The sequence below is a fragment of the Astatotilapia calliptera genome, chromosome 1 (assembly GCF_964374335.1).
Source record: "Astatotilapia calliptera chromosome 1, fAstCal68.1, whole genome shotgun sequence".
In the NCBI taxonomy this organism is placed as follows: Eukaryota; Metazoa; Chordata; class Actinopteri; order Cichliformes; family Cichlidae; genus Astatotilapia; species Astatotilapia calliptera.
In genome coordinates this window covers 15314484-15458662 of record NC_137422.1, presented here as the reverse complement: position 1 = coordinate 15458662, position 144179 = coordinate 15314484, and the positions used below count along the sequence as shown (strand labels likewise).

The following is a 144179-nucleotide window of genomic DNA, read 5'->3' as shown; positions in this document are numbered from 1 at the left end:
AACATCATGAAACTTAAACTGGAACTGAAGAAAAAGTATAATAGATATTGAAAAGATAAATACAAGTTGAATAGTTGAATGTCTTGTCTTCGTTTTAAAGTTTGAATGGTGGCTCTATGTCAATGTATGTGGAAGTAGATACAGTTTAAAAATGAGTAAGTTGAATGAGGATTTGAAGGGTCTCCCCATTGAAATACATGGGAAATTTTGGGAAATTTTTGTTGAATAAAGTTGAATAAAATTAAAAATATAAATGTTAAAAATGAGAAAAATAGAAGCAGTCATGTCCAAAAGAAGAGGAATCTAATGGTGTTTGAATGGTTTTTCTAAGTTGAACGGTTTTGAAGGAGTAGGAGTACAAAAAACGTACGGAATACAGAATAAAATAGAATAAAGATTAGAAGAACAATACTGTGAATGCTTTTCAAGCATTCACACTAACTAGAAAGTGCATTTTCTGAAGAAACTGCAGTGTGAATGCTTGAATCTGAATGTATGCACTGAAATGAATTAATTGCTGAATTTTGAGTTAAAAATATTAAATGAAATTTTAAAAAAACAAACAAAAAACCCCCGAATTTAACCTGAAAACAAAGGTGCTGAACTGCTAAAAGCTGAAGGTTACACAGAAGAAGAAGTTGGAAAAAAGCTGAAAATGTTTTAATTGTAAATTAGAAAACCCTAAGAAATGAGAAAAGAACCTTTAGAGTCAGAAAACATCTGAATGAATATTAAAAGGTCATATTCTTTGAATCACTGAATGACTAAAATGTGATCCCTCCACTTGGATCCACACAGTTTAAAAAGTTTACATCTCTGAGCTTTGAAAGACAAGATGTTGGAAAGAGAACAACGATGGCGACGTTTTGAGGGTAAAATGATGGCTGTAACACTGTGGAGACAGCAGCAGTTGAAAGAGAAGTGTTTAAGTTGAATCTTGGCAGAGTGGCAGAGAGAGCTCGTTAAGCAGGCAGGTGTGAGCCTGGTTGCTATAGTGACTGCACCCAAGGGCTCCATACACACGTACACAGACATGCGCCTCACTTTTGCTGCTTAAAATGAACAGAAAAGTCAGGCCCAAACAAATCGCTCCCAAATGAAAAGTAAAAGTCGTATTAACAAAATTCTTTCACCGTGAGCGACAGCAATGTCTAGTCTACCTAATTCTCAGTTTTCATGCCTGTGGAGCTTATTATATGGACGTGGTGACAGTGGAAAGACACCATGCTCTTCTGATTTTCAAACGAACCTTCTGAGCCATTTTAACATTAGAGTCTATGGAAGAGTTGGAGGGAGGAGGCTGTGCATTGGTGACATTTATGAAAGAACCATAACACCTAGGACAATAGTAAACACATTGGATGAAAGAGGACAGCGATGGCTACGTTTTGAGGGTAAAATGGCGGCTGTAGAGCAAACGCTGTGGACACAGCAGCAGTTTTAAAAAAGATTTTAAGATTAATTTTTTTGCTCCTCTCACTCTAGCAGTTGAGCTGTCTCACTCTAGCCCCAACATTCCGTCCCATACACACCCATTATAAACTCTGAAACGGGTGAAAAAACATCATGAAACTTAAACTGGAACTGAAGAAAAAGTATAATAGATATTGAAAAGATAAATACAAGTTGAATAGTTGAATGTCTTGTTTTCGTTTTAAAGTTTGAATGGTGGCTCTATGTCAATGTATGTGGAAGTAGTAAGAGTTTAAAAATGAGTAAGTTGAATGAGGATTTGAAGGGTCTCCCCATTGAAATACATTATAAATTTTTGTTGAATAAAGTTGAATAAAATTAAAAATATAAATGTTAAAAATATGAAAAATAGAAGCAGTGTTGTCCAAAAGAATAAGAATCTAACGGTGTTTGAATGGTTTTTCTAAGTTGAACGGTTTTGAAGGAGTGAGATGCCAAAAAACGTACGGAATATATAATAATAACTAGAAAGTGCATTTTCTGAAGAAACTGCAGTGTGAATGCTTGAATCTGAATGTATGCATTGAAATGAAATAATTACTGAATTTAAGTTAAAAATTTTGAATGAGATTAAAAAAAAACAAACCCGAATTTAACCTGAAAACAAAAGTGCTGAACTGCTAAAAGCTGAAGGTTACACAGAAGAAGAAGTTGGAAAAAAGCTGAAAATGTTTTAATTGTAAATTAGAAAAACCTAAGAAATGAGAAAAGAACATTTAGAGTCAGAAAACATCTGAAAGAATATTAAAAGGTCATATTCTTTGAATCACTGAATGACTAAAATGTGATCCCTCCACTTGGATCCACACAGTTTAAAAAGTTTAAATGTCTGAGCTTTGAAAGACAAGATGTTGGAAAGAGAACAACGATGGCGACGTTTTGAGGGTAAAATGATGGCTTTAACACTGTGGACACAGCAGCAGTTGAAAGAGAAGTGTTTAAGATGAATCTTGGCAGAGTGGCAGGCAGAGCTCGTTAAGCAGGCAGGTGTGAGCCTGGTTGCTATAGTGACCGCACCCAATGGCTCCATACACACGTACACAGACATGCGCCTCACTTTTGCTGCTTAAAATGAACAGAAAAGTCAGGCCGAAACAAATCGTTCCCAAATGAAAAGTAAAAGTCGTATTGACGAAATTCTTTCACCGTGAGCGACAGCAATGTCTAGTCTACCTAATTCTCAGTTTTCATGCCTGTGGAGCTTATTATATGGACGTGGTGACAGTGGAAAGACACCATGCTCTTCTGATTTTCAAACGAACCTTCTGAGCCATTTTAACATTAGAGTCTATGGAAGAGTTGGAGGGAGGAGGCTGTGCATTGGTGACATTTATGAAAGAACCATAACACCTAGGACAATAGTAAACACATTGGATGAAAGAGGACAGCGATGGCTACGTTTTGAGGGTAAAATCATACCTGTAGAGCAAACGCTGCAGACACAGCAGCAGTTTTAAAAAAGATTTTAAGATTAATTTTTTTGCTCCTCTCACTCTAGCAGTTGAGCTGTCTCACTCTAGCCCCAACATTCCGTCCCATACACACCCATTATAAACTCTGAAACGGGTGAAAAAACATCATGAAACTTAAACTGGAACTGAAGAAAAAGTATAATAGATATTGAAAAGATAAATACAAGTTGAATAGTTGAATGTCTTGTCTTCGTTTTAAAGTTTGAATGGTGGCTCTATGTCAATGTATGTGGAAGTAGATACAGTTTAAAGAGGAGGAAGTTGAATGAGAATTTGAAGGGTCTCTCCATTGAAATACATTATAAATTTTTGTTAAATAAAGTTGAATAAAATTAAAAATATAAATGTTAAAAATGAGAAAAGTAGAAGCATTCATGTCCAAAAGAATAGGAATCTAACGGTGTTTGAATGGTTTTTCTAAGTTGAGCGGTTTTGAAGGAGTGAGATGCCAAAAAACGTACGGAATATATAATAATAATAATAATAATAATAAAGATTCGAATAACAATACTGTGAATGCTTTTCAAGCATTCACACTAATAATAATAAAGATTCGAATAACAATACTGTGAATGCTTTTCAAGCATTCACACTAATAATAAAGATTCGAATAACAATACTGTGAATGCTTTTCAAGCATTCACACTAATAAAGATTAGAAGAACAATACTGTGAATGCTTTTCAAGCATTCACACTAATAAAGATTCGAATAACAATACTGTGAATGCTTTTCAAGCATTCACACTAATAAAGATTAGAAGAACAATACTGTGAATGCTTTTCAAGCATTCACACTAATAATAAAGATTAGAAGAACAATACTGTGAATGCTTTTCAAGCATTCACACTAATTAATGACTATCCCACTAAGCACTAGCATTGAAACAGCATTCACCAAACCTTGGATGGTAGCTGTCATAAATGTACGTGTCCACCAATACCACAGTTGGGATTAAAGAAAAATTAAGGAATACAGATACTCACAAAAGTAAAATGAAATGACTTACACCTTGGGAATAACTGCCCAAGTTTATCCTCCTCACTACTAAAACTTCCAATGTGAATAACAATGACTGTGATTATATGAATGTTAATTGTTAGAATTATTCAGGTGAGGTATAATCACCTTGAATGCTCCTGGGTTACTACACCGCTGTCTTCTTTCCAGCCCAGTTGCCAAAGAAGATAAGAAAGCAAGCATTGAAGCACCTGCTCTTATCATCGAGATAATTTGACCAGCTCTTATCATTTCTGTCACTTAGAGAGTTCCAGGCAATTTCACTCAGGAATCTTTCTAAGCAAAAAGAGAGACAACCAGACTGTCTCAGTGGATAGGCAGGTGAAGTTTCAGTCGCTCTATTTCTAACCTAAAGCCAAGTTGAGTCATAGCAAAAAGTGCTTCCACTGGTTTAGTCTAATATACATTCAACAGACATTTCAGTAGTCACAACTTGCTGGTACTTTGCTAGACCCATTTCTGCTTTCAGTCTCAGTTCTTTGTAGCGTAGATTCAACATGGTGCTGGATACATTCCTCAGCTATTTTATGATAGAATGAGATTTGGTGACTGTGGATGGAATTCAGAGTACAGTGAACTTATTATACTAGTCAGGAAACCAGTTTGAGATGATTTGAGCTTTATAACATGATGTGTTATCCTGCTGGAAACAACTAACAAATAGGTACACTGTGGAAATATATATAAGTTTCATTACTGTATTGCAACTCTGGAGTATAGAGTCTCTGCAAAGAGTAGCCTTTTCTTTTGCTTATTGGAACAAATTTGCTACACCTTAAATATGTTACATTAAGACAAAAACTGGACTTCATTGCTAAACCCTGGTTACACACCTGCTTGAGAACATATATTCATGGGTTTTATAGGCAAATATATTCCTATGGTAAACTCTACTTGCTTCTTTTATGAATGCAAGTAGTATGAAAGTAATTTTCAGCTGGCTTACATCCCTGTTTCAACATTACATCACACAATAAATTGCCACGATTTCTAAAACAATATAGTGATAATGCGATCTGCTGCAATTTAAGCAAACAGAGCATTTGTCTGGGTCCACCAAGCTCAGTCTTAGATCCAGCTATCTAATAATTCCTCGAATCCTGGAACAACTTCCAGACTCTGCCAGAGCCCTGTTTGTACTGGCTGGCATTTTGCGTAGTAAAAGGGGCTCCATTATGATTGATCAGCATATAGAGAGAGCAGCTGTCCTTTTGTGTTTCTGCAGCTACCTTGGGGGCTGTAGGCATGTGTAAGAAATAAAAGACATTTATTGCATCATCTTAAAGCATCATTTCACAGGGGCATACCTAGTGAAACTGCAAAACCATTTAATTACTGTGGGTCTGTGGAGCTTTTGTGCAGATGTGCACTTCATTCTTTTAGGGAACGGATCTTGAGGACACAGTTTTATTACTGCTGGTAAGCAATTTAATGTGCTTATGGATTTCTTTTATTTTTAGACATTTGATATGCTAGGTCCTTTCAAGAGCATCAATCAATCAGTCAATCTTTCCATCTATTTAACTTGATCTGTCTGTTGGTGTACATGCATGTCTAATGTTTGTATCTCTTGATGAAAAACAACTACTTGATAAGACAGCCATTCCTCGCTTCTGGCATGGCACGGAGAGTGGCACTGACAAATTTTAATACCACCTAGAGTATGTAAAATGAAAAGTGAAATGCAATATTCATGTATCATGATTTCATAGTAAATGGAAGAATAGAGTGGCATGCTGTTCCATAGCACTGGATTTTTAAGGATGAAATTAGCCCAGTAGCAGTCCATTATCTTACACAGCATGGTGTACATATATTTTTACTTATTTATTTATTTATTTTGTTCAGACATCAGTCAAGGTGACCTTCCTATTTCACTGGTGTGGCCTCCAGCCTACATAATATCAGTGCAGTAATCTAATGGAGGTGGAGTGTCAGGGCCAAAAATAAGCACTGGGGATAGTAATCGTGCATTTTATCCCACATGGGGTGACATGATGAAATACAGTTGACGGGGAGTCTGAGAGGCCTTGCTGCCAATGTGACAACATTGGACACAGACTTTACTGCACCCACACAAATTTTGGTCTGACCAGCTAAAGAAAAATGGACTTTAAAAAGTCTTATTCATGTTTATTTTATTTTGTTTGGAGGCAGGGGTGATTTTTCCTGTTACGTGTGGCTGAATTAGGAAGTCGTTACATGTAGATTTAAAAATAAAAGCGTCTCTAAAATATAAAGATGCACTGATAACAACTGCACTTTTGAGGCAAATCAGCAAGTCCAAAGTCTTCTTACTGCTAATTAAAATAGGGTAATTGCTTGCTGTAAGCTTAGGTGTAGATTACCTGTTTCTTCATCAGTTAACATTATACAGGGAGTGCAGAATTATTAGGCAAGTTGTATTTTTGAGGAATAATTTTATTATTGAACAACAACCATGTTCTCAATCTACCCAAAAAACTCATTAATATCAAAGCTGAATGTTTTTGGAAGTAGTTTTTGGTTTGTTTTTAGTTTTAGCTATTTTAAGGGGATATCTGTGTGTGCAGGTGACTATTACTATGCATAATTATTAGGCAACTTAACAAAAAACAAGTATATACCCATTTCAATTATTTATTTTTCCCAGTGAAACCAATATAACATCTCCACATTCACAAATATACATCTCTGACATTCAAAAACAAAACAAAAACAAATCAGCGACCAATATAGCCACCTTTCTTTGCAAGGACACTCAAAAGCCTGCCATCCATGGATTCTGTCAGTGTTTTGATCTGTTCACCATCAACATTGCGTGCAGCAGCAACCACAGCCTCCCAGACACTGTTCAGAGAGGTGTACTGTTTTCCCTCCTTGTAAATCTCACATTTGATGATGGACCACAGGTTCTCAATGGGGTTCAGATCAGGTGAACAAGGTGGCCATGTCATTAGTTTTTCTTCTTTTATACCCTTTCTTGCCAGCCACGCTGTGGAGTACTTGGACGCGTGTGATGGAGCATTGTCCTGCATGAAAATCATGTTTTTCTTGAAGGATGCAGACTACTTCCTGTACCACTGCTTGAAGAAGGTGTCTTCCAGAAACTGGCAGTAGGACTGGGAGTTGAGCTTGACTCCATCCTCAACCCGAAAAGGCCCCACAAGCTCATCTTTGATGATACCAGCCCAAACCAGTACTCCACCTCCACCTTGCTGGCGTCTGAGTCGGACTGGAGCTCTCTGCCCTTTACCAATCCAGCCACGGGCCCATCCATCTGGCCCATCAAGACTCACTCTCATTTCATCAGTCCATAAAACCTTAGAAAAACCAGTCTTGAGATATTTCTTGGCCCAGTCTTGACGTTTCAGCTTGTGTGTCTTGTTCAGTGGTGGTCGTCTTTCAGCCTTTCTTACCTTGGCCATGTCTCTGAGTATTGCACACCTTGTGCTTTTGGGCACTCCAGTGATGTTGCAGCTCTGAAATATGGCCAAACTGGTGGCAAGTGGCATCTTGGCAGCTGCACGCTTGACTTTTCTCAGTTCATGGGCAGTTATTTTGCGCCTTGGTTTGTCCACACGCTTCTTGCGACCCTGTTGACTATTTTGAATGAAACGCTTGATTGTTCGATGATCACGCTTCAGAAGCTTTGCAATTTTGAGACTGCTGCATCCCTCTGCAAGATATCTCACTATTTTTGACTTTTCTGAGCCTGTCAAGTCCTTCTTTTGACCCATTTTGCCAAAAGAAAGGACGTTGCCTAATAATTATGCACACCTGATATAGGGTGTTGATGTCATTAGACCACATCCCTTCTCATTACAGGGATGCACATCACCTAATATGCTTAATTGGTAGTAGGCTTTCGAGCCTATACAGCTTAGAGTAAGACAACATGCATGAAGAGGATGATGTGGACAAAATACTCATTTGCCTAATAATTCTGCACTCCCTGTAGTTGTTGGATAGTGATAATCAAGTCCAGCACTTAGTAGACAGTAAAGTCATTTCATTTGTATTTATATAGCACCAAGTCAGAACAACAGTCACATTAAGGTCCTTTATGTTGTAAATTAATTCCAGGACAATACTTAGATTTACATCTGATTTGTTAGTCATTTGTAGCTGTATCTACACCAACAGTGCCATCTTCATCTAGCTGAACACACATTTTCACATTACACCTCTGCAGACAGGCATGCAAACAACCACTTCCTTCAAGCTGAACATTTATTGATGTTCACACCACTGAAGAATACTTTTTGACAAACCTTGACAGGTCAGCAAAGCTCTTGTTTCAATGAAACTGAAGTATTAAATGTTATTTTAAATATCAATGTGGTGTCTACGTACACAAATGTTAGCCAGTAGGCTGTTACTCAGTGGATACATTAGCTGTAAGCTATGATTAAGGCATTTCCATATACAGTATATCCACAGTGTAGTGGTTAACACATTTGCCTAACAAGTTGAAACCCTGGAGAAGACCCAAATCCCAGGGAGGGTTGCATCCGGTGAAAAGTCTGTGCCAAGTCAAATATGCAGATTCATCTGCTGTGGTGACCCCTTGCGAATAAATGAGCAGTGGAAGTACGCACATTGTCATATTGAACTTAGGTTACTTCACAAAGTGCAAATATATTTTACATATGAAAGAAAAAAAAAGAGTATGCTGTCTTTGCTATATTATTTCTTCTAATACATTTTTATCTATAAAAAAGTAACCAGTGGGTGTCATGAGCTATTTTCATAGGAGGTATATCTCTGTAGAGAGAAAGTGAGAGAGCAAGAAAGACAAGCAGAGCAAAAACTATGTCTGCTAAAGAAACTGCTTCTGTTTAAAAAGAACCTAAAGTGGATTATTTAACTACTGTGGAGTTTGGATATTATTGCAGAATAGTTGCAGCAAATTTTAAGCAGTAGGGTGACCTTTGGAGTCCTTTTACATTTTGACATATATTTTAATAACAGTCATAAAAGTGCTCTTACTAATGCTCTGTTGTTATCTGTTTATCCTTTCATTTATAGATTTTGTTACCTACCCCAAAGATTTCTTAGAATAAAGCCTGGAGCACAAGTCTTTTTCTTTGTTGCTGTTTTAATTATTTTTATAAAGCAGACAGCACACCAATTAATTTTTCTTCCTTTAGCAGGACTCACAGTTAGCATATGACTACATGTTCCATATTCTGACAGCATGCTTTTAATCCTGCTTACTCAAAGGTGGAAAAATTCACTATAAAAAAGCTTCAGAAATATCTCAGTAAAATAAATAATATATTTTTTTATTATTGTCGAACTGCCATTGGTGAATGACTATTCTGTAAATGGAGAAAGAAAAAAAAAGTTTAGTCCTGGCCAAAGGGTGCACTTTACTCTGAAGGGTGCACTTCACTCTGAGTGCATCTCCTACTGTGTGCACAATATATTTCATTAAGAGATAGAAATCCATGCAGGTCAGGGGTTCTATTAATGCCTCCACTTCCCTGAAGACTAACAACCACGTACAGCTTACTTGGAAAATGCTGTTTAGTGCCCACCTACGCTGAAAGAAAGAGGAATTAGGGACCTATTAATGCAATGCACAATAGCACGGCATGGTACAACTTTGATTCCCCTGACTCATTACTCTTTCCTCTCTTTCTGTCTTCATCTTTAGCCATCACTCAGGAGAACATGAAATTATGGACATCACGTGTACATGTACAAGTTGTATTTATTATTAGCATATGGGTATATGGGCAACATAGATCCCTATGTTAAAATGCTGCAGAGGAAATGCTGTGATCACAGTATTACTCCATGGCAACTTTTTTTTCAATCTGAATGATCTGTTTGATTTAGCGTGAAGAGCCGGCAAAAGAGGCAAGCAATCAAAAGCCACAACTCACGGCCTATATATATATATATATATATATATATATATATATATATATATATATATATATATATATATTTATATATTCTTATTGTAATTGTAAGTGTCATGAACAGCACCAGGCTTTAACGACTTCCTCCATGGAGACTGTAAAAATTAACAGTTGCTAACAGGCCAAAATAAAACCCGGCTATTGTTGGTTTTGTGTGCCAGCTGCAGTTTGCATTCTAGCTAGAACTGTTATTGTGTTGAAGAAGAAGAAGAAGAATTTAGTAGAAGACTGTACACCACCGTACACTTGCAAGGCCAAAAAAGAGTGTTTCTCAGGTAAGTTAAACAACTCAAACAGCGTGAGGCTCCTGCTCTGCATTTGAATATCACAGTTTCAGGAGCAACGTTCCTTCCAATTGAACTTTCATTAATGTAATATCAATCATTTAAGATTGTAAACACTTTAAACCACGGACTTTGATAATCTAAACAAGCAGCTCATAAAAATTTGGTGTGTCAAATTTAGAAGGCTACAGCTGTCGTGTTGGCTCAGCAGTAATCTGTATAAACAGATAACTGGGACCGGATTTTTGGTACTGGAAGCTTTGTGGTTTCTATTTGTCTGCTTGTAGTCTTTCCATGTTCAGTGGAAAAAAAAAAGGAAATTGCATTTGCCAGAAACAATCTTGAAAGTAGTTTAAAGTTGGTTTAGCTTTTTATCCTCTCTTTTAATAATTTGTCTCCATTTGTAAAGATATGCCTCACTTACTCCTGGTGCAAGTTTCCTAATGGTTACACTACATGGCAATCAGACTGAGAGCGTTGTTAACATTTATTTAGAGTCATGTTATGGTTACCTGCCATCTTCTGCCTACATACCTTAAAATTATTTCAGAGATCCTAGTAAATTGTCCAAAAAAAGTTTTGTTGATATTGTATTGTTATTGTGAATGTATGTGCTTCAGGATCTTCTCAAAAGACATCATTACATGGATCCCAACAGTAGTGCATGATGGCTGCACAGTCAGCCTGCACAGACTGATACATTTAGTTTTTAAAAGGTTTTTAAAGCACCCCCTACCCCTAACAATTTGATGTCACTAAATGTAAATACTAATATTCCCCCGATTACTGAATCTCATTAGAATTTTTATTTTACCAAACATACATTTCCTGTTTGCATGTCAAATGCTGTTGGTTGGTTATTGTCTCGTCATAAAGAAGAGAGCATAAACATAAAACATAATACCCCAGTCCTTACCTCCTGCACTGCCTCTCCTTTAAACACTAAATTGAATTCCAAGTTTTACTACAGATTTTTAAAGCCCTGCATGTTCTTGGACCTGTTTACAATACAGATCCACATACACCCTATAGTACCATTAGCCTCGTATCCTCCAACCTGTTAACTCGTAACAGTCTCATATAAAGGTTCTGATATCAGAGTGAAAATATTAGACTGATTTGTACATTTATTTTTTACTAGTTGTCTCAAGATCTATTTTGTAATCTGCTTTAGTTGGTTATTGATTTTATTGAACTCCTAAAAATTACACTGAACAGCACAGTTGTTTTCTTCTTCTTGTTGGGTTTTTTTAAATATTCTTGTGACTTTTTGTGGTTTGAGTCAACAGTATCACGGAGATCAAATAAGGACATGCAACAAAAGTGGTACAATTCAAACTGCAAGGCTTTTGTTCATGGTCAGGATCTTAAATCTTTAAACTGTTATGTATTAGCACAGGGAAATGCAGGTGATGCTGTCCTCTTTGTTCTCTCTTTTATGAGGTTCACTAAATCCTATTTATGTTTCTTAAAATGTTGAGGGTAAAACTCCGTACTTCCATTTCACTGTCAACAAATCTATGAGCCACAGGTTAAATTTTTAACATGTGATTTCGGTTTACGAGAGTTCAACATAATGCGCAGTCATAATATTAATAATTTCAGTGTGTAACAATAGCTTTCCTGATATTTAATAAAGCAAACTGAGATTGCCAATGCATGCACTGCCCCTAAAACGCTACCTTGTGCATTTATCTAAAAATTACAATATAAAGGACCAGTGAACACAATAAAGCGAGATCCTGAAATATAAATTGAAAACATCTGTGGCATTTGCTGTCCCTGTTCCCTATTGGTGCACAGAAAATTGAATACGAAAATAAGCATTTATACCTTGAACCAAGGGAAACAAGCTGTCAAGCAACACAATATTTATTTCTCTTCAAAGCATTACAGGAGGTTTCATGACATGGAGAGGACTAACTGAATATATTTTTGAAACTCAGAGCAACATTTGTCCCTTATTACCACATATTTTGCTTTTTAAACAAGAACAAATAAACAAGAAATTATAATAATTCTGTCTGATCCAGACAGTTTTGACACATCTTACTCGTGTAAGCATCCAAGATGTTTCTCTTCAAATTTTTAGGTGTCATTACTGAGCCGTGTTATTACTTTTTTTTTTTTTTTTCCTTTGGGATTTGGGTTATTTGAGTGTTAGTGAATGTGTCTTTTTGCTGCACAAAGCAAGCGTCTTTTCATTTCGACTCTAATTTTTGTAACCACAGTGTTTGCGGTTTGTACTGTATTGATAAGGGGCTGATTCACACTTTCCATTATTGCTGTGGACTGCACAGCGAGTTCTTCAAGGAGGTCTATATCAAGGTTCATGGCACTACTTAATAGAGCTTTGCATTTAATAGACTCCCAAGCTGCTTGGCTGAGATGTTGCCAACATTTTATAGATTTTTTTTTTAATTCCACACAAAGAAGGACAGTCACAAATCAGCTTGTTGGAAGTATATCTATAACCACACCATGTTTTAAAATGTGACTATGTGAACTTTAGTAAGGTATGTACAATGCAAAATGACCGGTGGAAATATGGATCACTTCACATAGTATTGGGCTAACTTAAACACTGTCTGACATCATGGAAACAGATGCATTGCTGAAAACAGCCTACTTTAAGAGACACTACTTCAGCCTCTCAGTAATGTCTGCTGCAGCTGCGGACTTCATCACCAGAACCAAGAACGCTGCCCCTAATGTATCTATAACGCAATTACAGTATGCTCCGAGGACTAATGAATACAACTTGCTGTTTTGTTTTGCTCTGGGGTTTTTTTCTTCCTCATTAGATCAACCCAGCTATTAGTCATAATGCTTCAGAATTTGATAAGATTCATCTTGCACCATGGCATGCACCCGAGTATTAAATAGTTTTCAAAGGATGAAAAATAACCCAGGAAGACACACCCGGTCATAGACTTTTGTAAAGCACCATCTTTTGGATGAGAAAATATGTTTTTAGTGGTGACACTGATTACTACATGAGATGCGTTTGTGAAAAAGGCGAGCACTGATAGCTGGCAATCACACATTTACACTAAAATAAACCAAAATAAAAGCTGTTTAAGTACTTTTCATGATTTTTGCAGTGGTACAAATTTGTAAGCTTGATGTCGTTCATTGCCACTATAGACACACAAAGACTGGGTTTTCATGGGCAGAACAATCCAAAATGTACTTACAGAGCGATGCTGTGGATAACTATTATGGGATATGGTTGTCTTCTTGAATGTCTCACTTAACGACTTCTACTGCCGTTTTGACGAGCCATCAGGCAGCCTTCACACCTCCAACGGCCCCAACAATAGAGACACTTTGGACACTCATTCCCCCACCTCTCCCCCCTCCATAGAGCCATCACCACCTTCAAACCGTTCACCTACAACACCCCCCTCCTCACCCCACACAAAAGAGGATTTCACACCACCTCCTCCCACCACAACTCTTCATATTCACGAAGCAGATGTGAGGAAGCAGTTTAAGAACCTGAATGCTCGGAAAGCTCCCGGCCCAGACGGTGTGTCTCCTGCCACCCTCAGACACTGTGCAAACGAGCTGGCCCCAGTGTTTTCTGGCATTTTCAACTCCTCACTGCAGGCATGTCATGTGCCTGCCTGCTTCAAGTCCTCCACCATAATCCCTGTCCCCAAGAAACCTAGGATCACTGGACTAAATGACTACAGACCCGTGGCTCTGACATCTGTGGTCATGAAGTCTTTTGAGCGCCTAGTTCTCTCCCATCTCAGGACCCTCACGGCCCCCCTCCTGGACCCCCTGCAGTTTGCATATAGAGCCAACAGGTCTGTAGACGACGCCATCAACATGGCCCTACACTTCATCCTGCAGCATCTGGACTCCCCAGGAACCTACGCCAGGATCCTGTTTGTGGACTTCAGCTCTGCCTTCAACACCATCCTTCCAGACCATCTCCGAGACAAGCTTTCCCAGATGAATGTGCCTGATCCCATCTGCCGGTGGATCACTGACTTCCTGACGGACAGGAAGCAGCACGTGAGGCTGGGAAAGAATGTCTCGGACTCCCGGACCATCAGCACCGGCTCCCCTCAGGGCTGTGTTCTTTCTCCTCTGCTCTTCTCCCTGTACACCAACTGCTGCACCTCCACCCACCAGTCTGTCAAGCTAATCAAGTTTGCAGATGACACCACCGTTATTGGACTCATCTCGGACGGGGACGAGTCTGCCTACAGGAGGGAGGTTGAACGTCTGGTGTCCTGGTGCAGCCACAACAACCTGGTGCTGAATGCCCAGAAGACAGTGGAGATTATTGTGGACTTCAGGAAGCACACAGCCCCACTCCCCCCCCATCATCCTGACTGACACCCCCATCACCTCTGTGGACTCATTCCGCTTCCTGGGTACCACCATCACCCAGGACCTGAAGTGGGAGCCCACCATCACCTCCGTCATCAAGAAAGCCCAGCAGAGGATGTACTTCCTGAGGCAGCTGAAGAAATTCAACCTGCCAACACGGACGATGATGCAGTTCTACACTGCAATCATTGAGTCCATCCTCACCTCCTCCATCACCGTGTGGTACGCTGGAGCCACTATCAGGGACAAACAGAGACTGCAGCGTGTTGTGCGCTCTGCTGAGAAGGTGATTGGCTGCAGACTCCCATCTCTGCAGGACCTGTACACCTCCAGGACATTGCGGCGTGCAGCTCGGATCTCAGCTGACCCTTCTCACCCTGGACACAGTCTGTTTGACCTGCTCCCCTCAGGCAGGAGGCTCCGGTCCATTCGCACCAGAACCTCTCGCCATAAGAACAGTTTCTTCCCCTCTGCTGTTGGACACATGAACAATAACCATATGACTGTACCCGCCACTAACACATGACCCTACGCTGTGTCACTGCATCATTCCATGTTTGGCACTGATCACCACCTGCACTCATGTATATATCTTTCAACGTAGCACTCTTAATTCTTATTCTCATGTATATATCTCATGTATATCTCATGCACATATCTTTCCACGTAGCACTTTTAATTCTTATCCCTACTTTTATTTTTTTCCATGTCTATTTAAGTGCTATTTATGACACTATGTTTGCACTGAAGCACCGCAGCAATTTCCTAATGTTGTAAACCTGCTCAACATTTGGCAATAAACCCCATTCTGATTCTGATTCTGATTCTGATTAATGCAGGAACTAATTTTATCCCTTTTCACACATAACTTCCGTTGTTGACTGTCATTTGAACATATGCTGCATTTTAAGGACACCACAATGCATGTGCTACGTTTGACTTCTCCCAGTTTTTAGTATCTCTGCATGGAAGGGAGTTAATATATCTCACGCCATGGGAGTTAACAGAGTGACTCCAGTTTTTGAAACTTCACATAAATTGTCCTCACTGTTTAAAGCTGCAGCAGCCTCGGCTGCTGATGTGTGAATAGAGGTCTCACACTCCTCATGAGCTTTGCTTCTGGGATGTCTAGAATCCAAATAATTTCCTTTTTCCTGCATTATGTGCTCCATTGCTTGACACTGAACTGCATTTCAAGCAGTCCGGTAACGAGGAAGCAGGATCTCAGTAGAGAGGCCAGGATTTTTTTGAGTGGACTGATTTTTCAAATTATACACTGACTTGATTGAATAATCACTTGCTGCAATGTGATTTTCAGAATAAACAAATGGATTTATGGTTAAATTTGCACAGTCAAGCTTGGCATGCTTGAGCGCTCTTAGTGCCAGATCATAAGCACGCCCTGAGTCACAAATGATAATTACAAACTTTCCCACAAATACTCAGCTGTAGCAGTAATCTGCTATCTTGTGTGCTTTATTTATGCTCATTTTACGACTGTATTTAGTTTAAACACCACTGTACGTTCACTCAGAGAAATGTGAAAGAGAAATAAAGAGGCATCAGTGATCTGTAATCCCCCAGGTATTTAGATCAAATTCTTTTGACAACACACTGTTGGCTAATGTGTTTTCTACATCAAAAGTAATTGTATAATCTGCACTGCAGTCTGGTAACCCTTGTTAATGGCCAAAACATGTAATTATTCCAAGATATTTTCTTAATGAAGACAGATGTATCATGACTGCAGTTCTCGGGTCTCCTTCTGGTGTGGTTTCAGCAGAGAGTCAAGCTGAGATTAGGGGGGTGGGGGGTGGAGGGGGGGGGGGTGAGTTGTCAGAGAAACTTCAGAGAGAGAGGGAGACGATCTGACAGAGACTGATGGAAGAAATTCGAATTTACGATAAGTGCCTCTCTGAACTTAGGATGTAAATTGTGATCTGTTGTGATATTCCCTCAGTATTCCATTGTTTTAAACCACAGGGTCAAAAAAGTGAAGTCAAATGAATGAATACCACTGAGAGGTGAATGAGGCCCGTTTCAATAAGACATTATTCAAGAGAACAAGGCTTGCAAATTGCTGTCATGTCGTGTCTTATAAATAGGCAGTGGTACCTTTAAAATTCCCTCAGACACAAACAAATACTTCTCTACTTGTGTTCGTCAACCATCATCTGAATAACAGTGGAACAATTTGTTTCTTTAAAGAAAGGAATCCAACCATGAATGCTCTAACACCCGTTTCATGGGAACAATTTGTGATAGTCATTATATTCAGTCCAACACTTTTCTCTTTTTGGGCATATGCACCCTAGTCACTTCCACTTCTCCTTCTGCTCAAATGCTGTACTCATTGTAAAGACATTTCAGCATCCTAACAATTTAAACAGGGCGTTGTGTTGTTTCTTCAGAATTTGTATGCATCCTGCTTAGCAAGGCAGCATAAATCAAAAATAATTAGACTTTATCTCTCCAGACAGGGCTGCTCTCTCAGAGAAATGTTTGACCTTCACATAACGATATATATGATATAGTATACATACAGTATGACTCTCATTAATTTGATAGTTTCCCGCATAAAAACAGGAAGTTCATGTCAAGCTTCTAATACTGAATCACAAGAAATATTTTCCAAGATCTCTTGCTGCATGGTTCTTTATTTTACCTGTTAATAAAAGTACAGCTTTAAAACAGATTATTGGTTGTAACAAAATATAAGTAAAATACATCAAATCTAAAAGTCTGCATTTGCAAATTAATAATTTCCACCTTGCTCCTGTCCTTAAGTTTAACCTTGAATTTGATGAAACTGATCAATCTTCAGCTAAAATAAGCCAGCAACAATACTTGCTGTGTTGTGCACCTCAGCCTGCTGGTGTTGTGCTGTTTCCCCTGGATGCTACAGTGAGTATTTTCTTGCTGAGAGCAGAACTGTGAGAAATGATTTGGTCACAGTGGTGTTTGACTCTGAATTTTCAAAATTTGATAAACCTCACTGGGAAAAAAGAAAAAAAATCCCCATTCTCTGAGTGCACAAAAACATCCAGGAAGCAGCCTCTCATTATAGCTCTTTGCTAATCATTGCTTTCCATGTTGAAAATAACCGTAAGGTGAAAATAACAGTAAGGTGACAGTCACTTGGTATATCGATGATAATATCGCGATAACAGTTCAAAATAAAAGAAATTGCTACTGTTATCTATGTGCGCTATCAGCAATTTGTATTCTACCAAAAATTGTTTATAACTTAAAGAAGCAGCTAAAGTATAATCATAGGAGGAATGAGGTTTTTTTTCAGTTACCTCCAACAAACTTCAGCGCTACTTGCGCACAGCTAAACGTTTGTGAAAGTAATATCAGCAATTTAAACAAGAGCAACTTAACAATTTTGGACTGTGGACTTTTAAAGAAGCAGGTCATAAAAATGTGGCACATCAAATTTAATGGGCTACAGCTGCCATGTTAGCTTAGAAGTAAGTCTATAAAGAAACAAAATTCATGTGTTGAATCTGTAAGCAATGAAGATTTCTGGTACTGGAAACTTTCTACTGAGTTCTACTGACCAATCATGATTGAGCAGGCGCTGGACTGAACATGACACAACTGTATCCTTCCACAAACTGAAAGGCTGTTATCAAAATTTCTATTTCTTAATCATCATCGTAAATCAGATCACAAACTTACAGCATCGGGACAAACCTTTGACCAAGATTAGATGACAGAACAATATCAGTATTATGTGTCAGGTCATAATTTGCATTGTTTAATATTGTATTTGTTCCTCCCTGCCTGTGGGGGGTGCTGTTAATTCTGAAAGTCAGAAAGTCTTATCTGATTGTCTTTCATCAAATGCCAAAAAATAGTAAAACACGTACCCCTTAAACATGGAAATGTTGGAAAGCTAAGCTAGCCTTTTCCCCTGTAAGCATATTTGTTTGTAGTGTTATCACTCATTATTCCAAAGTTAGAGAATAGTAATCTTCTTTTCTTTTCTTTTCATAGAACTGGGGGAGATTAGAAAAGTCCATCCCGCTATATTCAGTAGTTACAAGACTGCTGGATTTAAACTACTGCAGCAACATGAGAATGAAATATTGACTAACCAGCTTTGCTACCACATGGTCTAAAAAAAGACAAAATAAACTAGTTTGAATTAATTTGCCATGGCACCTTGCCATTAGGTTGCAACCTGTGGCAACTAAACTATGTCAGAGTCTGCTATGGATGTGGACACAATGAATTCCTTTAGCTGCTGAAACAGATGTTACATTTTATCTTTCAGCAAAAAGAAAAAAAAAACATTTAGGCCACACCGTTTTGTGTAGATGGATGGTTGGGATATGGTTGTGTTTGTTCAGGCATATGAAACCCAGCTGCAAGCTTAATAGAAAAAAAAACATTTAATGAGAGTGGTGTTTGCTGTGAAATTACTACAAACAAACCATGTAGAGCAAATGCATGCAGGCGCTAAGTTTCTTACAGACCCCCCACCTTATTTTCTGGATTATGTGGTTCTGTAAAAGACTACACCGTATTTAGTAGAGCATTAACTGAGAATTACATTTTGGGGTTTTTGTCTTAAAAAACTTTTTTATTAATTCACAATTAATTAATAAACAGGACAATTGACCTACTGTATGCTAATGTGAGAGATGCATACAGAGCCACCCCCCTCCCCCCACTAGGGAAGTCAGACCACAACCTGGTTTACCTACAGCCACAATACACACCCCTCGTCCAAAGGCAGCCGGTCACAACGCGCTCCATCCGGAGATGGACCCCAGAAAAGGAGGATGCTCTGAGGGACTGTTATGACACCACAGACTGGGATGTGCTCCTGAGCCCACATGGTGAGGACATAGAGGGGGCGACACACTGTCTTACAGACTACCTCAACTTTTGTGTGGACACGGTCGCCCCTGCTAAGACGGTACGGTGTTATCCTAATAACAAACCGTGGGTAACACAGGAAGTCAAAGCTGTCCTCAACATGAAGAAGAAGGCTTTCAGGAGCAAAGTGAAGGAGGAGATGAAAGCAGCACAGCGGGAGGTGAAACGCTGCCTGAGGGAAGCAAAGGACACCTACAGGAGGAAGGTGGAGCAGAAGTTGGAGAGGAACAATATGAGGGAGGTCTGGAATGGTGTGAAAACCATCACAGGCCACAACACCAAGAAAAGCACAGTGGGGGGGACTGTGGAGAAGGCAAACGAACTCAACAACTTCTTCAACAGGTTTGACCAGCCCACACCCTCACCCTCACCTTCACTACAGAGTCCAATCCCCACTCTCCTACCTCCCTCGCTTCCCCCCCTTCCTGACACCATGATACCCCCCTCCTCCAATCCCTCTCTCAGCAGCAAGACATCCCCCCCCCCTCCCCTCCTCCCAAACATCTCCCAGTGTCACAGTGGATCAGGTCAGGAGACAACTGAGGAAGCTTCGCCCCAGAAAGGCAGCAGGCCCAGACAAGGTGTGTCCTAGGATGCTAAAGGCGTGTGCTGCTGAACTTGGGGAGCCGCTACAACGAGTCTTCAACCTCAGTCTGCGACTGGGGAGAGTGCCCGCCCTATGGAAGACATCCTGCATCGTCCCGGTCCCCAAAAAGAACCGGCCCAATGAGCTGAATGACTTCCGACCGGTGACACTGACGTCACATCTTATGAAGACTCTAGAGCGGCTCTTCCTCAACCTCCTCCGACCACAGGTACAACATGCCCAGGACCCACTACAGTTTGCATACAAGGCGGGTGTCGGAGTGGAGGATGCCATCCTGTACCTCCTACACAGAGCCCACTCACACCTGGATGGGGGGAAAGGCACGGTCAGGATCCTGTTTCTTGACTTTTCCAGTGCCTTTAATACCATCCGACCCTGTATGCTTCAGGAAAAACTGAACAGGATGGAGGTGGACCCCTGCCTGGTGGCTTGGATCTCCGACTACCTCACCGACAGACCACAGTACGTCAGGCTGAAGGACATCACGTCTGACACTGTGGTCAGCAGCACAGGAGCACCACAGGGAACTGTGCTGTCCCCTCTTCTCTTCACCCTGTACACCTCTGACTTCTGCTACAACTCTGAATTATGCCACATTCAGAAGTTTGCAGACGACACAGCCATCATGGGGTGTATCTGGGATGATCAGGAAGAGGAGTACAGAAGTCTGGTGAGGAACTCTGTCGCATGGAGTCACACAAACCACCTGCAACTCAACACCTCAAAGACTAAGGAACTGGTTGTGGACTTCGGGAGGTCTAGAGCAGGTCCACTGCCGGTTCAGATAGAGGGGGAGGAGGTGGAGGTGGTCAACAAGTACAAGTACCTCGGGCTGTGGGTGGACAATAAACTGGACTGGTCATGCAACACAGAGCACCTGTACAAAAAAGGCCAAAGCCGACTGTACTTCCTCAGGAGGCTGAGGTCTTTTAACATCTGCAGGAAGCTCCTGAGGATGTTTTACCAGTCAGTGGTTGCTGGAGTCCTTTTCTATGCTGTGGTGTGCTGGGGGAGCAGCACAGCAAAGAAGGACTCATCCAGGCTGGAGAAACTGATCAGGAGGGCTAGCTCTGTGGTCGGCATGAAGCTGGACACTCTGGTGACAGTGGCAGAGAAAAGGACATTAAAGAAACTGATGGACATTATGGACAATGCCAGGCATCCTCTGCACACGGCCATTAACAACCAGAAGAGTCTGATCAGTGACAGGTTGCTTCTCCCCAAGACAAGAACTAACAGACTTAAAAACTCCTTTGTCCCACACGCCATCAGACTGTTTAACTCCTCTCTGGAGGGGAGAGGGAGGGGAAACAGGAGGACAAAGGAGGGGGGAACAACTAAGCTGTAGTGCCTCTTCACCTCACTGTGCAATACCTTTTGTGCAATACTTTTGTAAATAGTCAACAGTGCAATAGACCTCAATACTTGAAATGTGTAATTCACTTGTATTTTTATTTTTTATTCCTATTTATTCTATTTATCCCCTTCGTATATTTTATTTATATTGTCTCTGTATTTATATATATGTGTGTGTGTGTGTGTGTATATATATAATATTCTGTAACTCTGTAACTTCTGTCGGTGCTGTGCTTTTTTGGAAATCGAATTTCCCAGAGGAACCCACCCGAGGGATTAATAAAGTTCTATCTTATCTTATCTTATCTTAATTATTATTTTTTTATGATTGAACGAAAGTCAAAGCCAAAACATAAAATATGCAATTATTTATTGAAATTATAATAAATAATGGAGTACTTGTTTTCAGTTGTTGAAACCTTGATATAAAAAAAAAACTTTATAGGGAGGAATTTAAGTTTTATGTTAAGTGTGTGTTATGCAGTTTGTTGACTAAAATACTGGGTCATCTACAGAAGCTCCTCGGCCATGGAAACCCATGCATTGAAGCTCCCGTAACACAGTTTTTGTTTGATGTTACTGCCAGAGGATGTATGAAACTTTGCAGTTATTGAGTCAGCAGAGTGTTGGCAACTTTAATGTACTGTGTGCCTCATCACGTCCCCGTTTTGTGGCTGAGTTGCTGTGGTTCCTAAAAGCTTCCGCTTTGCAGTAATATTTTATGGAATATCTATAAGGGAAGAAATATCACAAACTTACTTATTGTAACTGTGGCATCCTATTACAGTACCACTCTCAAATTCAGTGCGGTCATTACAATGACTCTGTTTGTACTGTAAAGGCAAACTGCATCCAATTGCCTGACTTTATATATCTGTGGCAGTGAGAGTGGTGTTTGCTGTGAAAAGATCTACATTTGTCCATATAATGTAGCATTACATGAAACTCACCCACCACTGGCTAAATCTGTCAAATCAATCAGAAAGAGCACCATGGAAAAGTGCCACCATACCTCATAGTTTGAAGTGAAATTAAATAAAAGTGTCACATTTCTAGACACTGATCCTGTAAAAAAGAATCTGAAATAAATTACCTGAGAAACTTTAAAAACCATTCCCTTCGGCAGTGTTACCTTGATGCTGTTCAGTAAAGGCAGGGTATGTACTCGAGTCCCTGAACCGTAGCCTTGTTTGACAGAATACATTTAAAACTTAAGCTAGTTATGTTTACTGTGGGACTCATTCAAGTGCTCCTTGAGGTAATATCATGGCTTGATAGCTACTGTAGCTGCATAAGAAGCACTGCTTTAGACAGCTGAGAAAATGTATGTTCATATGTTTATTTCTATGAATGTTGTTATATGTGGACACATCAAACCCCTGGTATGGCTTTACAAATGACAAGAATGTTTCATTTGATATTTCTATTAGAACCATTTGTTGACTCACTGCAACAACTCAAGCAATTGTGAAATACCTTATAATTTTATATGCTAAATTTATGACTGCCTGCAGTGTGAAAAATAATTCATACATATAGTGAGTATACAGTCATCTTGCACTATTCTTCCTTACAGAGTTGTCACTGTGGTTATAAATCTCTCATCCAGCAACTGTTGTGATGTGAGCGTGTGCAGTGGTAAACAGGTATATTAATTGCCAAAATAACTGTTTAACAGCTGTTCATAAATTGTAACAAAAACAAGGGTAATTTCATCTCTTAGCAGAGAGCTATGTCACTGAAATGCCTCACTTTGAGGATTCGTTTTAGTAGCGCTTCCAACAAAGATAAAACTGAGGAAGTATCATTGGTCTATCACTAAGCCCACGGTCGAAAAAGCACAAAAGCTTTTAACCTTACAGAAATGGTAATATAAAAATGTAAGCTGCTGATAGCAAAGCAACCAGACAGGCAGATCCTAAACTTAGAGCCAACATTCTTGTCCCCTGAGTTGAAAGTAGACTGCCTAAAACCCAGTACCCTTCAGTACCCTTCCCATTGATGTGCTGACTTTGAGCATGAAAAAGTGATTTCTAAACAGAAAAACATCTTCGCAGATTCAAAGGTTTGAACTATCTAGGAAGTGTAGGAAGAACATCTGCTTCGACCTTGTGTGGCATCAAAAAGCCCATAAATATTAAAAAAGACTGTGTCAGATCCTTTGCCCTCAGCAGTGCTGGGAAAGGTCACAGCCCAATCGAGTCTAAATCTGTTTTCTAACACCAAGAATGACACCTTGTGTATAGCATGTGAGGTCTCTGCTAGAGCAATGTTATCATTATCATACTGTACAAAATAACTACAACAAGAGCTGAATCTGCACAACTGTGTTATCAAACAAAGTAGTGTCAGTGAAATAATGATAATTAAAAATCTAGTTGCACCTTAAAAACATATTCATGTTTTTTATTGTGCACAGTGTATTATTATGCATCCTCAATGGGTAGCGGGAAAGAGGCTCCTATATAAAACATCAGCTATATGGCTTTGAAAATTGCAAGACTTGGACCATAAATCATGAATGTCTGTCACCACTTGTCATAGCACATGTGCATAAATTCTTTTAAATTTCATTAGTGCAGTTTTCTTTCAAGAATTGATCTTATTCTAATCTAACACTAGCACAAGCCACTTGAGAAATTCCAGGGACATAGAAGAGAGGAAACAAATATTACGAGAAGCAGGAGCATCTAAGTCCATTGTCAAAACCAGTAAGGGCTAATAGTAATTGATCCTCACGTAGCAGCAACACTCAAGAAATCCATCCATTGATAAACACTTTGTTGAGAAAGTCACGCTGTGGCTCCAGCAGTGGGTTTTCGTTTCCATTTGCGAAAATGAGCCAGCAATTTATTTCTAATCCAAAAAATGGTGGCAATGGGCTAAACACAATAGTGTCTGCAGTGCTCTCTCAATATGATTTATGGGACAGAATCTCTGTGTATTTCTTTGGCGATAATAAGAAAATACAGCAATAAATCTGGAAATGTCAGGCAATTTTGTTATCACCTTGTTGGAATATCTGAATACATTATCTGAGGAGAAGAGGAGAGAAGAGAGGGAAGGAAAGACGAGGAAAGGAAAGGAGGAAGCATGTTAGACAGAAATCCAACCATCTATTCAGTGGGATGGATGGATGGATGGATGGATGGATGGATGGATGGATGGATGGATGGATGGATGGATGGATGGATGGCAAAATAAGAGTATTGTTTTTCTTGATCTTGATTACCTTTAGATTATTTTATAGACTAAATGAATAATAATTTAATTGAAGAAATAATCAATCTTTAGATTGATAATGAAAAATAACTGCTAATTGCAGCCCAAGATAAATATCTTCTTGTTACTGACGCAAAAGATTTGGTTCACAATAACAGAATCTGTTCTATTGTGCTGTATACCATCATATAATTATGTATAATTATTGTGCAATTATATAATTAGGGTTCCTGCTGGAGTGACACGGGATAGAGGCAGAGGGATTCTTGAAGAGGTGCGAGTTTTTATGAGCCTGCCTTCCTATACAGCAGCAATCAGTAATCACTTAGAGTAAATAAAACCCACATGCACAGTCTTGTTCCTGGACATGCTTGTCATTACCGCAAAGGTCATTGAAGCCGCCATCTCCCACACCTCCCCTCTGTCACTCGCTCCCTCACACGTACACACACACTCACTTGTACACACAAGGAGGAAAGAGCACACTAGGAAGGAGGTTGGTATGGAGATCACTAGCTCATTTGTCTCTTTATCAGACTGTGTCTCCCTCTCTCCAGAGGAGGTGTCTGTTTGAAGAATGTGCCACGGTTGGGAGGATGAATTTGCATGATGAACTTGGAATTTATTTATTTATTTTCCATCAGGCAGCACCCCACCATTATCCTTGCTCCTAAAACTGATTTCCATTATACTCAGGGCAGCTACAGATTCTTTGTCAGTTAAAGGGAACGTTGCAGATAATGATTGTGCCCCTTAAGCTGTCACACATGGAAAAGCAAAGATTTGTTACACTTCTGCCGACTATTCAAACATAAATTCTCAGTGTAGCTTTGTAAACCATCATAGCTTTAGAGGCAGTACGCATTAGGTTAGCTATCCACTGGCAATATCCATAAAATGTGGAAGAACATCTGAAGAATGTAATATGATGTAGGGGCAGTAAGTGAGTGAGATACAATCTGATTAGATCGCACTTTGTTCCACTTTGTCGTGGGATAAACGCGTCAAATACTGGCGTCTAAGCTTAACATCTCCTACTTGCTTCATTAAAAATTGATACTGTAGATGGAAGAACATTACTCATAGAGAAATTGTTTTCATCTTCCTCTCTGAAGGCCCCTGCAGACCTTGCATGATTGCTATGGAGTTATGAGATCAACAAGGAATTACTTTGTCATAGCAACTGCAACTATAAATTTAGTCTTAAAAAATAATGACAGCAACATTTTGAGGCAATGTCAAAATCAAAGTTGAAACATAAAACACGACATTCGCACACTTAGTTTACAGCAGGGGGAGAATCTGGAATCTTAATCTTAATAATCTACTACTAGGGACATTAAAAGGCCAAAATCGCGGGACCAAAAGAATCCTGTAAAGAACCTCCAAAGATTTTTTCAGTTCTCCTGCAAAAAGGACAAAGTGAAAAATGATGCAGCAGGCTAGTCCATTTCACCAGTAGTTTGTATGGCCATCACATGTTTATATGCATGCTTGACATTGTCGCGATATGTTCCTATTGAGAGGGCAGATGGTGTCCTGGGGATCTCCTCCCAGGTCTGGATCAGGGCATCACTGGACAGCCTGACGTGCAACGTGGCGTCATCAGATGGATCGAAACACAATGTCCCAGAGGTCTTCTGTTGGATTTAGTGCAGGCAAGCATGTGGAACAGTCGATGCTTTCAGTTTCTTCAGACTTCAGGAACTTCCTGCGTACTTTTGCCACATGAGGCATTGTTATGCACCAGGAGGAACCTATAACCCACTACGGGGTCTGCAGAACCCAAGGCAGTCAGGGTGCTGTTGCATAGCCTATAGAGGTCTGTGCGTCCCTCCAGGGATATGCCTTCCCAGACCATCACTGACCCAAACCGGTCATGCTGAATGATGGTACAGGCAACATAATGATCTCTACAGCTTCTCCAGACACGTTCACGTCTGTCACATGTTCAGGGTGAACCTCGTCTCTTTGTAAAAAGCACAGGACACCAGGGGTGAAGAAGCCAATTCTGGTATTCTTTGGCAAATGCCAATCAGGCAAGAAGCAAAAGTCCCATTAGAAGACACCAGGCCCTCAAGCCACCCACATGAAGTGTGTTTCTGATTATTTGGTCAGAGACATTCACAGCAGTGGCCTGCCGGAGGTCATTTTGTATGACTCTGGCAGTGCTCATCCTGTTCCTCCTTGCACAAAAAGTGTAGTTCTTCTGATGGGTTACTGTTACATTTTTTGGTTTATTTTTTATTTAATCCTTACATACTTTTCAGGTCAAATTGTATTATTATTTATTTTAAGTGTAATAACCTTCCAAAAAAAACTAAACTAAACAAAACTTCAAATATTTTAAACTTCTAAAATGAATTAACATACAGTTGTACATGTGCATTTTTAGACCTATTGATGTGCCTTAAACCAAGGCAAATGGTGATTTGGGGGAATTTTGAAACTGTGACACTACCATGCCTGTGTGTATTTTTTAATGAGATAGTAGACAGAGTTCTCACTGCATTTGCCCAGGTTTGTGCAGAGACAGGCACCTGCTGCTCCTTAGGGGACCATGGGGGAACCTCAGAACTGTGAAATAGTAAGGGCCCTTCACATACAGTGTAACAAGGGCATCACTGCACTTTGAAACCCATTATTTCCTGTGGCTTGCGTCAGATATAAAAAGTTTGTCACTGCACAAACACATGCACACCGTGATATACGTTTTTTGCAACCAACAGACATGTACTGGACTGGGACTGGACAGATAAAGTACACATAAAGACCACAAGCGGGTGACATAATACCTGTACATGAGATAGGACCGAGAGAACACTAGCACAATGCAAAATTTGGTCAGTTGCGCAGCCTAGCAGCGTAGAACATACCAAATTCTATGTGAATGGTGCCATCAGACTGATCGTACATGGAGTACAAAAGGAGCAGAGGTCATGCAGAGGTGAGAGGTGATCTTGAAATAGACACAAGTTTTCCACCATATATTATTTAGTCACCTGCAATATGGCAATATAATACAAAATTTAACCACACTTTTCTAAGATAAGCTGGGGGATGGGATTATACTAGTAAACAAAATAAATACTCCCCTTTGTCTCTGTAAAATGAATTAATAGTTAATCATCCATTCATTGATTGCACATAGGCTATTTATACATTTTTAATCTGCATTTCAAAATTTCATATAGACTTTTATTATAAGGGAATTCTTGTCCCAGATCCAAAATTTCCCCAGACTTTGATGTGAAGGCATGAAATATGAGCAGAATGTAAGGTTGAAGATAAATGAAAAACATTTAATGTCTCCTGAAAAGTTTCAGCTTGTATCTGTCTTGTATATTAGTAGCATGATCCTGCAATGTTAGCAGTGTATCCATTACATGAATCAACATGACATTTGTTCAAGTGTTCTGGTGGGGTGAGCCAGAGATGCTGATTGTTTGGGCACTTAGTAACGAGCCAATGAGCCATAAATGAAGCAGTAGTGTTGCAAGTGCATAGTGCAAGGATAAGCTGTGAGGAATAAACGTTATTTAAACCTTATGTTGGTGTAATGAAACGCTGTGCGGCAGGCAGGAGTTGGACCCCAAATGCAGGCACTCAGGCACGAGGTTTAAACACAAAGAACTCAGCTTTATTCACTGGCAGGAGAAAGTCGTAAAAAGCAAACTAAACCCACAGAGAGACACAGGGAGATCCACACAGCATGAGGGGCGACGCAACACTGACTCAGAAAAACACAGGGTTTAAATACACTGGGAAGTAACGAGGGGAATGAGACACAGAAGGAGGGCACAGCTGGGAGAAATCAGGACTGACGAGACAAGCAAAGCAGGCCACATTCACATAAGACACGGACCATCAAAGTAAAACAGGAAGTATCACACAGAGACACAAACTTGACACAGTGGAGACAGCAACTAAGAAACACAGAGACATAAACCATAAGGCAGAGGACTAAGAACCGAGAGACACAGAGGGGAACTCAAACATGCAGACACAGACTACACAGAACAGAGGGGACACAGAGAAACATCGGGATCGAAACTAGAAGCCATAGAATAACTCACACAAGTACAATAATACAAACATCACAAGGAACTAAAAACGCTGGGTCAGGAGACCCAGGACCGTGACAGTACCCCGCCCCCGTAAGGGCTGGCTCCAGACAGCCCAAAACCAGAAAAACAAAACCAAACAGAAAACAACCCAGGGCGGGCGGCGGGGGTCCAGGACGGAGGGCTCGGAACAGAAAACAAAAGCAGAGCACAGCAAACACCGGAGCCCAAGAAAACAGCCCAAACACAGGGCAGTTCAGGGGGCCGACCATGCGGACGGCAACGGCGGCGGGGAAACAGTTCAGGGGGCCGACCGCGCGGAAGGCAGCGGCGGCGGTGAAAGAGACGACGGAGCAGTTCATCTACCTCGTCCCAGCGGACGAGGTAGATGGCGGCGCGGGAGCCGCGGAGTCCTGGATGAGCTCATCCGAGCTTCCAGCAGGAGCTGATGTAGAGCCAGAGAGGATTGGGACCCCTGGCTCAATGGTAAGCTGGCTAGAAAACTGCACTGCTACGGGGAACTGGGCCAATGGTTCAGGTGCGAGCGGAGCTGCTGGACACACGGGGACCTGAGCTGCTAATGGTGGTGAAGTAGATGACTGCACGGGAGACTGAACTGAGAGCGTCTGCACTGGCACAGGGGACTGAACTGATGTCTGTAGTAACGGTGGTGGTGAGAGTAGAGTAGGTGGTGGAGTTGATGACTTCACAGGGGAATGAACTAGAGGTAGTAGTGACGGTTGTGGTGCTGGTGGTTGAGTGGATGACTGTGCTAAGGGAGGCTGCACTGGGGACACTGGAGACTGCACTGGGGACACTGGAGACTGCACTGGGGACACTGGAGACTGCACTGGGGACACTGGAGACTGCACTGGGGAAAGCCGAGCTGCAGGAGACTGCACTAAAGACTGCAGTGATGGTTGTGGTGAGAGTGGAGTTGGTGGTTGAGTAGACGACTGAGCTAAGGTCAACTGAGGAGGTAACTGAGTGGCAGACTGAACTGAGGGAGACTGAAGTGATGGTAGGGGTGAAAACGGAGCTTGTGGTGGAGTTAAAGACTGTGCTAGCGGGGACACAGGAGACGCAGCTAGAGCTTCTGGCTGGGCAGCTAAGTGAGCTTCTGGCTGGGCAGCTGAGTGAAAACAAACGGCTCCGGAATAAACAGTCCCAAATCCAGGAAACTCTTGACTATTGTCTCTTTCTTTTACCACAGCTGGTAACTCAGAGGACTCGGGGTCCGGCTGTGGCGATGGGCGTCGGCGGCGTGATCGCCGCTTCTTTTTTGATGATGGCTCCGATGGGCCGAGCAGCTCCATGTCCGGCCCTTCAGGCAGGTGGGCAGTAGCAGCTGGGGGATGAAGGTGGAGCTCATTTCGGATTAAATCCTGTTCGAGTGGGTGGAGCGCACTGAGTAGCCAAGGAAGACCAGAGATTAAACGCTGTAGTCTGGTTTCCACAGCCCCGTGAAATTCCCTCCCCTCATGTTCGAGCCACAGATGCAGGAGTCTTTCCACGGAGTAAATTATGTCCAGACGCAGTTCTTCTGGTGGGTTGGGTGCTGCTGGGTCCATGTCTGGTCGCGTCGTACTGTCATGAAACGCTGTGCGGCAGGCAGGAGTTGGACCCAAAATGGAGGCACTCAGGCACGAGGTTTAAACGCAAAGAACTCAGCTTTATTCACTGGCAGGAGAAAGTCGTAAAAAGCAAACTAAACCCACAGGGAGCTCCACACAGCATGAGGGGCGACGCGACACTGACTCAGAGAAACACAGGGTTTAAATACACTGGGAAGTAACGAGGGGAATGAGACACAGGAGGGCACAGCTGGGAGAAATCAGGACTGACGAGACAAGCAAAGCAGGACACATTCCCATAAGACATGGACCATCAAAGTAAAACAGGAAGTATCACACAGAGACACAAACTTGACACAGTGGAGACAGCAACTAAGAAACACAGAGACATAAACCATAAGGCAGAGGACTAAGAACCGAGAGACACAGAGGGGAACTCAAACATGCAGACACAGACTACACAGAACAGAGGGGACACAGAGAAACATCGGGATCGAAACTAGAAGCCATAGAATAACTCACACAAGTACAATAATACAAACATCACAAGGAACTAAAAACGCTGGGTCAGGAGACCCAGGACCGTGACAGTACCCCGCCCCCGTAAGGGCTGGCTCCAGACAGCCCAAAACCAGAAAAACAAAACCAAACAGAAAACAACCCAGGGCGGGCGGCGGGGGTCCAGGACGGAGGGCTCGGAACAGAAAACAAAAGCAGAGCACAGCAAACACCGGAGCCCAAGAAAACAGCCCAAACACAGGGCAGTTCAGGGGGCCGACCATGCGGACGGCAACGGCGGCGGGGAAACAGTTCAGGGGGCCGACCGCGCGGAAGGCAGCGGCGGCGGTGAAAGAGACGACGGAGCAGTTCATCTACCTCGTCCCAGCGGACGAGGTAGATGGCGGCGCGGGAGCCGCGGAGTCCTGGATGAGCTCATCCGAGCTTCCAGCAGGAGCTGATGTAGAGCCAGAGAGGATTGGGACCCCTGGCTCAATGGTAAGCTGGCTAGAAAACTGCACTGCTACGGGGAACTGGGCCAATGGTTCAGGTGCGAGCGGAGCTGCTGGACACACGGGGACCTGAGCTGCTAATGGTGGTGAAGTAGATGACTGCACGGGAGACTGAACTGAGAGCGTCTGCACTGGCACAGGGGACTGAACTGATGTCTGTAGTAACGGTGGTGGTGAGAGTAGAGTAGGTGGTGGAGTTGATGACTTCACAGGGGAATGAACTAGAGGTAGTAGTGACGGTTGTGGTGCTGGTGGTTGAGTGGATGACTGTGCTAAGGGAGGCTGCACTGGGGACACTGGAGACTGCACTGGGGACACTGGAGACTGCACTGGGGACACTGGAGACTGCACTGGGGACACTGGAGACTGCACTGGGGAAAGCCGAGCTGCAGGAGACTGCACTAAAGACTGCAGTGATGGTTGTGGTGAGAGTGGAGTTGGTGGTTGAGTAGACGACTGAGCTAAGGTCAACTGAGGAGGTAACTGAGTGGCAGACTGAACTGAGGGAGACTGAAGTGATGGTAGGGGTGAAAACGGAGCTTGTGGTGGAGTTAAAGACTGTGCTAGCGGGGACACAGGAGACGCAGCTAGAGCTTCTGGCTGGGCAGCTAAGTGAGCTTCTGGCTGGGCAGCTTTTTTGATGATGGCTCCGATGGGCCGAGCAGCTCCATGTCCGGCCCTTCAGGCAGGTGGGCAGTAGCAGCTGGGGGATGAAGGTGGAGCTCATTTCGGATTAAATCCTGTTCGAGTGGGTGGAGCGCACTGAGTAGCCAAGGAAGACCAGAGATTAAACGCTGTAGTCTGGTTTCCACAGCCCCGTGAAATTCCCTCCCCTCATGTTCGAGCCACAGATGCAGGAGTCTTTCCACGGAGTAAATTATGTCCAGACGCAGTTCTTCTGGTGGGTTGGGTGCTGCTGGGTCCATGTCTGGTCGCGTCGTACTGTCATGAAACGCTGTGCGGCAGGCAGGAGTTGGACCCAAAATGGAGGCACTCAGGCACGAGGTTTAAACACAAAGAACTCAGCTTTATTCACTGGCAGGAGAAAGTCGTAAAAAGCAAACTAAACCCACAGGGAGCTCCACACAGCATGAGGGGCGACGCGACACTGACTCAGAGAAACACAGGGTTTAAATACACTGGGAAGTAACGAGGGGAATGAGACACAGAAGGAGGGCACAGCTGGGAGAAATCAGGACTGACGAGACAAGCAAAGCAGGACACATTCCCATAAGACATGGACCATCAAAGTAAAACAGGAAGTATCACACAGAGACACAAACTTGACACAGTGGAGACAGCAACTAAGAAACACAGAGACATAAACCATAAGGCAGAGGACTAAGAACCGAGAGACACAGAGGGGAACTCAAACATGCAGACACAGACTACACAGAACAGAGGGGACACAGAGAAACATGAAGGGCAAGGGATCGAAACTAGAAACCATAGAATAACTCACACAAGTACAATAATACAAACATCACAAGGAACTAAAAACGCTGGGTCAGGAGACCCAGGACCGTGACAGTTGGAGCAAATTCACAAAAATGTGCAGTCCAAGTGAGCATTAGATAGGGTCTCAAAACTGTAAGCTTAAAATAATTTTCCAGATTTATTAAGATGTCCCCAAGTGGAAAAAGTTGTATCAAGATGGACTTTGATAGTGCAGACTTGCTCCTTAAAGATAAATGAATGTGATAAATAAACAGTAGTTTGCTCACTCTTACATTTTAAATAGAAACTTTGCTCTATGTGGATGTGAGCTGCTGGAGAGTGACATGATATGACACAATGGGGCACACTAGCTTGAGGATTATGAGCTGAAGTCATTTGGTTTCCTTGACAACAATGTAGAATTTTAGCAAATGTGGTGACAGTGTTGGCACCAGAATTTCCTCAACTGGAGTGAGTCAAACTTTTATTTTTTTTCGCTTTTTCTTTTGTTTTGCTTTCCTTTAAAGTATGACAAATTTGATTTTTGCATTCTAGAACACCAGTTTATTCAGCTCATTGACTTGTTTACTTCTGCAAACTTTTAATCCTCAAACTAAGGGTGAAGTTGCATGTGCCGCATATGAGAAAACGTGACAGACACACCATTACACCCAAGCACAGTGTCAACATCAACTTTCATCTATTCATCTGAGGACTGACTGTGTTGTTCCTGTAAGCAGCAATAAGCAATTATAAAAAGAATTTCTCAAGGTTGTGAGTCTGTCAAAAAGCAGGTATGCACAAATAAAAAGGAAACTACAGCCTGATCGCATCATTAATGATTAATCCTTTCACATGTGCAATCCATCTGCATGTTTACATTTGCATGTGTATGCATGTCTTTCCTCATCCAAGCAATGTTGGCGTCTCATGAGACCTAATTTATAAAGCATTGGTTTGCAAATAAATAAATAAATAAAATTCAAAATCCAGATGGCTATTTCTATGCATAAGTTATGGCTTGTAGAATTTACGGGACTTGACATTGTAATGTGTCTTATTCACAAAGTGGAAGTTGATTTGAGAACATGAAAACATTTGTGTGTGAACCACATTAGGGCAGGAATATGTATGAGATCAATGTTATTTTCGGTTTGTAGTAAAGTAAAAGGCAGCATAATGTAAATGAGAAAGTACAGCGCTTAAAACCAATACATGAAATACAAACATGAAATTGATTTGGTCTTCCATTAATTACACTATTCTAACATGCATTTTATTGCATGCATTGATTGCATATAACATGCACTGATTTACAGTATCTCTGTGTGGAATAACATCAGTGCTCAATGATTGCTTCTTAGAACAACATTTGGAAAAAATACAGTAAAAAACATTTACACATATGTTAACATAATTCTAATAATTATAATTGACATATACAGTATACCTTTACATATAAATATTACTTACATTCACGAGACACTTTATTAGGTACAGTGTATCTTGCTAGTACGTGCAAGCTTCAGAACTTGCCAGGGAACAGATTCAACAAGGTGCTGGAAACATTCCTTTGAGATTTTGGTCCATATTGACATAATATCATACGGTTGCTGCAGTTTTGTTGGCTGCATATCCATGCAAATCTCCCATTCCATCACATCCCAAAGGTGCTCTGCTGGATCTGTTGACTGTGGAGGCTATTTGAGTGCAGTGAGCTCATTGTAATATTCAGGAAACCAGTAACATCAGTAACGTCTTTCATCCTGCTTGAATCATCCATCAGAAGATGTGTACATTGTGGTCATAAAGATATGAAAATGGTCTGCACCAACACTCAGGAAGGCTGTAGAGTTTAAATTAATTGTACCCAAAGTGTGCCAATAAAATATCCCCCAGACTATTACACCAGCAACAGCAGCCTGAGCCCCTGATGTAAAGCAGGATAAATCCATGCTTTCCTGTTGTTTGCACCAAATTCTCACCCTAGTATTTACTCTCAATTTCTCACTTCTGCCTTCAAAAATTAAAAGTCTTCATACCATGCAGTCTTCTGGTGTTGTGTTTTTTAGTGAGCCGTCTGCTAATTGTAGCCTCAGTCTGGTCTTCCGTTGCTGCAGGACACCAGAAACTCTGAAAGACTGACTGACTGAGGTTTGACTGTTCGTGCATTCAGAGACACTATTCTGCATACCTTGGTTGGAATAAGTGGTTATTTAAGTTACTGCTTCTTAGCAGCTCGGAGCAGTCTGGCCAGTCTCCTTTGACCTCTGCCATCAACAAGAGAACTGCTGTTCACTGGATACTTTATCTTTTTCGGGCCATTCTCTGTAAAGCCTAGACATTGCTGTGTGGGAAAATCCCAGTAGATCAGCAGTTTCTGAAATGTCACTTAAATCACCTTTCTTTCCAAATTTTAATGCTCAGTTTGAATTTTAGGATCTCTGAGGTGCTGTCATGTGTTTGGCTAATTAGATATTTGTAGAATTAAGCTATAAGTGTGCTATTCAATAGGTGTACTTACCTAAGTGGCTGCTGAGTGACAGTTAGAGTTCTCACCAAAGTATTAGCGTCATTTCTGCATTGAAGCATCATCACTATAACCAGAGCAGCAAATCTATAATCAACATGTTTTGTTTGTGTGCACAGTATAAGAACTAGAAAGACTCCGTCACTTTACTGAAAATTGGTTGCCTGGCAAGAGGTCTTCTTTACCTCAATCACATATGTGGATTATAATTATTCAAGGCCACGGTCTACTCGAATATGTGGACTTGAATGTAAAAGAATATGCTGGTGAAAAGTTTTTGATTTCTTTTTACTTTACCTACTTTATAGCTAATTCCCATTTTATAAGTAAGGTTTATCTTTGTTATAGCACAACTGCTATGAAAGCCTTATAGTGCCCAATTAGAGTTTGTATAATGGCTCTGGAGTTTTATGTTATGATAGTCTTTCTAATGTCCCTGCAATTTAAAATAAACACAACAACCCAAAGTAAGCAAAAGAAGGTCCTATTTAGATTGCACAAAATGTGACTTCAACTAAAAAGCCAGTACAATAGCTTATGTAAATTATGTACTTTATGCAAATTTGACTTATTGCTGTTCATGTTCATGGCTGTGGTTTACTACATGGGACCAGAGTAGAAGATAATCTGTCTATTTTTGGAGGTGAGACATGTGCAGAATATCAATTACATCTTATTTATTATTTCTTTGATGCTTCTCACAATTTAATTTACTGTAACAAGTGTGATAAATGCTTATTCTCAGAAATCTATCATTTTATTAATTGTTCAGCTCCTTAGCCATATGCAGGGGGGGAAAAAATCCATATATGCTGTAACTAAAGTCTATTGTTGTCTACAGTCTATTGTTACTGCGACTGTTTCCCTTTGTGCGCCATAGCTGTCCCTTTTTTCCCGTTGAACACCTTGTTATCTTGATTGTGTGAACCTGGCCTTAGCTGAAGTCAGCTAAAACAATAATTGGACACAGAGGAAAGTTCCCATTTCTTCCGCCCATGCATTGCACACCTTTCTATTATTTATGTTCCCTTATGTGAGGAATTCCCTTTGATAGAACCAATCAATGAGCACTTTGAACACTTTCTACACTCAGATTGATGGAAAAGACAGTATTGAAAGAGCAAAAGAATAGGCAATCCTAAATTCTGTTTGTGTGAAGGTACCCGCACAAACTAAGGGGATGAAGTCTCCCTGCACTGTGAGACATAGATCTGCTGACTTTGATCCACGCTGACGTTCTTGCAGCCTGCATGTTCTCACTGTGAGGTAATGTTAAAAGATTTCACTTACAGCAGGAGTATCCAGCAGTGTTTCGCTGTAATGCTCAACTATATCTGGATCCACACAAACTATGCATTTTTAAATGGCTTTTTTCCTTTTGTCCCATTTTTACATACGGCAATAACAATCTATAAAAGAAAAAAAAACTACGACAACAAGCCTTGCTTGTTTTGATTAAATCTTGGGTCTGAAAAGCTTTAGTTACTTGAAAGTAATGCTCAGCTCTCAATATTCTGTTATTTGGACTATAGTAACCGAGGATTCAGACTCTCTATAGCCAGTTGTGTGAGTGCAGATATCAAAAATTCTCTTTTAATGTCATTTGCAAATAAAACATTCTGTTCGGTTAGTTTTGATTCCCAAGCCTCTGTGTTTCTTTCTTTAAAATGTGCTTGAACTGATACAGCCTACCCTTATTGATCATCTCACTAAAGCATTCCCTCTTGTAGCACAGCAAGGACTAGATCTCATGATTTAAGAAAAGGAATTTAGTTTTAGGCTTATTTTATGTTCCTGGGGCTGAGAAAAGTACTTTCACTGATTGATTCAAAGAGATTTCAGGGTGAAGGCTGCCCATTAACTAAACAAGTAATGGTTTAATGGTACCTGCATTCATCCCCAACATCCCCAGCCTTTACTTAACAATGGCTTTGATAGGAGCCTGTCTTCTTCATTCCACCTGTAATCCAATTACTCTAAGAGGTTTACCTCTAAATACTGCTGCAATGAAACTGAACGTACTCATGGAAATTTCACCTGGAAATTTTTGTCAGTGCGCAAGTTGTTGTCTGAAAGAATTTCATTGAACATGTATGGTGTGTTGGCCCTCCTTGGCTTTTCTGCACAGCCAGGACCTTTAACTTTTCTGCTCACACTGTACGGGTCAATTACCTGGAAACCATGTGGAGCTCAAACTAAAACACCAAGCCCATGGGCACTTTGACAATTCCAGTAAGGTTATTCAAACAAGACAGCTGTGTCCAATGTTGACAGAAGCAGAGAAAAGCATTACTTTGTGCTGTTCTAAAGCTGAAATTGCACTGCTGGCTTTAATTGTTCATTTGAATAAATTTCAATTATTTGTGCGTTTGTTGCAGCCTTTAACTGATTTACAAAAAAATCATTTAATCAAATATACAGTGCAGAGTCTTTTGTTACTGACAGTGCACTGCCTTTGAGTGACTTTACTCTTAAAATAAAGATTGCAGATAATTAGGCAGTTTTGAATTTTATGAGGTTTTGAAAATCCTGCTGCAATGAGCCAATAACTGCAAAGCTAATGCATATAGATAGTTAAATGCCTATAAAAAAATAAAAATTGCAGAAAAGGCTTTTCTTTATCCCTTTATTTGAATGTGAAACTGAAAGTGTGTTCAAAATGTTCATTATTTCTCACAGCAAAGGAAACTTTTTGCATACACACCATTAAGTATCTTTCCATGAATCACCATGTTACTGTGGCAGTAGGAGCTTGAGTGCCTGACTCATCCTGGTAGCAATGTTTCTGGAAGAACATGCCTCTGTCAAGATCTATCAAGACAAATTTTTCCCGGGCCACGGGCAGACTAAGTGGCCTTCAAAAGACACATTTGAGAAAATGAACAAGGAACCAATTTAGTAAGGAGAAGATAGGAATGCCAGAGCCCAGCCCTGGAGCCAGGTCTGTAGGTGCCACATGTATCTGCCCTTCTGTAGGCCCACCATTGCAGATGAAGTCATAGGGGTCTGGCGCATTGTGTATGATGTGGCAGTGGAAGGCAGAGGCTTTGGCAGGCTGACCCTCAGCAGCTGGCTTGTGAACACATTGGTAACCCTCACAAAAGAGCTGGAGGCAGCAATTGGAGAGAGGGAGGTATGGGCAGCTCTTTTTAGTTTGTTGCCTGCGGCCCAAATAATTGGTAGAAAATGGACGGACTGACGGACAGATGGATGGATGGATGGATGGATGGATGGATGGAAATAATGAAGAAATGTAGAGGATATCAATTCGTATTCATTGCATCCCCAAATTTTAGCATGGACCTCTGTATGTGAATTGCTATATTTAGCAAAAGGAATAATGGCAAAGCTACTCAGAAAGATGCATGTTTTAAAAAACTGGTGCAATTTTTCACAGTAGCACATGTATTTGAACCCTCTGTCCTAGTTTTGCATTGCAGATTTGAACTGTGGACTTTGTGTCTAACACTTTGTATTTCTGAATCACTTAACACCGCCCCCCCCCCCCCCCCCCCCCAAAAAAAAAAAAAAATCTCTGAAAAATACAAGCACTGGACAAAAAGGGAGAAACAGCCTTCTTCAAGTGGCCTCCTACCAGCAAACACTGGTCTTAAGTGATGAAACACTTTTCTCTGAAAAAGTAATAGCTCTACAAACCTAATATTGTGCCTTTGCTTTGCATGCTTGTTACAGAAAGGTTTCAGACTGCTAAGATACGCATCTGGTTTTTGTCAACCTTTACAACAGTGAAACCTGTTTAGTTAGAGGCATTGTATCTTTATATTATACCCTCTGAATTCTCATTATATTACACAACTGTGATCACGTAGGCCTTCCATTTTTTTCCTTCCTGTTATGAGAAGTTCTGATACTAGGTGCAGATACTGTATTACAAGAATATGCAGAAACATAGTCCCAAGTGTTATCTCTCCTACTCAGTGTTGTAAAAGTGTTATAAATGTTGTTTTGCCCACATCTCTTAGCACCACATTCTCTTCCCTATGTTTAGAAGCAGATCCAGGAGGACTTCAGGTGGCTTTGCTGTTGTAATCCTCATATTAGTGACACTTCATTTGAGCCCTTCTGACTAATCTCAGGTAGCGGTTACACTTAATGATTCTCCGGTGCCCTCATTCTGCTTAAGTAAATGGGAAAAGGGGAATGAGACAGACAAAGAGGCAGAGACATAGAGAGAGAAAAAAGAAGAGAGACGGTGGTGAGAGTGCTGAAGTCACTTAGCAGGGAAACAGTGCCATCTGTTGATACTCGTGGAAACAAAAAAAAGATGCAATGCACCAAAGAAACAAATTAAAGGACAACTTTTATGCATGCACCTGAAACACACTTATCAATTTTTACACAATCACAAAAGAAGCTCATTTATTTTCAGGCCTCTTCTCTGAAAACAAACGCAAGAGAAATGCACAGAAATCACATTCATCAGCTATAATGAAGCAAAGGAAAAGAGCTGCATATGGCAGAATGAAAATGAGTCACCAGTGAATTCTTTTTTAATTGATCAGTCTCTTAGCAAAGCAAAGGGAGAGGGGGAAAGAAAACAAACACTCCAGAAATGTTGATTTGGAACAGACACTTCAGAGAACAGATTAGACTATCTAATTATCATCTTTGCCTTCAGATGACGCCTTTGATGTGAATGTGACTGCAGAGTCTTTCCCTTCACTCTGTAAATAATGAGAATTCTAATTAAGGGATGGAATAATCGCAGGGCTCATGGCCTTGGTTTGCTTGTTATTAGGGCCGCTTAAATCCTGGGGGATGGACAGCGGGCATTTAGAAGGGCAATGTGGAGGGATGTTTGTTGTGTTTTTTCAAGGAATTAACAGTGTTGGCCGATTTACTGGCAGGCAGGCTTTTATGTTGTCAGTAGCTATGGAAAGGACTGTCAATCATTTTAGTTATTGAATAAAAAGGATGTTACTGTAGATTTTCAACAAAGAGACGAGGGCAGTGTTTGCACTGTGACTTGGTTTTAAAAAGGGGGTGACTGGGACTTTGTATTCCTTCTAAGCCCTAGTTCACATGATTAGTATATCTCATTAGTATGTACTCAAGGATTAGGGCTGTAGAAAAACACAGAAACACCAAAGTTTGCTTGTGGATAAAATGTATTTGTTGTATGCATTTACTGGGAGTCATTATTTAATCCAAAAAGAGTTACGTGCATCATTAACTTTCCTCCGATAGATTGGAATACAGTGCTCATTCAAATCCCAGGATCTGAATTGCTCCAGGTCATTTACACTATAATGAAACCTGACGATGTGGACGTGCAGTCCTGTGCAGGGAAGCTGCTGCAGGTGAGCAATATAAAACAGGTTTCACCTTCATCAACCGATTGCGTACATCATACCATTATTTCCTGCATTTGTAGGTTTTATGAATTTTATATTTAAGTGTAAAAATGTGTGATTTTCTATCTAGATAAGAATAAATGTGTGTATTTTTAGAGCAGAAATCCAGTTTTTAGTTCAAATTTATTTTTTTTCACTTTGATGACTTATCAGACTTAGAGAGGGGATTAAGGATATCACTTTTTGCATGAAACAACACAGAAAAACCTGATGTGTTCATATTTTGTTACTGAAATGAAGAGAAAAAAAACAGTGTAAAAGATAAGCAGAGTGAAATTCCATACAGGTATTGTAATGCAGTGGCACCCCTTTATTTTTCATCGTACAGGGCAGTCTGATTCAGTAGATTCACTAGCAGACCACAGGTAAAAGTGCTGTGCTGTCATCAGTGTTATGGGATAAGTAACCATGGCAACCGAGAAAATGTCACAGAAGCTTGCTGCAGATGGAAGAAGTTTGCCTTTTAACATGTCTTTTACATTGTGACAGGGTGTATTTTAACCCAAGCCATGATTGTCCTCCTAAATGTAACCGTCCAGTAGTTTTTATGTCCAAACTTAGCCACATTGCTATGAATGCATTTTATTTCATTTCTGCTATAATTTTAAAGTGTTTAATATCACACTTTGAACTGCTTGACTGATACTTTGAATGGAGTAAGGATCTGAATTCTGCTTCTTCCACTACTTGGTGGAATGTCGCATAACCTGCAAGGGAGACGAGTGTGAGTCATATGCATTAAATGAATGAACTAATGACCTGAACTAAATAAATTAACCTTAAATCAATTAACCCTGTGACCTCACTGACCTGTCATGCAATTTAGTATGTACGACATGCAGGAATTTAAATACCTGGAGCTTTTCACCATCTAGTTAATGCTAAAGAATCGTCAGTGCATCAAGAGAAGTCCAACAGGAAAGTGGCTAATTTAGTTTCAGTATGTTGAAATGACACTAATACAAATGGACAGCAAATGTGTAGTATAGTGTTGATGGGGAAAGTTAACTGATCTCAGTAGACTGGCAAACAACAGATTGTTTACTTTCAGAATGAGCCAATAGAGAAATCATTAGTTTCATCCCATGTGTATATCATATTCCAACTAAATCTGATGCTAAAACATTTTTCCCCATCAGTATTTAAGCCTAATAACTTTGCATAGTGAGACCAGAGTGAATTTGCCTACCTTTTAACTAATTGAGGACTGTTTATTATTATACATATTATAGCAAAAACGTGGACTCGTGTTTTGGAATCCCTTATACCATATTCATGATTTACTTAAAGTTTAATTATGTCAATGACATGTCAAAACTCATATAACAGGTTTTGCAACGTTGCAGAGTTCATTATAAGAATCCCTTAAAGCTACTCCCTGCTTTTTGTTATCTTACCATTTCATTCCACCTTGAAATGCATATAACTATGCTTTACTATGCATATGTATAATATAAATCACAGCTCTTGATGAATGAGAATTCATTATGTAAATAACAGTCAGCTATGAAATTTTATTCAAAACAAAGCTATGGTTTTTTGTCTCCTTTTGATTTCTGTATGTTAAATTAAATGAATAAATTATGTTTCCCCTACAGGATTTGTCAGTATGTTAACACGAATAGTTAATTGGCCAACCAGTAAATCCTGTCAGCTGTACAATATGGAAACATTATGTTTGTAGTAACACCTGTTTGAATTCTTTTGATATTGTCTACCATACTGTGCTGTATAATGGTTAATTGTAAGATTTACGCACAAGCACACACACAGACAAACACACCTACACACAGTTCATTTTGAAATGAGTTCTGTAACCAATGAGCAGCTGAATGACAGAATGACATTATTAATAGTGTGTTTTCAAACAATAGTGGTGCTTTGATTTTTTTTATATAAAAATATATATAACTATAAACATTTGTACAAAAAACGTACAAAAAGGTTAATGTCATCTAAAAGAAGAAAGAAAATACACTTTTGGGAATGATGATGCAGACACCTACATTTTCTGCTTTACTGGGTCTTATCTTTTTCTCATCACATGTATATATATCTTTAATCTACATTTGTTGCCTGAAGCACCTCTCCACATGGCTGCTGGAGTGACAAAATCAATTATTGCAGGTTTAAGTAAAGCAAACTGTGGGCTGCTTCACAGTCCTGGAAGGCATTACTGTTAAAACCACAGAATTCAACAAACCACACCAGAATGTGTTTAATTCAATCCAAACAAGAAAGTGTGAACACACCCAGAAGTCTTTGGCAACTTCATTTACCAAACTGTACAACCATCTGACAGCACCCCAGCCCCCTTACAACCACCTACTTAAAGGCAGACAAAGTGTAGAAAGCATTTTACATCTTGATAAAGGTTTAGTTTAGAGTTTTGATTTTAATTTTTTTTTCTTTTTTGCTAATTATTACTAAACCATTTGTTGTTAATGGTTGTTTTATGTATTTTATGAGTTCAAATACAGAAGCTACACTATGTTAACAGTGAAAATAACATCACCACCAAGCTTTTACAAAATTTTGAAAATTTTGCGCACTGTGCAAAAAGACATAACACCAGGTTTTCACAACCTATTATTGTGCTGATGTTTTGTTCTGTGGTGGTGGACAACAATTTAGAAATCCACGGCTAAGTATGTGCTCCATGTGTTCATGTGGGCCGAGATGCCAACTAAAACAGGTACCATATATACGCTATCACTCATGTTCTTCAAACAATCAAGTGACAACTCATTCTCCCAGGCAGCTGTCACCTTTGAAGTGGCTGCTCATCAAGAGTGTATGTGTCTTCATGGAGGGAAGATTGTCATTTGCACTGACTTTCCAGCTTATTACTGAGTGGAAAGTCAGTGACACCTGTCAAAATACAGGGTGAGGAGGTGGACATGGTGCAATTCTACAAGTACCTTGGGAAGCTACAACAACAGGCTGGACAGGACTAATAAAAAATTGTACAAGAGGTGGCAGGATATTGTTCTTCAAAACTATCACTTCTATCAGCGGTGGCCAGAATGCAAGGGTCTGTGAGGCAGACAACAGCATAGTGAAGGAAGGAGGTAAGATTTCTAGAAAAAGAAAGCATGTCTCAATGGAAGCTGTGCTGAAACTGTTATATCTGTAATAGCATTTTTGTATAGATTTAACTGAAATTCCCGTATATGTGTGTGTGTGTGTGTGTGTGTGTGTGTGTGTGTGTGTGTGTGTGTGTGTGTGTGTGTGTGTGTGTGTGTGTGTGTGTGTGTGTGTGTGTGTGTGTGTGTGTGTGTGTGAGAATATGGCATCTACAGTTATCCCTGCGTATATTATTTAGCTGAGATAAAGAGTACTGTACTGTATATCTCATAAATGCTGAAATATTAAGCAATAAAATATTGGAAATCAGAACAATGTAAAACAGAAAAACATCACAGTGTTTACTAAACGTATACCAAATGTATACTATGTAGATAAAACTGTATTACTGTTATAACTCAATACTTCCAGTAAAATAATTCAGTGCAACCAGCCAAAAATAGTGGGCTGAGGTCTGTGAATGGGGTCACAGACTACACAAAGAAGCATGCTGATGCTCTACTTTATGCTGGGTTATAGCTACATGATTTCAGCAGAGAAATATCCCAATATTGATGAAGATGTAGGATGTGTTCACTAAAACTGGGGCACTGGACAACAAAAAATGTAATAGTTAATGACAATCAGTGATGAATCTTGGACTTTGCAACCAAAAGACATGTTGAAAAAAAACATGTTACTCCACAGACAACAAAAATGACGCTAAAGGATATGCAGTTCATATTGCATTCTTTGTGAGGTCCATGGACAAGTCAGCAGTAATTTCCTCTTTCCTCTCTGTCTCTATGTTTCCCTTTTTTCTTCTCTTCCAAATACAAGATTACAGTACGCTTCTCTATAACGTTTCTGGGGGGGTTTTTGGACATGGTCAATCTGAAGACTGCAAGAAGAGACTGGAAAAAGAATAAACTAAATTGCATCCTCAATAACATTTTACACCCCCTCTACAGTGATATTTTGTGTTTGCTTCAGCACCCCAAGGTGCAACATCAAGGTCTCATGGTGATCATTTTCTCCACCCACCAACAGACTACTTCCTTTCTCTTTAATCTCCACAAACTGCAAAGGTGTTGAAACAGGCAATCTGCACTGATCTAAAATTACCAAATATCCTGGATATTCACAGGAATGTGGTTGAAACAATGGCTGTACAGCCATAAACTGCTGCAATTTTCCTTTGGATTTTTTTCCACATATCATCTTCCATATTATGATCATATTTTTACTTTAAACATTTACCAATGCAGATTTTGCATAATTCCATGTTTTTAAATTCTATGATATCATAACTGAGAGCTTTTGTGAAGGTGACAGTTGGCAATCCTCAAATCTAAGCAAAAATCCAAATGCAAACAGGACAGTCTGTGAAGTTTCCGTCGGCATCTTTGGAACTGGATATTGAGTTTAGTTGTGAACTAGTATGCAGGATCTCAGAGTGTCTGTAGCATCTTATTATATTTTCTTCTGAGGAATGAATCAATTTGAATGTGAAGATGAATGTTGCGGAAATCAAGTGTGGGTCCCACTTAATGTCTGTTTTTAACTGTCCTCAGGACTAAACAAAAGTTACGTTTTATGTACTTACCATATAAATATACATACACTAACAGAAGATACATCTCGTTAGTATCAGGATGGATGTCCTGTTGAACTTGATTGAGATTAAGATTTGGATTGAGATCTGGAGTGCAGTGAACTCACTGTAGCATTCAATACACCAGTTCAAGATGATATCAATTTTTTTTATGTTGGTCATTATCCTTCCTCAAGAAGCTAACACAAGATGGGCATCCTTTGGTCATACAGGGATAGTCAGCAACAATACAAAGGCAGGCTATCATATTGAAACAATGCTTAGTTGGTACTGAGGGGCGCAAAGTGTGCAAAGAAAATATCCCTCTAAAATTATGCCACTATCATCAGATACAAGACAAGATTGATCTGCCCTTTCATGTTGTTTACACCAAATTCTGATGTCTTAATGGATTCACCAAATGTGACGAGTTCTTCTGCTGTAGCCCAGAGGATTCAATGTGTTGTCCATTCAGAAATTCTTGTCTGCATAGTGTTGTTGTTTGAGTCACTGTTGATTTCCTATCAGGTTGAAGAAGTCTGGCCATTCTATTGTAACCTCTTTTTGACTAAAGAACTGCTGCTCACTGGATATTTTCTCTATTTCAGACTATTCTCTGTAAAACGGATACGTGGGAAATCCCACAATTCATTAGTTTCTAACCCTGACTGTCCCATCTAGCATCAACAGCCATGATACGTTCAAAGTTACTTAGACCATCTTTCTTTCTCATTCTGATACTCGATTTGAACTCCAGCAGGGTGTTGTGACCATGTCTACATGCCTAAATGACTTGAGTTGCAGCCATGTAATTGGCTGAATAGAGATTTCCATTAAGTTGAATGGGCACTCCTAATAAAGTGGTTAGTGAGTATATGTGGTTATATCATTTTCTCATGTACAAACTTCTGAATTAAGGCCCTTAAAGTAAGGATATTGTCTGTACTCAGTATGTATTTCTATATATCAATAAGGTTTCACTTTAAATAAAAGGCACTTATAAATAAAACCCCCTCCACAGTAACAAGTTTAGCCATTTTCACCACTGTCAAGACAAAAGGCATCATCCAGCAGCTGCCAGCAGTGGCAAACACTAGATTTTACTGTGTTTTCCACAATATCAGATGTTAGGCCTTGGAATGGCAAATTGGGAAATGAACTAAACAGCAGTCGAGAGATTTCTTCAAACAACTGTCATTCAGAAAGATCAAAACTGCAGTGATCCTGTAAGGAGATTGAGTTGTACAACTCCTGTTTGTCAACGCTGTGCAGCTGAAACTGAAAAGCTGTTCAGGGTTTCTGTGAAGTTAGTGTCACTTAATCCAAAGATGTGATCCTGATCTGAGTTAAGAGTTGAGGTTTTTTTCTGCTGGCTCCCAACTTTAGTTTTTGTTTCAAATGAATGACGAGTTAGAGTGAATTAAAATTTACCAGAATTAAACGTAATGTGTCCCCCGCCTGAAGTCCGTATGGACTGCCAGACACACAGCTCTAAATTTGGTTTGAAATGCTTCACAGAAACTCCATTTAGTTACACAGGAGAGTAACTTCAGAATGGACACAATTATTCTTGTGCTTTAATAATAATTTTGAATAATACCTGTGCAAACACTATGGAATATACATTTATACATCTTTAGATCTGAGTGTCATTTTTTTACATGTTTATTGGTTATGTATTTTTGTGGATTTTTCATTGCAGTTTGAGGAGTCTGTGTTTCATAAAGTTGTGACAGATAAGTTAACAGTGGCACTATAAAATACAGAGCCTGTAATGAAAGAAACTGTCCTTTCAACAAAATAACTTCCAAAGCCGGAGCTAAGGTCCAATTGATTTAAAAGGTAGGCCAGAAATTAATTAAAGCTCGCTGACATCACTAAGGGTCCATAACATTTTTAAAGATGCAATAAGTCATTTTAGCTGGAATTTTTAATCGCATTTTGAAGATGGTGACTACATCCCTGATAGGATTAGCCATCAAACTCTTAAAAGATTCATCCATCTTTCTGTCAGCCATTCTCTAGGACATCAAGACTATGATTGGATAAAAGAGGAAAAATGTTCCCTGCCCTGTTGTCATTACCAATCCAACACTGGCAGATCTATTTTTACTTCAAGTAATGAGGAAGGAAGTTGGTTAATACTGCCTTGAACCTTCTTGAAAGCCTAGCAGGGGTTTCAGCCTGTTTAAACAGGAAGCAGGGCGTCTAATGGTTTCTTTAATGTGAAGTTTAAATATCTCAGTGAGACCTTTAAAAAAAATTACTGTTGAACAAGTATGGATATTATCCTGTCATTCTTTTCAAAGCTTGAACTTATTTTTATGTGCTTAAGGGAGTAGGCTTGCTTGTGTTCTGATGCTGTTTTGTTGAGTGCACTGAATAAAATTGCTGAAATTCATTGGTTTTAAACGCTGCTCACTTCGAAGATAGCATAAAATTGCTTTTTTTTTAAATATAAATGTTACTTTAATAGTCATAATAGGGAATCAACAAATTGCACCTATTTTACTACACAGAAATCCTTCATAACATACAAACACTAAAAACAGAAAGCACAACAGTTGCCATAATATCAAGGTTTTTAACAGCCAACAAATTTATATCTCTAATTGCATATTGTTATATCTTTACCCAGTGAGTGGTCTGTCATTTTTGTAATTATATCATCTTTGCATTCTAGCTTTGTAACCAGTGGTATAGGTTCTAGAGTCTTTAATATTTGTCTGAGCTTTTATTAATTCTAGTCCTATTATGGCACCACTGTGTCTTGCACTACCTTACACTCACCTGTAAAGCACATCTAAACATTTGCCACAATTGCAATGGCAATGGGAAATAACTCTGCAATAAAAGAGGCCTTCCTGCAGGTCTGGAGCCAGGTGTTAGCTGTCCATATACCAGATCATTTGGAATGTCTGTGTAGATTCTCAGCCATCCTGCTCACCCTATCATGTGACCTGCTGAGGTCCTTAGATCCTCATTGCCTCTATTTTCCATGTTTATGCTACGTACTTACCTTGATCTCTTTGTGCCTTCAGTAACCTCGGAACTTAAACAACTCACAACTCTCACCTGCCTGTCCTCCTGCCCGCCGTCTTCTCAGGATTACAGGAAAAACCAGGTCAGAACTTCATTCCTTCACCCACCACACGAGCCAAACGCTCTCCACCTGCAAGTAAGTAGCAAATTCAGAAATCAACTTCTCACCAGTTACCACTCTCCCTGCGCTCAGATCCTAACCACACTCTCCCTCTGTTTTAATGCCTCAATGTCAGAGATTCCCTGCCACGTACCCTCTCCAAAGAAGTGTTCTACAGTGAGTGCCCTCTCCAAGGTGGAAAACCAGGTGGCTCATCTGGAAGTACTGGGATGCCCAGTCATCAGTGTATCTCTCTCTGCTGCACTGATGTGATCCAAAAAGCAAAGCGAGACATTTGGCATGAGCTTGTCTGCAGGAGCTGGAGACAGCAAGCTAGTGAAGGCATCCAGCCACCTTAGGGAGTCTATTTTCTATTCAGGTTTACCCCAAAAACCTTTCCTTGTGCCAAAAGGTGTCCACAAGTCATTGGAGCCCTGGCCTTTGGCTGCCTAATGCACCACAGCCACCCAATGATACAGTATAAATACCAACCCTCGCACGTGGTTTAGCCCACCAGCTGAAGCAGTGTACAAGACTGTACAGGGGATGGATCAGAACCAATGATCCATCCTTCCTAACAAGTAGGGTGTAAAAGAGCCCTTACACCACAATAGGATACAAATAGTATGTAATTACCAAACCCTAACCAAAAAGAGAGCCTTAAAAGACAAACAAACAGCAAATGAACAGGATCAATAACAGTGATGAAAAACTACAGCTGAAAGAAGAGGGGTCACCAAGTCTTCATGACATTCACAATATTTCATTCACGATCATGAATCTTTATAGAAAATATAACAGTAATTTGTCCCATCACTGGCAAGATATTTTAGTGTGGGCGAAAGTGGTGATAAACTGACTAAGTGATGTTGCCATCCCCACAGCCATGCGCATACATTTCCCCATGATAACTATTTACTTGGCCCGCCACACGCTCCTAATTACATACTTCAGTTTTTGTGCTTTTTTATGGTGTGTGAGGGGGGAAATCACTAAAGCGAGACTGAGAGACAAACAGAGTGAGACAAACATTATGCATGGTGTCTCCACCCTGCAGGGTAGTAAAGCATATCAAAGGTTGGCTAGACTGCACTGGGCAGCTGCTGTGGCATAAAGATGCGCCACACTGCCAGACACACAGATGTAGAGTAATGAGTCATTGTGTACTGGAATTTTGTCAAAAGCCTGCTTCTCTCTTTTCCTCTCATGTTCTTCATCTCTGTCCTGTCATCTTATGCTTTCTCCTTGTACTGTGTTTATAATTTATTAAACTTAAATTAGATTTTAATGAATGCCCAAAACTGTTTCCATTTTTAAAAAAGTGTAGTGATGTGCCTCACTTCCAGCCATGTGCTTTATAATAAAGTTTAATAAGGTCAGATTGCACAAAGCAGTAACAAAGGGCAAAATTTGTAAAGGTCGCAGGCAGGGGTAGAGTGGTCTCAGCATGCAGCTCAGTTGGAGAAAAAGGCAGAATATTAAGGCAGCGATTAATAAAGGTGGAAAAGAACACAATTGCATTCATTCATTTGTGCCTTTTCTTTCCTTCCTCAGAAATTGCTTTGAGATCAAAATCATCTGTCTATTGCTCAAATAAATTAAGCATTTTATCAATTTCATTCATGCATATGTATTGCGCATATTTGCATAATCCATAATTTGGTGAAGCTTTGAGAAACACTCAATATACACTCAGTGTATAAAGTCGACAGGCAGAGAGTGAAATAATGCTGCTTAAAAGTTTGAATGCCCACAACAAAAACATACAGCAAAAGCTCTTTTCGCATACCTGTAACACTGGCAGAGTAGATCTGTGATCTCAGTGTAACTTCCTGCTCACCACACGACGCTGTTGAAAGCTGCATTGGCAATTATAAATAGGAGTTTGGGTGGAAATTCAGGCGGCATATTTGAGCAAGTTCAAATCAATCAGAAGAGTGAACTCTCAGGGATCATGAGATAGATGACCTGGCAGCATCCAGTAAGGAACATTTTGCCATCTTTCAACAGGCTCAACACTTACGTGGCAGCATATTAGTAATGACTTGAGGTCTGTTGCTGGCCACAAGAGATGACAGTAAATTTGACTACACAAGCATAGGTGGGGACTCCCTAAAGAGGCTAAAGAGGATACATTCCAATGCTGTTATGCCAAGACTAGCAACGTTTGATCGGATCCTCACAACATCATGGTTAAACCTTCATATGTTTTAACATGAAAAAGGTGGGTTAGAAATCTCATTTAAGCTGCTCAGATCTCTCAAACTAAATGCATTCAAAACAACCATCTTCAAGGTTCACGTTTCACTTCAAAAATTCCAAAAGGGGAAATGTGCCTTGCATCCAGGTCCACAAATGAATCAGCGATCAAGCACGGAGGTTTCTGTCAAGCCATGCAGTTTAGCAACTGACAGAGAGTGAGAGCACCACCTGGCTGTACACAGTGCAGCTGGGTGAACAGGTCGCTGCATACCTTTCAGCTGCAGTTAATTAAATTCACTATATATGTGAGCTATAATTAGATTAATAAATAACACAGATATCAGTCTAATTAGAAAAAAAGGCATAATCATTCTTCCACAGTATTTGTAGGAATTTGTCTTCGCACAGGTGAGAAGGCGGGTCTATCTACTTCATAAGTAACAAGTTAAAAACCATGCTGGTAAGCAAACAGAATCACTAGTGTGACTTAAAAGGGGAGTGAAAACTCCTTCCACTTAAGATTAAGGTTATCACAATGTCTGGTCTCTGCCAGTGGGGCCGGCTTTGAAATCAGCTTTGAAATACATGGAGGAAACTTTAGAAAACTAAGCTAAGATTTGGGGCTGAGTATTAGCGTCTTAATTCTTACTGTTATCATTTGACTCTTCAGATCTGAAGGCATTGGGTTGGAGATGTGATCTAGGTGGAAGAAGGAAAGAAACTTAATGCAGAAAGAAATAATGCTGCAATGTTTTTATCTTTTTGTGGTGCTTTTTAAATGATTAATAATGTAGGAAATGTATCTGTTTCAGTCCCAGTGTTTTGATTATCATATTTTTGTTTGTTTTAAATGATTGTATTGAACATTTGACTTTTTTATTAACTTCATTGGACTAATCAATCTAAAGACCTTGAGATGTACAGTGTTTTTAATTTTCTTTCACATTTCATGGAAAAATAAGCAACTGATTAAAGGACAATGAAAATAATCTTCAGCTGCAGGCTTATACTTTATAAAATGTCTTTATAGTCACACAAAAAGTGTCAGTGCGCCCCAGGGTGGCTGTGGCTACAATGTAGCTTGCCATCACCAGTGTGTGAATGTGTGCATGAATGGGTGGATGACTGGATATGTAAAGCGCTTTGGGGTCCTTAGGGACTAGTAAAGCGCTATATAAATACAGGCCATTTACCATTTACCATTTACAAAAAGCTTAATGATGAATGGGATTCTTAGCTTTGCTGTTGTCTCTTTCCACACACACGCACCTCTTTCCACTCAACAAGAGCTGTAGTTGGAGTTGCAGCAGGAGTCTGCAGCCAAGCATGTTTCAAACTCAGACAATGCAGTGTGTTATCGCTAGCTACAGTGCCATCCGCTGGCTGTCTGGACTGATGTGTGGGACTGGGATGGCTGGATGTGGAGGAGAGATAGGGCGCTCTGATAGAGCCCAGGGCTAAAAAAGAGCATTATGCGTTACAGTGTTGTCTTAGTTATGCTTCACAGAACTGGATGCTTCTTCGCAAATCGTCCAATTTCAGCTCCCCGATTCCCTCAGTGTCTTCTCTCACCCTGCCAGTTGCCTTATTTAGTAAAACAGACATGTCTGTGCGTACAGGCTTAAATAGTGGAGGTGGTTGCTGTCTCACATCCTAATGGCTGGTCTTGCTTTATTTGAGGTGTCCTTATGAGGAAAGGTCCCAAAGGACTGACTTCTGGAAGAATGTAGGAGTGAGGGGGGTGGGAGGGTTGATTGCTGGTCTGGTTCAAGTGAAGGAAATTTAAAAGTGAGTGATGCAGAAAAGATTTTTAAAGGTCGCAATAAGTCAAAAATGGAAAAGGGAAAGATGAAAAGTGCATTGATTGGATCACTCAGCAAACCATAGAAAGAGTCTGAGAGAGGAAATGGCTGAGAGATCCCAGTTTAATAGTATTCTCTCAGAAAGTGTGAATGACTTTGAGTTATCACCCCTTTTATTGTATCAAAATTGATCACATTATCTCCCATCCATCTCTGTATATTTGTCTCTGCTTAAAGTGGTTGTTCAAAGCACATAATGGACAGATTAGGAGAAAACCTCTGTTCTGGCAACACTCAATATTTTCCCATTAGTGTGGTGGCCACTGGGATTAGACCTTTGCAACACATTAAAGTTGTCAATACTGCTAATATTGTTTTTGGAAGTCCTCCACCTTCTTAGAGCTACAGCTTGTGTAACCAGATCTCTTTGATAAGATCTATCGAACAACCGTGAGAGTGGTAGCAGGAGACCTATAGGTCTTATCTATTAGAGAACGGAAGACTGCGGGATAAAATGGCCAAAGAGTATTTTTCTTCGAAGCAGTTCTCCTCAGACTTTGGGAGATTGTAGAGTCTTGATGCAAACTGTTGTCAAAATGCAATTCAGTAAAAAAGAAATACAAAATATTGCGTGACGATAGCTTGAATTCCTCATATTTGCTGCAAATACACCACGAGAATGTTCATGTAAAGAGTTTTGTCATTGCATGTTTTTGTGCAGTTTGAATGAGCCATTCAGCACAGTTTTTTTTTAACTGTGTAACTTTTTGTAAAATAACAGCAAAATTAGTACAGTAACACAGATGACAGATTGTTCTAAACAAAGGTGTAAAAAAGCACCTGCCTAATAATTTGTAGGTCTGCCAAAACTAAAGCTGCCATGCTGCCAAATCTGTTTAGTCCATCGGGGCATGGATGTCCTAAAGTGCCCTGTGGTATTTGGCACAGACACCCAGTTGGTTGTTGGGTATAGGGCCTCGATGGATTAGCTTGTTCCGGTAAATATCAAAGATGTCTAATCAGATTCTGATCTGGGGAATTTGAAGGCTGGGCTGTTACTTGGGAATCTTTGTTGTGTTTGTTGAGCCACTCTTGAGCCATTTTCGTTGTGCTGCAGGGCACAATATCCTGCCAGGGAGCCCATTGCTGTGAAGGAGTGCAGTTGCCGCAGAAATGTACTCTCAGTGTGCAAAAACGTTTAGGTGGGATGTGTGTGTCAAAGTAACATCCACATGAATGCAAGGACATTGTGTTATTTACATCACTTGTCATAAGTTTACATTATTTTGGCCAATCACTATAAGTGGTGCAGTATGTGCAGAAATCATTCAGACAACTTTTACATGTTTCATGTTGCAATATTACTCTTACATCATCCAAATTCACTTTCACCCTCATTATTATGCATTTAATACTCCATAATAACAAAGCATAAAAATTTATTTTTACAGGTTTTATAAAGGCATTCAAAAGGAAAAAACCTGAAGTCATGTTGATATGCCATTTAACTCTGCACTTACTTACTTACTATAGCCTTGAGACTTCTTGTGGTTGCATGGACTGCCATTGCTTTTAAGTCTATCCAGAGATGTTTGATTAGATTCAGTTTAAGGTCCTCCCTGGGCTCTTTAAGAACAATCACAGAGCTGTCCCTAGGCTACTCCAGTCTGAGGTTTTGCAATTTGGAGCAGGTTTTAATTAAGGAAATATTCCACATTCTTTGTTCAGCTGTCCTCCAAACCAGACCTTTCACTTTTTCTGTGCTGCTAAAAAATCATCCCCATCTCACGATGCACCTACCAGCACCGGGGCAGACGATGAGCAGAGCCCGGTTTTCTCCAGATATTATGCTCAAACAATTCAATATTGGTTTCATCTTAGCAAAGAATCTTGTTTCCTCACAGTCTGCAAGTACTTTGGTTGCTTTATTTGCAAACTCCAAGCGGGATTTCATCTGTTTTTCACCTAGAAGAGGCTTCCATCTGGTCCCTCTGGCTATAAATCCCCACAGTGATGTTAGTCCTTCTAAAGTTTCTTCCATGTCCACACAGGATCTCTGTGTCTCAGGCAGTAATTGTTCAGTTTTGCTTGGTGATCATTCTCTAGGAAGAATTTCATTTTTAACCAAACTTGTGTAGGCTGCTTTGCTCTTAGAAACCTTTAATCTTTTAATATGCTAATGTGATATTTCAGTTTGGGTTTCTTTTCTTATTAAATCATTTGGAAACACTTCTATAATTCAGTCTATATTGTGTGATCACAGTGGATATTATGCATAGATTTCTGGTCTAATTAACAAAAGGCTACAACATAACTTTGTGTGAATGAGAGCACACATCTGTGTGTATTGTAATGGGGTTAAAGTAGCAGAAATGAACAACAAAAACTAGCAATGATGCTTTTTCACCACAAGAGTGCACCATTGTGCTTTCTTATAACAGAACAAGGGCACTACAGCAGGTGTGTGCCCTCACTCTGGTGTTTTGTTGACATTGGAAGATAGAAAAACCTGTCACACAACAAGATCAGCATTACCAAAAAGTCATTTAATAGAATTACTGTATTTGTGTGTACTGTTAAGGAAGGGCTGAACCAAGAATGAGGGAACAGAAAACAATTCCATCAATGCGTTTTGTTTTCTCAGTCTCAGGCTGTCAGGACTGAAGGAAAAGCTTGTAAAATTGGGGACTTTCTGCATCATGGTCTAGTTTGTTGGAGCTGGTTATTAACTGTGAAGCGGTTTGCACTGTCCTGTGTGCAATTTCAGTGGTAAATGAAAACATACACTCCTGCATGTGTGAGAACGTCCTCTTGGTGAGGCAGTGCTGAGGTCATATCCACTGGGATGGCCCGGCCGTGTGCGGACAGGATGAGGAATAGAGCCTTACTTTCTGAGTTAGATAAATACCTCCATCTGCCTTACAAGGCCATTCACCGGGGACAACACAAAGACCAAAATCAGCAATACATAAGCATCAATAATTAAGCAGCCACACACAGAGTGAGACACTGAAGGCTGGGTGGGGTCCTGGATGGTGCTCAGGGTTTAACCTAAATGCTTTTAAACGTCTGCAAAGCTTGTCATAGAGGACAGGATGGAGAAGGGTCCATTTTTTTTCTTTTCCCTAAATGACAGGGCTATAATGCACCTTAATGCTCTGTCTCATTATTTTTCCTCTCTGCCCTTTGTTGTTGTTTCATTTCCATGTGCTGTTGGTTTTCTTAGAGTTCCCTCAGACGACGAGACGTATTAGGTCAAACCTATCCTATGAACAAGTACATCCCGTGACCCAGCCTGGCTCAGCTCGCGCCTTATCATTTATTTATGAGAGCCACTATCAGAGCGACGCTGAACACAACAACAGTGATGTCATTGCTTTTATTTCTTTCAGTGCGTTGACTGACTGATACGATTCTTTTGGCCACCGGCAGCAATCGCCTGCAAAGCTGAAACTAAACCCTTTTAAAAGTTTTAAAAACTTGTCAGAAACAATGATTAAAAAAATCTATATTTGTTTCTGCTCTGCAAAGGTTGGAAAGTTTATTTGTTTAGTCATTTCTTTCCAACACACAAGGGGTGTTAGTGTGGTGAGTTCTATATGAGGATTGAGTCTGCAGGCAGTTTTATTTTGGAAGGAAAAGGGGCTTTTGGTGTCATGTTCCTGTGGGGGCTCTGAGGCGAGTAGAGGTCTAGGATTTCTTCCAGTGTCACTTTGTCCTTGTGGAGTATCCATCTCTAGCTCATTTTTTCTCCTATCTTTTGTACATCTCAATTGCCCAGAAACAGGAATGGCAGTAACTTCAGGGACTGCAATGAAAATGAGTTTGCACCGAGTCCACTGTGTGATTTATGTAAAGGCCACTAGGGGGAGAGGTAGAGCTGACACAGGAGACATGAAAGAAAGTGAAGGGTGAAAACTGGAAATATGAACACCTGAAAAGGAGGAAAGGTGAGAAGGCCCAACTGAGACTGAGAGTTGGAGACAAAAAGGAAGATTTGAAGTGGCAGAAAAGGAATTCAAAAGAGAAATTTGTGAATTATTGTAGAAAATATGGAGGGGGGTGGGGGAGGGGGAAGGGGGGGTTAGCGATACAAAAGACAAAAAATTGTTTGGGGTTTTTTTGTGTTTGCATGCCTCAGAGAGTAACCTGTGTTCCTTTCCAGTCATCGTTGGCATTTCGCTCAGCAGTGTATTTCCATTCGAGGGGCATGGAGAGAGCAGTGACCTAAGGGATACCCTGTAATTATCCTCCGTGTCTATGACAGGCCCAGATAATCAGTCTCACTGGGAATACTGGCATACCCCGTGGATGAGTGATTCTGAAAAACCTAATCCTCAATGAAGCGTACTCATAGCTCTCACACTGGCAACTGGAGTGCTCTCACAAGATGCCTTTTTGACACACTCACGGGTCAGTGTGTGTAATCCCGCTCTTATTTTCTTCTGTCTCTGTTTAGATCATGTTATGTAGGATTTCACTGAGTTTCTTTGGTTATACAAGACCCGAGCTGTGGCCAATGGTTGTGCTGTATTCCACCAAATTTTAAAATATATGTTTTGTTGTTGTTGTTGCTTTGCAAAAGGTTTAAATACCATTTTCCCAAAGTAACTTCTCTGTTTAGCTGATGCATGCAGCTTTGAGCAAAAACAGCCCTAATGTGCCTCTGGCTCCAACCCAATTATAGCTGTAGCTCTTTTGGAGAACAAAAGTTAACTGATATTGATGTTTAGAATGTATTTTCAATTAGAGCAAATGACATTTCACATCCCAGCAACCCAATGCTCTATCTATTTTTATTTATTTATTTTTTTTAACAAAATCAACAATGAATATTTGATAGTTTAGGTCTATACGATGAGCAAATAAAACAAAATAATAAGATGCTGCATGTCACGATACACTGAGTGTTGGGGCTTCAGGTAAAAAGCAGAAAAGTAAAGGTTAACATGCACAGTTACGCTTTGAAGTACGCAAACACACACATCAGGCTCCTCACACACAAACACAATGGTTCAACATCTCATAAATCTTTCAAAGAGGCTTCAGAAAGAAGTCAGTGATTTGGCACAAGCCACAGATGCACACAGAAAACACACAGTTGTGAACACAAATAGCTTTTAAAGACACACTTTCAGTATCCGGTCAAAATGTATGCATGCATACATTTTATGTTCATATGTACATATATAATTTTCTCTATATCTACTCTCATTGTGCAACAGGAGTTCTTTCACCTCCAAAGCATCCTCATTCAGACTTTGAGATTAAATTACACTGTGGATGTATATACTCCAGAAATTTGCACTACTAGCTGTACCTCAGTATCTCATGCAGGAAGAGCAAAGCACGATTCCCACAGGCAGCCTGGGAATCAATTACAATTCTCCTGAGGCAGGGGATTGGCTACTGGGGAATGACAACATGCCAGACAGCCTCACGGTCAGGCTGTCATCATTTGATTCACACATAATCAGCTCCTAATTGTATCACATTGGTCTGCAGGTACATGTAATTTAGAACAGAACATGAATTCACAAGGGCTTTTGGAGGCAGAGCTCTGATAATGAAGGGGATGCCAGCGCTTTTATGTGCTTGGCCCCTGGTAGTCCTGTGCTGGAGACTCGGGATCCAGATTTTTGTGCTTTGACAGTTTGATTGACAGCTGACATGACCGGCTCTGGAGTTGCCAGTCAATACAATAATACTGAAAGTAGCCCCAGTGCAAGTGTCTTCTGCTCAGAAAAAACTTCAAAAGATTTTTTTCCCAATATATAGTATTGCTGTGTTCTGTCAGAGTGATCAACACCATGTTGCAACAGTATCCTCTGGACTGTGGAAGTTTGCAGTTTGGAACTATTCTTCACAAAGTTTACCGGAAGAAAAATTGTGTCACTGTTTTGCTGCGATATAATATCGGACAACTTAAATTATGAATTATGCGACACTCAGTGTGCTTTTACATTAAAAGAGACGCAATAAATCATCTTAGCCTCACAAGGAAGCAGACGCTTCGGTGTAATACGCCCTCTTTCTTAAAGCATTGTCTAAAGTTAGTCCTGTCCAGCATCCATGACATCAGAGAGAAGGCAGCAGACTCCCCTGAGCATCAAAACACAGACAGACTAAAAAAATAATCATGACTGCTCTATTAATCTACTCTATTATGGCTCTTGATCAATATATATTTTGCTCTTGTTCAACAATAACCATTCATCAAGTCAACCTCATTCTGCAAAGGCTAACCTTTTAAGATGTCAAGAGGAAAAGGGAATTCTGTTTAACATGCAGTTCATCTAAGCAGATAAAGGGGAACAAAGAGGGCACGAAGATCTGTGAACAATATGTAAGACAACATTAGTCACAATACATCATTGCTCTAGAGAGACTTGTGGGCTAAGTGTATAATTTAAGGATATATAATTCATCTTTTCTAGTTTTTTCAAAATAGGTTTGCCTACGTTACATTTTCTCATTACATATTTTGTCAATACAAATAGATAGACTGTTACGCAAAGCCATTTCAGAAATAGTTCTCCCAAAACAACCCAACAGTTTGGATCCAATAAAAGTTTCATGTCTTATGTTGTTACTGTATATTTTGTTGCTGCTGATGCGTTTTCACTTCTAAAATTTAGCCATGAAGAAATAGAAGGGTATCTTAACATGATGTATTTCGGTCAGAATCCATTCCTACATGCAAAAATCAAATCTGTTCACAGAATTTGAAATAAATCTTTTTGACTTTGCAAAAGTGTTTTCAAGCTATCCTATCAGAATCAAGTTGTGATGAACATGGAAAATCCAGAGCCTTGTAAATCGAAACCCAGAAACCAAAAAAAAAAAAAAATGACTGTGTCGACTGTTTATTCAAGTGTTTATCTAAATATTTTTGAACTTTTTTTTCTTTTTTCTTATTTACTATAAAACTACTTCTTGTCCATCTTTTTCTTTAAATGCATCCGGCACCATGTATCTGTTTGGGTCCTTCAAAGAGATGAAAACTGGAAGTCATTATAGGAAAATAAAAGCAATACATTCTCAGACTCTTATACACTTTCTGGCTCTTAGACTGTGGCTTACAGTATATAAATTCAATACAATTTTCAGGGTTTTACAGCACCCAGAAGGAATATTCACAAACGTGGCAGCATTTCACACATTTGCAGACCTAGCCAACGATAGAAATGCTTTTTGTAAATAACTCTCAATAGTTATAAAACCGACTACTCAATTATGTTTTCCTTTTTCATAAAAACGTATGAACAAAGTGTAAGGAGGGGGTTTGGGGGATGGTGGAACAGGCATTATAAATGTTCTCCTTTCCCAACAAATTCTGAAGAAAAAAGTCAGCAATTTGTTCATTTTGATGACAGTATGGTGTCAATACATGTGGGAATTCCAGTCATTTTCTAATCTGAGTATAAAACGCATTCTGATAAGGGTTTCAGCATTTCTTTTGTAGCCTGCAGCCTTAACCACTTTGCGCATCATAACTCATGATGGAGTCACAGTGGTGAGCAGGACACAGACATGCACCTTGGCTAAAAGGATTTATGACCCTGAGTGACTTTATTCATAAATAACTCTTTTTTTTTCTTAAATCATCAAACTATAAAATAGGATTGAAAGCAATTTAAGTCTCTTCTTAGCTGGTTGTAGCCTGCTGCAGCATTAGCTACACAGCTCAACAGAAACAAAGGCCCATATTAAAAAAAGAATCGAGGAAAGGATGTCATCTTTTTCATTTTATTAGCAGCGTTTTTATTCTATCAATTCAGTACTTCAACTATGTTGTGTGAGATTTATTTGTTATCAGCAAAATGCCACACCTTTTTCAGTTTAAGAGCCTTAAAATTGCCTTTAGAAAAAACAGAAGTTTAACATTATTTTAACATCCGAAGAGACACAAACAACCTACAAAACAGGAAGTCAGGGCAGCCAATGGCAGCTCTGAAGCCAAAAGCCACGGCAGCTACAGGTGTATCTCATTCTTTACTGCCTGACTGAGATGGATCTCAGCAATTTCTGGTGCGAGCGTTGCACTAAGTTGAATCTAAATAATTCAAGACCTGGAATGATTCTCAAATTGCTTTTATTTTGAACAGAATACAAAACAGACAATGAAAAAAAAACCTTTCCTCCCCCTTTGCTGCGGGTGTAGAAAGATTTCCCTGTCAGAAAAAGCCACGGAAAACACCATGTGCTAAATGATTTCATACATCTCTTCTCCATGCTGTTCTATACACTACACACTGTAGATTCAGACTTTTACAGAGTGCAGTGCTATTTTTTTTAAATGGCGCCTTTATTGCAGCTGTTGTATTTTTTTCTCTTTCTTTCGTTTTCAAAGAATGGTGCAGCAGCCTCGACATTAGTCAGCATTTGTGCGGTCCATAGCTGCAGCTTCTGAGAAACAAATTTACAAAGCAAGTTGTTTTGCACGCACACACACATCTACAGAACCTCACCACTTAACAACTCTCCCCCTCTGCCTTCTTTCTCCTGTGTTTTTGCAAAGTAAACAAACATCATTTCGAGTGATTCCTCACAATCCATCCTTCTGCCTCTGTAGTGTGTTTGAGCCTGCCTCGCTGTGCTTGTCAGAAGAGCTCCTTTAATCGCTCAGTGCCGTCATGTGATGTTCAAGGCCCACTCCTCCTCCCAGCCTTCTCCTTTCTTTATCTGTCAATCATCAGAGCTTGAAAAAATAAAGCCCCTATGCCTTTATTTCAAGAGGTGCCTGATCAATATCATCAATCCATCCACCTCCCCTGCTCACACCCCCCACATGTTCTTTCTCTTCATCTCTCCCCATCGTTCTCTTCTTTTACTTCACTCCCTCCCTCCCTCTCTCTCTTTCTCTCTCTCTCTTATTCTCGCTCTCTCTCACTCTCTCTCTCTCTCTCGGTTGCTGCAGCTGTATCCATTTCCTCCTGGCAAAAAGGGACTTTATGAATAAATGATACTGAATTGCTGAAGGTTCAGATACTAAATAATGAATTTCACCACCAAAAACACAACAACTTCTCCAATCATAAAATAGCTCTCCCCTTCCATATTGATTGTGCTTGTGCAACCAGATGCAGAGAGCACAGTCTGCATCCGTGCAAGGTAGAAGACCATACAGGGAGAAAATGCATAAAATGATAGGGAGCCACCTGCTTTTTTAGCTATAGATATCTGTTAAGAGAGGCTAACAGATGGGTGCCGATGGCGGGTACACTTTCTCTGAGCTCCTCTCGCATCTTTGTCGAAGCACTAAGAGCGGAGTTGGTCTGAGGGAGGTGGAGGAGAGAAGAAAAAAATCTGAAAACTTTCCTTCACGGGACATTTAAAGTAAGTGTGGTCATCTATTCTGTGCAACGGGCGATGGTGTGTTGCTCTGTTTGTGAGAGAATCTGTGTATGTGTGTGTGTGTGTGTGTGTGTGTGTGTGTGTGTGTGTGTGTGTGTGTGTGTGTGTGTGTGTGTGTGTGTGTGTGTGTGTGTGTGTGTTTGTTGCGTGGGTATACGTGCGTGTGTCTGTGTTGGAGCTGGCTTGAAGGAGAAAGAGTATTGGCTGGCGAGGCCATGATTTTTTTTTTCCTCAGGTCATTGTTGGTTGAGGTGCAGCTGTAATAGTGAGCTGCTTCTCACTGATGAAATAATATTCTGATTAGCGATCACATTGTTTTCCTGCAGTAATAACAGCAATGAGATGGGAAAAACACCTCACAGGGGCAACAGCGTGTAAATGGAAATGTGTCTCTTGGGGTAACGGAGTTATTGTTTAAAAGCTTTTCAAATATTGTGTCCTATTCTCACCTAATATAAACATGCATATAACACATGCTAAGGGAGAGCAATTCAGTTGTAAAGGAATGTGTGTGTGTGTGTGTGTGTGTGTGTGTGTGTGTGTGTGTGTGCGCACAAAGGCTAAAATTGATTAATAAAAGAAAATCTTTGAATATGTTTTTATCGTTTTCTTTCACTGTTACGTTTATTTATTTTGGCTTAAACATAGTGGAAAACAATGAATTTATACATTTATACAATTAATATATTTATGTAATTACATTGTGATAATATTGTTTATGTGTTTTTATCAAGTAATTATGCAGTAACTATGAATCAACACAAATTCTCTTTATATATAATTCCTAACATAATTTAATAAATTATAATATGTTTATATAATAATAATAATTTTATATAAGTCTGTATTTTCACAGTATCCTGCTGTTATTTGGCATTTTTACATACTGATTTATTCCACTCGTCACATTATTCAGAATAATGCATATACTGCTATGTTATACAGTGTGGAGACACATACTAATGCAGCAAGTCATTGTGGCGAGGGATAAATAATTGATATCTCACTGAATATGCAAATGAGAAAGAAGGAGCAAGGGAGAGTCATAGATGATGGCGTGTGGTGTGTTCCCGGTGCACGGAGCTAAACAAAAGGCCCGTGTGATTTCCATCATCCAATTAAGAAATATTACAGCCACCATGTTGGGACTGAAACCGTTTAGAGTTGTTTGGGGTCCTGCTTTTATGCAGCTTTGTGTTGTGCTTTTGGGGGAAGCCTTTGAAGTAATTGTGTTGTGTATTTCCCCAGATAGGATTTTTATTTTTACATGGTGAGATACAGTTTAGCTCAATAGACGATAATTCAGGGAAGAGTGGGAATTTATTTTAATAATGTTGGGTCTATTAGTATGTAACAGATGGATACGGTATTCACAAATGTACAGTTCATTTCAATAGCACGTGTAGTCATCAAGAAAACAGACGTACAGGGTAAAGATTTTTTTTTCCCCTCTCTTTCTCTGTGTTTTACGCAGCCACACGTTCACCTCACGTCATATTTCTTTTCCTTGTTTGCATTAGCCTTATAACCTACAGACTCTGGGAGACAAGCGCTTGTGCATCAGGAGCGTAACAACCTTTCAGCCGCAGCTCGGAGAGAAAAATTAAAATTTGATGTTAATCAAGGAGACTGGGAGCTGGAGATGACAGGTGTTTTCTACTCTACTTACCCCAGTCTCTTTCCATTTGGCATCACCACTGAATTTCAACTCAAAGTTGCCCATTTCAGTCCCATCAAATGGAACTTGCCAATCATTCACTTCATGTTTTAGGAGCATTCGTGGTTTGACCAAAGTGCACGACTGTGGCTGTGAATAATTTAAATTAAAAGTCCAGAAAAGTCATAAGAAGAAAAGGCAAGATGCGAATTTTGTGTGTTTCAGTTAAGGAAAGAAATGCAATTCATTTTAGTCATTTATATATGAGGTAATGATAATTTTAACTATATATATATATAGAACTATATATAGAACCATCAAAAAGCAGTTTGTTTCCTATCCATTATTTTTAAAACTATGACACTAACATTAATGCATCAATATGACATGTCAGACTCATAAATCTATCACTACTTGCTTTGGTCTTTTTATCCACTGCACTTCTTACCCTTTTTTTAACATGACTGTGTTTTAGGTTATGCCCTGCCAGCACACACACATACACACACCACAAAAACACACATATGCTCATATCTCCCCCAGGGACCTGGCTCTCAGACACGAATCACAAGGTTGAGTTGGTCATTATGGAGGTCCTTGACTAGCTCAACGTAAACTTACAATCCCTAACATTGGCTTCCTACATTCCCCAGTGAGTGATACATGGAAACAAGTGTGCATGCATGTGTGCACACATGTGTGCCTGCGCGCGCGTGTATGTGTGTGTGCAACAAGGCCAAAAACCAGCCCTTTAAAATCCAAAAATCACCATATCCAGCTAACTACAATACAATATGGCATCAATAAAATTTTCCCACAAACTCCATCATGCTGTAATCTATACGGTCTGAACTTCCTTGTGCATTTGTCAGTGATTCATAACGACTAAATACGAGAGCAGAAAAAAGCTCAGAAAAGATGGATCTTCAATGCATTTTAGGGCCATTTTAAATCTTTTTTCCCTGCTTCCTGGGCAAGATCTGAAAGAGAAAAAAAGATTTCTCCTTCACTCTGTCGAGCCCCTGAATTATTAGGGGCATCAATATCTTTAGCATATTGCCAAGGGCTTCCAGACAGTATCTGCTTTCATTATTAGTGTCAGCTCAATTATAGCTCACACCCAACTGTTTCTCAACATCTAATAGCATCAATCGACAGGGATGGCTGACGAGCTCGCACTCACACACATGCACACACTCGCACACACAACCGATATTCTAACACGTGTGCGTACACGCATCCGCGCCTCACATCCGTCTGCGCGTGCTGTTGCGTTCTGTCATCTTGCTAATGTACGCGGCTGAGAGGAAGCACAGGGCTCATAATGGAGGCCATGTTCTTAGTGGCGATGAGCAGCTGATGCAGCCTGGCCCATTTTCATCAAATATTAATGGCATGGAAAAATACACCCGGACTGAGGCCTCGTCCAAAGCCAAACTGGAGAGGCTGGGGGAAAAGAGCAATGGGGAGAAAGTGCAGTGAGTGTGTTTAGAAGTGCCGTCTGATGGCCATAATTAGGGCTGCTCTAATTAAAAATTCAAAAGCCCCAGTTTATTTGAGCGCATGAATCTTCCACTCACTGCAGCATTTATTCGCCTTTTACAAAGTATTTTATTTTACAACATCAATTGAAGTGGGCTTTCCTCCCTCTGCACTCCATCCTCTGTCTCAAGCTTTCGATTTCTCGCTCACTGCCTCTTGAGTCAGAGAGCTGCTAAAAGAAGAAAAGAGAACATGCTCAGCTCTTCTTCTTTTTTTTCAGGAAACTCGTGCAAGGTTATGCAAATGATTGGCAGCCATTAAAAGAAAGGTTAAATGATAAAGACACCAACCAACAGGAACTGGTGATACTGCACTCAGTGAAGGAATGCACTTGATTTCCCTGAGATGTTTTGGATATGAAACCTAAAAATCAGGAGAAATTCTTTTTCTTTTTTTGTCTTTCTTCTCTTTCTTCTCTCTATAAGCACAAAACCATTGCTTTCAGCTCACAGTACAACCTTTGGCACGAACAAAGCCTGTAAAATGTACAGTTTTGGGCATGTGCTTTGTTTGATTATACACACAGTCACTTCACCTTTTGTGTCAGTATCACAAGGAGAAATGAGCTATGAAGAGCAGTGCAAAAAGAGCAAGGCTTTGTGAAAACACTGACTTCTTTTCTTTTGTGTTTTTTCCTCTATTTACTCCCTGTGCCCTCTATCCTTTCCTCTCTATAACCCTCACTTTGCTATTTATCTCTGTTATCCCTCCGTCTTTTTACACCCCTTTCCTCTCTTTTCCATATATTCCTTCCTCCTCTCTGCCTCTCTGAGCCATGCGCACACACAAACATGACACACATTTGAGCAGTCTATTCCTCTTTTGAATAACACCTCTTTTATTAGTTTGGGTCTTTTCTCTCTAGCCTGCTTTAAACAGAGAGGGGAGATGGGATTCTAAAGAGCTGCCAGGGGCTCAGTTTGCACAGTGCTTTGATGTCACTGAGATGCTCTGAGAGCAAATGCACACACACACACACACACAGACACACATACATAGAGACGAGACACCTCTACATAACCAGACAGCACTCAACACCCCCCACCCCACCCCATGCACACGCATATAAACATGCATACAGTACAATTGCGCTTGTGGCTGCAGAACCACACATGGATGTTAACATTTTCCTTCCTTTTTCTCTGTTTATTCCCTCTTGTTTTCCTCTTTCTGACCCATGGCAACATTTACTCTTTCATCTGCGCTTTTTCATGAGTAAGGTGTAGCATTTGAAGTAAGCTGGGGTTTTAAAGTAGAGGTCAACCAATTGGTTCAGGGCAGATACCAGATTATTCATATATAAAATGCCTTTATTTATCGTATTGCAACATGAATAATCACTCATCATACAGTAGTTAACTTCATATCACTACATTATATTCATGCACAAGATGGATAACTTTACATCTCTCTGCAACTTCAACTCCCTCATGTGTTGAGAAACACCTTTGAAACATAAAAAACTACAAAGTAAATGCATAGATGCAATAATGAGAAAAAGAACATTTTCATAAGACTACCTGCAGCCTTGTGAAAAACTAAATACACTCCACCATCCATTGACTTGTAAAACAACCTTTAGTAGCAATAACTGAAAGTAATAGTTTGCCGTTTGACTTTTTCAGTCTCTCACATCAGTGTGGAAGAGTTTTGACCCACTCTTCTTTACAGTGTTGTTTCAGTTCATTGAGGTTTACAAGCGTTTGTTTCTGAACAGCTCTCGTAAAACATCTGAATTGGACTGAGGTCTGGACTCGCTGGGTGACAGCTAGGTGCCCAGGTCCTGTGGCTGCAAAGGAAGCACAAATCGTCACCACTCCACCACCATGCTAGACCAGGGGTGGGGAAACTCCATGCCTCAAGGGCCGGTGTCCTGCAGGTTTTAGATTTCACCCTGGGTCAACACGCCTGAATCAAATGATTAATTCCTTACTAGGCCTCTGGAGAACTTCATGACATGCTGAGGAGGTAATTTAGCCATTTAAATCAGCTGTGTTGGATCATGGACACATCTAAAACTTGCAGGACACCAGCCCTTGAGTCCTGTAATTCCCCACCCCTGTGCTAGACAGTTGGTGGAGTCGTGGTAATCTGTGTTAGCTGTACATCACATTTGCAATGTGTATCACTTCCAAAGAAGGCTGTATACTGTGTTTTTCACAGGAGTGTATAAAGTCCCGTGAAAACTTTTTTCATATGGCTTTCATAGATATAGTGATCGCTTAGCTAATGCTAGCCAGGTAGATTATAAAGCTGCATCCATAAAGTGTATGAGTGAAATGATACAGATAATCTGTAATCAGTGATAAAAAAAAAAAATTGGCTAATAAAACAGTAGATTTTCACTCTCTAAAACCGAAGCAAAAACTTCTCGGATGGTTATTAAAGGATCACACATGTAGCTTAGTGACTCTAGTTAGCAGAAGTGAGGCCTAGCAGATGTTTAAGCTGTGTGTCTGGGCTCATGTCAATAAAAACAGCTATGCCCATAACCCCAGCACGCAGATAGATTGGTTATAAACCTCCACCCCCGACTAGATTATAAACATGCTTTTTAATGATGTAACACTGGGCATTTTAACATGACAGACTATGGGAATTGACTCCCTTTTGGAGCTTGCCACTATAAGGCACTAAAAGGAAGGCAGGCACAGTGGCTTCATTTTTCATTTGGCACTAATTAGCAGAGCATCTATATAGTCTATGGACTATGCTACCTGAGGTTGCTAGCATCAACCAGTAACATCAACCAGTAACCAATAACTCAGCACTCAGCCTTTCTGTCATCTTAATATGATATCTTCTTGTTCCATAGATAAATAGATGGATGGATGGATGGATGGATGGATGGATGGATGGATGGATGGATAGATAGATAGATAGATAGATAGATAGATAGATAGATAGATAGATAGATAGATAGATAGATAGATAGATAGATAGATAGATAGATAGATAGATAGATAGATAGATAGATAGATAGATAGATAGATAGATAGATAGATAGATAGATAGATAGATAGATAAAAATGCTAAATATTGGATTTGATCTTGAGCAAAGTCAGTAATCATTCAATTCACATTTAACAGAAAGGCCTCTAACTGCAGAGACACTTGATAATGTGATAATCATGTAAAAAAAAAATAAAGTCTTGGATTTTCTATTGGTGAATAAATTGGCATAACTCAGCTTATATACACAGTGATTCTCATCAGTTATCCTGATAGGTTAAACAGATTCTATTTATCTTCTTACTGAGAGGTCAAGAGCCCTGGGAAATTGAGGGGATAATCAGAAGTAGGGGCATGTCTTCATTATGTCCAAATGAGGTTGGGAGAGATTGGACAAATACCACACATGCGCTATCAGCACTTCATATTCATGACCCTATTAAAGTGGTCTGGAGTCATTTTCAGAGCAAATTTGATCAGACTTACCCTTGGCACTGATGCTGATAAGTGTTATTTGAACTCAAAGAAAATGAAAGAGACTGCAGAAATTAACATGTAAGATAATGTCCTTAAAAGTGATTGACACAGCGTGATTACTTTGTAAACCGAGCCTTTATGGCTGTTACTCTTTTGCTTGGTGTTTTACAACTCACAGTGTCTGCCTCATTTGCCTCTAAGTGAGAAGCAGAGCTTTATTCTGGTGTGTGTGTGTGTGTGGGGGGGGGGGGGGGGGTCGCAGAGCTTCCAACCAACCTTGACTAACAAGCATATGTTAATTATGGAGAAGATCACAGGCAGGTCATTCAGCCCTCTGCCACTAAAAAGGAGTAAGATACATTACTGGAGGACATATTTAGGGTTTGGAGAGTATAGCACCATCCTACACCACCACCTCTTTCTTATCCCAGCCTCCTTCTTTATGCAACATGTTCCTTTTCTTTTGCTGTTCCTTTAAAAACACCTGGCTTTAAAGTTTTTATTTCACTCTTTATGACAAGATGTAAGCAGACATACACAAGAAGAACTGTTATATTCCACACCTCGGGTTTTTAAAGTTTCTATCAAAAATATTGATAGAAACTTATATTGATAATATAAAGTATTTCCAATTTGTTCTAATTTGCATATTTGTAGTTTTGGCTATGGTTCTCTTAGTGATGGTACTGTAGTCTGCTAAACAAAGACGTTTTTGACATTTTACAGCACTCCACCCTTGATATACAGAAGAAGCAGAGGCAATATTATTATATCTAAGTCAGCTAAGTCAGGTTTAGTAATGAAAGTGGATTTAGCTGAAAGTGGATTTTAGTCAGTCTGAACAGACTGGCAGGCTGTGTTTAACCCCTTAATTGGGCTGGCAGTTGCACTTCTTAAAAACTGTTGGCTGTGCAGGTTGTTTGAAAGGAAGACTCTTTAACCAGTTGACCAAAATGACTTCCAATTTGACAGTGTTGTAGTGTGAGTTGGAACATCTTTGCAATGAGCACAGTTCAATATGACTAAAGATAATGGTTCTGGTTTTGTGTAACACTAGCATAGAACTGAGTTTTCTTCATTGGGCTACATGTTATATAACCAGGAGTCACAAAAATATTCATTAGTGTTAAAACTGATTTACTATTTCTTTGCAGGGTACTTGATATTACTGTTACCTCTGCTATTGATGGCCCATCCATCCTCTTTCTTCCACTTATCCAACAGGTAGGGTGAAGCCAAATAGCAGTCAGTCAAAGGGTCAGAGGCTGGGTATACCCTGGACAGGCCACCCATCTACTGAAGGATTGACAGAGAGACACCGATAACATTTCACACTAATGGCCAATTTAGACCAGTTAATCTAACACGTATGTCTTTCGAAGAAAGTCAGAATAACCGAAGACAACCAGCATAGAGAAAGGCCCCAACCAACCAGTGGATTTAAACCCAGGACCTTATTGTTATGAGGTAATGGTGCTAACCACATACCACTGTGTTCTTGTTATTGGAAGACTGATGGGCAGATATGCATGAAAGTTGCGAGATTTTACTAGCCCCTGCTTACCAAGTGATGAATATTTGAGTCAGTATTGATCCATATCATGAGTCAGGAATTTTGGGGGAAGGACTTTCCATTGTCACATGTGTCAAAAATGGATAAATTGTTCACGTCTTCAGAAATACGTATCAAATTGAAATGGGGTAAATTGGGGGACATTATTTTGATGTTCTCAAGACAATATCACAAATTTCAGTCTCGCTCTTGTTTTAACATTTGAAAAAAAAAAACTCTGTAGTCTCCTTCAGTTACATGACTTTTTCTCTGTGTGGTTTAGAAGAATCCCATTTATGTCTGTAAATTAATTTTATCTTTATCATCTTTGTTTATTCACTTTAATAATAAATTGCTCCTGTTGTTTACATTTGAATTAGTTTTTTTTTTTACTCTTTGCAAAAACCTTGCAAATCCACGTAGTGACTACAATGTTGCCAGTATGCCCAGTATTGGTAACATATATTCTTTGACAAACCTTCTGTGAACAGCAGACAAACCCATTGCCTTGCATGCTTCACCCCTCCTTTCTCTACCCATCTATTGCTTCTCACTGACACCCCCTGCTACTTCCTTCCTCCCCCTCTCTCTCCCTCACACAGCCTTCTGCCCTACACCCCTACCTCCTACCCCACCCCCAGGTCTTGCCCCAGAGCACATTGATTTTGCTGTATACCTAATTACTGCTCATAATCTATTCATTTCACCATTGCCAAAGAGGGCAGCAGCTGTCACACAACACACCACCAGGGGACTGGTGCAGGGATACTTGAGCTGGGACCTAGCAGTGAGGGTGAGGATAAAAATTTGGAGAAAAGACAGCAGAGATAACAATCCCTCAATTGCTCAGAAATCATCATGCTGAACATGTTATGCTCAAATTCTCAGAAAAAATGATACAAGTTTTGATGTGTGATGGAGATTTTTTTTTTACACCTGCGAGCTGCACTTCATTCCTCTCAGGCTGCCACTGAGTAAAAATATGCTGGTGAAGGTAAAGTGTGTTGTTTTGACAGTTAGAAGCAAAGGGGCAAACGCTCAGAGTTCAGTTTTGTTGAATGTGTTTGTTGCATGGAGACTGTTGAGAATTAATAACTCAGAACCAGACGTGCTCTGCCTGTTATTTACAACTTTTTTGTCAAGCACCTGACCATGTCTTTCCATCTTATGTGTATTGTCTAAAATAGAAAATGTACAAGAGTTAGAGTCACGTGGAGATCAGCAAATATTGGTGAGATGAAACCCTGATAACATTTGTATGCTAATTTGTATCATTGCAAATATGAAAGTCTAAGTCAGAGAGGACATTTTCCAGCTTTCATGTATTATAGCTCTGTGATAGACAGATGACCATGTGACAGCTGGGATAGGCTCCACCAAATGAATGGATGGATGGATTATACTATAGTTATTCCTTTGGAATTCTAGTACAAGAAGCTAGTTACATAGACACATAGACACAATTGCAATCTCATTGCCTTTCATATCACTGCTTCAGAATCAAGTCTGCAACCCCTCGTAGTCAGTTGAGGTCTTCAAAGCAACTTTCTATCAGCCTGCAAACAATTTGCCTGATTGAGGTTGTTGGCAATTACATGTACAGTGTGTGATACTGCAGCAATTAACTGTGATGCAAATGCAAATCTTTTTCCATCTAGGTGCACAGAAATTCACATTTCACTACTTACTTTCAGTGCAGCTAGAAAATCTTAGATTTTAAACAGAAGTTCTAAGAAATTTAGAGACTTTTAAACAAAATTATACTCAGCACTCAGCATGCAGCCACTCTTTTATTCAGGCAGCCTTTATATGGGAATATAAAATATGAAAACTCAACAGTCCAGACTGATTCAGATTTATTCAGCGTTTTATCTACTCTCCATATTCCTTACATTGTGTTGTTTGGACAACACACAGAAATGAATTGAGATGAACTCAAAATTAATTTGATTATTCTAGTTTGTTCTTATTAAAAGCCTACTAGAAAGTGGAAATGAAGCAGAAATGTGAAAAGTAGATTTCTACATAATGTAAATATCCTGAAACATTTATCCATCCGTGCACCAGTTTTCTTATCCAGCTTAAAGTTGGTGGGTGGGGACTGGAGTCTATACCAGCTGTTATAGGATAATAGACAGGATACACCTAGTATTCTACGCCAGTAGTAAAATTTATTTATTTTTTCTTCACATGGACAATAGACACATTGTTAAGCTAAGCAGACCTTATAAAGGGTGGATTTGCACCCTTTTGTCCATTTGTTTGTCAGAAAACTTGCAAAAGTACCAAGCTTAGCATGTGCAGTGGAAGAGCCCATTAAACTCTGGTGCAGATCTGGATCACTTCCCTTAAAATTTCAAAATAACATATTGTCTTTGGTGGTTCCTGTTTGTCACATCTCTTCATGAACACTATATGTAACAAATTCCCACTTCTCAGCAGGAGGCATTCTGGGAGACATTAGAAATGATTAGAAGAGGAATTTGTTCAGCGAACGAGCACCAAAAATAAACAAAATCACAAAAGAAGTGCAGTGAAGATGTCGAATTTAAATTTGTGTCAATCGGAAGAAACTGAACACATTTCAAAGAGAACAAAGCAAAGCGAGATTTGCATAATCTGTTCAACAGGACTTGTGTTTTAGTTTATTGTCCAATAATATCCAGTTAAACCGAGAGCAGAAATGACTGTGCCACCATTGTTTTCAAAATTCCTCTGCCTTGCTTGCTCTCTCACACACTCTCTCTCTGCCAAGTACTTTTGCCTTACATTAAATTAAATATTTATGTCAAAAAAATGGTCCAACATCCACGCTTATATCTCCCTACAGGAGGAATCTTATTGGATTCAGTTATTTTGTGTATATTTTAGCTGCACTGTTACGCCTGAAGATTTTATGACTCAAGATGTGTGCGGTACATGACAGCTGGCACCGAATGCTCGGTCTGAACATACTCCTCATTCCTGTAGAGAGCTGCTGTATCATACATATCATGGTGTATAAACCTGTATTATTGAGTGAGATGCCGCAGAAGTCACAAGGAAACATGGCGACAATACCCAGAGAAAAGCACCTCTCAGCCCGCCCATGGGTAATCAGCATCTGTTTGTTTAATCTGCTTAATCTGCTGGTGAGCTCCACTGGGCGTGCCTAATTAGCAAAATTAATTTGTTAAGACATTAGCGTCGTTAGAGATGGCCAAATGAAGCTGCACTGTTTTATGCAAATCGGGATGTGGATTTGGCTTGCTGTGTTACCTCAATTAGTCCCTTCTTTGATATGTGCCTCTTTTTCTCTCATCCTGTGTCCCTTCTCTTTCCTCCCCTTTCATCTTTCCGTTCTCCTCATTATCACTGTCAGATTTCACTAATCATGAAATACTGCTATTGTATGACAGGGTATGAAGGGGGAGGGGGAGCAAGGCTCTGAAACTGCTAATCATCGCAAAAAAAAAAAAAAACAGTGGATCAGGGTTTTCATTTAGGGCAAACACTCTGGAGCATCTACCACCGCTATCTCTGTTATCATAAACTCCGCCAGCACTTAGTGGTGTGTGTTTGTGTTTGTGTGACGGGGCAGGCGCACTTCTCTCAGTCAGTTGGATAGGTAATTAGTCCTGTGAACGTCACACCCCTCACAAGCCTGTTTAAGGGTTAATGAGGCCCCAGCAGCTTCCCAGCATGTGTTGAGGGGGTTATGTATGTGGGTCTGGGTTGGTACAGGCCTAGCTTCAATAAGAAACCACCCATAGGACTTCCCTTTGAAGTGTCAGAGGGTCCCCCCTTGTTCCGGGTGGCTCCTGTTTCATTTGTCTGAGTGGCAGCATAAAATATAGATGAGCTGCCAGACAACACAATCTAAGCATCTCTCCACCTAAATACCCCACCCTCACACATCACTCCAACCTCACCCTTGACATTATTCACAGATTAACCGATGCCTCCCCCGTCACCCAGTAATGACCTCCCTTTCTGCTCGCAGCTTTGAAGGGCGACAGTAAAATTAGACACACCAAGCTTTATTTGTGTGTTTTTTTAAGCCTCACCGCGGAAATAAATCAACCTATTGCCACCAGAGGGCTACTTAATGCAAACTATTATATAAGATGTGGGCGCAGATAAAGTTTACAATGTGTATCTTCTAGTTTTGCCCTGAGGTGGTGTTTTTGTAATGAGGGGTAATGCAATAGAAATGCGAGTGATACTGCAGCCTTGGGGATTTGTAGCTGTGTACTCCATTGTGGATCAACTGTATTTTATCTTTCTTGGTCCCAGTGGGCTGTCCAGCGGTCCATTTGAACCCCATCTCTAGTGGAGAGAGTGTTCCTGCCAGCTGCTTCCTCGGAAGATAAAGCCCATATAGTTCTGTGGTAAATTAAAACTGTGACAACTGAGAAGGGAATTGTTGAATTTACTAGCAATCACATCAATAATTAAATTTTGCTTTGTTTTTGTTTGTGTTTTGCATTCATCCAAAGCTTAAAATATAGACACTATTTTCTGGTGCTCTCTTATTCAACAGAGGTCACCAACGTAGGTCCCACCGCATGTTTGTTTTGGAAGATTTTTACGCTGGATGCTCGTTCCTGAGTTGCTCCTTGCTTTTATAGATTTTGAGTTTTTATACCCACATTTTCTGTGTCACATCGGTGCTGATGAAATCACAAGTTCAATGTTGTTTATCGGGATCCTTTTTATTTGTTAGCTTATCTACATTTACACTAAGGAAAACAGCAGTTGAAAACCGTGGCATGTCCAACATTACTTCAAATTTATGTGCCATAAATTTGCAATCTCACCTTTGAAATGGTTGCGTCACAGACAACTAAGGTGCTGTCTTCAAAGCAACAAGACAGTGATGTGCAAAGAGACAATCTGCAATAAGTTTGAATTGAATGGGATCAAGTTGCAATTACATGCAATCTGTGATAATATGGAGACTTAAAAACATACCACATATCTGTCGTTGTCTGCACCAAATCTGTTTCCATCAAACCACCACAGATTTTCAACACAAATTTGGACATCCCACCACAAATAAAGTAACAACCCTTAATTGTATTGTAGGAATTTAACCAAAATAAAACCAATTAGCAACCAGTTGAGTCGGGCCCCCTATTGCAACAAGATGCACCAGAGACAAGTTGAGCTTCTTGGTGCAGACTGACTCAGATTGATTGCAAAGTGCTGGCAATTTGTTTGCATTTAAAAAATTAGACAGCAATTATTTGCAAAGCTTCACCAGCCCAAGTTGAACCACGATTGTTTAGAGACAGGACATGTCCACCTGTGCCTGTCACCTTGTGATTGAAAATAGCTGTCCAGAGGTTGGTCACAGCAACTGCTGGTGTTTGGTCTCCAACAGCAAAACATTAAAAAGGTATTTTTTCCTAGCAACAAAGAGTTTGTCATCCTATTTTTACTCTAGAGCGAAAAACTCACTAGATTCAACTACTCTCTTTGGTTATAAATTATAATGAAAAACATGTTTTTGTTTAACAAAGAAAAGCATAATTAAATGTTTGCATCTCATGCAATAAAATTGTGCATAACATAACAAATCTTAATGCAAATGTTGGCCTGTCTCAGTTAATATAATTCCAAACTATAATAAGTCAATAATTGACTTCACATTCTGTCTTTTTTTTCTTTTCTTTTTTTGCTCCATAACTCTTCTCCAATCAATGACAAATCAAAAAATCAAACTCAAAAGCTATTCTGTTATCATTTTTATTAAAAGTTAATTTCACCTGCAAGTTACAGAAGATGTCAGGTTTGTTTATAAATTTAATTTTAGCTGTTCAACTCATACTTTGTCTCTTAAAATTCATAATGCAGACTGGACAGCAGTGTGCAGCTAGAGTCCTGTGATGTTTTTGCTTGTCTTTATTACTGGAGCCTTCATCAATCAAACGAAAGTTGAAGAAGAGCATTAATATATCCAAATGATGACAAACTGCATTAGAGTCACAAGACACCACATTTCATTACAGGCTACAGGGACCTCTAATTTCATTCCAGTCCACTTTGTGGAAATGACAAAATGTTATTATGTTCAGCGGGTGAATCAAACATTACACAGCTACTATTTATTTTCACTTTATTTGCTTATGGGGCATCTGCAGGTAATTGTTTTAAGCTTGAGAGAGTCTCGGTACATAATAAATCATCTTTTTTCTCCTCTGATCTCTAGGGAACCTTGATACTGGCCAACTTTAAATGGTTTCCTTGAAACAACTTTTCTGCAGTCAGTGTAAAACTTTCTCATCCCATTTTTTAGCAGGCTATTAGAGAAGGAGGAAGATTGCCTTGACCCTACATTTGTTCACATGTCACCTTTAAAAGTGGAAATAGATACCTGTGTATGGCTGGGTGGTCTGATTGTCAATAACGTCTCTTGTAATTACTGCATTCTTTATGTGAAGCTTGAAAATGGTACGGTACGAGATCAAAGACAACATATCGATATTAGAAATTTCAATAGGGCTCCTTGAAAGACAGTGTTCGCTTTTTTTTCTGTATAACTTATAAAATCTTTTATTAAGGTTAGAGTAAATTTAACTTGCACTCTGGGAATAAAATATTATTATGAAATCGAATTGGAGTTTTTTAGTTGCATGTTTTCAGAGGAACACAGAATACAAATGAGTCTTGATAAGGTTTGGTTATCGCTCTTTGACAAATGTTCAGGACATGGAGATAGGCTGTGGCTGCGCATCAGCCTATTGAGCAGCAATTACAAACATGATAACAATTTTCCTGTCTTGCTTGAACTTCAATGAGGGCATAAAAGCTGAGAGGAGGTCCAGGGATGAGCCATAAGGAGGAGGGGAGGGACGTTTTTAATCTGGAAATTATTATATCTGGACTACTGACTCTTCAAGCATTATCAGATTGCTTTTCCTGATCATTGCATTCGGTGTATGTTTGATCTCCATGATGAACAGATGATTAGTTTTTCATGAAACCGTTCAAGCAAAACACTCCAACGCAAGCTGTGGCGAGACGCTGTTGATTTAGCTGCTTGAGAGGCAGCAGAGGCCCCCTTTGCCTACCGCACACCAGCCTGAACAGGAAACCACATGGGAGTAGGAAGGGGTCAGGTAGGGTCAAGTCTATGGGTAATGATATATCACCTGCCATATATTTAAGGTTTTGCTAATTCTCCCTTCAATTATGACCATTCCTCTGCCCTGCTGGCCCACGAAGCAATGAGGCGACACATTCAATTTGAGCAGGGATATACATTTTTGGCAGAGAAATGACGCCGTCCAGATTGTGCAAATTACAGGCGGACAGCCCAGATGATCCCTACTACTGACTTGACATTCATGACTTGCTATTCCTCTGACAGATCAATAATAAATAAAAAGGAATGGTGATTTATGAAAGAACAGGAAAGAAATATTTAAGGATTGAATATCTATGATTATACACATCCCTGCAATACTGCATTGGAAAAACAGTCAGGAAAATATATGGCTGGATTATAAATATAAGTAATCACTTAAAAATCACTGAGAAAATGCAAATCTTTTGTTAACTGTTCCAAAATTCATTTACAGCACCACTTCAGTCAGATATAAATAATAACTTACTTCAAATGTTCAGTATTTTTTGACGCTAACTCTTTATTTGTTTGCTGACTGACTTGCTTTCATTTAATATTAATCTAATGGGAATGCGACATACATCTATGTCACATGTTGCTCTGCAGCATTTCAAGCCATCTTTTGTTTCATGTGAACATAAATTGAAATGGAAGCACTTGAACTTTCATTATTTTTCCATGTTTCATAGACCAAAAAAATGTGCAGTACCATAATCAGCAGATTGTCAGATAATTCAGTGACTCCAGGATTTCCCAAGACTATATTAGTGGTAAACATTGTTGCATTTTAAACGGTAGAATATGTTATATTCAAAGGGATTCTAGCGTAATCCAAGAATTCTTAACAAGCACAGTGTTTAATATCTGTTGTGCAATACTTGACTGACGTAAAGGATAAGAATTCGCCTCAGAAAAAACCCCAGAAACACTCGACATCTCAGCGTAATGGAATGACAGCTCGTGTGAGCAGATCGAGGGGGGTGAAAAGAAGGTGAAATGGCTTATTTAACCAACAGAGAGCAAAAAACTGCAGGGGGGGGGGGTTCAGTTCAGTAACTTCATGCTTCCACAAAGCAGAAAGGAGACAGGAAGTTATGTGATCACCCCTTTGCTCTAAACACTGTTGTGTGTGTACAAGGAACACAGAAAGACGGCTGCAGATAAAGGCTTTACATCGCATTCAGGTTTGGAAGGACTGGGTTCTCAGACAGCAAATAACAGTCCTGGGCAGATTTACACTGCGCAACTAGTGAATGTCTTCAGAGCATGTGGTTTTTTTCTCTGTGACGAGGTGGGAGGTTTTATTTAGTCACAGTGGTTATAGCTGTTCCTTTAGCAGCTCTTAGTTCAGCTCTTGTTTAGTACAAGGGGGGTGCATTAATATTTTCTTTATGACTGTATAATTTGGTCATTTAGTCACCACTTCATTGAAATATTGCGTGAAATCTTAATGCATTATATTTGTATGTTGAAATAAAGTGAAGCGATTTAAGACTTAAGTTTAGTAATGTGGCTTTCACACCCTTTCAGCTTTTTGAGGGTGCTCGGGATGATATTCCTACAAATTGATCGTTTTTTGGTAGTTAGCTGTTAAAGCTAGCTGCTTAGTTAGCTTAGTTTAAAAGGTGCATTCAAATTTCATGACACTTTTTAATGGAATGCTGATTTGGTTTAAAAATAGATTTAAAACAAGATGTAAGCTATTTATTGGTGAGAGCTAAATTCAGTCCATGCATTTCAACCTTAGATTGGTGTAGCTTCTAGTTTTATAAGTGAAACAAATCCAGACATGCTTTAAAACTGCATTCTGTTTTGAGGCCACCAGGGAGGTAATATCTGTGGTTGCAAAAAAGATGTCTGCCTGGATCCCCCGAACACTTTGCTGCTGAACTTGTGCGCTCAGCAGCTACCGACTGGTGTTTGACAGTTCCACAGATGTCGAAGTTCAACAGCAACTCAGAAATTCATCACTTATCTGATCCTATAGTTTGTTACTGCTGCACAAAAGGATTGTTTAGTTCAGTTTAGTTTAGTAACTAAATCTGTGTAAAACAAAATGACTTAAGCAAGGTTGGTATCATAAATCGTGCATATTTTGTGTACTTTAAGAAAGCAGCATGCCTTCAGTGTTCTCTTACAGTTCTCTTGGACAAAATATTATTATTATTATTATATGTGTCACTGTTACTGGATGCATATCTGGTCTGTACTTAACACAGAACATCCTGTATATGCATATTTGAGTCTGGAGTGTACTTGGTTCTGCCAAAGTGATAAGCTGGAACAATACGCTACTGCTGGATTTAAGTGCCAGCTGTACAAATAAATCTTCAGTGTTGTGGCCTTGAGATTCCTTCAGTAGAGTGGAGTTTTTAAGTTTATCAGCCAAGAAGTAGAATACAAAAAGAATTCTTTCCACAGGTCAGTACCTGTGGATTTGCAGTTGATTGCATCATTGCAAAGAAACCTAAAGAACACAAAGGTTTTGCCAGCATTTGAAGAGCAAATTCAATTTTTTTAAGAACTAAAATATATATATATATAGTGGCTCCAGCAGATCCCGGGAATAACATCGGAGATCTCTGTCCAGAAGAGTGCAGTCCTGGGAACAGCTAAGATACTGCGCAGGACCCTCAAGCTCCCAGGCCTCTGGTAGAGGACCCGAGCTTGAAGGATAAACCGCCCACAGGGGCGTGCTGGGTGTTTTTTATTTATTTATATATATATATATATATATATATATATATATATATATATATATATATATATATATATATATATATGTATATATATATATGTATATATATATATATATATATATATATATATATATATGTATATATATATATATATATATATATATATGTATATATATATATATATATATATATATATATATGTATATATATATATATATATATATATATATATATATATATATATATATATATATATATATATATATATATATATATAATAACAAGCAGATCCAGATCTATTTTATCAGGCCTCCAGCTGTCAGATAGGGTTTTTTTGTTAATGATCTTACTATTCCTGTTTATGTGCTGTTTTTCATATGTATAATGTTACCATTATAACTATAAAAGTAAAACTGCTATTTGTTTATAGAAGCACAGCATGTTGTATTGCATTAGAGACAAACGTTTCTTCTTTGTGTCCTTCGGTTGCTCAGCTCTCTCAACGTTGTGTTTTTCATCACCAGCTCTAGTTTACATGAAATAAATGCACTGTTGTTTGAGTGAGAACTGTATTCAAGAGCTTTTTTATAGATATATACAGCATATAGTTTTTACTGGTGATATTTCATCTTTTTGTGAGTCTGGAGGCTCTCCAGCTTGTTGTTTTCATAGGAACTCTAGCAGGATGAGAAAAAAACTAACAAGCACTTGTCAGTTCTCAGCCATCACACTCTCTGACAAGCAACTGTTGTGGACTTCTCCTCTTATCTTCCCTCTCTCTCACCTTGCAGTCATCTGAGAGAGCACATTTCATTGCATTTGTATGGGTGTATAGTTTTGTGTGTATGTGTGTGTGTGTGTGTACATGCTTGCCTTGCCATGCATGTGGTTGTGTGTTATATGTGTGTGCTTACATGTGTCAGAAACTCGACATGATCTTGTCTCCGGTGAAGGCCTTGGATCACCCGGCCCTGCTCACTCCAGACCTGACAGTGCAGCTGAACTAATCAATATCTCTCTGCAGTCAAAGGTGGGTTCTGCCATGAGGCCGCAGGGGTGCACTAATTGATGGAAACTCACCGCCGGCTAGCTCCATGCCCTGCGGCGCTGGAAGAAGCAAGCTAGGGCCTTCCACTGAAATGGAAGGGGAAATAGAGGACAGAAAAGGCCAAGATCATAATCAGGAGAGAGAAAGCTGTTTAGTTTGTGCTACTTTTGTCTGTGTTCTTATGTAGAACAGGGTTACATACATGGAGCATGCTGCTTGTTGGGTGACATATTTTACATTTTTGCAGTTTCATCTCTCTTTCCTTGTCTTCTTGTCAAGGCCAGTGATGTTCAGCATTACAGTGACCTTTCGATATACAGGTATCAAACCTGTGGTGGGATTTCAGTGAATCTATTGGTTGGGTAAGCTTGTCTTTAAAAAAATATTAACCTGTAAGACATAATAAGATAAGTCTTTTTTTAATTCTTATTTTTATTGTCAGATATCCCTCATTCCTAACTCTTTTTCTGTTTATTTACTGGGAAAAAAATGCATTTCTTGTTTCAAAGGAAATAAATAAGTAGATATTTATGACAAAATAATACTTACATAATTTTTTTACTTACTAAATTAATCAACATACTGCAGGCTTCTCGGAGCAATCCTTATGCAAATTTCCTGATGTTATCAACCTTTGCTTCTTAATCGTGTCCCCTCATTTGATCATGTGACTTTGTAGCCACTAAAAAAGATCACATGCAAAAAAGGAAACAAGAAAAAAAAACAACAAGAGTGGCTCATAAGGAAAAAAGATTATTTGAGAAAATGCCCACAAACTTGTTTCTTGTTAAGAATATATTGTTATGGTGCAGACTAAGCACGCCATGATAATTATCATCAATAATTGAGTAAGGGGAAATGGTAGAAAGAGCTGCATTCAGTGCTCGCTAAATGTGCCTGAGAGATGCTGAGATGGACAGTCTGACTAGCTAGCTAATTTGGCTCCTTTTTATGTGGCACTGAAGATTATCTTTATGTTTCCACCCGCTTAGCTCTGGCTCTTATGAAACCTGGGAAGAGAACGCGTAGTGTTTCCTGTCATTGCCGTTTATCTGTTGTTTGGTGGTACATATTGATCCCGGAGAGCAACAGCACAAATAAAATGTCCTTGATAATATTTGGTTGATAGGTAACTTGCCACAGGTCGTTACAAGGGGGACTCACAAATATTATGTAGGTGGTTTAGATATTTTGCCTGAGAAATGTATATATTCCAATTAATATTTATTCATTCATTCATTTAGTCAGTCAGTCAGAAAACTCTCACTGACACTTACACCCACACCCATGTTGTAGGCTGTGTCTCCTGAAGCAAACGCTGTAGGATCAAGAGAAAGTTGCTTCATTTTCACGTGTTGAGCTCTGCGTATTATGCTGACGATTACCTTTCTAAAAATCTTGAAACTGAGATAACCTCAATGCAGAGCTAGCTGGAGGGCAGTTGTTGGCAAGAGCTTTCTGCGCCTTTCTTTAAAAGAGGAAGCTTGCCTCTGAAATGGGCCATAGATCGGTTGCAGTCCAATCATGCCCAGGAATTATGTGTTCAGCAAAAGAAAGGAAAAAAAATGGAGTCAGACTACAGAGGGAAAACCAACCTTGAAACTTACTGCCTTATTGAACTCAGGCCTCCTAACGAACATGCTTCGCTGCAGTTTATAGAAGAAAATGGAACAAACTGGCTATTATAATTAAAATGCATTAATATTTCTTAATATTCTCCTAATGCTTAGCATTTTACTACCATCCATGCAACCAGTTCATTCAAATTCACAATCTGGATTCGGACATGTGTTTTTAACAGGACACTAGCTGCATGAAAAAAAATAGCTAAGCATCCACAATGCAGCCTGTGTGTAAAGGACCGGTGAGTCTTTCACAACAAAGAAAGTTCAGAGTTAGTATTGGCTGAAAATGATAGGCTGATCCCCCGGGAATAAGGTGCACTTTCCAAAATGTAAATTAGGCCTTCCCTGAGACACACAGGTCTCTTTCTCCCCTGCTGCTCGGAAAGCTTTGCCATTCACCTTTAAACAGCAGAACAATAATCAATGGAGCATTATTAATGCTGAAATCATTCATGTGCTCTCCTGTGGTACCCTGCTGAGTGTAAAGCCACTGAAGTCCTGTAGCTCATATGGATTGCATTGTAGACGTTACACACAAAAAACATCATGGCTGCAGATATTGACCTCTATATTTATCTACAAATGATATGATATGTGCAACCTTAAAGATATTTTTTAATAAACCAAATCTTACAGTTTGCACCAATTTGAGATTACCAACAAAGATGTAATCCTCATGAGGCCATTGATAGCTTCCAGTATCATGTTTTCTATTAATCCCTATTGTTTTGGGGGGTACTAGTATCAAGAATTTCAACTTTGAGACCAAAAGAAAAAAAAATCATATATGTACGTCATGTGTGCTTCAATCTTTAATAAGCCATGTTTCCTTGCCGTGTTACACACAGGCTTGTCCTCAGTCCTCTAAGATCCCAGTGTGAATTTTTCATAAACCATGTCTATGCGTCTTGTTCACGAGCTGTCTCAATACACAAAGGTCTATAGCTTCCATGTCCAGTCTGGCTTACGTATTGGACATTAGAAGAGTGCAGGCAGAGCTGCAGCAGAAGGAAGAGGAAGGAACGAGCGATCTCCTTCATTACAGGAGCTAGATATAAATCAAACTAATTATGGCGCCACTACAGTATCGAACCCATGGAGGGGAAATGAAACGATCAGAGTCAGGTCGCAGCTCAACAGAGAGGGAGTTAATGAAAATATTAATTACCTGATGATATATTGGGGATCTGGAGCGCCCCACCCATCCCTGTCTCTCCTGCACTCTCAAGCCCCCTACCACAGAGAGCATTTGTTTTAATTGAGTAATAATAAGGCTGCTACATTTGGCTGAGTCACTTGATTTGAGGGTGTAATTGACCAATAAAGGCCCATGATAGGCAATTATAAATCCAATGTACTGCTAATTACTTAGCAACTCTTAAGTGTCTAACTAACACAGTGAACATTACACTTCAGTGCAGATGGTTATTTTAAAAGTCATAAAGTGAAAGCCAAGTGAGTTCACAAAGTGAGTGTGATCCACATGGCACGCAGTAAATTAGTCACCTCCATAACTCTCTTAATGTCTGTCACACACACATGCACCACCCACCCAACATTATAGTGTAATCTGCTATTAATATCAGATTTTGGTCTTGTGATCGATTTCCTCTGTGTTTTCATTCTGAATTATTCAGTGGTACACTTTATCTCCTCACCTTTCCCTCTCCCCAGACTGCTGAACCTCTCCCCACCCCCCACCCCCGTCGCTATTTGTCACATTGGTCAATAAGTGGCTGATATTTGGATCCTGACTTTGTGGGCCAGGGTTCCTTCCAGATTCTTGATGGGGGGGGGGGGGGGGGGGTGGTACCCAGACGGATAATATTGCACAACAGTCAATCATGGTAATTAGAGGTGGTATCAACAGTAGTCTGGTCTGCTCAGGTTTGAGATAAAGGATGTGTTAAGGTATGTGCTAATCTTAGGATCAGTTCATCTGTTTTCTTGGATTAATTAATTTAGACATTTTTAAAATGTTCATTTGTACATGTCTAATTATATTAAATTACAATTTGACAAGGTGAACAATTTTCAATTATTACTTGTCAGTTGTCACTTGTAAGCCCCACGATGGTGTAACTGGCTCCTATATGTCATAGACTGTATACAAAAGATGGAAACGGTGCCAGTTGGTTTGTGGTATCCTAATTTAATGTCTCAAGTCTAATGTTTGTCAAATCACCATCTTGGTTTTTAGTGGCATGATCTGTGATCTGACTTTGAAACTGAGGGCCATGGGCATTTTTTTTTTTTTTACTCTTAATAAGAGCATCATTTACAAAATGATAGTTGAGTTGTATTAATGAGACTTAAAGCTTTCAGGTGAGACCCTAACCTTATTGCAAAAGTATTCACTGAATTAACCGTAGAGTAAATTGACGTAAAGTTATTTTCTCGTAGGCTTCTACAGAAGAGTCGCCCCCTGCTGGCATTTAGAAAGAATTTAAGATTAATTACAAAACATAAATATAAAAATATCAGTGACATAATTTCACATTCCATACCACATCCATCCATCCATTCGCTTCCGCTTATCCTTTTCAGGGTCGCGGGGGGCGCTGGAGCCTATCCCAGCTGTCATAGGACGAGAGGCGGGGTATACCCTGGACAGGTCGTTCCATACCACATGTGGAAAAAAATTACATTTCTTTATAAATTTTAGTGCATTTTATGTACTTTAATTGGCAAAGCAATGTATTTAAACATTTTAACAAAGCTTCTTGTAAGCCTTTTTCGTGGTTTTTATATGTGTGGAGCTGTCACATCCTTTTATTAATGACTGTTCTCATGTATGCACATGTGCCTACCACATACACATGTGTAAAGAACCTGAACTAAGTGAGAAAGTTTTATGGGTTTGTCAGGTATTTGTAAAACATTCAGTCATCAAAAGACAAAAAAGCTGTATACAGCCGCATAAAAATCTGATGGGTAAAACAAAACAAACTTAAACAGTCAAGAACTGAATTTATTTTCTGCTTTTATGGAGAACTGTAGGACAAACTAATAATCCACATTGTTAATTCACTAGATAATTACACCCCATTAATTAACAAACTGGCGTATAATTACTAAAATGCCAGCAAAACTATGCAGTGAAACTCTTGCACAGATGCATCAATGTGATCGGTGCTTATAACTCAAGCATAATTAGTCATCTCTATATATCTAGCTCAGTGACATAATGCAGTCAGTCTGCTTGCAGGAAGTGAGTGAATGAATTTTACATAGTTCGCAGCTTTCCTCCATTCAGAGTGACAGGCTAATCAGTACTTTGTCAAAGTCGACTCCAGCTCCACCTGTCAAAGCTGTCAGTCTTTTGAGGAGCCAATGAGGTCTCAGGAGTAACAAACTGGAGAGCTGATTTCACACTGTGTGACCTGCAAGGTGCGAAGTCGGGACACTGCGGACATAACAATCAATATTAGAACATGTGGTATTGATGAAAGGTATCAGAAATGGCTGGAACTTACATGTGATCCTCGAGGCATCCAGTGACTGTCTCTTGGGCCTGATGATGATTACAACCCAATGTATTGTGTGATGGGGATGTAAGGTAGTAGCGATGAGTCTATTGACTGTAGGAGAAACTTTGTGCTAAAAAGTTATCAGTTCCTGGCGAAATGCTTCATTGAGAAAAAACACCTTTACTTGCAAGCTTTTGATTCGTTTAAACTCTGCTAAAGAAGATCTGTCTTGATTTCTCATTTGAGCGACATGACCACTAGTCAGTGGTGCAGCCTTTTTCATTTTTATTCACTGCCGGCTGGTCGATCGGCGACATTCGGGTTGAGGTGCTGATCTAACAACTGTGTCATGAGTTGGATATTCCAGTAAGGGGATCCAGAGGATGATATTCCAGTCTGGGTAACAAGAGGCTAATAGGATCAGAGAAAGGCGATCAATGGCCAGTAAGCTGAGCTCTCTTTTTGTCTTTTCAGTCTTTCTCTGAGACGCTACCTCTTGCTGTCAAATGCTGACTGTTTTTGCATGGTTCTATTAAATGTCTTCTACAGCGCATGACACAGATGTATTAAACAGAAAAATACAGATACCTATTAGTGGCCTGACCAAGCATCTGTGCACATTAAAACATTTTACCTTGAGTCACTTTATTGGAATCCAGCCCTAGGTTAGCTCGGTGGTAGGTATAATAGCATTAGAACCTGAGCTCAGTCCTGAGTCAAAGTACCAAAGGTTACTACAAAATTAGTTATCTGACATTTTTCTATCTATCTATCTATCTATCTATGTGTACCTTTGTGTTGTCAAAACAGTTGGAAGTAAGAAAATCATGCTTTTTCTTCCTGTTATGGGAGAAGTGAGAATCAAATTGCCATCAGTCATCCAATTAGATGTCAGTTAGATGCTAAATGAGCCGTGGAACTTTGAAGTGGCACAGCTAAGTGGAGTTTTCACCTTTAGAGGCAGAGAAAACAGAGGAAAGACAAGCGTGAGCAAGGACTGTCTGAAAATGTGCTACTAGTACTACTGCAATTGTCCTATTTACATTGTCACTGGCTTTCAAGAGGATGCCTATTCAACCAATAAAGACTGTGTGCGTGCGTGCGTGCGTGTGTGTGTGTGTGTGTGTGTGTGTGTGTGTGTGTGTGTGTGTGTGTGTGTGTGTGTGTGTGTGTGTGTGTGTGTGTGTGTCAACATTTGCTCCCCCTCCATGCTTCCCAGTTCGAGTTCAGCAAATGAGTTGAACCAGCCTTCCTGGGCAGTCTTTCCTCTCTACTCCAACCTCTAACAACTCATGAAATATTTAACGTGCCTCACAATAACCTCTCTCACACACACACGCACACACACAAACACTTTTTTCTCTCTGCTCTGGCTGATGGTCAGGATAAAAACGCTTAAGCCCTGCTATATTTTAAGAGTGCCACTGATATTCCCCCACGCACACTTTGGCGTACATACACACTTTGTGAACTATTATTTCGTGGAACATTTCAGAGTGCAAATCCATTGTATTCAGCCTGGCTGAGTAGCGAGGTAGCTGGATACAAATTTGACACCCGGCCGATCGGCAGCTGCCGGCTGTTTAATCAACAGTGATGAATATTTGATGGCGTGGCGGCGGGCAAACGGTGGCCGACACTCCTCATTATCGAAGTCTATGTGTACAGAGGAAGATATTCAATATCTACCAATGGGGAACTGGCCACTCACAAGAACATGAAATACCCTCACAGCTCATGCTCGAAGAAGTAGATCTGTAAAATTTTTGATCTATGTAGGACAAAGTTTAAAAAGAAGTCTACTTCCGTTAAAATTGTGGAACACCAATTTTAACGGAAGTAGACAGTTAAAATTGAGAATTCAGAATATCATTATTGTTTTATATTGGAAACTGGAAACGTAAAGGGTAAATGCATGAACCCTAAAATAGCTCAAGCGTTTAAAAGTTTTAGCTGAACCCTGAGAAGACGAGTTAGTTCCTCGAAAGACAGCCTGTTTTAACAACTTGTGGCTTTAACCGGCTGCGCAGCAATTATTTCTTCAAATAGTCTCACATTTATGAAGATGCACATTATACGATCTCCCGAAGGCGTTTGAAGTGAGCCAATTGACTACTTTGAAGACATCAGTGTCCAGTTTATTTTTCAAGCTCAGCATATTCCTAAAAAGAAAAACATGCTATTTTTCTCCAGAAAGCCTGTTGTTATTGTGGTGTTCAGCACCAAGGTCAGCGACAAATCAGTAGGATCATTTCTGTGTATTTCATTAGTACGATAAGAAGTGTTGCACTTCTCAAACCTATTTAGGCTACAAGTTCAGAGTAAACTGAAGACAATGTTTCTATAAAAGCAGTAAATACAAATAAACGAATTCAAAAACCTTTTAGGATTTTTTTTTTTTTTTTGCCGTCGAAATGTCTTGTGACGAGTAAAAAAAAATGCGATACGCTGTTTGTCTCTTTGTTGGATTGATGTTGGGTCAGTCAAAAAAAGCAACATATGTTTGCATTGCGGGAATATTTAACTGTGTTTCACTTTAACGATGAGCCTTTTTTTTAGTGACTAAAGACAAGAGGGGCATGAGAACCTTATCAAAAGTTACTGGCCATAAACAAATAGGCTAAAGGAACGGGTAAACATTCTTTAATGGCAAAATTATATTTTATTTTATCATTTTTACCGTATGGCAGGTTATGACAACTTGTAAAACGTTTTCGTGACTCGAGCAGTCTATTATGAAATATTTAAAACACGCCACGTCGATTTTCGCGTCATCAGAGCACTTTTTTTTTCGAGAGTCATTCAATGCTATAAGAGGAGAACACAACCCTGACCTGAGCGCGAACCCTAACCCTTTCGCTTGTTATTCATGACTGTCGAAAAGCTTAAAATATTGTCCACTTAGAGGCATCTCAAGTAATAGGACGTCAACCGTGCTCGTGCAGGCTCTCCTTTCGTTTCCGGTCGCGCGCCCCTCTCTTTACCGCGCACTTTCTATCTGCTGCACGTGCGGGTAAAGACGAGAAGGAAAATAGGTTCAATACTAGGGTTCAAAGAGCACTCCGCCCGGGGCCATGGCGGCTCGGGAGGCAGGGATTGGGAAATAAATGGCATTTAGGTGAGGCAGATTTTGCATAAAGTGACATTTAGGTGGTAATACTTTCTGAACGAGGTGAAGAATCCCGCAACGAACCATGCAGACACTGACAAGTGTTTTGATGTTTTAGTGATGCACTTTGTCAGAATAGCTGTCAAACGCTTGGGCCAAGAAGCTACGAAGCTAAACCATATAGTCAGCTAGATTTGTGTTGGATATGCCTCTGGGTTTCAAAGTCATCACTGCAGGTAATTTGTAACATTTGGAGTTGTACCAAAGCTCACAAATATGACAGAAGGATCAGTTTACTGTAAGGAATACAGGCTACCGTCGCTAATCTCTAAATTATAATAGGTACCAAGGTACTCGGTTTAACTTGAGCTTTTCTTGGTTATGTGCCAAAAGGTTTGGGTTGACATTTGTCTAAGTGATTTCAGGTATTTATTTTAAAGTCACGTGTACATTTTGTTGTTGTTTTTTGTTGGGGGGGGGTTTTGTTTTTTTTGGTTTTGTTTGTTTGTTCCGGTCAACGATAACAGCGGGGCGTTTCATCTGTTACACCGTCTAATTGGTGGAAATGTGCCCATTAAGATCAGTGAGCGGGAGAAGCAGTAAATGTTTGAGCCATGATGATGAAAGGAGTGGCAGTGTGGACTCTTTTAAGCCGTTTAAAAGCCTGAGATTCCTGTTTGCTTGTTCAAAGAGTTTAATTAAGGGGTTTTAAAATTTTAGGTTACAAAAAACAAAAGAAAAAGAAAAACAAGCAGACTGATTTGAAAAACCCAACACATGGTGAACTTGGACAGTGTATGAATACAATGAAAATCCCTACTGAGAGTTTTTATTTCACAACTTTGAGTCCAACAATACTAAAACTTTTCTAATGACGCTCTGTACTACCAAGACGACAATTTGGCACTCCACACAGGCCAGCTGTTCTGATTATAATGCCCCCTATAACTGAAGCCATCATACTTTTATAGCTTCCAAATTCAAATCGTTGGCAGTGTCCAAGCTGCTTTGTAACTGCGAACTTCATCTAGCTTACGTGTGTGTGTGTGTGTGTGTGTGTGTGTGTGTGTGTGTGTGTGTGTGTGTGTGTGTGTGTCTATTATTTTTATAGTTTGTTAAATCAAAACAAACGTTCAGTGTGTTAAATGTTTTATTTCAGAGCTATAAGCACGTGATTCATAAGAAACTATGAAACTGTAAAAACTTTAACAAATATATGTTAAAAATAAATAAAAATTAGTCAGTGTCTGGACTTCTTAACTGGTTCACCTTTCGTTTCTCCTCAACACTGAAAAAAAAAAACTTTTCCGTTTTCCAACTCTAGTTTCTGACAGCAAATGCCACAATAAGTGTGTGTGTGTGTGGGGGGGGGGGGGGGGGGAGAGGGGGGGGGGCCTTTGGCTGGGCGCCATACAAATATGAATCTAAATTGCGCTTTATGCTATGCAGCCTACTTGCATATCCGTGAAGCATACATAGGCTGCCCATTTTTATCTGTCAGTAGCTACATGGCAAGAGGTCAGCCCCTCAAGATCAAATATTTTTCTTACTAAATGACGGATTTATTAGACAAATAAGTTGTGCGTCTGACTCTGAACCCTCTGTGATTGAAATATACCCTTGTGTCAACAGCATTGCCTCTCAAACCAGGTCCCGGGCGATGGAGGGCTGCCACAGCGGATTACTGAGCAAATATAAGTGGGAAATGAGTGCAGATCTGGGGGATCTACGCATCCACATCCCCGGTTTGACATTTCCGTCCAAAAGGGCCTCCTTCTTGCTTATTGTTAGATCAGCGGGGTCCCTCCTTGGGAGCTCTTATCTTAGATATGTTTTACTGATGTTGTTTTAAGAAACTCTATAAATTGGGTGTAACAATGTCAAAGCAAGAACAAAGCATAAGCCAATTGGGGAAGAAAAAAGAAGAAGGAAAAAAAGCTTAACCAACGCAGTATGTTAGAGCTTTCCATTTCCTTTAACTTTCAGCTCGAAGTGTTGTAATTCTAATGATCTAATCCATCTTAACCTGGGCGTCTAACAGCTACGATTAGGGTAGGCCCACTCCCCTCCGCTCAGAGCTATACTAAAAAGTCGTGCTCTCATAAATCTAAGCGCCTGCGTTACCATAACGTGTGGTGAAATCATTATTTGCCAACGTGGTGTCAGAGAGTCTCTCATTTCGTCTGTCAGGAATCCAATTTCCTCTTATTTACATCCACGGTATAGATTAATTACTCCCCTGACTAGAAGCCTGAAGGAATTAAGTTATGAGATCCTTTGGTAGGCTCCGTGATTAATCCATCGCTGCCTATGCAAGAATACAAAAGAGGAAAGAAAGGCGGTGATTAACACTGTTACATAATAATAATAATAATAATAATAATAATAATAATAATCATCATCTAGTTTTTCATTGTAACAAGGCTCAAACGGGACACCTGAAGTGAAATGGGACGGGATGGGGTAACTCAAACGATCTAGACACGATTATAGGAGGACGGCCCTTTTAGGCCCAGGCACTAAGGATACCTATGATCGGGCGCCGGCACGGTCGACTATTGATAGAACTTTAAGGGTTATGATATCGGTGAGGTTGCTGATGAAATATCCCCCTGATTAATAGAGGACTCTGTCGTAACGGGCTGACATATGGTAGGCGAGGCAGCTGGGGATGGTACCTCAGGCATCCCCTACGGCCATTAACATATTAGAGGCTATTGTGCAGGCAGACAGTCCGACTTCATCCAGAGCCCCTGTGCAGAGAGACAGCACCCCAGAGCTGTTTGATATAGGCTTTCAATAATGTATTACTCTTCAATCCGCCAACGGAGCTGTTCGTGGTGCTGAAATGATTGCCATGTGGCGTGTGCGGTGCTGCGCGTGGAGTATGTTCAGTGCCAGCGGTGTTGCGTTACTCTCAGTAGATAGTATGAGGTGGTGAAACTTTTAAGCCATTGTGTATACATATATATATACACACACACACACACACACACACACACACACACACACACACACACATATATATATATAGATATATAGATATATATATAACAGCTGTACTATTTCGTAACAATGCAACAAAAAGGACTCTGTGATAGCGGCAACCTCTAACAGGAAATTTGCAATATCACTTAATGAGCAAATAGCTTTTTTTTTTTTTTTTTTTTTTTTACATTTCATTCATTCTTTTCTTTTTTCCTAGAAAGTCTGTGTCGCGAAAGAACAGCGTTTGGAAAAATATTCTCACAACGAAAACAAATTTCTTATTATTTTTTTCACAATTTTCCTCAATTTTTAAATTAGATTTACAAAATTATGTTTAACAGAATTGAACGAATGAAGTAGTGGAATAAGGCTAGCAGTGGGGAACGCCACGAAGCAGGCCTGTTACAATTTAAATGGGAAAGCAATTGCAGAAGAAAAAATATATATATTTTCATTCAAAATGACATACGTCTATGCTAATCTTTAAAAAAGAAAAAAAGTTACAAATGACCAACAAAATTTCTTAAAAATTCAACAAAAAAGTATTTTACTTACGTTAAGGATTCGCTGTCTTCTGTCCGTGTAGCCAAAAGCTAAAGAAAAGCAATAAAGAGCAGCTTTCTCTGCTATTTAACAGCGACTTCCTTCATCCGCCTGCTTCCCCTGAAACCCCCGAAAGCTGTCTGAAAATATTGCATTTTATATCAGCAAATCGCGATTAATATTGCATTACATGCTCTTAAAAATTCCTCTTTATGAATGCAGCCGAACGTGAAGCCCCACAAAAAAAAAAAATTGATATAGCCTATCTGCAAGTTAGGAGTGAACAGAAATATTTGGAGGGGGTAGAGGTCACACAGTGGTCATTTTTAAAAAGAAAATCAACTTTTCTTTTTCTTTTTCCCTCTCTCTCATTCTCTCTCTCTCTCACCCTCTTTCTCTCTCTATCATCTCTCTCTCTCTCTCTCTCGCTCTCTCTGGTGTCAGTGCTCAGTTATTCTACATTAAAACTTCATTAAATGTTGATTGTTGGGCCTGTGTCAATATAGGAAGAAAACTTTTTCCTTTAACAGCCTATTACTTATTAATTCATCCTATTTTATGTTCAGATGTTTAAATAAAAGGTAAGGACAACTAAAATACAGCCTCGCAATTTACTTACTATACCAAATAAATATTATAATATAGAAAAAATAAACAAACATTTTAAGTAAAACTTATATTAGTTTATATAATAATAATAATAATAATAATAATAATAATAATAATAATAATAATAGAGAAACTAACGGCGCAAAAATGTAAAATTATACGTATCTAACTTTCAAAAGTTAAACTTTAAACTTTAATATTATCCTCTAAAATTAGGCAAATGTATATACAACCATTATAATGAGTTTTATATCGCTGATTAGAATAAAGCTACGCCATTTAAAACCATACCAAACGCTTTATCACGTGGCCATAGTAATGCGTTAAACTATTGCACCAGCAGTAACATTGATAATCGTGTGCCGTGCAGGCCGAATCACAACCAGGAAAAGCACAGTTTTCTTTCTTTGATTTATTAGAAGATTGCTGGAACACACCTCCCTGTTGGATTTGGCTTACAGGATGAATAGTACCAATGAAAGTAAGAGGACAACAGAGGAGAGTGGAGAAGTTGTGAAAGAGGGAAGGAGACAGTGGGACATTTTCTCCATGATGCACATGTCGCCGCAGTTTTTGTAAACATACTTTTGTGCACAAAGTAAAATATTACTTACACAACGTTTCCGTAACAGTTAACACGACAAACAACGTGGTGATCTCAATGTGAAAACAGGCATTAAACAGTGACTTACACCATCCACAAAATAAGGTCTAGCAGTAGACAACTCTGCTGTAGGCTATGCAGTGATTCTTCTTCCAATGCATAGAGTGTTTGCACTGCAAACTGAAACACATGAAAGAACGAAAAACCCCTTTTATTGATTGCGATCTCTCCTTAATGATGTAGACAGAGCTATCATGCTCTGATCTGTCTGAAACTTTTCCCAGTGATGCCAATGGTGCAGATAGACCCCCTCCCCCTTATTAATTTTGTTTCCAGAATACAGGAGCTCACCTCTGGTAAGTGATAAAGTGATGTCTGTATATACAAACGCATTTCGACATAGCCGATCTAGAAACCTAAAGGGTCCTTTGTGCAAATTCAAAATAAATATATCTGCAGATGTGACAGCCCACACAGGCTAAATTACTTCCCGTGAATTAGGATTTCATGCAGGCCTGAAAAATTATTATTTTTCCGATAGCCATAAAAAGTTTGCAACTAAATTTCAGTTCGTAGCAGCCTCCAAATAAGAATAAATGAACGGATGAATAAATGAACAGTCATGACTTAGTCTATATCAACGACAGAAAAGATCAAACCCAAACCACATTTAACAATCAGTGAGGTAATTCGTAAATGGCTATACTTCAAAATAACAGGCCTATTCGGAGAAAATAACTCGCTATAGTATCGAGCAAATTACCTCTTTCCACAAGTTTTTTTCTTTTGTTTTCTTTTATTTAAAAGGCAATGTCGACGTCGCTAAACTTTTCCCTGGTAACATCTGAGCCAAGTTTGTGTAATCTGTTATTTGCATACTTCACATTCACCGATAACGTGAAAATAAACAGGATATATGAAGCCTCATAAAATGGGTATCTAAAGTCCATTGTGCACCAGCGTGTAAAATCGCTGGAGACAAAAGACTGAAAATGGTGTCTCGGTGTCCCTTGGTCCCCAAATTCAGTCACACAACTTTTTTTTTTAAATTTTTTTTTAACTTCTCTTCCTCGCCCATCAGTGAGCCGCGGAAAATTTCAACCGCTTCTGCTTCTGTCTTTGGTTACAAAACCACACTCGTACCACATTTTTTTTCAGGTCCAACTTTTCAGCTATAGCTGCTATTTTCTCAGACGACGGTCGAGGTTGTACAGCGAAGTAAGCCTCCAAAGACCTCTTTTCTGGGGCTGCTATCGAGGTCCTCTTGCGTTTCTTTTCTCCTCCGTTGAAAATGTCAGGTTTGCTCATTTTTTCCCTTTGGGCCCCCTCGGCCTCTTCTAGCCAGGCCTGGAGGATGGGTTTGAGCGCAATCATGTTGTTGTGGGAGAGAGTTAAAGACTCGAATCGACAAATTGTACTTTGGCTCAGTGATCCAACGCCGGGGATTTTGAGATTAGCCAAAGCGCTGCCCACGTCCGCCTGTGTCACCCCCAGCTTGATCCTCCGCTGTTTGAAGCGCTCCGCGAAAGCCTCCAGCTCCCTTGGGTCTGTGTCCGAGTCATTAATGGAGGGAAGTCCGTTGTTTGTGAGCCCAGGGCCGCCTTGACCTCCCCCGTGATGGCCCGGTAAGAGCCCGTGGTGGGTGAGAGGTGAGTTCATGCTCATAGCTTGGTGGGAGAGGTGACTCAAACCGTGCATGTGAGAGTGCGGGTGAGCAGAGGTGGAGATGAGCCCACCACCGCCACCTCCGCCGCCACCGCCACCTCCGCCGCCCGCCACGTCGTGCGCACTGGACATTAAGCTGAGAGATGGCGAGCTGATGTGGTCCATAATGTCCGGTGGCTCCAGGTTCTGGTGGTGGTGGTGGTGATGGTGATGATGGTGGTGGGCTAGTGGCACGGTGGATGTCGACGAGCATGGCACCGTGCTCATCGTGTGGTAGGTGGCGTCGGGCTTGAACGGGTGCGTCTTGCCCTGGGACACGGCGATGTCCACGGCCGCCAAAGCCTCAGCCCGAGCCAGCAGCGTCTCATCCAGGCTTGCGAATATGTTACTCTGTAACTGCAAGAGGGGGGGATAAAAAAAAAAAGAAAGACAGAAAGAAAGAGAGGGGGAGAATGAAGGTTTTCAAAGTGAGTAAGAAATGGGAAAGGACGTGAAGAAAAAAGGAAGGCGACAGAAAAAAAGAAAAAAGGATAAATGAATCTGTCAGTCGGGACTTTTGGCGACACATAACAGAGTCGGAGTATTCCTTCAGAAGCGGCAAGTCATAAAAATTAATACAAAAACAGTAAAGCCCGGCGTTGCGTGAGCATGCTTTCAAAAAGATCACAGACTCTTCCAGTGATTGCTGTGGAATACATGAAAAAAACATTAAGTGCGCGTCTTGGCTGAATGTGCCTTGGAGCAGCCCTTGTTATTAGGCACAGACAGCGCTCAGTGCTGCAAGCAGCTTAAGCAAGTAACAAAAAAAGAAGAAGAAAAAAAACAAGGACAAAGCGAAAGTTTTCGGGGATGGTTTACCTGTGGAGTTTGCAGACAGGCTCTCCTTATAGCTTCCGAGCTGGAATGCAGGGTGGTATACTTGTGTTCGGGTAAAGAGGGATGCATGGCGAAGTGCGGCTGTTTGCTGTTCATGGACATCATCTTGGCGAGCTTCTCCAATTAAAGTGCACGGAAAGAAGGGGGATAACGGCTACAAGAGCTAGAAAACAATCACAGACACAGAGTGATCCTTTGCCTATCCAGTAATGACGCAGTGTAGTTCGCTGTATAGTGCGCCGAGTGCAGCCTTGAGCCCGGAGATCACAGAGATGCCTGCAGTCTCTCAGACGCACTTATCTGTCTACTGTTTCCCACTGCTGGGGATGAGAGAGGCTCTTACACCTGAGCGCCTCAGATCTCGTCAAGCCCGTGCTCGGCTGCTCTCGCGAGACATAAACTGCCAGAACAGTGAACAGGCTGACAGATAAAAACTGCTCACAGGGCAGGCAATAACATCTGGAGACTGGATGCCTGCGTTTTTTAAGGGCTCACTCCTCTCCTCCCAGCCACAGAACCTCGCCGTTCCCAGTGCCTGTAGGCCTTATCTTTTAACTGGAGGCCGAATAATATTGACTTTATGCCGCAGAATTGAGCATCTGTCTATTTTAGGCTGGACGTCTGATTTCAGAAAGTTGTTTCCAATCGAGTATTAGGGAAAATATACACACAAAAACACGAGGTCTATATTTAATATGAAATTAATAAATAAGCAATTTTAAGCTTGTAGGCATCGGTATAGACATATTAAACTATTTTAATAATGTATTTTTTGTTGTAAAAGTTGTATGGTTTTCCAGTAGTTCTTGGCCCACAGTCCCATTTCTCATATTAACCCTTGGAAATACTGACACCGCCCCCTTTATCATTAGAGCCCATCATCGCCAGATGAGCACTAAACAAATTGATTTAATACACCAGTGTAACCTTGTACACAGTCTTTACCTAAATTAATTAATCCCAATGAATTAACACTTCATTTATTCAAACCACAACGGCTCCCCAATTAAAATTTCATGCAGCGATTAGAGGTATGTGAAATATACACGATATCGTTAAATTTGCATAATAAATAAGGCGCTTTCTGCGCCAATGGATTTAGTGTGCGTGGGGTCTCTAATGTGCGTCGTTACAGGCAGCATGTTTTGCAGTGTTGGTTCCACTTTCAGTGGCGACAAATTTATTACTGGTTTAATGTGTTGCAAAATTACCAGCAAAAATAGAAAAAATATGGACAGTGTGAGGAAAAAAAACAAATGTAACTGGTACACAACATATTAATCCCCAATGTCAGTGATGAGTTACTGGACCAGGCAATGCAAACCATACAGAAAGGCAAAATTAATTTTCATAATTTTTTGACTATTTAATGCATTCCCGTTTCATTTCCTAATATACATTACAACTACTAATTCAGCAATTTTTAATGACAGTCATATTCATCTGTCTTCAGTATTACAAGCCATTGGAAAGTCCAAAGACCACATTAGCAGAATACAGAAAACAAGGCTGAAGGTATACTTGGAAAATGTCTCAGCCCCAACTACAGTAGAACAAAACAGCATGGGTTAGGACTACAATGCGATCACCAGTGTGATCAGTGTGCATTAGCACATCACTAATGAGGCCTACAAGCACACTGCACAAAAACTATGACATTCCTATCTCGTTTTAGCTTAATTCTTGTAATATTACAAGAGACAAATAACAATAAGTTACACCCTAGCATCACACAATCACCATAACACTGTACCAAGAGTAGTGCACCAGGAACACATGTTTGTTTTGACATTTTTCACATGAGCTTTGAATGTTTGGTGGGACTGCTTATGGTAAAGGGACTGTGGGACTTTCTCTTTATTGGCTGACTGCTGTTCAGCGTGTGTCTGTCTCTTGTTGTGCTCACAGGCTGACCAGCAGTGTAGCCAGAGGAGGAAGAGGAGGGGTTTACAAGATCATGATCTTGGCTTGCTGGAAAGCCAGAGGGACCGGCCTTATTCTCATCCGAAGGATCAAACAGCAAATCAAAAGATAGCTCTTCGGTGTGAGAGGCCCCTCCACAGACGCCACTCTTCCTACCAGAGACTAATGCAGCACAACCTTCTTCTGCTGAACCTTTTGGAGTTTCTTTGTCGTTCAAGATGCTCTCCTTATTGTCACAAGGTTGGTGATTGTTATGCTTGTTGTGCGTCACTGGTTTACCAGCATGGCTTGACAAGGCATTAGGGAATGTTTGAGGCTCTGGAACTAGGGTGTTGTCCATATCTGTGGAAAGACAGGAATCAACAGAGAGCCCTGGACTACAGGAACTCTCACCCTCCAGCATCATGGAGTCCAACTCTGAGATTTTGTTCAGGTAGGCCACATCCATACAGGCCTCACTGGACATGTGGAAACTATCTGACTCATCAACCACAAAATTAGTGGATCCCTTGATAGAGCTTCCTTTACTTGAACCTGTACATGACTGGTCAGAGTTGGATTTGTCCCAGCCTGCCCAGAAGACAGACTTTGAGGGCTCCAAGTCATTTGGAGGCAAGCCTTTGGGGAATTTCTCAACACTGTTGAATTGGTTCTCCAGTGTGGTACTGCTCTTATCAGGACTGGGAACCTCTTCAAAATCAAGCCTCCTTAGATAAGACCCAGGTTTAAATGCAACTTTCTTCTCACGGATGCCTGGGCTTCTCAGAGTCAGGGAGCGGAAAGCAGATGATGGAGTACTGGGCAAAAAGTCAGAGGAGGTGCCTTCCGAGGCCTCGTTTTTCTGCTTTCCTGTCAGATTTTTACTGAAATCTTTGTGATCTGCGGATGGCATCAACATCAAACTGTGATTTCTAGAAAATGTGCCACATTCTGCCTCTGGATTGCTGCAGATCAACTTCCTCTCATTGTCACTCAAGCTTCTCATCATCATGTTGACTTTCTGCTGCTTTGTGAGAGTTTCCTTAGCAGCCTTGCAACTCCCACACGCTTCCTGCACTTCAAGAGATTTCTTCTCAGACACCCTGATCCGACTCTCCAGCTCATCAATGTACTGGTCACTGCGCTCAAGAGCCCTTTTCAAGTGGTCCACATCGCGCTGATACTGCTGAATTTTAGCTTCCAGTGCTGCGACTGTGTATCGGCCAAACCTGGCGACAGATCATTTAGTATTTAATTTAGAACAGAAAATTCAATACTTTTCAATATTTTTTTTTGTTAATCTTTGAAATGTAGTCTATTTAAAAAAAAAAATCAAATGTAGAAACTCAACAAAAACTGAGATATAAATAAAAACAACCTTACATTTTTCTTTTGGGGAGAAAAAGATTGTAAATGGCGATTTCACAGAAAAAAAAAGGGCATCTATGTCACATAGGAGTGACTAATGTCAGCCTGGCTCTGGCTACAACATGAATCAAAAACTCAGTATTCAACATGCAAATCCTCATTATTAAAACAGAAGTAATCATTTTAAAATCTATAATAACAACCCAGTAAGCCAAGAACACATTATTACTAGAAGATGCTCAGCAGCAAGAGTGGCTGCAAGAGTGGACCTTATCGACTAATGGCAGCAATTGAGTATTACAATGAGAAAAAAACCAAGGTTCCTCAATTGCAAAATTGACATAGAATAATATTTTTATCTTAACTGTGACTTAAGAAACCCACAAAGGTAGTTATTTACAAAACCTTGCATTGATTTGTAAGTCATCGTATCTTTAATCAAACTCCGGGCTTGGCAGATGTGAGCTTCTTGGTGGTTATGGAAAGTATTACAGTTTAGGATGCATATGTGCTCAAGCACTTCTGTCTGACTGCGCCACCTTTATACTGCAGCAGCAACTCACACCCAAGCTGCATGCTGGGCTGTTTCTCAACCTACTATTTAGTCAATGGCGCAATGTGTGTTGCCCGTCTTCAGTCTGCTCTGATCTGGTCTTGCCTTCCAAAACGTTTCCTCGTCTCATTTGTACCATAGCTACTCCTAACGCGCTGGTGTTACACAAACAGAGGTGCCATCACAGTTCCAGTTGATCTGAGCTGGATTCCAAATTGACTTATTTTAACCTGCTTATGAAAGTGTGATTTTTTTGTGTGTGTGATTTTAAGACTATGCTCAAGTATAAACCTAAAAAGATTCTTAGATATTGAGGGCAAAGGTTATACATGATACTTACTTCTGAGGAGATCTGCTAGCCACCTCTGCTTTCAGTCTCATGTTTTCTTGCACAAGGTCGACATTTTGAGACCGCAATGTCTTATTTGCCTGAAGGTGGTAAAGTAAACATTATCAAAATATTTCTATTATTCCAAAAAAAACAAAAAACAGCAAGTTACATTATATGGACAAAAGTACTGGACCACACCTGTTAATCTCCATCTAATCTAATTCAAGTATTTTCAGTCCCATTGCCAGAGGTATATTTTAAAAAATACATACAAAATAAAGCACCTAGCCATGCAGACTGCCTTTACAAACATTTCTGGGGAGAGCAAGAAAATAAAAATAAATCGTAAAAAATTGAATTTGAGCGTGATACCATAACAGGATGCCACCACTGCAGGAAATCAGTTTGTGAAATTTCTTATTTCCTGCATATACAATCGGCACAAAATTTGTTTGACGTGGATTTCAATGGCTGAGCAGCTCCCACATGTGTAATATGTAGGTGGTACAGAATTTTTGTCCATATATTGTGTGGTAAAACAAGTAATCGAGCGCAATAAACTTCGAAGCAACATCCATTTAGCTTTACTTGGAATACAAGAATCAAGCAGGTAAAAAAAATAATACTACCAGAACGCTTTTCCTTATATAAAGTAATAAATCGGAATAATTACATGCAATTAATATGTCTACTTTCAACTGTTTCATTAAAACACTCTTTAGACAACTAAAATACCGAACAGTGAACTAACTGCATCTATCAGAAAACAGTGAATTCCTGCTTTAAGGGTCAATTTACTGAAACCTGTAATGTCCTAAATGTTACAGGCTTCATACCTCTTTGAGCTTATCCATGTCTTTCTTTACTTTATCACAGACATCTGTGGCTGCTCGCAGCTTGTTTGTCCACTCCTCCAGGACAAATGGAGCGACCCTTTGTTCATCCAGTTGCACTATATTAATGCTGCAGGGATCCAAAGCAGTCTTCAGTTGCTCCTCCAAGCTTTGATTTTTGGTTTTCAGCTCCTCGTTTTCTCTCATGAGCCCTTCAATTTCCTCCTGTTAGAGAGAGAGAAAAAAAATGAAAATATCATTTGGAAATAATGATATCGAGTGAGATACTAATACAGCTGTGATTATACTTTTATTAACTCTTTTTTTTCTAAACAGCTGTAAATAATAAACATAGGAAAGCATACTAAACATAACAGAGCACGTCAAACCAATACCTCATACTCGCGTAAAATTAATTCCCCTCTCGTTTTTCTGAGACATTTTCTCACAGAAGGACTATCACTGTGATCACCCTCATTTGTTCCTCCTGTAACACAAGCACACAAGTACAGTAAATGATTAACACAATAGACCACAAAACACATTTAAGTAATGTTCCAAGTAATATCAGCTGGCTTTTATGTGGCTTTGTTGTTACCTTAGCACAACATAAGAGTAATAAAGAGGCAAGCGTAAAACTGAAGAACATTCAAGGCTTGAGGTGCTGCCATGTAAAATGCAGGCAAATTTATAGTGCACAGGGAAATTGTGACTGATTTTCACAAGAGAAGACCATCATTTGTAACATTCCTTTTAATAATTTGCTTACATGTTCTCTTTTTAGCACAAAGATTGTTTATTTGGTAAATACATCTTAAAAAAAAAAAAAAACAAAACAAAAAACAACAAGACCAAATTGGGTTAAAGGAAATCTCTAAAATGATTTATCTCTTTATTTTAATCTTTTCACACGTTCCTGTCTCACGTCTTTATGGTATAGCTTCAACAAGGTGCTGGAAATATTCCTCTGAGATTTTGGTCCATGTTGAAATGATAGCATCACACAGTTGCTGCAGGTTTGTTGACTGAACATCCATAATGTTAATCTCCCATTCCACCACTTCCGAAAGGCGGATTAAGATCTGGTGACTGTGAAGGCTATTTAAGTACAGTGAACTCATTGTAATCTTTGAGAAATCAGTCTGAGCTTTATGACATGGTGTGTTATCCTACTGAAAGCAGCGACCAGAAGATGAGTACTCTGTGAGTACTCAAAGTGGTGCACTTATCAGCAAAAACACTCAGGTAAGGCTGTGATGCTTAAACAATTCTCAGCTGATACTAGGAGAGTCAAAGTGTGTCAAGAAAATATCCTATGTGCATTTACACCAACGGCAGCCAGAAAACAGTTTATACAAGGCAGGATGGATCCATTCATATTGTTTTCACCAAATTCTGACCTACCATCTAAATATCAAAGCAGAAGACTCGAGACTCAGCCAACAATTTCCCAGTCTTCTGCTGTCCCGCCGTGGTGAGCCCATATCAATTGTTGCCTCAGTTACTTATTCACAGCTGATAGGAGCGGCACCTGGTGTTTCATCCATTTCAATGTTGGACTTATTGTGCATTCAGAGATGCTCTTCTTCACACCTTAGTTGTAGCAAGTGGTTATTTGAATTACTGTTGCTTTCTTGTCAACTCTAAGCAGTCTGGTTTTTCATCTGATCTCTTGCATCATTATAGCATTTTTAATCAGGGAAAATGGGACTCACTGGATATTTTCTCTTTTTCAGACCATTCTCTATAAACCTTACAGATGTTTGCGTGGGAAAATCCCAGCAACCATGTTACATTTAAAGTCACTTAAATTACATTTTCCCCCATTCTGATGCTCTATTTGAACTTCACCAGGTTCGCTTGACCACATCTCTGAGTCTAAATGGATTGTGTTGCTCTCATGTAACTGATTAGATATAGATATATGCATTAGATAAATGCATCAACAAGTGTATCTAATCAAGTGGCCAATGATTGATATTAAAATTCCAACGGTACAGGTGAAACAACTGCAATAATAAAGTCTTTGTTTTTGCAAGAAACAGCTCCGTGAATGACTGAAACAATCAAGTCTGAATCAAGTTTTTGGGGTTAAGCTTAGCTATATGTCTGCATGTCAGTGAGTACTGTCTGGTATTGTTACAAAGAAATCCAAACTGATCTGCCAACAAAAATAGAGAGTAAACGCTGGAAAACAGCAGGGTTGTATGATTAAAACTAAATACATAAAATTCATATATTCAAATATGCCTCACACAAGTTCAAAGGAAACCTAAAACATTTATTTTTCAGTACAACTGTCTTAGATATATCACCTCGTGCTACCTTTGCCTGCATAAACTGTAGCCAGTTTGTTTTATGGATAAGGGAATACAGTTTTACAGACTGCAGGTAAGCCTGCAGTAAGAAAATCAACAGTTTTCCAATAAGCATTTGGAAAGGATGGATCCCCCAGCCCCTGTCAAACGCTTAAACACTGCAAACAATGCTTGCGTTCATAAAGGAGTTATTTTTATGCTGACTTACTCTGAAGCTGCAACAAGCAATCTCACTAAATATGATCCAACTTGCTTTATTAACTGAAATCGTCAACTTGGGGATATTACTAACAAAACAAACGTCACGGCTCATAGAAAGTTGCCTGCAAAACTTGAGGTCGTGCTTTGTTGGGAGCACAATGAAAAGAAGACTCAGCTGTGAGATGCTGCAGGCAGGCAGATCACCTCTTCTCTTCTGCTTCAAGCCTGCTTTCCTTTGTTTGCCCGCAACTACTCACCGATGATTTCCCTGCAGGGGTTCTCTGTTGTGATGGGGACTCTGCAGGTGGGACACTGGTTAGCTTTCTTTAACCACATTTCCATGCAGGATGAACAGAACACGTGGTGGTTGGAACAAATAACCGGCTGCCTAACCTGCACCGAGAAAAACACGAGCAAATTAACCCACTAGCACAACCAAACACAACAAACAACGGTCACCTCCGTTTAACTCATGTAGGAAACAGTTTGCCTAGTTTGTTTACCAAACCATAGGCGCTAACGAGGAGGTTAAAAAATCGAACGACGCTTACCTTTCCGAGGCATATCTGGCAGGAAATTGGCAAAGTGAGAGAGAGGGTAGATGCCTGGTAGTTCAGAGCCATTTTTCATTAAAAATGTAACTCACTTCCCTGAAGAGGTACAAATCTCCCACCAAACCGCTGCGTCGCGCGCCGAGCCTCACAACTACAGAAACCCAGAGGGGTCAAAAGGCGGTACTTCGCGAAACAGGTACAGTTGCCCTTCACCCGTAATTTTATAATACTAAAATTATGTCTTCTTCACTGGGTTTGACAGTGAAGAAGACACACACAAGTATCTTGTTGTAATGTATTCTAGTCACGGCTAAACCAGGGCACAATAGCTTTATCACTTGCCAGTGTTTAAGCAAACTATTGTTATTTTAAACCGGAAATAGAAAAGCGTTAGGAGTAATGTGGACTCTATTTGATAAATGTACGTCCAATATTGATGAAGGCGATAAAACCAGACATTACACCTGTCTGTGGTTCATTCAGTATTGTATATACATACTTTATACATTTTTTAAAAAGTATTTTCCTTCTCCTGACTTTATTTTGCATATTTGTCATGCTTACATGTTTTAGATTTCAGAGACGTTTTAATATCAGACAAACATAAACTAAGTTACTACAAAATTCAGTTTTAATTGATGAGTTATTAAGGGGAAAAACTATCCAAACCTACTTGGCACTATGTGAAAAATTAACTGCCTGCTATCATAAATTAACTGTGATTAACCATTTTTTTTAAACATGCTCATGTTCAGTTTTACTAGCCACTGCCAGGACTGAATGCTGCCAGACCTGTTAAATACACCACTTAAATGGAACCTGTCTGATAAAGTTGACCAAAAAGGCTCACACAAAGGCTCATCTCACAGTATCCAAAAACATCTTGATGATCCCCAAGACATCTGGGATAATATTTGAACTGACAGGACAACAGTTGGAAGTTTAGAAGGTTTTATGCCATTAAATGTGGCATAAAACTAACACAGCATTTCATAAAGAGAACATCACATCAACACTCTGCCTAACATGGTGGTGGTAGTGTCATGGTCTGGGACTGCTTCCAGTTCCATTGATGGAGCCATGAATTCGGCTCTCTAACAAAAAACCTACAAAGAGAATGTCCATCCATCAGTTCACGCCCTGAAGTTCAAGTTCACTTGGACAGTGATCTAAAATGCAACGAGCGGGTTGACCTCTGAATAGCTTTAAAAGAAGGTTTGGAGTGAGCTAATAAGAAGTCTGGACCCAAATCAGATTGAGATGCTTTGACAGGTCCTTGCTGCTTGAAAACCCTCCAGTGTGTTTGAATTAAAATAACTCTGCAAAGAAGAGTTGGCCAAAATTCCTCCACAGTGATGTGAAAGCTTCATTGACAGTTATTGCAGAGGCTTGATTGCAGTTCTAGGCGCCAAGGGTGGCACAATCAGTCATTAGGTTTCCGGGGGTAAATACTTTTTCACACAGAGCTAGGTAAGTTTGGATATTTTTTTTCCTTAATAAATAAAGTCATAGTTTAAAAACTATGATTTTTTTATTTTTTTACACAGCTTATATTTGTCTGATATTAACCTCCTAAGACCCAAACTCTTTCATGGCATGCATATTTAATTTCTCTTTGCTTTTTGGGCTGTTTGGGACCTGATGAATTTAAAAACAAAGAATTACCAGTTGCTGTTTTTTACTTGATTTTTGTTTCTGAGAAAAATGAGATCCACATATTAAATTTCGATAGAACAGTGACAGTATAATGTCCTCGTGAGTGGATAAGAGCAAAATTTTGTATTTTGGTCTAGACATCCCAAAATGTAATGTCCACATATGTGGACACCAGATCCTAGGAGGATAAAATCTGTTCCGCAAGAAAAAGAAATAAAAAGAAATCAGTAACATGGCAAATATGTTTTCACAGCTGTGTATACAAGATGGATGTGCCTTCCAGGCCTGAAAGATGAAACCACGGTTTAATAGCCTTAAACCTTTGTTGTGGCAATAAGGAGACCTCTCATCAGGTTTTAAACGAAGTCCAGTTGTACTAAAGTCTGTGGGAAAATGACAGTTTGGGTTCTCATGTCTGTGACCCCAGTAAACACTTTCAATCACTAGTTTCAGGTCTTATTAAATACATTATCTACACTATCTACAATATGTTCCCCATTAGAGCCAGGAGGCCTATTGCTAAGTTGAGAGCAATCTGCTGGTGCCTTGATACAGTATCTTTACTTCACATAACAGTGTGTTTAAAGGATTCTTTTAAGGTTGTACTTTATTAATTCCTTCTTTAGTTTGACATCATGGAAACCATGATGTCAAACTAAAGAAGAGAGATTTAAAAAATGCAATGTATTTTTTTTTTACATATTACAAAACATGTTTTACAAATGTTTGTGAGAACTCACTGTGGAGACCCCAAGCAATGAGTCCTAATGACTTTAGGCCTAACAGAAATGCATTGATTATTGGTGCTCCAAATAGAGAGCTCATTTAAGAAAGCTTGTATGTGTTGAGGATCCATTGATGATTACAACAACAGTACTTAACTTTTTTTCACATATTATAGGTCTTCTGTCTGAATTAATACATTGGGGTTATCATCAATAATTAGTTGGGAAAGCAAACCCAATTTAACATATCATCATTTTTTTTCCATATAGTTTAAAACGTGATTTCCTATTTTCAAGTTTACTATGTTGTATTTGGGAAAGTTGCACATCACTGCATTTTGCAATGCAAATATGACCATGTGTGCATATGATGCAAACTACAACATTTTTCTTTCACAGAATACACTCCTGGATTTGATGGGCAAGGCAGCTGTATTCCCTATAAAAATCTATAAAGCTACCTTTCATCCAGGGGAATGCTGAGATTTTGGATGTATAATTTGCATGCCACAGATTATACTGGTAAATTATTTTAAAAATGAACTTCCAAAATAAAGTCCTGAAAGAGGCTTCAATGGTTCAGTGTAGTAAGAAAAATGTAATAATAAAATATTAACTTTTCATACACACAGCAGCACAACTGCTTTCTATTTGGGTTACACTGTAAACAAATATAGCTGTTCTCTAGTAAACTCACTACACATTGAACTTCTGGCAAAACTTTAAGTAAAGAATGATTAACTGGGTAGAAATTATTAAGAAAATTGGTCACTATAGGTCAATACACTCCCAGTAAAAACAAGATATTTAGCTTCGAATTTCCATCTTTATAGTTTTTGTAAAATGATAATTCACAGCAACGTACAAAGATCAAGGGGGATGCATGACAGAAACTAACTGCAAATTGAAAATCTCTTAAATAGATGCCACAAATATCTCATTCATTCAGTTAGAAAACGATTGCATTGCAATATTTTGTGATGCCTAAATGATCTAATTTATAAATAACAATACAGAGTGACCAAATATTAGCATAATATTCACTACAAGTATTTCAAATTACATCTGCCCCACAGCTTAGCCCCACAAAGCCATTACTCATATCTAAACCAACATGTCCTGTGCACATTGCATCTTAAGCCAGGACATCTTCTCAAGATCTAATATGATTAGAATTGACTGACTTCAAAATAACCTTGTACACTGATCCCAGTTTGAAAACATCACCAGTACTTGTTTGATTGTTTAGTGGTCTATTAGGTGGATCACAGGCTTCCATGTGTTCTCACTCATTTTTCATACCACCAGAGAACATTTGGAGTAAATGTACGTAATGAATATGTTTAAGTTAAATCAGTTAGAGAGCAACATCAGTGTAGAATCAATTTAAATGCCATTATTCAATGTTACTCTTCATTATCCCTAAACAATGAGAATATTTTAATGTATACAGACTTCTGAAGGAGAGGCAGCAGGAACATATTCAAATATTTTTAGTAACTGTATCCGATTGGACTGAAAAAAAAAACAATGTGGATGTTATGTGCAAGCTTTCATATAATTCTATATTAATCCCTGCATTGAAAACAACTTCAAAGTACGCCTTACACACAAGATGCTGTCAGAGGCACTTTCCAGTGTGCCACAGCAAACCTGCAAAACTGTAAAAGAAGTGGTTAATGAATTTACTTCAGGGCAACTTGTCCTAAAATAACCAATATCAGGCCAAAATGAAAGAAATACCCATTGTCCCACTGCGATTGCTTTGCTTTGCAACAGGCCGGCCATTAATTGGTGACAGTCAATTAATCACAGCCGGCACAGACGGCTGCATCTATTGATCTTGTCCCAGCACTTATTTTTCATCCCTAAATGACACCGATTGCCATATTTGACCAGCATGTGTAATGGACAGTGAAGAACCAATGACCCAAGTGTCATTCTTGTCACTGGTCGGGATCTCGATCCCTTCCCCCATCTCTGGCAAATAGCATCTTTACCATTTAGCTGGGAAAGGTTTAGACTGCCCTAAGAGCACAGCAGCGAAACAGTGTGCTCTGGTGCTCAGATGACCTTTTCTGTTTAAGGCTTAATCTCTGACAAATGCTTGCTTTAATTAGCCTGATACCCCCTGCCTAGACTGCCTCCCCACCCTCCCTCTCTCCCTCGGCATGTAGTGTTCTGCTTTTCTTTCTCTCTTTTCAATTTGACTTTTGGAAATCCTCAAACCTGAAAAACCTTCCCTCTGTGTATTGCTATTTTATTGGAAAAATATTAAGTGTCTTTTTTCAACACATAATTGTGATCATGGGATTTCAGGATATCTTCCAGGATATTATTCAGCACACTCTAGTTTATTTAGCTCAATAATACGAAATAAGTGCACATAATGAATGTCTAGGACTTGAATTTGAAAGTGTGTCCACAGAACAAAGCACAAGGAAAGCAGTAGGTTTCAGGTCAGGATTTGTTGGAGTAAAGATTAGCCAGGGCACATTAGGAGGCTTAAGATAACACACAACAGCAACCTGCATGCCTCATCTATCGATCAGGCTCTATCAGAGACGGGGAGTGTGTGTATGTGTGCAAATTCAAGAAAACGACAGATGGTTTATGCTTTCAACAACCGTAAAGTACTCGAAAGTACCCCTAAGTAATGTCATAATTTAATATAGAAATTGTGTAATATTCGTAGAAAATGAATATGTCAATTGCACAAGAAGAATCTGATGCAGAGTCTTCTGATTGTCTAGATTAAACTGGGCAAATGTTGCTGAACTGTTTATAATACTGTTGAAATCAATTCCTCTCACAGCCTCTGCTTCACCCAGAGACTGCACAAGACCATGCATCCTTTCCACTGCAGGAGCAAACACAAGAAAAAGAGATGCATGGCTACAAATCCCTGTTTTATTGGAAAGGGGCCTAATTATTAGGATGTAAGTCAGGCTGTGACTGGAGGGCCGTCTCCTTGATGCGGGCCCGGTTTATATTTATCCCCTTCTCTGCAGCTACAGCAGCAGTGCCACCATCACTACCAGCAGTGTGTGGCGCTTTTATTACATCGCCCACAGGCAGGTTCAGCCCTGTCACAGTCACACACATTCAAGCATACACTCACACACACACAGCCTGCAGGACCGGCAGCCAGTTGAGTCCCCTCCACAGCAGAGTTGCCCTGCATCCCCATGCAGAGCCCCACATGGGCCCATGGGACAGTGGAGGGAGGGAGCGGGTATTATGGTAATACTATGGCCTGCTGCTCCCTTCCCCTCTCCTGCAGCACAGCTGGGAAAGACCATCATTACAAGTATTGTAGCAATCTGTTTAAGAGGGACACATTGGAGAGATTGGGTGACAGAGAGAGGATGAGTGCTGCATACATAGATCACATAAAATATGATTTAAATGTGTGTGAGGGGACCAGGAATAAAATGCAAAACTTGTTATGAACACCTTATATCAAGTCTACTGTCAGAATGGCCAGCTGTAAATCTCTATTTTCCCCTTTTTTACTTTTTTATTTTATTAAAGGTTTCTCGTGTTGAGCTGGTCATATCTCAAGATAGGGGGCCTGTGGCACATAAGGAATAAATAGGACATAAAGTACTTGAATCTCTAATGCCTCATATAGCTTTACCAATCCATATTGTAGTGTGTCACAGGCTAGAAATCCATTAGAAAACGTCTGAAATCAAACAGCCCTGAAATGGTGCGAACACACTGCTGTTAGGGTCAAATTACCCTGATTTCATGTACAAATTCACTAACCAATTATTTAAGGACACAAATCGAGTACAGGAGGTATTCCTGTGAAGGTAACCCCTTACATCTCATATCTCACCGCATCAGTTTGAATAGCAATAGGTTAATGATTATATATCAAGGACGTCTGATCAGAATAAACAGCCTACTCCACTATTCTGGGAGAAGATTAGACCTTTGACAGAGCAGTCACTCACTGTCGAATTAGGCTGCTCAAAGCCATCCATCTACTTGTCTTGTTTTGGAGCAAAAAAGAGCAGGCTGTGAATCAGAGCCTTCCTTAGACTCCATCATCCTCACAGCATTTTTAGGAAACAGAGATATCCATTACATCCTCTTTCTCACCCCCCCTTCTTCTTCCCCCTGCCCTCCTTCTCGTTCTATTTCCAGCTCAGTTTTGAACAGAAAGTTCGATTGATAAAGCGCAGAATCTATAAGCGCACGCACAGAGGTGAAGGGTTATTGAATATTCTGAAGACGAACTATTAAAAATGCATATTATCTCATTATTCCTGCTGCCAAATAACTCGAAACTGTATATGCCAGAAGATGGAAAATGGCTCTCCTTGTCTTCTTTTCTTGACCTGACAGAGGGCGCATGAAGAGGAGACAAGGGAGGGAGCAGAATGGTCTTTTAAAAACTGCTTCACTGCACTAATGTTCCTGAAACCTGAGCTCTTATTGGATCTGAAGGGCATTATAAGACAAGGCATCCTCCACCCTCTACCCCTGTTTAAAGGTGAGTGTATTACTGACTTCCTCACAGCAGCAGTTGGTGAGAACGCGCTGTTTATTGGTGATGTCACGTTATTTTCTTTTGTAAAAACAGCCACTGAGAGGGCTGGTGAAATAATGTTCAGAAAAGACATTTGTCAGCACTTACCCTCCCCCTGCGCCTCACTCTTAGCACACACACACACATTCACATACTCTCTCTCACATGTGCACATACACACACATACACACACACCAGGAGGCCTTATTAATTATTTGTAGCCACTTGACTTCATATTGTGCTTCCAGTGGCTTGGTCAAAGATTATAATTACCACTTCCCTGTTTGTATCATTTTCCATCTCCTGTGCTTTTAGTGCAGTATTACTTCTCTTGTCCCCCTCTCTCTCCCTCTCTTCCTCCCTCTCTCCCCGTATACACAAGACCAAAAGTGCAGGCACATCATTTATTGATAAGACAAAAAGAATGTAATGAAATTATCAATGTTCTTGAATTAATTATGAACATGATTAAGAAAGCTAAAATCTCAGGAGCCAGTCTCTCATTACCCATTCACTCTTAGGGATTGCTTTCATTCAGGGAAGGAGAGGCGAAAAAGCCTTCCAGCAGAGCCCACTCCAGCTCAGCTCTTCTCCCCGTGTGCCTGTCCCCTTGTCTCTGCTTGCCAGGCCAGTTGACCAACCCTCCAACAAACCAGCCACCGGCCCGCCTGGACGGCTCGCTCGCGCCCAGGCTTGTTACTGTGAGGTAGTCAGACGCAGCTAGCTGCCTCGTGGCCTCTGACATTTGCGTGGAAAAAAAAAAAAAACGAGGATGTGCTCAACTTTCCTCTCCTACACCTGCGATCGCGCTCTGGGGTCTCAAGGTAAGTGAAACTTTTGTCATTAGACTTAAACGGTTTAAGTTATCAGTTGTAGCTGTGTTTTCCACACATGTCTATGTGTCTGTTAACTGCTACAAGAAATAACTTTCACTATATCATATCAGTGAGAGTGAGTGCTTTCTTCATCTTATTTTACAGGGAAAATTAGAACAACATAACTATATTGCTAACTAAGAAAATACATTATGCATTACTTTCAGCAGACTTTCAGCAGCTTGACTAGAAAAACAGAATTTGTGGTAAATCATCACCTGTGTAAGACAATAGTAAAATAGACATTATAATGCATATTGGATATTACAAGTTAAATTAAGAATCTTTTACTTCAGTCTGTTCATTTGATTCTGTTTGATTTTGTCACACCAGTGTTACAGTGGCAGTCTGTAATGCCTTCTGCAGGGATTTAATTTAAGAGCTGTCTATTTCCACCGTGCAGTTTATGGTTGATATGAAGTGAACTGCTCTACCTCTATCACAAAACTATGCGCCCGAATAAATATGACATCCTGGTGACTAAAACAAAATGTAGTACATGTAATTTTTACCTTTTAAATAATCAATTGTATTTGCAATGATGCATTTGTGATTATGTTTGTAGAGCATGCCCACTTTGTATCAATGAGTGTAATTTCTCATGATGTTTAACTCATTTCAGCAGCTATTTATCCATTTATATTCAGTGAGAGCAACAGAAATGCTCAGCGAGAGCTACGTATATTTGGTTCACTCGAGCTTTCTTTTGCTCTGTCACACGGGACAGTATATGGGGCAATACTCCCCAAAGTATTGGGAGTTTCAAACAAAGTCTCTCTTTTCTGTCTTTCTAGCTTTCACTACATGTGCACACTCTTACACACTCTCAACTACAACCCTGCAAACACACACACACACGCTTAACCATACTGTAGATATAGAAATATAAACCTAAGCCTTTTTTTTTCTACTCACACCACAGTCCAAATAGAAATCAGACAAACCTACATATGGAAACACCACAGTATATTCACACTAATGTGCACACAGCTTATTCATCTCACAATGATTCGTGTTATTTTATGACACTCTGAAGTTAACCATTAAGTGATAACCAATTTAAGGTGAAATACAAGAGATATTCAGGCTTATACTTTTTACTGACAGCGAGAGCTTTGTGGGAAATTTAAAAAAAAATCCTAAAGTGAGATATGTGGAGCATTCCTTTTTTCTTTCTCAAGAATTAATATTATTCTTGACTTCTCTGTCAGAATTTAAAAAAATAAAAGACCCACTTGAAGGAAACAAAAACAAGAGAGAAAAGGAGAGACATCTTAGGGGTTAATGGCATTCCTCCTGTCCTAGCGATTGATCCAAGTATTGGATCGCCCATAAAGCTGCAGTTACTGGATATTACCCGCTATCGGCCTGCAGTGATGGCCTGGATAAGAAGTGCTTACCAAAGAGGATGCTCCTTCAGGGCAGATACAGTTTCCCAGCCCTCTGGGAACAACAACCACATGCCTGCTGCTTGCTCAGGAACTTTCTTCCTCATTGAGTAAATCCAGGGCTCTTATCAAGTTACTGGCCTAGTGAACTGCTCAAAAAATGTTTAAACCTCCTTAAATTTTTGAGCTGTGTTGGGAAAGAGCAGTAATCAAAAGGCACCTGTGTTTCATAGATAAGGGTGTTGATTGTTTGGTTTGGTTTTTATGTCGGATGAAATGGGGGTTATCGCAGATTCAGATCTGAGCAGAATGCACTTTTGCTGATTTTTACTGGGTTCACTTGCAAAGTTGCTGAGGAACCCATTACAGAACTGTATGTACTTAAAAGAAGTTTACTTTGTTTCCACCAGACATCGTTAACCTCGTCTTTAGTAATTACTGCAGTTGGTTTAGGGAAAAAAACCCTAAAATGGGCTTCAAGAAACTAGTCCTGTCTGTTGTAGTCTTCCTCGAGACTTGTATTGTGAATAGCCGATTCCAAGTCTGTGCCAAGGTGGGCAGCACTACCCATGAGCATCTGCTGTATGTCTCTCTGTGGTATTACCCATGAAGCACCTGGCTCACACCACACACAAGCAACCAGAGCCCAGATGGCAGCTAAGCAGGCTAATTATTTCAACACAAAACTCCACTGTCCCACACCGGCACTGTGGAGCTGCTTTGGCATTCTGCATCTCTGTCTCTAGATCTGCTGAAGAGGATGTCTGCCATGGAACTATAAAGGCGTCAAGTGGGTAATAATAGTCATAGACAGGCCCCCACACAGTGCTTGGCATCCAGATGTAAGGTTGGTCATAAGTGGTCTCCTTTAGAGGAACAGAGGCATTTGGCAACGTTTGATAGTGCATTGTTTTCGCCCTCATTGTTCATTGATGCAAATTCATGCTCATAATATTCCAGAGTTGATAACAGCATAAGTTTTTTTCAGTCTTTTTTTTTTTTTTTTTAAATCCACTCATAAATATAAGCACCTGGAAAATGCTGACTCGGATTCTTAACAGTATTCGATCGCAGTGGAAGCAACAGTAGCCAATTGTTTCCCCTCAAAAACATGAGCACAATAAGAATCTCTATTGTTTTGTGTATTTTCTTTTCAGCCACGAAATAACTGTGACATCTCCTTCAGCCTCCCTGTTCATTCATTTATTTACGGTTATCCACTGTGTCCCCTGGTGGCCATAGAGAGGTGCTGTGACGTCTTCAGATGCCGACACCGACCCAAAATCATTCACTTACCTCCTCTGTAATGTTGCTGTATCATCGAGGACACACTGTGTCCTTGTTTCAATCACAGCAGCACTCCCAGCGCATGCACTACATCCTGTTTGTGTATGGCATGACAGGCTTAGCGCTGTCAATTCAATTTTCAAGAATCCACTGACACTTACAAGCTCTAAACTACTGCAGGTGTAGTGCACTGCAGGCTTTAACCAAATTACAGCTGGTCTGGTAATCAAGCTGTGTCAATGTCTTTATCTAACATCAGAGGCTGCAGTTTCACTCTACATCCTCTCAGAGGTTGATGAAGTGTTGCCATTAGTGCGCATCTCCTGCCTCTTCAGCCACATCAGAGGAAGAATAGGTTGTGCTAGATAAAGCTGTCACTTAGAACAAGGTGCAGCGGCCACAGTGATAACCTACTGACTCCATCATTACAAACTCCACTAGTGGGAGGACGGCCAGTATCTTTATCTACTGGTTCTTGTTGGAGAACTATATTGCTGCCTGTAGCCATTGTGTTTTGTATTTTATAGACATGAAAAATATGGATTGACATGCAAAATAAGTAAATCAGGAGAGCGGTTAAGCTACTAGGCATCCACCACATGCTTCTCATCTCACATTATTTATTGGAAACATTAGAATTTCCTGCAAACTCTGTGCTGTGTGCTTTTTCTTATGTTTTGCAGTGTTTGAGAACTGAAATATTTATAAATGTCCAGCACAATAAAATATTTCACTATCTTCTTTAATGGCTAATACGATGTAGATATCTGGAGTTGGTTGTCAGAGAAGTCAGAACATTTACATTCAAATAAATACATTTATTGTTATGTCCAGCCACTAATTACAGTTTTTTACATGGAAAGGAAATTGCTAAACTATTTTGTAGACTCAAACTCAGAGGCAAATTAGCTGAAGTAAAGCAATAAAGACTCTAATTTGTCCCAGTACAGTTCTATCTCATCCTTTCACCCCCCCCCCCCCCCCTCCTCCTCTTTCCCTCTCCCTAAAGTGTATCCCATCTGCTTTGGGGACCTCTCGCCAGCATGCGAGAGCAGGATAAGCACACCATTTCCCTGTCAATACTTTGCTATTAGCCTCTGCAGATCCATATATCACTGAGCTGTAGGGTATGAGCTGGTGTAGGTTGTGTTCTTCTTATCTGAATGGCCAAGGCTGGGGTTCTCCTCTCTGCCCTGCACTTTGATTTATCCAGTCAGTAGGTTAATGAGAGATAGACGTTGGCCCTTTACTCTTACCCTGGGTGGTGGAGGGGCATGTACATGTAGACCAGTAGGATAGAGTAAGAAAGGCACCACATAATGTATTGTAAGAGAGTTTTCAATAGCAATTGAACAGTGGCAAGAAAATGTATGTTAATCCTTGGAAATAGCTAGTTTTCTAATTGAACTTTTATTCATATTAGACCAGTTTTACTTTAATCTTAATAGCACACAAAAGCAAACATCATGTGTATCACTTAAAACGCTCATTGAAAAATTAAGTAAATTGCAAGAATCTGTGACTCAGATGTGTATTTTCCTTATAGCTCTATCTCATTTCTGCCATATTTAAAAGTTATTCTTTGCCGTTAGCCTGTACTGCGTCTTTATCTTTAGTTTTAGTCTCACTGAGCATTCTGATGTTTAATTCATTTGGACTTGTTCAAGTCCAAGATCCAAACTTTTAACCTTTTTTTTTTATTTAACAAAAGACTAAGTCAAGAGAAAAATAAATGCTTAAACGATTCAGCTGTTTTGTTTATTTGTTTGCTTTTTGTTTTGTTTTTTATGTACCATTTGTATTAACAGTTGGTTGGCTGGTTTGTTTGTTTGTTCATTCATTGGTTGATTGGTTTGTTGGGGGTTTTGTGTCATTGGTCCAGTTGTTTGTTCATTCGTTCATTCGTTTGTCTGAATGGTCTAAAGTGGAGTTTGGTGAATAGCTAAGTGTACAAGTCAACTATGATATTTGTGCTGACAACCATGATGGTACCTGCTCACTTTAAATGCTGAAAAGAGTTAATGCAAACTATATCTATAAAATGTAATAACTATATATGTTGTTTCAACAGCAGATATTGGGGCTGACAAGAGTGTGATCTATGGTGTAATTACAAGCCACCTGCAGAGAAAGGAAAATTATGGGTCTCATGACAACACCGTCTGTGGCAGCTTACACCTTAACTTAAACGCTATATTTATTCATATTCATGGACAAGATGAGTATGATAAGTAGTGCCAACCCTAAAATGAGATATGTTGCCTTTCAACACTTCCCTAGATATGTGAGTTGCATTGCCTGTTACATCAGTGAGTTTATGACCTGCAGATATTTGGCCTCAATCCAGTAAGAAACTGCCTAATGAGCAAGCTGTGTCAGTGTCTCTTACAGCTCCCTCTCAGCAGTCTGCCTGTACAGTTTGTAGTGTGTGTGTGTGTGTGTGTGTGTGTGTGTGTGTGTGTGTGTGTGTGTGTGTGTGTGTGTGTGTGTGTGTGTGTGTGTGTGTGTGTGTGTGTGTGTGTTTAAAAACAAGTGAAATTCTCTATGTTGAAGGCATTTAGCTGTGGGATAGAGGAGGAACTCAGGAACACACACACACACAAGCACAACAGGGGAAGACAAACCACTGCCAGATAAATGTCCTACTTAACTATTACAGAACATTTGAACAAGAAGACAGAACCCACCCACCCCACCCCAACACACACACACACACAACTTACATGAAAATATTCAGCATATGGTTGTATGCTTCTAGCTTGTTTCCCAAGGCCAGTTTCCCAGCTGGCTCCCTGAGAGAACAGAAAAAAGAGGGGGAGAGAAACAAGGGCTCAAAAAATACAGGACAAGTGAAAGAAAAAGGAAAGAAGGAGATGTACAAAAATAAGAAGAGCAAGAATGAAAAATGCGGGGGAAATGAGAAAAAGTAGCTGAAGCACTTGCATGTGCCTCCCATCCCTACTCAGCCTCTGACAGATGTATCACAGGTTCAGACTGTTAAGTACCTGATAATTGGTTTGCCTGTGAGGCATTAGTCATTACAGTTCTGTAGCAACTAACAAGGCCCTATAGGGGATGACAGCTTTTCTCTGTGATTTATACAAGGTCTGAGAAAAGTGGTCCTACACCCTCCCAGACCTTTTTTTTAAACAGCATCAGAAGATCCCGAAAGAACTTCTAGTGTAAGAACTGTAAGTGACTGGCAGCATATTGTTGCACTTCAACTGCCAATATTGATCCTGTGAAACAGCAGTTTACTCCAAAAGCTGTGGGTTATAAAATGTGGCTCAAACTGCATTTGCACACATTTTGAAGGCCTGGACGTGCTGTATTATTCCTACTCGTCAGTGGATTGATTTGAAATGAATCGTTCTAGTTCAGGTCTTTGTAATGACCAATCCACAGGTATCTTAGTCACAGTTTGTTTAGAGTGGCACACAGGAGACAAGTGTAATATAGGTATGCTCAGTAATGCTGTTGACATCAAACACGTCTCATTAATAAATCAGGGAATCGTTTCAAGTCTGTCTCGCTGTTCTCGACTGTCAGCTTCAGACTTTGATAAGACCAGAGTAAGTACCGCGTTTAGTTTGAAGTTGTTCACATAAGCGGTGATCTTTTCGGTTTTCGCTGTTGCTAGGCGCCAGGCAGTTTTGTGACCTCATAGGCGATGTCACCAATCTCCACGTTGCCTAGCAATCCGTGTAGAGCGTCATTATCTGTGATCTCACAGTTCAGATAAGAGTCAGCAGTTCAGATAGCATAGTTTATAAGTAAGCCTCTAAAAGTAAAGAGCACTAGATGTGATGTCAGATCACACCAGAGTTTAACTGCTAACAGTGACATCTGCCTTTGCTCGTGCTAACTTGCCTTTAGTAACAAGTAGTGCGCTAAGATTTAAAGCATAGAAACACATATAATAGTGCAAGGGAAATCATTTCATACCAACAGAATTGATTGTTATTGTCTGTCTGGGAGAGAAAGATTTTTAGGCAGTTTAACATAAAAGACTAGAAACAATTGTAGGAATCACATTATTACAATAGGAAATAGTCTTCTTAGATCAAGGAAACTAAATTAAAAACCTTCATCTCACCCCTGACATCTAAAAAGCCCATAAGAAATCTAATAAATACATTTTCTTTACTATTTTGTTTTAAACCAATATTCCTTTTTGCCATCACTGTTCTAGATAAGAAGAATGACAATGTTATATAAAAATATTTTTAAAAAAGACTTTTCTCTGATGAAAGTATCTGATATATATTTTGTGACTTTGTAAAAGCATTCTACACAACATTTCACAAGATAGATGTTATTACTTTCTTACAGCCTATGATATATGTTCCTGTTGTAATTTGTAACAGCTGGCGGCTTCAAGAAACCCTTCCTGGACTGATTCTCATGATCGAATGGCCCAGTGCACGTCTTCATTATTATCACGGTTGTGCTGCATTGCACTTTAACGAGCAATAACAATAATAATAGCAAAGCCACCTTGCAATCTGTCTTGAAAGGGTTAACATGACTCGCACGTGCCGCCGCCTCAACATCCATCATGGTTCTATGTAACCAAATCATAGCTTCAATCACAAGGAAGATTAGATAGTAGTCTATTAATCTCCCATATTAGGAAAGATCCATTTGTGAAAGCAAACGGCCCAGAGAGGCCATCCTTTCACTTGTTGTCTCTAAATCTGATTAGCAAGTATAACGACATGTTGCTGAGGGTCACAGGAGATATAGATTGGTCCTGCCTGCATCTTACTGGCTTGTGTGTTGGAAGAATGAACCATTTTATGTTCAAGGGCTCTTGGGATTCCTGTTGTAGACAGCATTGTATAATGGTGGTGTTTTGGAGGGGGGGGGTCATTTTGAGCAGTGTAGTATGTTTTTGGTGAATCATTTTCAATAGGTTTGTCAGTCTTTCTAAACTCTCAGATACTTTGAAATAAAATGCAAATATTTGTTCACGTCTTGGTACTTCCTGAGAGAAGACTAAGAGAGAAGACGTGTTTGATTAATAAACAAACAGCGCATATTTCCAGCATTGTCTGGACAGACTGGCTTTCCAGCTGGAGGCCTAAATAAAAGAGCAGAAGTCTGGCGTGTGAATCTGTGCTTCGACGATAAATACTTCTGTCCTTTCACAAACACCTGCTACAGTGTGAGAGCTGTGGTACAGCAGCGCAAGAAGTCACTTGTTTAATTAGAGGCGTGGAGCAATACCAAAGCATACTTTACTAAGTATAAAACATTTCAAGACCACAGAAGTCCATAAAGTACACTTCATTTTCAAAGTTAAATTGTCATATCGACTTCATAATAGTGCTACAGTAGAGCTCCTGAGGAGACATAGATCGCTGTATGTTTGATCTATGACCCTTTCAGAGGTCATAGTGTTAGTAATAACCACAATGAGGAACATGTAATGATGTCATTGGTCTTTATTTAGCCTGCTTCCCTCTGCACACACTGGAAGAGGGCTAGCAGAGTCTGTGTCTGTCAGGTATCTGGTTTCTCCTACTGTCTTGGCTGGGACGAGGAGGAGGAGGAGGAAGAAGAGGAGGAATATCCGGTTACAGCGGGGAGCAGTGAGCATGGGGACAGATCTGTTTACTTGGGGAAGTTAATTGATTGGGTGGAAAGGTGGTGAGGGGAGAGAGGAGGAAAAGTAGTTGAAGGGGCAAGGATTAGGACGATATTGATCATGTGACCGCTCCTGCCATAACCTCCAATATGCTTGTGTGCTTTTTATTGCACTGTAATGTCAAATGAGATTGTTTCTTGTAAAAACAGGACAGAAAAACAACATGTGCTCAATGAGGAGGGCAAGGCAAGACAGTGGATCGTTGATGTGAGGATCACTCATTAAAAGATCAATTTTTATTTTTTTCATTAATACTTTGGCCTAAACAAAGGGTATGTCACAGAAAATATCCATGTATACCAACTCAACAGCTCAGTAATATCTATATTTAAAATCATTAATAACACACACAAATATCTGAGATAAAGGCAGAGAGCTTGTGTATTACCTTGGAGCATGTAATAGTTTTATTGTATGCAAGCTGCTTGAGCTGCAGTTAGTGTAACGTATATTAGCTTTCTTATTAGCTTTATTAGTGTTTGTTTTGAAAATCAGTCTTTATTACTCTTAGGAAATGTTTTTGTTGTCTTTTATGAACGTGGAGCACTAGGCAGAGTGCTAAGAAGACAAACAAATATAAGCACGGTCATGCGCATTGTGTCCGTCAGGGGAAATAGAGAATGAGATGGTGAACTGCTGCCTGCATGCCATCCACTTTGTACTGGATAGACCACATTAATTATTTAACAGCAAGGCTGCTAGCTATTATTACAGAAAAACAGTGGACTGCATCTGGACCCTTTCCTGACGTTTCTATGTCAAATACACACCTTGCCCTTGTGGGCACACCAAACCGCTGTGGAGCATGCATCTTAAAACAAGGGCATGTACGAGGCATGGTGCAAAACTCGCTGTCTGCTTTGTTAACAGTTTAATAACATGAGGTGCAGTATGTCTGAATGAGACAGTAAAAGTGAAGCACTTTGTGGTGTGAGTGCCCCACCGCTACAGAAATATGCATGCCTCTGTGCAGGTTGCTTACCTGTGTTTTTGCATGTCTAAGTATGAGTGAGCCAGACAGGTGTACAACAAACGCCTGTTTAAAAGAAGCAGGAAAGCTGATGGGGGGGGGGGGGACAGCTGCACGGATTTGTTTGCCATGACTGTACAGGCTCCTTACCGTCAGTCTGTCCTGCCTAGATGGGCATTTCTGTTATTCACTCAGAGGTTATGGTTTTAGATTGAGGGCAAAGCTTTCCAGCCTCTGGACTGTTTTGAAGGAATCCATTGTCAATAGAGATGCAGTGGGGCTAGGATTGTTTGCAGAGTTAATAGTAGTTTGATGATGTCTTTCTCAGTGACCTGAAGAGAAATTGACCCCTGTTGTGTGAGTATTTCTAAAATGTCACCCGCACAATTATGGTTGGAGTGTCCCTGGGCTGTTGTATGTAGGGCTTGTTTTATCTGAGACTGAGTCGTCCTCACAAAAATACACACACACACACACACACACACACACACACACACACACACACACACACACACACACACACACACACACACACACACACAAGTACTGCTGCAGTTTAATTTGCTGACCCATACCTCTACATCTTCTGAAAACGTGTTCCTTGAATGTCAGTAGAAATTAGTTTCCCCGTGGTGAGGATGAAATAATTTATTCATCATCAGTGACTTAAAGTGTTTCAACACGAACCTTTTACAGATACAGTACGTATTGGTTCTTTTTAACCACAGCAAAGTGGGATATTTTCAGTTGTAGAGTTGTATGGATACATTCGTTCATTGTACAAAAAAAAAATTAAAAGGTCTCGGTTGCATTTACACATGCAGACACAAAAAAGGAAGAGATGATGTAGATATCGACAGAGGTGTCCATGACAGGGTAGAATTGCATTCATCAGTCGCTGTTGTTACTCCCGCTCGTATGTCTTGGAAGCAGCTCGTTTAAAACCTTTTTTGCTGACTTGTAAAGTTAAACTAATTTAATCCTCATGTTGTTGTTAATTAATACAGCCAGGGAAGAAAGACGAAAAAATAAAACAGAGGTTAAGGAAAAGAGAAAGAAGGGGGACAGAGGGAAGAAAGCAAATCCTCTAGAGAGATGTATAATTCATGCTCACGACTGTGGGAGAGATTTTGTATGTGTGTGCGTGTGTGTGTGGTTCCTTCTGTTCTGAACAGTGTTTTATACTGTAGGGTGATCACTGTGTATTTGCTCAATCTCTGTCCCCGTGTCTTTGGGGTTTGGATAACCAGCACACTGAACTGAGCGCAGGCCGAGACCTGAGTAAGTCACGGTTTCTCTCTTTCTGCATCTTGATTTAAACTGTGACTTCCACTGTGTGCATGCAGTGTTCACTCTAATAGGCAGGGTTAGCAGTGATTCTACGCACCCATCATTTTTCAGTTTTTATTAGGTATGTTAGAGCTATCTTTTTTTTTTAATTTCCTGGAAAATTATTTATGAGAGGCAATAATAGTGAATCATCGTGCATGAACACTTTTGGGAATTAGCATGCATGCAATCTTTTTCTTTTATTGTTTAACTCAGTATTATTATTATTATTATTATTATTATTATTATTATTATTATTATTATTATTATTATTATTATTATTATTATATGTACTTATACTGTTACTTTATTCTGACGTCACAGGTTTTAGATGTTACTGTTTAAATTTCCTTTGAGTAAATTTAAAGTAACTTGCACATTAGGACTTACTGTTAGCCTCCAGCTCAAGGTAGGAACAAACGTCACTCTCTTATTTAAAAGGGGGAGATTAGTTTGATTACACAGGAATGAAGACACACCTAAGTAACTGTGGACATTGAACCTTTGGGTTGTGTTCAGAGACGTGTGATCTTTCTTTCAAGGTTTTTCTGCCAGCTGCTTTGTGTGATCAGTAGCTAAACGAGTGAAAGCTAAGCTCCAAAGAAACTGACGGAATTAACTTTCTTAAGTTTGGATGTAGCGGCTGTTACGATGTCGAGAACAAACTTTAGGGCGCGGCTGCAGTCTTCACCTCATCATAAATTATAAAAGTAGAGGATTCCCATGCGTGTGAAATGACTTTGTTCACAGTTTGTGTCACATCAGTGCATGTTCAACTAGGCAAAACAAAAGCTTTTCAATATTTTAGTGCACAGGGACCGACAGAGTGAAGAGAGACATTATTGTACTGCTGTTCCTGCCTGTCTCGTCCTTTCCTATCTGGTGTCCTGTCCTCTCCCATCCTCTGAAGTACTCTCCTCTTCTCTAAGATTACAGCACCCCCTCTCCATGTCAGACTAACTTTTGCACAGCAAGTATTGACTCACATCCATCCCTCTTCCTCATTTATCATTGCTCTCCATCTGCCCTATGTCATAGGCACCATAAGCTTCAGTACAGCCTTTTTTTTCTTGCGCAGTCAACTGAGTTTGAAGTGTGTTAATCAAATTTCCTACAGGTACATCAAGATTTTGGGTCTCAGAGGTCCAGTAAAAATGCAGAACTGTAAAAATGATCAACAGGGGAGGGGCTATTGAACAGATGTGGAAACAGAGATTCTGAGAGTAGATTACAGAATAATAGAACAGCTTCCCTTCACATTTATTTATATTTCATTCGTATTTGCAGTTAAACGAGTGGACTTTCCATCAGATCGCGAAAGTATTTTTTGGTATACTTTCACTGAGTCCATCGGGGGAAGGTTTCTACATCTCCCTACGATCCACTTTGTGTGCTTGTCCAAGGATTTGTCTGATTAGGCGCTGCCTAATTAGGTCTGACTAGGCAAGCTTTTTAGTCACATGCCATCACGCATGAGATATGGTTAAAAGATAGATGGGCAGGACATTAACTGTCAACATGGAGGAACACTGCTGGTGGGACTTTCACTTCTTGGTAGTAGTGAACTCCACCCTGCTTGTCCTGATGGGAGAAAACATTGAAACAATATTTAATTGTTTGTTTTTTGCAAAAGAGTGCAGTTGATCCTTTTGTTTTAGCAATGTCACACCTAGGATGACAAACTGAGATTCCTTTAAATGCCTCAAAAGGCCAAGTGGGCGTCATCTTTTGATTGTGGTTTACATTTTTCTGTGTATTACTGGTTAAATATATTTAAATGACACAGTACTAGGCAAGCGTTAAGCAAACTCCTCATTTATTTATGTATTTTTTATTTAATTCAACAACATAATTTTTAGGATATATCTACAGAAGCATCTTTATCAAAATGTACCATGAAGCAAGTCGTCACAGGTGCAAAGGAGCAAAGACGGGTTCATCAGTTCTTATGAATTAGGTCTTCCCACTGGTTGAATCTTTTCCCCCGCTGATGCAGCAACACTGCACAAAGCTGGAAAAGCAGCTAAAGCAGAGACACAGATAAGTGACAAAACAGCCGAGCGCTCAGATATTAATCGAGACATTTTAACTTTGTCATGAGAACATTTGCAAGCTGCAAGGCGCTCTGCTGATGTTTAGCCTGAGGCTGTGACAGACAGGAGGGGATGTTATGCTATCACAGCGTTTGATCACCGGCATCACGGGAACACAGGTATCAGAGAGAGACTCGTATCTCTCACAGCTGTTCAGATTCTGTCGTGGGGCTTGTTTAGATATTGGTGTAAATGGGATGAGGAAGATTTAACTTTGAAGATATGAGATTAATTATTTTTTCTTCCCCCTTCTGATCTCTTTCAAAAGCTGTGCGCTGTGAGTCTGAGCATTTTTTTTTTTTTTGGCTTTTTTTTGCTTTTTTTTAATGAAATAAATGGTAGAGGCAAATAAATTTGCATGACTCAACAGAAAAAATATTTTCCAGAGCTCTGTGTGTTAATAGGCTTCACAGTACAATTACTTGGCCTGTACATAATGGAAGTGCAATCAATGTATGGATCCTGCCCCCTACTGTCAATGATGGAAATGGCATCTATAATCAATTAGTGGTGACTCAATGTTAGAGGGCTGCAGGCTAACAGCGATTAACAAAAACTTTCCTTTTTGGTGGGGGAGATTTGTTGTCCATTGCCGCCAATTATCTCACATGTTACAACACACTGGGGTTTGCTTTCGATATTTTGTTGCTGGTTTATTTTCAGCATGTCTGCTTCATTGTTTCAATGAGCACAAAGCACAGATCATTTTCTTCAGTTGTAGTATTTTTATTATCAGCTCCTCATTGTTATTTCCTCTTTCTCTCATAGAAACCCCCCCACCCTGGAACCAGTGCAGGCCTCATGTTATATGCAGGGAACACAGCAACCTCTTCTGGCCAAAAGTGAACGCAGCAGAGAGTCTGTGCTGAAGCCAGAATATAACAAGTGAGTAACACCTATTATCACTGTTGACAGCGGTACTTGACAAAACTAGGTTTGCAGAAATTATGACGCCTCGGGAAATGAAGTGGCATTTTATTGTCAGTGCCACATTGTTGCCAAACAGTTAAGAGTTTGAAATGGAGCCACTGACTCTAACTGACATCTCATAGGAAATGTTAAAACCCCAGATGCCTGGTATCACATCTCAACAGATAACTGACTAGTAATTTGACTTGAGAAAAATCATATTATTGCCTGGGGAAGCATTAAAAAGTATTCCATGATCAATGTATCTGATTAGTTTGCTTTGATGGTACACTGGTGAGCTAATCAGGCCAAAGGGATCAATAGAGCACTTGACACTCTGTCTTTCATTCCTTCTGTCTTTGGATAACTACAATGTAAATGACTGGGTACTAAAGGAAACCCTACTGGGACGAATACTAAACTCTGCCTGTGCTGCATTGTGCACAGGGGAATCTCTGCAGACACTTAGCCGGTTCTTAATCAGTAGCGCGCAAAAAGTAGGTCCCTATTACACAGCCCTCTCTGAGTCTCTTATCATCATATTTGTCAGAGCTGCTTTATTCATTTCCAGATCAGTTTCCTCATACTGTAAACTTTTCAGCCTTCATAGCAAATCCTTGAGGTGCAATCCTTATTGTTCCTGATTGGCTCTGAACCTCTTTTTTCCCTCCTTTTCAGGCTCTGTGTTCCCATTTCTTTCTCTGTGTCAGGCACTGAGAGCTACAAGGATACCAGATGCCGTCCCAGCCTATTTGTCTTATCCGTTTTCACAGACAAACTAATTGCTATACAAAAGGTGCTGGCGTGTCCTGTCGAGGACCCTTGTAAATGCTTTACATCCACCACTCCATTCTGCCTGCCAGTAAACTGGCTAATTATAAAAGGATCACAAAAGAGTGTGATTAGGGATACAGAAGAGGGGGAGGAGGTGCGGTCCCACACCAGTGTAAATGGAGCACCTGAAACTGTTAGCTTAACATTAATGAAAACTCATTTTTGAAGCCGCCCAAATAGAAACTTAAGAGGAGAAAATAAACGTTTTATTATTGTTGGAACATTAATGTTTAGAGGTTCTAGTGCCACCTGTTAATATAAGACACACACACACACACAGGTAGAGCAGATCCTTGTTTTTTTTATTTCAAACACAGTGTAATAAATTATTTTAACTTAGTTTTTTTTAATGATTTTTCCATCAGTTGAATAAAAAATTCTCAATAAAATGTCTTCAAATTCTTTGATTTTTTCAGCAACTATTAAAAAAATATATACTGTACTAAGCAGATCTTATTATACTAAAAGCTGAAATATAGATGTACTCCATAACAAGTAAAAGTACTCATGATACAAAAAATGTGTGATACAGTATATAAAGTGTGTCTATATATATATATATATATATATATATATAGGTTTAACTAATGCATTAATGTGTAAGCAGTGATTTGCTGTTGTTTGTTGTTGGATCTTCTTTTATCCTGTTTCAGGTTTTATGAAGTGATGGTAAGTTTTTCTTGAAAAATTAACAATTAAAGAAATATGTGCATAAGAAATTTTGCATTTACAAAGCACTATCGGACAATCTTGTTGGCTCTTAATGTGCTTTTTTAAGCCCCCCCCCCCCCCCCCCCCAGAAAAAAATAAACAAAAATAAACAAAAAAAACAGCTGTGCACATAATATGCAGGAGCATTGAAGGCAGTCCAGTAAAATAACACTACTAACGCTGGCAAACAGATTGAAGAAGGATGTTGGGACTCACATGTAAAGTTCAGTGAATGTCTCGCATAGCTGTGCTGATCATGTTAGCATCATCTGTCCACAGACAAAGAGAAATTAACAAGAGCCTAAGCATTCTGCTCAAAACTGCCTTTGTGTTAGTTCCAGCGACTGTAGGTGCCTCCCAGATCCTGCTAAGCCATTAAGAGACGCAAAGGCAGAGTCTCATGGCAAAAACAATGCAGATACATTGTCGCTGCTGGTAATAAAAACCTCTCTATTTGCCAAATGTCAACAGAGCTATGGACAAGCATCAGAAAGATAGTATTTCTTTCTGGGCTATTTCGTTTCATGTTGTGTTGCTGTAGAAATAAAAACATTTTTTCTAATCTGTGGTCATATAAATGCTTTGTCCTGCCTCCAGATTTGTGAAAATGTATCGAATCATCTGATGTGTTCAAGCATGTGTTTCTGTGTGTGTGTGTGTCCGTGTGAGCCTGTCTGTGTACAGACCGAGAAAACAGAGAGCCCTTGACTCCCCATCTTGACAAAGTTGGGTAATTAACGACAGAGCCTATTAAAGGGAGAATATTCAGCCAGTGATAAATGGCTTTAATAACAGGCCCATGTTCTCTCTAACAGAGATAGATCCTGCCGCCACAGTCTCCCTGCCCACCAGATAAAACTACCCATACTCCCATCTCACCACCCTCTTCATCTTGCCTTTTCCCATCGGCAGTCTCGCTCTTTTTCTGTTTTCTCTGGCTTTGTGGTTTCTTTCTCGCTAACTTTTAAATCATTTTTTCTTCTATCTCAAAGACTCGCATTGCTCTGTCGGACAATGCAGCTTTCCGTGAGCTCTGCTTGCAATTTCAGGCTAAAGCCACGTCAAAGCAATCGTATCAAACGAGCTCAAATGTTTTTCCTGTGCGCACAACAGGCATTCTGTGCATCCTCCACATTACGCGGAGCTCTACGATATTTAATAAGCTCAACCAGGTCATCTACCTGCATGCATGTTTGTGTTGCTGCAGTTGCGCTTATGCATGTTTGTCTTGTAAAACATCGTTAGCCTCTTTGTGTAGGGGCCATGCAAATTGGACAGTTAAAAAACGCCAGGGCCGATTTATGTTCCAGTGCAGCCCTTTAACAGGGGCTGTGCTACGGCTTTATGTGTCCTGGTGGGTTTAGGGGCAAGGACTGACCACAGGGGTCACATTCGTCAAAGCCCCCGTATTGTGAGATTGGTCCAGATGTCGGTCCTCATTAGAACAGGCCACGCTGAAAGAGAGGAAATTCAAATGGGTTAGAGTTAAGCAGTCCCACTCCCATCCACAAGGCTGAAAATGTGATGATTGTTGATTGTTTTCTATGCATTTCAGCTCCCTTTAAGTACAGAAAAAAATCATTCTTAGCCAAAAATGGATTGTACCAGTTTTGTCTGTTTTATTTGTCAACTTTTGAGATATATACCTCTGGGTGAACAGAATTTCAATTTCAAAATTGTGTTTCACAGTGCCCCTATTAGTCTGGATGATCCACATGCCTCACTCAAACTCCTTTTCCTGCAGAGGTGCTTATGAAAAAATGACAAGGTTTTGTGATTTGCACACTGTAAATGAAAGATCCTGAAAGACATAGTCTGACATAGAAGTATAAACTATTTGCCATTGAAATGAAATTTAAATATGAAAGCGATTTTAAGTGGAAATGGATGTGTTACAACTTTTTAAAAATGATCTAAATACTGAGGTTCTGTAAGGTCGAGGGAAAAGAAAAATATCATTTGGTTTTAAAAAAAATCTTCTTTTTAAAGTAATATCAACGTAAGGTCAGGAAGGTATGCATGATGCATGTATAATACTTTTAGACTCACTGGACTCTAAAAGTTTGGCTTCAGGTTTGGGTCCTGTTAAGCACACACTCCTTGTCTCTCTCTTACACACACACACAGATATTACTTGACATGTCCCTCTCCAAAGTGTGTGAAGGGTTCTTCATACAGAGGTTGTAGCATCAGGCACTTTCTGTCTCACAGAACTAAAGGCAGCAGGTCCATTAAATACACATGAGAGTCTAATTAGGGCCCCCTTTGTGCAGCTGACTTGGAGGTAGGAGTCACTGGGGAGCGACTTTGCCAGGACCCTGACACCCAGAGAACACACTGTGCAAATTAATAGAGAATGACCAAGGAGTAGCTCTGTGACTGACTGGGACCTCTGCTTCCTTGGAGGCAAAATTGTTCAGAGCTGATTGCTCTCATTAAATTTGTTATAGTGATATAATTATGATAATATGCCTGCGAAATGTGATGACTCTTAGTGTGTGGTGAGTTTGCGTACCATGGTAAATTTGATATGAATGTTTAATATTTATATGGTCCATGTGACCTTTAAATTAAACCAGGGAGAAAATATTGTCAAACTGTGTGTTTTTAGTTTGTGGCCTCAATTTTACGAACTTTCAGTGGTCATTAAAAAAGCAACACGATAGCTTTGTTGTCTCAATGTGACTAATCGTCACCCCCTTTGAGCAATATTAAAATAACTGATCATTTTGCCTATTTGCTCCGAAATTCAAACAGGAAAGGGGATTTAGCTAGCTTTCCTATTATAATTAGGTTGATAATAATGTTGAGTGAATTATTGCACTTTTGTTATTCAGGGGGAAAGTCTTTCCTCTGCTGTGTCACATGAGATATTGGTGTGGACATAATTCTTATTCTGGCAGCAGCACATTGACTGATATTATTTAAATTACACCTCCTTGGGCTAAGTATTCGGAAATACTTTGCAGGGAATTCATCACCAAACGGTGTTGAGAATAAAAGGGACATCGACTCTTGATTACACTGACAAAAATGGCTTTTTTTTCCAAAGGGAAATGACTAATGTTGTTAAGGACAGATGCAGGTATACTGCACACTAAACACTGGTTGAATTTAATCTATAGATGATAAATGAAAGGAAATTGAATGTGGCATTCCTGGCACAAAGCAGGAGAATAGGCCCATGATCTCAAAATAAGTGTAACATGCACACTACTTGTTTTCAAAGTATTTGCTACCCCTACATCCCTATTTCATTTAAACACCTTTAACAAGTGTAAAAAAAAATAAAAATAAGAAAAGTTTAGTGAAATTGCCCATAAAAAGCCTCACCTGATTAAATTTGGATGATCTTCCCTTTAATCTTGTCTCTAACTGCACGACTGCTATATTTCTAAAGCACACCACACCACTACACCAGTCACATCAGTTTCTGCAACCTCTGTCCCTATCCTGGGTCAGTCCAACTTTTCCTGCACCTGGCACGTCTCTCTCTCTGTGCTGTTGGTAATTTTCTTCTTAACGCCGGACTTGAGGCTGCTGTTTTTAAGGCAGAGCCTTATGAGGTCCATTTAAGTGATGACCTATACTTGTGCTTAGCTTCTGCTGAAACCTCTCTGCTAGGTCTCTGTTATCAGTCAGTGCGACTGCCTCCTAGTCTCAATTCCTAGTCATTCTCATTATTGCTTCGCTGACTCCCCTGATCCTGATGCAGGTCCCATCTGAGCTGTGTTTCCAGTACTTCTTCCCTGTCTAATACCTCCCACTTTAATACCTAATACTTTTTCACCAACATGGTGGTGATGCCAGTGTTGAGCTGGTTCTGACTTGGCGCCTTTTGAGATCTGGCTCAATTTTACTATATTTGAGAACCAACTGGATCATTTACATGCAAAGACAAATTACAGTAGACCGAATCCATTGGTTACATCTTCAAATCGTTGGTGACTTTTTTATTGTAGCACCTCCTGTGGCCAATGATGTCAGTGAGACACATCGGCTTTTTAGTTTAGGAAATATATGGAACTACCTGTACATTAGACACTACATTGGTGGAAATGAGGTACTAATAGATCAGCCCATCTCTGATCAGCCTGCCTCAGTCTGCCTTCAGGCTCAAGGCCATCAGCTGAACCAGCCTTGCATCCCTCTAGGTTGGCTTCTGGTCCTCACCTGAGCAGGCTATTCCTCATCCCTCTTCCCTGTCTTCCTGAACTTTGCATGATATCAGTTTGTTCTCTCTCAAGTCTTACTGGCATCTGCACCTGGGTTTATGTGGGGGAGGGAAATACCGTCTGGTCAGTAAAATTAACCCTGTGCATGTAGACAGCCACAGTTTCCCTCTTCAGCCAAACAGCCATGAGCTGCCAACAGAACAAAGGTTTACACCATCCCATGGAGCACCTGAGGGACCAAATCCTCCACAACCTGCATAGTCTCACTCACATCATGGGGTGACAAGATCCAGCAAAACTTCAAAGACAATGTGGGAAACATTAGTAATGTAATATCTAACTTAAAAAGTAAACATATGGAAACAATGCAGGTTACAGGTTTGCCATTTAGTGTGTATACAAATATATTTCATTTGAATTCAACTTTCCATCACTGTTTCTACAGTCAGAGGTCAAAGAAGGCTGAGGGTCAGCGGGACGAGGCCAGTCCCAGCTCCAAGTAACAGGCTCCCCACCTCCACCCCAGTGGAGTAGCCGACTAACTTCTTTCTCCCCGATCTGTCTCCACAGGTCCCGGCAGTGGTAGGCGCTGTTCCCGACCCATGGAGGGCTGCATCAGTACCATGGCAGGATTGTGATGGGAGTGTCCTTTGATGGATGTTGGCCAGGTGTTCTTCATTGCCAGGACTCCAACACCCTCTTCCTGACCAGGAGGGAAATACAGCGTACCAGAATGATGCCAACAATATGCATTGTTGGAGTCAGAGTGGGTGGTCAGTTGTGTGCATGGGGACATTCAGCGGCATCCAGTAGTGCTGCTGCAGATAACGTTTAAGGGAAAAAAACACACAGAGTAAAGGTTGCAGCCCAGCAACGTCAGGAGCTCTTGTACAACAGAGGGACTAGACTTAGGCAACTGCTCCCTTCTTTCAGCTCAAAATTACTGTTGCTGGGTGGTTGACGTCCACTATGAGGTGGTGCGGTCGGACAGGGGAGGAGCCACAGAGATATTTCACCTCAACCTCCTCAAAGCCAAAGTAGGCTGCATATGCTGCTGCCTACTTGATGCCAACATCAACTATTTTCGCTATTACCTCCTGGGACGGTCATTAACCGCATGCTCAGACCACACCCCGCTGTAGAGGCTCCATCGCTTTATGTATGGATGCCAACACCCGTATCAACCTGTGATATCTGGCTTTGCAGCCCTTTAAGTTGAAGGTAATCCATAGGCCAGGGGCACAGATTGCTCTGGCCAATTTTCTCTCCCACTGGTGGGGGGGTGAGTAGGCTTAGCCGGATGGGTCCCCAGCATCAGTAGAGGTGGAGGTGTGTGGCGAGATGTAATCTGCGGCTCCACTGCAGGGAAGGGGTGGTGCAGTGGGGTGGAGGGCCAGTGGAGGCTGGCAGGACAGCTGAAAGCAATTCATTAATTACGCTCTCCCTATTTTAGTGACGCCAAGACATGGAGGAAAAAAGAACAGGTGGAGACAGGAAGCTGTTGGGACGAGGGGCACAAATAATTGTAAATAAAAAACACTGTCACAGGTACACTGGCTGTCTTAGCTCCTCACTGAGGTCACACAGTCTTTCAAAAGTCGTTTTGCAGACTTATTCAGTTGTAAAGCCTCGCCTAGAAGATTTACAGCTACATTTGACAAAATCAATCTGCCGCTTAACCTTTAGCCGTACTCCAGGCAATGTGGAGTGTTCTTTTGTCTTACACAGGTGTAGCACAGTCAAGTGAAATCCTTTGACCACTGAATGAGAACTTAATGTTGTACCCAAGTGACTGAAACAGCAGTGATTTAGCTTCTGTCCACTGACATATTGAAGGGACTAAATATGAATTTTACATTTTATACTTGTACTTGTATTTCACCTTGGGGAGATGTTTTTTCACTCTGACATTAAGGGTCAGTTTTTGATTAGTCATTGCCAAAAAGAAGAGCCATTATAATATATCACTTATATATTTTGTACTGAAAAATGATTATGTGTGATATTACAGTAAATCATGAAAACCTTTAAATTAACCTTTTTTTTAGTAAGGAGTGAGAAAGAGAGACTCGCCTGACTCACCTGTACAGCTGGCATTGAGTTCTTTGAACTCCAGCAGCCTCCCACACTTCTCTCCACTACGCTACACTTTTCTCTTCTCCTGCTGTGACAGCTTTGGCCTTTAAGCTCAGCACTGTTATCACATTTTAACAAGCGTGTCATTAACGTTGTCTCGCCGAGCTTTCTGTCGCAGTGACAGACAGCTGTTTTGACACACCCTGCCTCTTGCAGTTGCAGGGCTGACTTACAATAATGCATTACTAAAAATGTCAGTGGCTCCATTTAACTTTATTCGTTTTAAAGCCAGTGGTAAAGGTTTTTATTACCCACTTTATTGAACACCTTACGGTGAGATGGTGCTGTCTAAATTGTATTATATATTATAAACTTCTACAAGTATGTGGCAGCAGCTGCACAGGAATGTAGAGCACACATTTGCTCTTTATGGTACACAGTCCAATGGAAATGACTGTACAGATAATGTGCTTGTTCTTATTTGTGGATCACTGCGCACTCACATGTATGACCACGCTGGCCAAATGATAGTCTGCTCTGTTCACCTTTTGAATGCCAATATTTCTTAAGCATGCCTTACCTGAGCATAGAGTTACAGTGCACATTAAGTGATCTTTAACCTCAGATTTCTGGCCAACAAGCAATAATCCAACACCATCTTACTCTTTTCAGTTTCTAATGCTGTTCTATAACAGTTCCATTTCTGAACTTACTCTAATGTAATGGTAGGCTGTTAGTTTTTAACATAAAGCTACCATTCTTGCAATATTATAGCCACTTGTGCAGAAGGTTTATGTGTCTAGGCAGTTCTACACTTTTTGATAATACCCGTCCTCAATCTTGTCTGTGTGTTCCTTTTATGTAATGTAATTATGAACAGCAATACCCATCAATGTACCAGCTGTCTCACTACAATATCTCCTTAGTCTGGACTTTCTCACTGACCCTGAAGATGTCGGTAGTCTAAAAAAAAATAAGTAAGGGTAAAATGGAATCATCAAACAAAATCCTCTTTAAAAAAGCCACAAAGCATGCGTCATCCCATTTCAACAACATATTAAAGATTTTGCTATGGAGCAAACTCCGTTTCTCCAAGTACCCAAAATGAATTACATTGTGGATTATCGCGTAATTATGGATCTTTCCAAAGACTGATAGAACCGGAAAATTGAGTTCTGAATATTTCATAATGCATAGCACCATCTTTGTAGAGGAAATTATTTAGGGATAGCATGCTCATTTGCAGAATGGATAAAGGTTCATTGCGAGTCACTAGAGTGCAGTAATTGGAAAGCTCCTGTGATTCAAAGGAATCATTCAGAGATGAGCGTGTCTCCTGGATAGCTGTGTAGTACTCCATTAATCTTCAGTCACACACCCAAAACTATCAGCTACCATCCAAACCTATCAAGCTGTTGGCATATACCATATTTGTGCCGCATATAAATCACAGTTATACAACAAATGTGATAAATGTGCACTTTATCCTTTTTTTATCCCTCTGCAGATGAGCTCTGGCACTCTCCCAACCTCAGCCACCATGAACACAGCAAGGAAACGGTAACTCTTGTAACCTTACATATGACGTTTTTTTTTGTAAGTCTTTATTTATTTCTTTTTCTTAAGTGTGGATCCTTTTAATGCACAGACAAGTAGAATTATCACAATATCAGCATTACATTACATGAAATATCGTCATCACCAAGGACAAACCAAACAATTTAAGGTTGGATAAACTACTCACTTAGGTGAACACTCTGACTGGGATCTAAAAGGATAATTTTGTCGCCTCTAGAAAACATATGAAGAAATGCCAGTTTTGAAAAATGTCATCTTTAAAAGGCAAATCTAAATGTCAGAGAGATAGATCCTTTACACAAAGAGAGCACTGCCTTCTGGGTAGTACACAGAAAGGCTTGAGAATAATATATTTTTCCCCCCAGTTGAAATGAACTACAATTACCCATCATCAAGCATATAAAGCAGTACCCTCGCATTCACAGTCTCATAGCCTGGGGAGGAGAGTGGTCACTGTTTGCAACATTAGTCAGGGAAAAGAACAAAAGGAAAATGTGTTTTGCTTTGTCACAAAATTGACTTTGCTGTGTTGTGATGTGAAGTATGTCACTGAGATGTTATGGAATATACTGAATTCATATAATGGACCAGAGGCAGGTAGTGTTAGGTGCTGCAAAGTTTTAAATAGGATGTTAGCATAGGCTGGAGGAGCTTTAACAAAAGTTAAACAAAATAAGCTCCAAGCAAGCTTCTAATAACTGACCTCCACCTATCAGTCCTTGTAGTTATGCATTTTCTATCACCTGCCCAGGTTAGGAAGTGGGGATAAAAACTCAAGTAATCAAACAATATTTGCATTAATTGCAAAAAGACTAAAGGTGAAACTTTTTTCCTCTTCCATTCACCATAAATATGGAAACATACACTGTGCATTTGTATTTTCATCAATGTCAGTGACTGTAGCATCTCCTACCCCATTCTCCCACCCTGTGCCTGCTCAGGAAACAGTCATATATTTATGATTGGCAGCTGATTTCCAAGCAACAAAGTTAAACTGCAGAAGGAAAACAGGAAAAAATAATTAGCGAAACAGCAGCTCAGTCCAATTTAAACCTGATGACACTAACATAAAGGAAAACTCATAATCTGATCCATAATCAAGCAGAGCACTTTTAATGGGAGCAGTATGTCTGTGAAGGTTCTCAGTCATCCAGGTCATCGTAGTCAAAGGAGCTTGCAAAGAAAAGCGTCTGGACTTCTTTAAGTTGCTTGAAGACGTTTCACCTCTCATCCGAGAAGCTTCTTCAGTTCTAAGGTCAAATGGTGGAGAGTCCCAGATATAAACCTAGTGGGAGTGACCCCCCACAGAGGGACAAAAGGACCCCCTGATGATCCTCTAATCGCCTGAGCCAAGGTGTGAAACTGGGTGTGGGTCCCAATCAGCCAGAGTTTCGGGTGTGTTCATTGTGAAACCTGGCCCCACCTTATCATGCGAATTCCTGAGGTCAGATGGCCCAGGATGTGAGTGGGCGTTAAGGCGTCTGGGAAGGGATCTCAAAACTGGATTATAGATGGCAGAGAGTTGGTGTCGTAAACCCCCGCCTCTGTTCAAAGATGGTCGCTCACAGTGGACATAAATGGCTTCTTTCACTCCTCTTTCAAACCATCTGTCCTCTCTGTCCAAAATGTGAACATTGGCATCCTCGAAAGAGTGTCCTTTATCCTTAAGATGCAGATGGACTGCTGAGTCTTGTCCTGTGGAGGTGGCTCTTCTGTGTTGTGCCATGCGCTTGTGAAGTGGCTGTTTGGTCTCTCCAATGTAGAGGTCTGAGCATTCCTCGCTACACTGTACAGCATACACCACATTGTTAAGTTTGTGTTTTGGCGTTTTGTCTTTCGGGTGAACCAGTTTCTGTCTGAGCGTGTTGCTGGGTCTGAAATGCATCCAAGGATGTTATGCTTGGAGAAAACTCTCCTGAGTTTCTCTGATACACCGGCTACATAGGGGATGACAGTGTTGTTGCGTCTGTCCTTCTTATCCTTCCTCGCTGGTGTCCGGTCTTCTTTTCTTTAGAAAAAGACATCCCGGTGCATTTCAGACCCAGCAACACGCTCAGACAAAAACTGGACAGAGAGGACAGATGGTTTGAAAGAGGAGTGAAAGAAGCCATTTATGTCCACTGTGAGCGACCATCTTTGAACAGAGGCGGGGGTTTACGACACCAACTCTCTGCCATCTATAATCCAGTTTTGAGATCCCTTCCCAGACGCCTTAACGCCCACTCACATCCTGGGCCATCTGACCTCAGGAATTCGCATGATAAGGTGGGGCCAGGTTTCACAATGAACTCACCCGAAACTCTGGCTGATTTGGACCCACACCCAGTTTCACACCTTGGCTCAGGCGATTAGAGGATCATCAGGGGGTCCTTTTGTCCCTCTGTGGGGGGTCACTCCCACTAGGTTTATATCTGGGATTCTCCACCATTTGACCTTAGAACTGAAGAAGCTTCTCGGATGAGAGGTGAAACGTCTTCAAGCAACTTAAAGAAGTCCAGACGCTTTTCTTTGCAAGCTCCTTTGACTTTAATGGGAGCAGGTCACAGTAAAAAGGGGGAGGGAACAACCACTTTTGCAAACATAACACAACATTTGGCAGGATAGAGGATGAGTTTGAGATAGAGAGAAAATTAATCCCACAATACTTTGTGTAATTTCAAAAAAGAAATTGTTGTTCTAGTTTTTGAATTGCATGCATTTGTTTGATATTTAGACTGTTTGTGATCATTCTCATGTGTCTGCAGAAACAAAAGTTTTTCACAAGGCCATCTCTTAAGATTTTTTATGTAATTTTTGTTTGTTTTGGTTTGGTTATTTTTACATCCCACTCTCCTTGTAGGGTGAACAAGGAGAAGTTGCTTACAGCAACATTGCTGTGTGTTTTAAACTATAAATTAAATATTGCATTTTGATACAAAACAGAGAGTGTTGGCTTAAAGTGGTTTACATCTCTGGGCCTAACTGATTCATCAAAGTTTGCAGCTAAAATATTTCATAGTACAGAATTTTCTTTTCTAGTTTTTTCTTCTTCTTTTTTTAATCTGATGCATGAAAGCCATGTTGTGTTTCTTTTTTCTTTTCTTTGTGTATATGGTGAGGTGGGGGGGATCACAGCTCAAGCAAGCAGAGCAGCATGCCTTATTTGAGTTTATATTTTACAAATTGACAAATATACAAATGGTAAATGAATACCTGACTACATCTTTCTTTGGTCATCAGTTTCAAAGTTGGAATCCTGATACTTCTCAGTGGGAAAATATCTGAAAAGAACTGACTGTCAGTCAATGTAGGTAAGTAACTGAATGAAGATTTGGAAAAAAGGCAGAAGAAGAAAAAATGCATGAAGAAGAGAAAAGTGAGGTGCAAGTGGAGATGAAGACGGGAAAAGACTGGAGTCAAAGACTAAGACGGGAGAGATGGCGATCGAGGCGAAAGAAAGCAAGACTCTGCTCCGACTGTCCTGGGTCACATGTTTTTATATTAATGGTTGAGGTCTTGTGTCAGGTCAGGGAGAGCTAATCTTAACTCTCTTGCTGGAGGGCACCTTCAACCCATGGGGCATCTGGGTATCTCGTCAACCCAACAGTGAACCACCGGGCTCTTCTCTTAGCATGCAAATGAGACAAGAACAAATGTCCCATCACTTCTGGGGCTCCATGTCCCAAAGTGCTTAACACTCTTCCTGTCAACCCCCCACACCCCACCCCACTCCAGCTGCTTCAAAAAGCCCCTCCTGCACATCCTTCACTCTTTTTTTCTCCTCCCTCTGATGTTCTTTAAATGAGCTTCCCAACTCCACTTCTTTCTCACAATTCAATTTTACAAGGCCATTATCCTGGGTGTAATGTGGAGGTTAAATATATCGGGGCAGACATTATGTGAAAATAATTAGTGCTAATGAATAATGCACTCATTCAGCTGATGAAGGATGGTTGTCAGGGTAATGGAGTACAAGGGAGGGGCCCCTCTGACAAATGAAATTAAAATATTTAAACACTGTTTTACGATATTATCCGGCCCTCACACTCTTTCCCTGTTACGCACTCGCTATATGGAGCAGGCAAGCCTCCATGTGACATGATAGTTGTGCCATTACTCACGCACAACATCTGTCTCACCAGAGGCCCTGATACAAGGCCCATGCTTTTGCAGTACCTCACACCACAGCTCATCATCCCTGCCCTGATAATCACGCTGATGGCTTTAGAGATGGCGCTCTTATTGACAGTCGATGTCACCCTGCCAGATTATATTTTCTTCACTTTATTTATTGCCACTGCACTCATTCTGCCTCTTAGGATCTCATTCTGCGCCCATCATGTGACAATGAAGGATGTAGGTTTTAAATTGCCTGGTTTACAGCGCTCTCCCAGTCATTTGGCCTGTTCCAATCAATAATGGTAGACTAAGCACTCCGTGACAGATAAATGGTAAAGCATCAACACAACCTTATTAGACATAATGGGTAGATGAAAATATAGGAAAGTGCCTTTGACAGAGGACAGAAAGTGCATGAACTAATAATATATATTGCTTATTTCTTCATGCACCAAACTCTGCTTGATGAACCTTCAAACACCTATTTCCACCTACACCTACTTGAACTTCAGCCATTCTAGCATTTTGGTTTACTCTGGTTTCAACATAAAGTCTTTAAGATTGTGGTCAGTAATCCAATATATCAGAGTCGTCAAAGGCTGACAGAAAGTGGTGTATGTTTAAATAAGACTCCAGCCTATCCCCATTGTTTTGATTTAACCATGCTCCTGTGTAGTGATGAACACATTCCCCTTAAACACAAAAGATCCCTGGTTCAAGACCAGGACAAGACGCAAACCCAATAGTATACTCCCATTGCTGGTCCCAAGACCAGAAAAATTGGAGCATTGCATCAGGAAGGGAATTTGGTATAGATCAAACTTGCAGATCCACCACTGTGGCGATTCCCTCCAGAACTATGCAACATCTGTTGTACAGTAGGTGAAAACAACAGTGGTTGCTGGTGCAACTAATGTCAGTTAGTTGTAATGGAAATGTGAATAGGCTCAGGCTGTACTTGCTGACAATGACAACACTATCATGCTGATGTGATGTGATCCCTCCTAATTTATTTTCTTTGTAAGTATGCTAAACATGTAAACATTACACAATGTAAACATCATGTCACAGAGTAACAAATTACAGATTCAAATTTGGACCTGGAGATGTTATGAGGATTCGTTTGTTTTTTTTTTTCGTTTTTTTTTCTTTTCTTTTGGAAGTGACATCAGAAACAGCAGCATGTGACATCACGTGATGGCGGAGCTTCAGTTCATCCTTTGTCATCCTTTTTTTTTTTTTTTTTTTTTTTTTTAATAGGACAGGGGGAAAGAATGAAAGAAAGAGGGGGAGAGGAAGAAAGAAAACCAAAGGGGAGAAGAGACGGTGAGAAGGGGGGGAAGAGAGAAAAAAAAAAAAAAACTCCTGGGTCACCTGTATGGAGAGAAAGAAAAACAAAAAAAAACAGGGGAGACAGCAAACAACAAAGAGCAACATAATAATAAAAAAAAAAAGCACCATCACAATAAACTAGCTAGTCATAGATATCAATAGTTACTAAATAATAAACGATATTGTGCAGCACGCAAGATAGACAGCGCACAGTGTGCTTTGAGGCAGCAGCCAAGAAAGCTGTAGTCCGCATCTGTGAATACCCATGTGTACACCTGTGTGCATACCTGTGTGGATCAGCATGCTTGCATTCCAAAGGTTTCTCCATGTAATGATCTGCTAGAGAGTGTGGGGAGCCACAGCCCTGTCCTCTATGGTATCAAGCAGGTATGGAGGAGATCAAAACTCCAGACATCCAGAGGCCCCCAGAACACAAGAGACCAAGGAAGACCCACAGAGGGGCAGCGGCGCCACTGTCCCAGTAAGAGCTAAGGAGAGTCCCAGATGAGAGCTCATTCAGCAGCCGCGGAGCAGAAGCCAGGGGGAGTTGCAGTGACGCGCCCGTGAGCTCCGCCGGCAGCCAGCTGTGCCTGAGTGACCGAGCCCCAGGCCGAGAGGCCGGGGGCACCCCACCTCCATGAGGATTCGTTCTAAAGAAAGCAGATATATTTACTGCAAAACTTTAAACCTGTGGGTGCTAAAAGTTGTTATTAAGTTCAACAGTCGAAGTGAATGGGCTTATCTGCATTCTTTCCTGTGGTCACACGTTCTTGGTGTCAACTGAAAAAAAAGATCAAGGATGTAAAAACTCACAGGTTTTCCAAACTATCAGAACATTGGAGATGTCATCAGATCATCCAGAGACAGACAGATGCCCTGGTCATGCCACACATGACAAGAAGAGCTGCTGCTGCTACATTGCAAGCCCCAATCTGAGCAGCAATGACCCTCCTGGGAGTGATGGAAAACTCACCTGCTGATGTGACGGTCCAGCTGGAACATCCACTCGACAAAGGTGTTACTTTCCTGTTGAAACACAGACAGGGAGGAAGCAACTGTTTGCTCCTCCTGTCGTACGCCAGCATGCCCTGAGCATAGCATGAGGCAAACTGTGTGTTATAACTGCATGTATGGTGTGTTTACCTTTAGCTGTGTTTAGTTTTTTCCATTCCCTGTACAACCATGGTTGGTGATCTCTGCCAGGGCTACCATTTGTCTCTGATTCTTTTTATAACTTTTAGGACAATAATTTCTAGGTGTAGCCAAAGGGTGGAGGCTGGTTTAAGGATATGATCTCTGTTTTTCTCAGATGATGTGGTTTTGTTGGTTTTACACTGGGGCATTTTCCAGCCAAATGTGAAGTATATGGGATGAGAATTAGCATCTCCAAGTCTGAAGCTATGGTTCTCTGTTGGCAACGAGTGGAGCACTGATTCAGGGTTTGAACTGCTGCCCCAAATGGAGTAGTTTAAGTAAGAGTAGTTTAAATAAGTATTACTGATGATGACACTGCGCTGGTTGGTTGTGGTGAAGAGAGAGCTGAGCACGAATGTGAATCTGGTGATTTAACAGTTGATCTGTGTTCTTGCCCGCCCCTGTGGTCACAGGTTCTGGGTATCAACTGAAAAGAAAGATCAAGGATGCAAGCAGCAGAAATGATTTTTCTCTCAAGGGTGTTGGAAATAGAGGCATTTGGCCATTTAGGAGTCACTCAGAGTAGAGCCACTACTTCTCCTCATCGAAAGGTGTTTTGGGCATGCAATGGAGGTCCCAAGTACACGCTGGAGAGATTATATGCCCAAGCTGGCCAGTTGCATATTTATTTCAGTTATTGTATATTTGACTGATATAATCCACGAATCCAAGACAAATAGTGTTTAATTGAAATTATTTTTAAAAATTGTGATACTTCAATAGACAAAAGCTAAATAAGCTGATAAATAACAATGTAGTTTGTATTTGTAAATCTGAAAGTAATATTACATAAACTGTGCAAAAATACTGGCAGATAATAAAAAAGCTACTCTTTTTTCTTCTTTAGATTACATTAATTACATAATTAATAAGACTTTAAGAAGAAATAAGGTTTGCTATTATTATTTTGGTGTTATATTTAATTTCATACAGTAAATTGTTCTTGGATACCTCCATCGGTCGTCCACGTATGTTAACTATGTCAGTAGGATGAGTGTTAACAAATTAAAGGTGGGTCTGTGGCTGAGTAGGAACAACCCACACACACCATACCCTGCTACATCTTGCAACTTTCTTTTCTTAACTCTTATTTTGCATTTTGGCAGCATATACATTTGACTTGCAAAACAGACCTAATTACAGGGCCTGCAGTATGCAAGCCACACATCAAACATTAAGTTACAGTAGAAGCCTGTGATCCCAGTCACATACTCTCTCCCTCTTTTTTTCTTCTGCCCTCCCTTGCCTCTGCACACCAGAAACACTGATTGTAACAGGGACATTAAAGGGGAATTACAGCGAAACAATTTACACTTAATGTAGCAGTCGTATGAACGGGGAAGAAAGATGGACAAAGAAATAGCCGTATTAATAATACATGTTTTAATTAAGCAGCTGGGAATGCAAGGAGCAGGATCAAGGGAACAGACAGACAATGAAAGAAGAACTCGAAAGGAGGGAAGCGGTGAGAGAAAGACGGACGAAGAAAAAGAACTGAAAATGAGAGAGCGAATGACAGAGAAAGAGTAAAACAAAGCGGAGCATAAAAAGTAGAGGAGGGAGGAGGATTGGAATATGGTGCTGCGCGTTTCCTGCAAACCGTGATTCATGGGCAGTAAATATGCAAAGCCTGATGGCCATAAGGCAATCAGAGGAGCGCCACTCATCTACATGTTGCACAGTGGGCTATAATCCATCTGAGGGGCAAGGAATAATGATACCAGGAAGCAGGAATAAGAGCAGGGTCTGTTTATTACCTCAGACAGATCCATAATGCATACAGATGTGAGGGAGGCACACAGCTGCCTCTGGCCAGAGAACTCTATTGAAAAGTAGAGACAGTAATATTGTGTTTAGTGTAATGAAAGACAATCTGATTGAAGCACCTATTAAGGCAAATAAGACTGCTGTCGTATGAGGTTTAAGTGCTGGAGCTGTAACGATCACTGACAGGGTGGAGAAGAGCTGGGGTGGATACCAAAGGAGCAGGAGGCACCGATCCAACACCTCAAAGGCAACAGCAAGGTCACCAATAAATAACATGGGTAATGCAATATGAATGTGCACTCGTGCAAAGTGAAATGTAAGGTAATAATATGGTCCAAATATGCACATTTAAGACCTTGCTCGCTGTTAAGAGCATACCAGCGCAGATAAAATGTATGACCGGCAATAAAGCAGTAATTTGAATTCTTTGGTGTCATTGTGTTTACTTTTCTTTATTTGCAAAGACACCCCCACATTCACACTCACTCTTGAACACAAAGGCCTTCTTCCCCGTCTTCTCACAGAGGACATTAACACCAGGATCCTAGTGGTGCTAGAGTAAAGTAATAAATTGTGTTGAACATTGATAAACTAATGCAATTACCTGCAGGGCAAGCCAGTCAGCTAATTTAAAGATACCAGGTTTGTTCATGGGGTGGGAGGCACCGAA

The 144179-nt window shown here is 40.1% G+C and overlaps 2 protein-coding genes and 1 long non-coding RNA gene across 4 annotated transcripts; 1 reads left to right on the top strand and 2 right to left on the bottom strand.

The window, feature by feature from the left end:
• Positions 1-61262: 61262 nt before the first annotated feature.
• Positions 61263-143932, top strand: LOC113020848 (uncharacterized). 2 transcript variants are annotated; one of them, XR_013901941.1, is made up of 8 exons: positions 61263-61717; positions 111060-111207; positions 111765-112067; positions 125604-125720; positions 132035-132237; positions 135048-135100; positions 138338-138408; positions 140936-143932. It is a non-coding gene; the product is annotated as an uncharacterized LOC113020848 (long non-coding RNA). The 2 variants fall into 2 exon arrangements; XR_013901947.1 differs by lacking the exons at positions 61263-61717; positions 132035-132237; positions 135048-135100; positions 138338-138408; positions 140936-143932 and adding exons at positions 104381-104518; positions 126423-126967.
• pou4f1 (POU class 4 homeobox 1) lies at positions 93515-96605 on the bottom strand. The gene is made up of 2 exons (XM_026165105.2): positions 96245-96605; positions 93515-95782 (listed from the first exon to the last, which is right to left on the bottom strand). Exons 1-2 carry the CDS (start codon positions 96365-96367, stop codon positions 94799-94801), a joined length of 1107 nt encoding a protein of 368 aa, XP_026020890.1. The 5' UTR covers positions 96368-96605; the 3' UTR covers positions 93515-94798.
• obi1 (ORC ubiquitin ligase 1) lies at positions 97604-104458 on the bottom strand. The gene is made up of 6 exons (XM_026165091.2): positions 104320-104458; positions 104026-104161; positions 101645-101736; positions 101253-101474; positions 100426-100514; positions 97604-99393 (listed from the first exon to the last, which is right to left on the bottom strand). Exons 1-6 carry the CDS (start codon positions 104389-104391, stop codon positions 98058-98060), a joined length of 1947 nt encoding a protein of 648 aa, XP_026020876.2. The 5' UTR covers positions 104392-104458; the 3' UTR covers positions 97604-98057.
• Positions 143933-144179: the final 247 nt, after the last annotated feature.

What these genes read in the sequence shown, in the direction of transcription:
- obi1 (XM_026165091.2), bottom strand. Translation starts at nt 104,391, where the DNA reads ATGGCTCTGAACTACCAGGCATCTACCCTCTCTCTCACTTTGCCAATT. An exon ending in ACATGGATAAGCTCAAAGAG is followed by an intron (nt 100,515 to 101,252) that starts GTATGAAGCCTG and finishes TACCACCTTCAG; the next exon opens with GCAAATAAGACATTGCGGTC. An exon ending in GCTAGCAGATCTCCTCAGAA is followed by an intron (nt 99,394 to 100,425) that starts GTAAGTATCATG and finishes ATCTGTCGCCAG; the next exon opens with GTTTGGCCGATACACAGTCG.
- pou4f1 (XM_026165105.2), bottom strand. Translation starts at nt 96,367, where the DNA reads ATGATGTCCATGAACAGCAAACAGCCGCACTTCGCCATGCATCCCTCT. An exon ending in CCTGTCTGCAAACTCCACAG is followed by an intron (nt 95,783 to 96,244) that starts GTAAACCATCCC and finishes CCCCTCTTGCAG; the next exon opens with TTACAGAGTAACATATTCGC.